Source organism: Salvelinus fontinalis, chromosome 5 (assembly GCF_029448725.1).
Source record: "Salvelinus fontinalis isolate EN_2023a chromosome 5, ASM2944872v1, whole genome shotgun sequence".
NCBI classification, from domain to species: Eukaryota; Metazoa; Chordata; class Actinopteri; order Salmoniformes; family Salmonidae; genus Salvelinus; species Salvelinus fontinalis.
Window position 1 is genome coordinate 64,424,102 of NC_074669.1, and position 138,376 is coordinate 64,562,477.

Genomic DNA, 138,376 nt, shown 5'->3' on the forward strand with positions numbered 1-138,376 from the left:
CTGTCCCCGACCAAGGAGGGTCTACAGCAGCACCTAGATCTGTCCCCAACCAAGGAGGGTCTACAGCAGCACCTAGATCTGTCCCCAACCAAGGAGGCCCTACAGCAGCACCTAGATCTGTCACCAACCAAGGAGGGTCTACATCAGCACCTAGATCTGTCCCCAACCAAGGAGGGTCTACAGCAGCACCTAGATCTGTCCCCAACCAAGGAGGGTCTACAGCAGCACCTAGATCTGTCCCCAACCAAGGAGGGCCTATAGCAGCACCTAGATCTGTCCCCAACCAAGGAGGCCCTACAGCAGCACCTAGATCTGTCACCAACCAAGGAGGGTCTACATCAGCACCTAGATCTGTCCCCAACCAAGGAGGGTCTACAGCAGCACCTAGATCTGTCACCAACCAAGGAAGGTCTACATCAGAACCTAGATCTGTCACCAACCAAGGAGGGCCTACAGCAGCACCTAGATCTGTCCCCAACCAAGGAGGGCCCACAGCAGCACATAGATCTGTCCCCAACCAAGGAGGGTCTACAGCAGCACCTAGATCTGTCCCCAACCAAGGAGGGCCAACAGCAGCACCTAGATCTGTCCCCAACCAAGGAGGGCCTACAGCAGCACCTAGATCTGTCCCCAACCAAGGAGGGTCTACAGCAGCACCTAGATCTGTCCCCAACCAAGGAGGGTCTACAGCAGCACCTAGATCTGTCCCCAACCAAGGAGGGCCTACAGCAGCACCTAGATCTGTCCCCAACCAAGGAGGGTCTACAGCAGCACCTAGATCTGTCCCCAACCAAGGAGGGCCTACAGCAGCACCTAGATCTGTCCCCAACCAAGGAGGGCCAACAGCAGCACCTAGATCTGTCCCCAACCAAGGAGGGCCTACAGCAGCACCTAGATCTGTCCCCAACCAAGGAGGGCCTAGAGCAGCACCTAGATCTGTCCCCAACCAAGGAGGGCCAACAGCAGCACCTAGATCTGTCCCCAACCAAGGAGGGCCAACAGCAGCACCTAGATCTGTCACCAACCAAGGAGGGTCTACAGCAGCACCTAGATCTGTCACCAACCAAGGAGGGTCTACAGCAGCACCTAGATCTGTCCCCAACCAAGGAGGGTCTACAGCAGCACCTAGATCTGTCCCCAACCAAGGAGGGTCTACAGCAGCACCTAGATCTGTCCCCAACCAAGGGGGGTCTACAGCAGCACCTAGATCTGTCACCAACCAAGGAGGGCCTACAGCAGCACCTAGATCTGTCACCAACCAAGGAGGGTCTACAGCAGCACCTAGATCTGTCCCCAACCAAGGAGGGTCTACAGCAGCACCTAGATCTGTCACCAACCAAGGAGGGCCTCCAGCAGCACCTAGATCTGTCACCAACCAAGGAGGGCCTACAGCAGCACCTAGATCTGTCCCCAACCAAGGAGGGTCTACATCAGCACCTAGATCTGTCCCCAACCAAGGAGGGCCTACAGCAGCACCTAGATCTGTCACCAAACAAGGAGGATCTACATCAGCACCTAGATCTTCTGCACAGATTCTGGGCCCTTACAGTACAGTACATATATAGATTTTTTTAATAAATGTATTTAACCAGGTAGCACGTCCGGTGAACAGGTCAGGGTTCCATAGCCGCAGGCAGAACAGTTGAAACTGGAGCAGCAGCACGTCCAGGTGGACTGGGGACCTCAAGGAGTCATCAGGCCAGGTAGTCCTGAGGCATGGTCCTAGGGCTCAGGTCAAAGAGAGAAAGAAAGAATTAGAGAGAGCATACTTAAATTCACAAAAGACACCGGATAAGACAGGAGAAATACTCCAGATATAACAGACTGACCCTAGCCTCCCGACACATAAACTACTGCAGCATAAATACTGGAGGCTGAGACAGGATGGGTCAGGAGACACTGTGGCCCCATCCGACGATACCCCCGGACAGGGCCAAACAGGAAGGATATAACCCCATCCACTTTGCCAAAACACAGCCCCCACACCACTAGAGGGATATCTTCAACCACCAACTTACCATCCTGAGACAAGGCCGAGTATAGCCCACAAAGATCTCCGCCAAGGCACAAACCAAGGGGGGGCTCCAACCCGGACAGGAAGACCACGTCAGCGACTCAACCCACTCAAGTGACGCACCCCTCCTAGGGACGGCATGAAAGAGCACCAGTAAGCCAGTGACTCAGCCCCTGTATTAGAGTTAGAGGCAGAGAATCCCAGTGGAGAGAGGGGAACCGGCCAGGCAGAGACAGCAAGGGCGGTTCCTTGCTAGAACCCATTGCCCTTTATGGTTGTGAGTCTGGGGTCTGGGGTCCACTCACCAACCAAGAATTCACAAAATAGGACAAACACCAAATTGAGACTGCATGCAGAATTCTGCAACAATATCCTCAGTGTACAACGTAAAACACCAAATAATGCATGCAGAGCCAATATCCGCTAATTATCAAAATCCAGAAAAGAGACGTTAAATTCTACAACCACCTAAAAGGAAGCGATTCCCAAACCTTCCATAACAAAGCCATCACCTACAGAGAGATGAACCTGGAGAAGAGTCCCCGAAGCAAGCTGGTCCTGGGGCTCTGTTCACAAACACAAACAGACCCCACAGAGCCCCAGGACAGCAACACAATTAGACCCAACCAAATCATGAGAAAACTAAAAGATAATTACTTGACACGTTGGAAAGAAATAACAAAAAAACAGAGCAAACTAGAATGTTATTTGGCCCTAAACAGAGAGTACACAGTGGCAGAATACCTGACAACTGTGACTGACCCAAACTTAATGAAAGCTTTGACTATGTACAGTCTCAGTGAGCATAGCCTTGCTATTGAGAAAGGCCGCAGTAGGCAGACCTGGCTCTCAAGAGAAGACAGGCTATGTGCAACACACTGCCCACAAAATGAGGTGGAAACTGAGCTGCACTTCCTAACCTCCTGCCAAATGTATGACCATATTAGAGACAGATATTTCCCTCAGATTACACAGATCCACAAAGAATTCGAAAACAAGCCCGGTTTTGATCAACTCTATTGGATGAAATATCACAGTGTTCCATCACAGCAGCAAGATGTGTGACCTGTTGCCACAAGAAAAGGTCAACCAGTGAAGAACAAACACCATTGTAAATAAAACCCATATTTATGCTTATTTATTTTCCCTTTTGTACTTTAACTATTTGCACATCATTACAACACTGTATATATACATAATATGACATTTGAAATGTCTTTATTATTTTGGAACTTCTGTGAGTGTAATGTTTACTGTTCATTTTTATTGTTTATTTCACCTTTGTATATTATCTACCTCACTTGCTTTGGCAATGTTAACATATGTTTCCCCTTGAATTGAATAGTGAGAGAGAGAGAGAGAGAGAGAGAGAGAGAGAGAGAGAGAGAGAGAGAGAGAGAGAGAGAGAGAGAGAGAGAGAGACAGAGAGACAGAGAGACAGAGAGTGAGAGAGACAGAGAGAGAGAAAGAGAGAGAGAGAGACAGAGAGAGTGAGAGAGAGAGAGACAGAGAGATAGAGAGTGAGAGAGAGAGAGAGAGTGATAGAGAGAGAGAGACACACACACAAATAGAGAGAGAGAGACACAGAGAGAGAGAGTGAGAGAGACAGAGAGAGTGATAGAGAGAGAGACACACACACACAAAGAGAGAGAGAGACACACACACACAAAGAGAGAGAGAGAGACACACAGAGAGACAGAGAGAGAGACAGAAAGCGAGAGAAAGGTCAGTCGGGATGAGCGGAGGTTGACTCCTGGTGACGTCACGCAGAGACGGAGAGAGCAGGGGGAAAGGAGGAGGCAGACAGAATGGCTGCCCAGTGCCGCAGCTCCAAATGCACCGTAGAAAGGAAAGGATTCAGGCGGGAACTCGATACCTGGCGGCACAAACTGATCAACTGCGTGGGTAAGAAGATCCTAGGCATATTTTTTAATGGCTTTTGACTTGGAAGCGATTACATCCCCAAAGTATAAAAGGGAAGATCCGCAACAAGAGTTAAACCCGGTTTAGCTGTAACGTTAGCCGCTAATGCTAGATACCTTTGCAATCTGCCTTAACTGCAGGTAACTAACGTTAGCATGTCCATGTCGGTTGGCTCCATTTTCTTTGTCCTGTCTTGGCTGTTTCAATGTATGTCCCGTAACCCCCCCGGCAGAAGTCGTATCCATGATTTTCTAGCAGCTAGCATGCTAACTAGTTGGATCAGGTTAGCTAGCTAACTTGTTTGTTATGGTTACCATTACTAGCTACCGTTCGAGTCAAGGGGCTTTATTGTCACGGAGGAAACATGTTTACATTGGCGAAACAAGTGAAATTAACAAACCCAAGTGAGAAAACACAACATTAACAAAAAAACATAGAAATGAACGGTAAACATTTCACTCAAACGGGTTTAAAAATAGATAGACATTTTCATACTAATTTGTATAGCTAACGTGTAGTTAGGATTGCGTTATATTGTCGATAAGTATCCCAGCTAACGTTTAGTTGTTAGTAAAACATGTTAGAATAACAGTTTCGTGCTATACAGTTGTTTTTATAGGTTATGTTAGCTAGCCAGCTGTTAAATATGTAGCTAGACATTGACAACCGTGATTTGTACCGGCTAATGTTTAGGTTATTTTGGGGAAGGGGGTTGTGAGTGTAACGTTAGCTAGCTAGCTAATGTTACCAATAGGGTTGCCAGGTCAAGTTCAAATATTTAGCCAAATGACCAGCTAAAAGGCCTGAACTAGCCCACCTCCTTTCTTTATGCAAGAGAGGAGTTGCCACATTTGTACAATAAACACTTTTTCCATAATGTTATAGCGCAAAATTAAGGAATATCGACGTAACTTGTAATGATGTTAGAAGCAAAATTCGTTTTTCATGAAAATAATTATTGCAAATTTAATAAACAAATGTTGACTATGTCGCAAGAGAAAATATAATTCACCCTTAATTTAAACTCACCAGATTTTTTAATCCATCCATGTATGTCGATTTAATTTGTTTGACTGCTTAATAAATAAGGCATGAGGGGGTATGGTATATGGCCAATATATCACGGTTAAGAGTTGTTCTTTAAACGCTCTGCATGGTCAAAGCAATGTCTGCAGTGGCCGAACAGCGTTTACTGTGATACGGCCTCAGCAGAAGTCAGGGGCATTCAGACTTCTTACGAGCAGAGCTGTTGTGAAGGAAGTGAGTTTGTGTTTATACAGGAACTCCCGCCCCCCACCTACCATCAACCTGTCATGTCAATGTGGAGCTATTACGAAGCCCTCCGCATTGTAACAACATTTGGGAGGGTTGTGGTATGGAACTCAATTTGGCCTCTCCGCAATTGCCTCACTCCCTCCGTATGGCGCCTCCGACCACATTTTCGAATCGAGAATAAATTGGCATTAAGCGTGATGCTTAAAGTCAAGTGCAGCTGGCCCAGAACAGAGAGGCACGTCTTGCTCTTTATTGTAATCACAGGGCTGATATTAATACTATGCGTGCCAGTCTCTCTTGGCTAAGAGTTCAGGAGAGACTGACTGCATCACTTTTTGTTTTTATAAGAAACAATGTGTTGAAAATCCAAAATTGTTTGCCTAGACAACATACACACAGCTCTGACACACACACACCCCTACCAGACATGCCACCAGGGGTCTCTTCATAGTCCCCAAATCACTCAGCTCTGACACACACACACTTACCCCACCAGACATGCCACCAGGGGTCTTTTCACAGTCCACAAATCCAGAACAAATTCAACAAAGCGTACAGTATTATATAGAGCCCTTATTGCATGGAACTTCCTTCCATCTCATATTTCTCAAATGAACAGCAAACCTGGTTTCAAAAAACAGATAAAGCAACACCTGGTGGCACAACGCCTCTCCCCTATTGGACCTGGATAGTTTGTGTGTATGCATTGATATGTAACGTGTGCCTTTATAAAAGTATGTAGTTCTGTCCTTGAGCTGTTCTTGTCTGTTTTGTGTTCTGTATTCTGTGTTCTGTATTCTGTGTTCTGTATTCTGTGTTCTGTATTTTGTTTCGTGTTCTGTGTGGAACCCCAGGAAGAGTAGCTGCTGCTTTTGCAACAGCTAATGGGGATCCTAATAAAATACCAAAATACCAAGTGTCTGGATACAGCCGTTAGCCGTGGTATATGGGGCCATCTACCACAAACCACCATGTTACGACTACAAACGGTTACAAATGGCCCATTTGCGAGTTCGACTTGTCATTTCAATAGGCATAGACAACACATGATACACACACACACACACACGCACACGCACACACACACACTCTTGTTTGAGATAGTCTACAGTAGTCAAGATGTAAACTGAATGATGTAGCAGCCTCCATAGTTCAAATAAACAAATGTATTAAACATGAATAGCGAGGCCATTATTATTATTGTTTTTTTTTGTTGAGATGCTTGTCCCCCCCCCCCCCCCCCCAGTAGTAGAATGCTGGAATAGACTATTGAGGATGAAGGTCATTTCAATCACTTCATTAAATAGGAAATAATATGCATATGAACTGAGGGTGCTTGTCAACAACAGCCAGTTTTTGACAAGGCTTTCGACTCTGTCAATCACCGTATTCTTATCGGCAGACTCGACAGCCTCGGTTTCTCTAATGACTGCCTCGCCTGGTTCACCAACTACTTCTCAGATAGAGTTCAGTGTGTCAAATCGGAGGGCCTGTTGTCCGGACCTCTGGCAGTCTCTATGGGGGTAACACAGGGTTCAATTCTCGGGCCGACTCTTTTCTCTGTATCTATCAATGATGTTGCTCTTGCTGCTGGTGATTCTCTGATCCACCTCTACGCAGACGACACCATTCTGTATACTTCTGGCCCTTCTTTAACAAACCTCCAAACGAGCTTCAACGCCATACAATACTCCTTCCGCGGCCTCCAACTGCTCTTAAATGCTAGTAAAACCAAATGCTCTTCAACCGATTGCTGCCTGCACGACTATTATTTAATTTAACCTTTTATTTAACGAGGCAAGTCAGTTAAGAACAAATTCTTATTTACAATGACGGCATACCGGGGAACAGTGGGTTAACTGCCTTGTTCGGGGGCGGAACGACAGATTTATACCCTGTCAGCTCGGGGGATTCGATCTAGCAACCTTTTGGTTACTAGTCCAACGCTCTAACCACTAGGCTTCCTGCCTCCTCTAACCACTAGGCTTCCTGCCTCCTCTAACCACTAGGCTACCTGCCTCCTCTAACCACTAGACCACCTGCCTCCTCTAACCACTAGGCTACCTGCCTCCTCTAACCACTAGACCACCTGCCTCCTCTAACCGCTAGGCTACCTGCCTCCTCTAACCGCTAGGCTACCTGCCTCCTCTAACCACTAGGCTACCTGCCTCCTCTAACCACTAGGCTACCTGCCTCCTCTAACCACTAGGCTACCTGCCTCCTCTAACCACTAGGCTACCTGCCTCCTCTAACCACTAGGCTACCTGCCTCCTCTAACCACTAGGCTACCTGCCTCCTCTAACCACTAGGCTACCTGCCTCCTCTAACCACTAGGCTACCTGCCTCCTCTAACCACTAGGCTACCTGTCTCCTCTAACCACCAGGCTACCCGCCTCCTCTAACCACTAGGCTACCCGCCTCCTCTAACCACCAGGCTACCCGCCTCCTCTAACCACCAGGCTACCCGCCTCCTCTAACCACTAGGCTACCCGCCTCCTCTAACCACTAGGCTACCCGCCTCCTCTAACCACTAGGCTACCCGCCTCCTCTAACCACTAGGCTACCCGCCTCCTCTAACCACGAGGCTACCTGCCTCCTGTAACCACAAGGGTACCTGCCTCTCCTCTAACCACGAGGCTACCTGCCTCCTCTAACCACGAGGCTACCTGCCTCTAACCACGAGGCTACCTGCCTCCTCTAACCACGAGGCTACCTGCCTCCTCTAACCACGAGGCTACCTGCCTCCTCTAACCACGAGGCTACCTGTCTCCTCTAACCACTAGGCTACCTGCCTCCTCTAACCACTAGGCTACCTGCCTCCTCTAACCACTAGGCTACCTGCCTCCTCTAACCACTAGGCTACCTGTCTCCTCTAACCACGAGGCTACCTGCCTCCTCTAACCACTAGGCTACCTGCCTCCTCTAACCACTAGGCTACCTGCCTCCTCTAACCACGAGGCTACCTGCCTCCTCTAACCACGAGGCTACCTGCCTCCTCTAACCACGAGGCTACCTGCCTCCTCTAACCACTAGGCTACCTGCCTCCTCTAACCACGAGGCTACCTGCCTCCTCTAACCACGAGGCTACCTGCCTCCTCTAACCACGAGGCTACCTGCCTCCTCTAACCACGAGGCTACCTGCCTCCTCAAACCACGAGGCTACCTGCCTCCTCTAACCACGAGGCTACCTGCCTCCTCTAACCACTAGGCTACCTGCCTCCTCTAACCACGAGGCTACCTGCCTCCTCTAACCACGAGGCTACCTGCCTCCTCTAACCACTAGGCTACCTGCCTCCTCTAACCACGAGGCTACCTGCCTCCTCTAACCACGAGGCTACCTGCCTCCTCTAACCACGAGGCTACCTGCCTCCTCTAACCACTAGGCTACCTGCCTCCTCTAACCACGAGGCTACCTGCCTCCTCTAACCACGAGGCTACCTGCCTCCTCTAACCACGAGGCTACCTGCCTCCTCTAACCACGAGGCTACCTGCCTCCTCTAACCACGAGGCTACCTGCCTCCTCTAACCACTATGCTACCTGTCTCCTCTAACCACGAGGCTACCTACCTGTCTCCTCTAACCGCTAGGCTACCTGCCTCCTCTAACCGCTAGGCTACCTGTCTCCTCTAACCGCTAGGCTACCTGCCTCCTCTAACCACTAGGCTACCTGCCTCCCTCCTCTAACCACTAGGCTACCTGCCTCCCTCCTCTAACCACTAGGCTACCTCCCTCCTCTAACCACTAGGCTACCTGCCTCCTCTAACCACTAGGCTACCTGCCTCCTCTAACCACCAGGCTACCTGCCTCCTCTAACCACTAGGCTACCTGCCTCCTCTAACCACTAGGCTACCTGCCTCCTCTAACCACTAGGCTACCTGCCTCCTCTAACCACTAGGCTACCTGCCTCCTCTAACCACTAGGCTACCTGCCTCCTCTAACCACTAGGCTACCTGCCTCCTCTAACCACTAGGCTACCTGCCTCCTCTAACCACTAGGCTACCTGCCTCCTCTAACCACTAGGCTACCTGCCTCCTCTAACCACTAGGCTACCTGCCTCCTCTAACCACTAGCCTACCTGCCTCCTCTAACCACTAGCCTACCTGCCTCCTCTAACCACGAGGCTACCTGCCTCCTCTAACCACGAGGCTACCTGCCTCCTCTAACCACGAGGCTACCTGCCTCCTCTAACCACGAGGCTACCTGCCTCCTCTAACCACGAGGCTACCTGCCTCCTCTAACCACGAGGCTACCTGCCTCCTCTAACCACTATGCTACCTGTCTCCTCTAACCACGAGGCTACCTACCTGTCTCCTCTAACCGCTAGGCTACCTGCCTCCTCTAACCGCTAGGCTACCTGTCTCCTCTAACCGCTAGGCTACCTGCCTCCTCTAACCACTAGGCTACCTGCCTCCCTCCTCTAACCACTAGGCTACCTGCCTCCCTCCTCTAACCACTAGGCTACCTCCCTCCTCTAACCACTAGGCTACCTGCCTCCTCTAACCACTAGGCTACCTGCCTCCTCTAACCACCAGGCTACCTGCCTCCTCTAACCACTAGGCTACCTGCCTCCTCTAACCACTAGGCTACCTGCCTCCTCTAACCACTAGGCTACCTGCCTCCTCTAACCACTAGGCTACCTGCCTCCTCTAACCACTAGGCTACCTGCCTCCTCTAACCACTAGGCTACCTGCCTCCTCTAACCACTAGGCTACCTGCCTCCTCTAACCACTAGGCTACCTGCCTCCTCTAACCACTAGGCTACCTGCCTCCTCTAACCACTAGCCTACCTGCCTCCTCTAACCACTAGCCTACCTGCCTCCTCTAACCACTAGGCTACCCGCCTCCTCTAACCACTAGGCTACCCGCCTCCTCTAACCACTAGGCTACCCGCCTCCTCTAACCACTAGGCTACCCGCCTCCTCTAACCACTAGGCTACCCGCCTCCTCTAACCACCAGGCTACCCGCCTCCTCTAACCACCAGGCTACCCGCCTCCTCTAACCACCAGGCTACCCGCCTCCTCTAACCACCAGGCTACCCGCCTACTCTAACCACCAGGCTACCCGCCTACTCTAACCACCAGGCTACCCGCCTCCTCTAACCACTAGGCTACCCGCCTCCTCTAACCACTAGGCTACCCGCCTCCTCTAACCACTAGGCTACCCGCCTCCTCTAACCACTAGGCTACCTGCCTCCCTCCTCTAACCACTAGGCTACCTGCCTCCCTCCTCTAACCACTAGGCTACCTGCCTCCTCTAACCACTAGGCTACCTGCCTCCTCTAACCACCAGGCTACCTGCCTCCTCTAACCACTAGGCTACCTGCCTCCTCTAACCACTAGGCTACCTGCCTCCTCTAACCACTAGGCTACCTGCCTCCTCTAACCACGAGGCTACCTGCCTCCTCTAACCACGAGGCTACCTGCCTCCTCTAACCACGAGGCTACCTGCCTCCTCTAACCACGAGGCTACCTGCCTCCTCTAACCACGAGGCTACCTGCCTCCTCTAACCACGAGGCTACCTGTCTCCTCTAACCACGAGGCTACCTGCCTCCTCTAACCACGAGGCTACCTGCCTCCTCTAACCACTAGGCTACCTGCCTCCTCTAACCACGAGGCTACCTGTTTCCTCTAACCACGAGGCTACCTGCCTCCTCTAACCACTAGGCTACCTGCCTCCTCTAACCACGAGGCTACCTGCCTCCTCTAACCACGAGGCTACCTGCCTCCTCTAACCACGAGGCTACCTGCCTCCTCTAACCACTAGGCTACCTGCCTCCTCTAACCACGAGGCTACCTGCCTCCTCTAACCACGAGGCTACCTGCCTCCTCTAACCACGAGGCTACCTGCCTCCTCTAACCACTAGGCTACCTGCCTCCTCTAACCACTAGGCTACCTGCCTCCTCTAACCACTAGGCTACCTGCCTCCTCTAACCACGAGGCTACCTGCCTCCTCTAACCACGAGGCTACCTGCCTCCTCTAACCACGAGGCTACCTGCCTCCTCTAACCACGAGGCTACCTGCCTCCTCTAACCACGAGGCTACCTGCCTCCTCTAACCACGAGGCTACCTGTCTCCTCTAACCACGAGGCTACCTGTCTCCTCTAACCACTAGGCTACCTGCCTCCTCTAACCACGAGGCTACCTGTCTCCTCTAACCACTAGGCTACCTGTCTCCTCTAACCACTAGGCTACCTGTCTCCTCTAACCACTAGGCTACCTGCCTCCTCTAACCACTAGGCTACCTGCCTCCTCTAACCATGAGGCTACCTGCCTCCTCTAACCACTAGGCTACCTGCCTCCTCTAACCACTAGGCTACCTGTCTCCTCTAACCACGAGGCTACCTACCTGTCTCCTCTAACCACTAGGCTACCTGTCTCCTCTAACCACTAGGCTACATGCCTCCTCTAACCACGAGGCTACCTGTCTCCTCTAACCACTAGACTACCTGCCTCCTCTAACCACTAGGCTACCTGCCTCCTCTAACCACTAGGCTACCTGCCTCCTCTAACCACTAGGCTACCTGCCTCCTCTAACCACTAGGCTACCTGCCTCCTCTAACCACTAGGCTACCTGCCTCCTCTAACCACTAGGCTACCTGTCTCCTCTAACCACTAGACTACCTGCCTCCTCTAACCACTAGGCTACCTGCCTCCTCTAACCACTAGGCTACCTGCCTCCTCTAACCACTAGGCTACCTGCCTCCTCTAACCACTAGGCTACCTGCCTCCTCTAACCACTAGGCTACCTGTCTCCTCTAACCACTAGGCTACCTGCCTCCTCTAACCACTAGGCTACCTGCCTCCTCTAACCACTAGGCTACCTGCCTCCTCTAACCACTAGTGTTGTCTACCTCTGCAGGTGTGTTACCTAACCACCAGTGTATTCCTCTACCTCTCAGGGTTCCTCTAACCACTAGGCTACCTGTCTCTTTGTGTTGTCTACCTCTCAGGGTTCCTCTAACCACTAGACTACCTGTCCCTTTGTGTTGTCTACCTCTCAGGGTTCGAGAGCATTCTGGAGGGAATCTATGGCCCGTTGCTGCTCAGAGACCTCAATATTTTTGATGGTGAGTGTCAGTGTGTGTGTGTGTGTGTGTGTGTGTGGGTGTGTGTGTGTGTGTGTGTGTGTGTGGGTGTATGAATTTGCGTACAAGTATTTTTGTGTTATACATGAGTCTTGTCTTTGACGTGATCGTGTGTGTGTTTGCCCCCAGTTGGTACGACTGAGACTTTATTGTGTGTGTGTGTGTGTGTGTGTGTGTGTGTGTGTGTGTGTGTGTGTGTGTGTGCGCGTGCGTGCGCGTGCGCGTGCGTGTGTGTGTGTGTGTTTCCCCAGACTGTGAACCAGAGGAGCTAGAGGACTGGGCAGTGAAGGCCAGTTGTTCCTTCTGCAGCCTGCTGATCAATGTAAGTTCAACTTCATGATACAAACGCACTGCTATTTTCTGTCTTGATTTACTTCCAGCTCTCACGGGAACACTTTCAGTTTAGTTCCAGCTCTCACGGAGACGCTTTCAGTTTAGTTCCAGCTCTCACGGGAACACTTTCAGTTTAGTTCCAGCTCTCACGGGAACACTTTCAGTTTAGTTCCAGCTCTCACGGGAACACTTTCAGTTTAGTTCCAGCTCTCGCGGAAACGCTTTCAGTTAGTTCCAGCTCTCACGGGAACACTTTCAGTTTAGTTCCAGCTCTCGCGGAAACGCTTTCAGTTAGTTCCAGCTCTCACGGGAACACTTTCAGTTTAGTTCCAGCTCTCGCGGAAACGCTTTCAGTTAGTTCCAGCTCTCACGGAAACGCTTTCAGTTTAGTTCCAGCTCTCACAGAAACGCTTTCAGTTTAGTTCCAGCTCTCACGGAAACGCTTTCAGTTTAGTTCCAGCTCTCACGGAAACGCTTTCAGTTTAGTTCCAGCTCTCACGGAAACGCTTTCAGTTTAGTTCCAGCTCTCACGGAAACGCTTTCAGTTTAGTTCCAGCTCTCACGGAAACCCTTCAGTTAGTTCCAGCTCTCACGGGAACGCTTTCAGTTAGTTCCAGCTCTCACGGAAACGCTTTCAGTTTAGTTCCAGCTCTCACGGAAACGCTTTCAGTTTAGTTCCAGCTCTCACGGGAACGCTTCAGTTAGTTCCAGCTCTCACGGAAACGCTTTCAGTTAGTTCCAGCTCTCACGGAAACGCTTTCAGTTTAGTTCCAGCTCTCACGGAAACCCTTCAGTTAGTTCCAGCTCTCACGGGAACGCTTTCAGTTAGTTCCAGCTCTCACGGAAACGCTTTCAGTTTAGTTCCAGCTCTCACGGAAATGCTTTCAGTTTAGTTCCAGCTCTCACGGAAACCCTTCAGTTAGTTCCAGCTCTCACGGGAACGCTTTCAGTTAGTTCCAGCTCTCACGGAAACGCTTTCAGTTTAGTTCCAGCTCTCACGGAAACGCTTTCAGTTTAGTTCCAGCTCTCACGGGAACGCTTCAGTTAGTTCCAGCTCTCACGGAAACGCTTTCAGTTAGTTCCAGCTCTCACGGAAACGCTTTCAGTTTAGTTCCAGCTCTCACGGAAACCCTTCAGTTAGTTCCAGCTCTCACGGGAACGCTTTCAGTTAGTTCCAGCTCTCACGGAAACGCTTTCAGTTTAGTTCCAGCTCTCACGGAAACGCTTTCAGTTTAGTTCCAGCTCTCACGGAAACGCTTTCAGTTTAGTTCCAGCTCTCACGGAAACGCTTTCAGTTTAGTTCCAGCTCTCACGGGAACGCTTTCAGTTAGTTCCAGCTCTCACGGAAACGCTTTCAGTTAGTTCCAGCTCTCACGGGAATGCTTCAGTTAGTTCCAGCTCTCACGGGAATGCTTCAGTTAGTTCCAGCTCTCACGGGATTGCTTCAGTTAGTTCCAGCTCTCACGGGAACGTTTTCAGTTTAGTTCATTTATATCCGCTTTACTGGGTTTCTCTGTCAGTCACTGAATGTTTGCAGCTGTCGTCGTCCAGGTGACTTTGGTTGTGGTCCGTTGCTCAGACGTTGCGTTATGATGTGGTTAGCTGATACATAAAATATGGATCCAGACGTTGTAAGATCTGGCAGGCGTCAGCGCCGTCTGGGCAGAGGAACGCGCCCTACGCCGCCTGGGTAGAGGAACGCGCCCTACGCCGTCTGGGTAGAGGAACGCGCCCTACGCCGTCTGGGTAGAGGAACGCGCCCTACGCCGTTTGGGCAGAGGAACGCGCCCTACGCCGTCTGGGTAGAGGAACGCGCCCTACGCCGCCTGGGCAGAGGAACGCGCCCTACGCCGTCTGGGCAGAGGAACGCGCCCTACGCCGCCTGGGTAGAGGAACGCGCCCTACGCCGCCTGGGTAGAGGAACGCGCCCTACGCCGTCTGGGTAGAGGAACGCGCCCTACGCCGCCTGGGTAGAGGAACGCGCCCTACGCCGCCTGGGTAGAGGAACGCGCCCTACGCCGTCTGGGTAGAGGAACGCGCCCTACGCCGCCTGGGTAGAGGAACGCGCCCTACGCCGCCTGGGTAGAGGAACGCGCCCTACGCCGCCTGGGTAGAGGAACGCGCCCTACGCCGCCTGGGTAGAGGAACGCGCCCTACGCCGCCTGGGTAGAGGAACGCGCCCTACGCCGCCTGGGTAGAGGAACGCGCCCTACGCCGCCTGGGTAGAGGAACGCGCCCTACGCCGCCTGGGTAGAGGAACGCGCCCTACGCCGCCTGGGTAGAGGAACGCGCCCTACGCCGCCTGGGTAGAGGAACGCGCCCTACGCCGCCTGGGTAGAGGAACGCGCCCTACGCCGTTTGGGCAGAGGAACGCGCCCTACGCCGTTTGGGCAGAGGAACGCGCCCTACGCCGTCTGGGCAGAGGAACGCGCCCTACGCCGCCTGGGCAGAGGAACGCGCCCTACGCCGTCTGGGCAGAGGAACGCGCCCTACGCCGCCTGGGTAGAGGAACGCGCCCTACGCCGCCTGGGCAGAGGAACGCGCCCTACGCCGCCTGGGCAGAGGAACGCGCCCTACGCCGCCTGGGTAGAGGAACGCGCCCTACGCCGCCTGGGTAGAGGCACGCCCTACGCCGCCTGGGTAGAGGAACGCGCCCTACGCCGCCTGGGTAGAGGAACGCGCCCTACGCCGCCTGGGTAGAGGAACGCGCCCTACGCCGTTTGGGTAGAGGAACGCGCCCTACGCCGTTTGGGCAGAGGAACGCGCCCTACGCCGTTTGGGCAGAGGAACGCGCCCTACGCCGTTTGGGCAGAGGAACGCGCCCTACGCCGCCTGGGTAGAGGAACGCGCCCTACGCCGCCTGGGTAGAGGAACGCGCCCTACGCCGCCTGGGTAGAGGAACGCGCCCTACGCCGCCTGGGTAGAGGAACGCGCCCTACGCCGCCTGGGTAGAGGAACGCGCCCTACGCCGCCTGGGTAGAGGAACGCGCCCTACGCCGCCTGGGTAGAGGAACGCGCCCTACGCCGCCTGGGTAGAGGAACGCGCCCTACGCCGTCTGGGTAGAGGAACGCGCCCTACGCCGCCTGGGTAGAGGAACGCGCCCTACGCCGCCTGGGTAGAGGAACGCGCCCTACGCCGCCTGGGTAGAGGAACGCGCCCTACGCCGTTTGGGCAGAGGAACGCGCCCTACGCCGCCTGGGCAGAGGAACGCGCCCTACGCCGCCTGGGCAGAGGAACGCGCCCTACGCCGCCTGGGCAGAGGAACGCGCCCTACGCCGCCTGGGTAGAGGAACGCGCCCTACGCCGCCTGGGTAGAGGAACGCGCCCTACGCCGCCTGGGCAGAGGAACGCGCCCTACGCCGTCTGGGCAGAGGAACGCGCCCTACGCCGTTTGGGCAGAGGAACGCGCCCTACGCCGTCTGGGCAGAGGAACGCGCCCTACGCCGTTTGGGCAGAGGAACGCGCCCTACGCCGCCTGGGCAGAGGAACGCGCCCTACGCCGCCTGGGCAGAGGAACGCGCCCTACGCCGCCTGGGTAGAGGAACGCGCCCTACGCCGCCTGGGCAGAGGAACGCGCCCTACGCCGTCTGGGCAGAGGAACGCGCCCTACGCCGTCTGGGCAGAGGAACGCGCCCTACGCCGTCTGGGCAGAGGAACGCGCCCTACGCCGTTTGGGTAGAGGAACGCGCCCTACGCCGCCTGGGTAGAGGAACGCGCCCTACGCCGTCTGGGCAGAGGAACGCGCCCTACGCCGTCTGGGCAGAGGAACGCGCCCTACGCCGTCTGGGCAGAGGAACGCGCCCTACGCCGCCTGGGCAGAGGAACGCGCCCTACGCCGCCTGGGCAGAGGAACGCGCCCTACGCCGCCTGGGCAGAGGAACGCGCCCTACGCCGCCTGGGCAGAGGAACGCGCCCTACGCCGCCTGGGTAGAGGAACGCGCCCTACGCCGCCTGGGCAGAGGAACGCGCCCTACGCCGTCTGGGCAGAGGAACGCGCCCTACGCCGCCTGGGTAGAGGAACGCGCCCTACGCCGTCTGGGCAGAGGAACGCGCCCTACGCCGTTTGGGCAGAGGAACGCGCCCTACGCCGTCTGGGCAGAGGAACGCGCCCTACGCCGTTTGGGCAGAGGAACGCGCCCTACGCCGCCTGGGTAGAGGAACGCGCCCTACGCCGTCTGGGTAGAGGAACGCGCCCTACGCCGTCTGGGTAGAGGAACGCGCCCTACGCCGCCTGGGTAGAGGAACGCGCCCTACGCCGCCTGGGTAGAGGAACGCGCCCTACGCCGCCTGGGTAGAGGAACGCGCCCTACGCCGCCTGGGTAGAGCAACGCGCCCTACGCCGCCTGGGTAGAGGAACGCGCCCTACGCCGTCTGGGTAGAGGAACGCGCCCTACGCCGCCTGGGTAGAGGAACGCGCCCTACGCCGCCTGGGTAGAGGAACGCGCCCTACGCCGCCTGGGTAGAGGCACGCCCTACGCCGCCTGGGTAGAGGAACGCGCCCTACGCCGCCTGGGTAGAGGAACGCGCCCTACGCCGCCTGGGTAGAGGAACGCGCCCTACGCCGTTTGGGTAGAGGAACGCGCCCTACGCCGTTTGGGCAGAGGAACGCGCCCTACGCCGTTTGGGCAGAGGAACGCGCCCTACGCCGTTTGGGCAGAGGAACGCGCCCTACGCCGCCTGGGTAGAGGAACGCGCCCTACGCCGCCTGGGTAGAGGAACGCGCCCTACGCCGCCTGGGTAGAGGAACGCGCCCTACGCCGCCTGGGTAGAGGAACGCGCCCTACGCCGCCTGGGTAGAGGAACGCGCCCTACGCCGCCTGGGTAGAGGAACGCGCCCTACGCCGCCTGGGTAGAGGAACGCGCCCTACGCCGCCTGGGTAGAGGAACGCGCCCTACGCCGTCTGGGTAGAGGAACGCGCCCTACGCCGCCTGGGTAGAGGAACGCGCCCTACGCCGCCTGGGTAGAGGAACGCGCCCTACGCCGTTTGGGCAGAGGAACGCGCCCTACGCCGCCTGGGCAGAGGAACGCGCCCTACGCCGCCTGGGCAGAGGAACGCGCCCTACGCCGCCTGGGCAGAGGAACGCGCCCTACGCCGCCTGGGTAGAGGAACGCGCCCTACGCCGCCTGGGTAGAGGAACGCGCCCTACGCCGCCTGGGTAGAGGAACGCGCCCTACGCCGTCTGGGCAGAGGAACGCGCCCTACGCCGTTTGGGCAGAGGAACGCGCCCTACGCCGTCTGGGCAGAGGAACGCGCCCTACGCCGTTTGGGCAGAGGAACGCGCCCTACGCCGCCTGGGCAGAGGAACGCGCCCTACGCCGCCTGGGCAGAGGAACGCGCCCTACGCCGCCTGGGTAGAGGAACGCGCCCTACGCCGCCTGGGCAGAGGAACGCGCCCTACGCCGTCTGGGCAGAGGAACGCGCCCTACGCCGTCTGGGCAGAGGAACGCGCCCTACGCCGTCTGGGCAGAGGAACGCGCCCTACGCCGTCTGGGTAGAGGAACGCGCCCTACGCCGCCTGGGTAGAGGAACGCGCCCTACGCCGTCTGGGCAGAGGAACGCGCCCTACGCCGTCTGGGCAGAGGAACGCGCCCTACGCCGTCTGGGCAGAGGAACGCGCCCTACGCCGCCTGGGCAGAGGAACGCGCCCTACGCCGCCTGGGCAGAGGAACGCGCCCTACGCCGCCTGGGCAGAGGAACGCGCCCTACGCCGCCTGGGCAGAGGAACGCGCCCTACGCCGCCTGGGTAGAGGAACGCGCCCTACGCCGCCTGGGCAGAGGAACGCGCCCTACGCCGTCTGGGCAGAGGAACGCGCCCTACGCCGCCTGGGTAGAGGAACGCGCCCTACGCCGTCTGGGCAGAGGAACGCGCCCTACGCCGTCTGGGCAGAGGAACGCGCCCTACGCCGTCTGGGCAGAGGAACGCGCCCTACGCCGTTTGGGCAGAGGAACGCGCCCTACGCCGCCTGGGTAGAGGAACGCGCCCTACGCCGTCTGGGTAGAGGAACGCGCCCTACGCCGTCTGGGTAGAGGAACGCGCCCTACGCCGCCTGGGTAGAGGAACGCGCCCTACGCCGCCTGGGTAGAGGAACGCGCCCTACGCCGCCTGGGTAGAGGAACGCGCCCTACGCCGCCTGGGTAGAGCAACGCGCCCTACGCCGCCTGGGTAGAGGAACGCGCCCTACGCCGTCTGGGTAGAGGAACGCGCCCTACGCCGCCTGGGTAGAGGAACGCGCCCTACGCCGTCTGGGCAGAGGAACGCGCCCTACGCCGCCTGGGTAGAGGAACGCGCCCTACGCCGTCTGGGTAGAGGAACGCGCCCTACGCCGCCTGGGTAGAGGAACGCGCCCTACGCCGTTTGGGCAGAGGAACGCGCCCTACGCCGTCTGGGCAGAGGAACGCGCCCTACGCCGTCTGGGTAGAGGAACGCGCCCTACGCCGTTTGGGCAGAGGAACGCGCCCTACGCCGTCTGGGTAGAGGAACGCGCCCTACGCCGTTTGGGCAGAGGAACGCGCCCTACGCCGTCTGGGTAGAGGAACGCGCCCTACGCCGTCTGGGCAGAGGAACGCGCCCTACGCCGCCTGGGTAGAGGAACGCGCCCTACGCCGTTTGGGCAGAGGAACGCGCCCTACGCCGCCTGGGTAGAGGAACGCGCCCTACGCCGTCTGGGCAGAGGAACGCGCCCTACGCCGTCTGGGTAGAGGAACGCGCCCTACGCCGTCTGGGCAGAGGAACGCGCCCTACGCCGTCTGGGTAGAGGAACGCGCCCTACGCCGTTTGGGTAGAGGGACGCGCCCTACGCCGCCTGGGCAGAGGGACGCGCCCTACGCCGCCTGGGCAGAGGAACGCGCCCTACGCCGCCTGGGTAGAGGAACGCGCCCTACGCCGCCTGGGTAGAGGAACGCGCCCTACGCCGCCTGGGTAGAGGAACGCGCCCTACGCCGTCTGGGTAGAGGAACGCGCCCTACGCCGCCTGGGCAGAGGAACGCGCCCTACGCCGCCTGGGTAGAGGAACGCGCCCTACGCCGTTTGGGCAGAGGAACGCGCCCTACGCCGTCTGGGTAGAGGAACGCGCCCTACGCCGTCTGGGTAGAGGAACGCGCCCTACGCCGTCTGGGCAGAGGAACGCGCCCTACGCCGCCTGGGTAGAGGAACGCGCCCTACGCCGTTTGGGCAGAGGAACGCGCCCTACGCCGTCTGGGTAGAGGAACGCGCCCTACGCCGTCTGGGTAGAGGAACGCGCCCTACGCCGTTTGGGCAGAGGAACGCGCCCTACGCCGCCTGGGCAGAGGAACGCGCCCTACGCCGCCTGGGCAGAGGAACGCGCCCTACGCCGCCTGGGCAGAGGAACGCGCCCTACGCCGCCTGGGCAGAGGAACGCGCCCTACGCCGCCTGGGTAGAGGAACGCGCCCTACGCCGCCTGGGTAGAGGAACGCGCCCTACGCCGCCTGGGTAGAGGAACGCGCCCTACGCCGCCTGGGTAGAGGAACGCGCCCTACGCCGCCTGGGTAGAGGAACGCGCCCTACGCCGCCTGGGTAGAGGAACGCGCCCTACGCCGCCTGGGTAGAGGAACGCGCCCTACGCCGCCTGGGTAGAGGAACGCGCCCTACGCCGCCTGGGTAGAGGAACGCGCCCTACGCCGCCTGGGTAGAGGAACGCGCCCTACGCCGTTTGGGCAGAGGAACGCGCCCTACGCCGTCTGGGCAGAGGAACGCGCCCTACGCCGCCTGGGCAGAGGAACGCGCCCTACGCCGTCTGGGCAGAGGAACGCGCCCTACGCCGCCTGGGTAGAGGAACGCGCCCTACGCCGCCTGGGCAGAGGAACGCGCCCTACGCCGTTTGGGCAGAGGAACGCGCCCTACGCCGTCTGGGCAGAGGAACGCGCCCTACGCCGCCTGGGCAGAGGAACGCGCCCTACGCCGTCTGGGCAGAGGAACGCGCCCTACGCCGCCTGGGTAGAGGAACGCGCCCTACGCCGCCTGGGCAGAGGAACGCGCCCTACGCCGCCTGGGCAGAGGAACGCGCCCTACGCCGCCTGGGTAGAGGAACGCGCCCTACGCCGCCTGGGTAGAGGAACGCGCCCTACGCCGCCTGGGTAGAGGAACGCGCCCTACGCCGCCTGGGTAGAGGAACGCGCCCTACGCCGCCTGGGTAGAGGAACGCGCCCTACGCCGTTTGGGTAGAGGAACGCGCCCTACGCCGTTTGGGCAGAGGAACGCGCCCTACGCCGTTTGGGCAGAGGAACGCGCCCTACGCCGTTTGGGCAGAGGAACGCGCCCTACGCCGCCTGGGTAGAGGAACGCGCCCTACGCCGCCTGGGTAGAGGAACGCGCCCTACGCCGCCTGGGTAGAGGAACGCGCCCTACGCCGCCTGGGTAGAGGAACGCGCCCTACGCCGCCTGGGTAGAGGAACGCGCCCTACGCCGCCTGGGTAGAGGAACGCGCCCTACGCCGCCTGGGTAGAGGAACGCGCCCTACGCCGCCTGGGTAGAGGAACGCGCCCTACGCCGCCTGGGTAGAGGAACGCGCCCTACGCCGCCTGGGTAGAGGAACGCGCCCTACGCCGTCTGGGTAGAGGAACGCGCCCTACGCCGCCTGGGTAGAGGAACGCGCCCTACGCCGCCTGGGTAGAGGAACGCGCCCTACGCCGCCTGGGTAGAGGAACGCGCCCTACGCCGTTTGGGCAGAGGAACGCGCCCTACGCCGCCTGGGCAGAGGAACGCGCCCTACGCCGCCTGGGCAGAGGAACGCGCCCTACGCCGCCTGGGCAGAGGAACGCGCCCTACGCCGCCTGGGTAGAGGAACGCGCCCTACGCCGCCTGGGTAGAGGAACGCGCCCTACGCCGCCTGGGTAGAGGAACGCGCCCTACGCCGTCTGGGCAGAGGAACGCGCCCTACGCCGTTTGGGCAGAGGAACGCGCCCTACGCCGTCTGGGCAGAGGAACGCGCCCTACGCCGTTTGGGCAGAGGAACGCGCCCTACGCCGCCTGGGCAGAGGAACGCGCCCTACGCCGCCTGGGCAGAGGAACGCGCCCTACGCCGCCTGGGTAGAGGAACGCGCCCTACGCCGCCTGGGTAGAGGAACGCGCCCTACGCCGTCTGGGCAGAGGAACGCGCCCTACGCCGCCTGGGCAGAGGAACGCGCCCTACGCCGTCTGGGCAGAGGAACGCGCCCTACGCCGTTTGGGTAGAGGAACGCGCCCTACGCCGCCTGGGTAGAGGAACGCGCCCTACGCCGCCTGGGTAGAGGAACGCGCCCTACGCCGCCTGGGTAGAGGAACGCGCCCTACGCCGCCTGGGTAGAGGAACGCGCCCTACGCCGCCTGGGTAGAGGAACGCGCCCTACGCCGTCTGGGTAGAGGAACGCGCCCTACGCCGCCTGGGCAGAGGAACGCGCCCTACGCCGTCTGGGCAGAGGAACGCGCCCTACGCCGTCTGGGCAGAGGAACGCGCCCTACGCCGCCTGGGTAGAGGAACGCGCCCTACGCCGTCTGGGCAGAGGAACGCGCCCTACGCCGTCTGGGCAGAGGAACGCGCCCTACGCCGTCTGGGCAGAGGAACGCGCCCTACGCCGCCTGGGCAGAGGAACGCGCCCTACGCCGTTTGGGCAGAGGAACGCGCCCTACGCCGCCTGGGCAGAGGAACGCGCCCTACGCCGCCTGGGTAGAGGAACGCGCCCTACGCCGCCTGGGCAGAGGAACGCGCCCTACGCCGTCTGGGCAGAGGAACGCGCCCTACGCCGTTTGGGCAGAGGAACGCGCCCTACGCCGTCTGGGCAGAGGAACGCGCCCTACGCCGTTTGGGCAGAGGAACGCGCCCTACGCCGCCTGGGTAGAGGAACGCGCCCTACGCCGTCTGGGTAGAGGAACGCGCCCTACGCCGTCTGGGTAGAGGAACGCGCCCTACGCCGCCTGGGTAGAGGAACGCGCCCTACGCCGCCTGGGTAGAGGAACGCGCCCTACGCCGCCTGGGTAGAGGTACGCGCCCTACGCCGCCTGGGTAGAGGAACGCGCCCTACGCCGCCTGGGTAGAGGAACGCGCCCTACGCCGTCTGGGTAGAGGAACGCGCCCTACGCCGCCTGGGTAGAGGAACGCGCCCTACGCCGCCTGGGCAGAGGAACGCGCCCTACGCCGCCTGGGTAGAGGAACGCGCCCTACGCCGTCTGGGTAGAGGAACGCGCCCTACGCCGCCTGGGTAGAGGAACGCGCCCTACGCCGTTTGGGCAGAGGAACGCGCCCTACGCCGTCTGGGCAGAGGAACGCGCCCTACGCCGTCTGGGTAGAGGAACGCGCCCTACGCCGTTTGGGCAGAGGAACGCGCCCTACGCCGTCTGGGTAGAGGAACGCGCCCTACGCCGCCTGGGTAGAGGAACGCGCCCTACGCCGCCTGGGTAGAGGAACGCGCCCTACGCCGCCTGGGTAGAGGAACGCGCCCTACGCCGCCTGGGTAGAGGAACGCGCCCTACGCCGCCTGGGTAGAGGAACGCGCCCTACGCCGCCTGGGTAGAGGAACGCGCCCTACGCCGCCTGGGTAGAGGAACGCGCCCTACGCCGTTTGGGCAGAGGAACGCGCCCTACGCCGTTTGGGCAGAGGAACGCGCCCTACGCCGTCTGGGCAGAGGAACGCGCCCTACGCCGCCTGGGCAGAGGAACGCGCCCTACGCCGTCTGGGCAGAGGAACGCGCCCTACGCCGCCTGGGTAGAGGAACGCGCCCTACGCCGCCTGGGCAGAGGAACGCGCCCTACGCCGCCTGGGCAGAGGAACGCGCCCTACGCCGCCTGGGTAGAGGAACGCGCCCTACGCCGCCTGGGTAGAGGCACGCCCTACGCCGCCTGGGTAGAGGAACGCGCCCTACGCCGCCTGGGTAGAGGAACGCGCCCTACGCCGCCTGGGTAGAGGAACGCGCCCTACGCCGTTTGGGTAGAGGAACGCGCCCTACGCCGTTTGGGCAGAGGAACGCGCCCTACGCCGTTTGGGCAGAGGAACGCGCCCTACGCCGTTTGGGCAGAGGAACGCGCCCTACGCCGCCTGGGTAGAGGAACGCGCCCTACGCCGCCTGGGTAGAGGAACGCGCCCTACGCCGCCTGGGTAGAGGAACGCGCCCTACGCCGCCTGGGTAGAGGAACGCGCCCTACGCCGCCTGGGTAGAGGAACGCGCCCTACGCCGCCTGGGTAGAGGAACGCGCCCTACGCCGCCTGGGTAGAGGAACGCGCCCTACGCCGTCTGGGTAGAGGAACGCGCCCTACGCCGCCTGGGTAGAGGAACGCGCCCTACGCCGCCTGGGTAGAGGAACGCGCCCTACGCCGCCTGGGTAGAGGAACGCGCCCTACGCCGTTTGGGCAGAGGAACGCGCCCTACGCCGCCTGGGCAGAGGAACGCGCCCTACGCCGCCTGGGCAGAGGAACGCGCCCTACGCCGCCTGGGCAGAGGAACGCGCCCTACGCCGCCTGGGTAGAGGAACGCGCCCTACGCCGCCTGGGTAGAGGAACGCGCCCTACGCCGCCTGGGTAGAGGAACGCGCCCTACGCCGTCTGGGCAGAGGAACGCGCCCTACGCCGTTTGGGCAGAGGAACGCGCCCTACGCCGTCTGGGCAGAGGAACGCGCCCTACGCCGTTTGGGCAGAGGAACGCGCCCTACGCCGCCTGGGCAGAGGAACGCGCCCTACGCCGCCTGGGCAGAGGAACGCGCCCTACGCCGCCTGGGTAGAGGAACGCGCCCTACGCCGCCTGGGCAGAGGAACGCGCCCTACGCCGTCTGGGCAGAGGAACGCGCCCTACGCCGTCTGGGCAGAGGAACGCGCCCTACGCCGTCTGGGCAGAGGAACGCGCCCTACGCCGTTTGGGTAGAGGAACGCGCCCTACGCCGCCTGGGTAGAGGAACGCGCCCTACGCCGTCTGGGCAGAGGAACGCGCCCTACGCCGTCTGGGCAGAGGAACGCGCCCTACGCCGCCTGGGCAGAGGAACGCGCCCTACGCCGTCTGGGCAGAGGAACGCGCCCTACGCCGTCTGGGCAGAGGAACGCGCCCTACGCCGCCTGGGCAGAGGAACGCGCCCTACGCCGCCTGGGCAGAGGAACGCGCCCTACGCCGCCTGGGCAGAGGAACGCGCCCTACGCCGCCTGGGTAGAGGAACGCGCCCTACGCCGCCTGGGCAGAGGAACGCGCCCTACGCCGTCTGGGCAGAGGAACGCGCCCTACGCCGCCTGGGTAGAGGAACGCGCCCTACGCCGTCTGGGCAGAGGAACGCGCCCTACGCCGTTTGGGCAGAGGAACGCGCCCTACGCCGTCTGGGCAGAGGAACGCGCCCTACGCCGTTTGGGCAGAGGAACGCGCCCTACGCCGCCTGGGTAGAGGAACGCGCCCTACGCCGTCTGGGTAGAGGAACGCGCCCTACGCCGTCTGGGTAGAGGAACGCGCCCTACGCCGCCTGGGTAGAGGAACGCGCCCTACGCCGCCTGGGTAGAGGAACGCGCCCTACGCCGTCTGGGTAGAGGAACGCGCCCTACGCCGCCTGGGTAGAGGAACGCGCCCTACGCCGCCTGGGTAGAGGAACGCGCCCTACGCCGCCTGGGTAGAGCAACGCGCCCTACGCCGCCTGGGTAGAGGAACGCGCCCTACGCCGTCTGGGTAGAGGAACGCGCCCTACGCCGCCTGGGTAGAGGAACGCGCCCTACGCCGTCTGGGCAGAGGAACGCGCCCTACGCCGCCTGGGTAGAGGAACGCGCCCTACGCCGTCTGGGTAGAGGAACGCGCCCTACGCCGCCTGGGTAGAGGAACGCGCCCTACGCCGTTTGGGCAGAGGAACGCGCCCTACGCCGTCTGGGCAGAGGAACGCGCCCTACGCCGTCTGGGTAGAGGAACGCGCCCTACGCCGTTTGGGCAGAGGAACGCGCCCTACGCCGTCTGGGTAGAGGAACGCGCCCTACGCCGTTTGGGCAGAGGAACGCGCCCTACGCCGTCTGGGTAGAGGAACGCGCCCTACGCCGTCTGGGCAGAGGAACGCGCCCTACGCCGCCTGGGTAGAGGAACGCGCCCTACGCCGTTTGGGCAGAGGAACGCGCCCTACGCCGCCTGGGTAGAGGAACGCGCCCTACGCCGTCTGGGCAGAGGAACGCGCCCTACGCCGTCTGGGTAGAGGAACGCGCCCTACGCCGTCTGGGCAGAGGAACGCGCCCTACGCCGTCTGGGTAGAGGAACGCGCCCTACGCCGTTTGGGTAGAGGGACGCGCCCTACGCCGCCTGGGCAGAGGGACGCGCCCTACGCCGTTTGGGCAGAGGAACGCGCCCTACGCCGCCTGGGTAGAGGAACGCGCCCTACGCCGCCTGGGTAGAGGAACGCGCCCTACGCCGCCTGGGTAGAGGAACGCGCCCTACGCCGCCTGGGCAGAGGAACGCGCCCTACGCCGCCTGGGTAGAGGAACGCGCCCTACGCCGTTTGGGCAGAGGAACGCGCCCTACGCCGTCTGGGTAGAGGAACGCGCCCTACGCCGTCTGGGTAGAGGAACGCGCCCTACGCCGTCTGGGCAGAGGAACGCGCCCTACGCCGCCTGGGTAGAGGAACGCGCCCTACGCCGTTTGGGCAGAGGAACGCGCCCTACGCCGTCTGGGTAGAGGAACGCGCCCTACGCCGTCTGGGTAGAGGAACGCGCCCTACGCCGTTTGGGCAGAGGAACGCGCCCTACGCCGCCTGGGCAGAGGAACGCGCCCTACGCCGCCTGGGCAGAGGAACGCGCCCTACGCCGCCTGGGCAGAGGAACGCGCCCTACGCCGCCTGGGTAGAGGAACGCGCCCTACGCCGCCTGGGTAGAGGAACGCGCCCTACGCCGCCTGGGTAGAGGAACGCGCCCTACGCCGCCTGGGTAGAGGAACGCGCCCTACGCCGCCTGGGTAGAGGAACGCGCCCTACGCCGCCTGGGTAGAGGAACGCGCCCTACGCCGCCTGGGTAGAGGAACGCGCCCTACGCCGCCTGGGTAGAGGAACGCGCCCTACGCCGCCTGGGTAGAGGAACGCGCCCTACGCCGCCTGGGTAGAGGAACGCGCCCTACGCCGCCTGGGTAGAGGAACGCGCCCTACGCCGTTTGGGCAGAGGAACGCGCCCTACGCCGTCTGGGCAGAGGAACGCGCCCTACGCCGCCTGGGCAGAGGAACGCGCCCTACGCCGTCTGGGCAGAGGAACGCGCCCTACGCCGCCTGGGTAGAGGAACGCGCCCTACGCCGCCTGGGCAGAGGAACGCGCCCTACGCCGTTTGGGCAGAGGAACGCGCCCTACGCCGTCTGGGCAGAGGAACGCGCCCTACGCCGCCTGGGCAGAGGAACGCGCCCTACGCCGTCTGGGCAGAGGAACGCGCCCTACGCCGCCTGGGTAGAGGAACGCGCCCTACGCCGCCTGGGCAGAGGAACGCGCCCTACGCCGCCTGGGCAGAGGAACGCGCCCTACGCCGCCTGGGTAGAGGAACGCGCCCTACGCCGCCTGGGTAGAGGAACGCGCCCTACGCCGCCTGGGTAGAGGAACGCGCCCTACGCCGCCTGGGTAGAGGAACGCGCCCTACGCCGCCTGGGTAGAGGAACGCGCCCTACGCCGTTTGGGTAGAGGAACGCGCCCTACGCCGTTTGGGCAGAGGAACGCGCCCTACGCCGTTTGGGCAGAGGAACGCGCCCTACGCCGTTTGGGCAGAGGAACGCGCCCTACGCCGCCTGGGTAGAGGAACGCGCCCTACGCCGCCTGGGTAGAGGAACGCGCCCTACGCCGCCTGGGTAGAGGAACGCGCCCTACGCCGCCTGGGTAGAGGAACGCGCCCTACGCCGCCTGGGTAGAGGAACGCGCCCTACGCCGCCTGGGTAGAGGAACGCGCCCTACGCCGCCTGGGTAGAGGAACGCGCCCTACGCCGCCTGGGTAGAGGAACGCGCCCTACGCCGTCTGGGTAGAGGAACGCGCCCTACGCCGCCTGGGTAGAGGAACGCGCCCTACGCCGCCTGGGTAGAGGAACGCGCCCTACGCCGCCTGGGTAGAGGAACGCGCCCTACGCCGTTTGGGCAGAGGAACGCGCCCTACGCCGCCTGGGCAGAGGAACGCGCCCTACGCCGCCTGGGCAGAGGAACGCGCCCTACGCCGCCTGGGCAGAGGAACGCGCCCTACGCCGCCTGGGTAGAGGAACGCGCCCTACGCCGCCTGGGTAGAGGAACGCGCCCTACGCCGCCTGGGTAGAGGAACGCGCCCTACGCCGTCTGGGCAGAGGAACGCGCCCTACGCCGTTTGGGCAGAGGAACGCGCCCTACGCCGTCTGGGCAGAGGAACGCGCCCTACGCCGTTTGGGCAGAGGAACGCGCCCTACGCCGCCTGGGCAGAGGAACGCGCCCTACGCCGCCTGGGCAGAGGAACGCGCCCTACGCCGCCTGGGCAGAGGAACGCGCCCTACGCCGCCTGGGTAGAGGAACGCGCCCTACGCCGTCTGGGCAGAGGAACGCGCCCTACGCCGTCTGGGCAGAGGAACGCGCCCTACGCCGTCTGGGCAGAGGAACGCGCCCTACGCCGTTTGGGTAGAGGAACGCGCCCTACGCCGCCTGGGTAGAGGAACGCGCCCTACGCCGCCTGGGTAGAGGAACGCGCCCTACGCCGCCTGGGTAGAGGAACGCGCCCTACGCCGCCTGGGTAGAGGAACGCGCCCTACGCCGCCTGGGTAGAGGAACGCGCCCTACGCCGCCTGGGTAGAGGAACGCGCCCTACGCCGCCTGGGTAGAGGAACGCGCCCTACGCCGTCTGGGTAGAGGAACGCGCCCTACGCCGTCTGGGCAGAGGAACGCGCCCTACGCCGTCTGGGCAGAGGAACGCGCCCTACGCCGTCTGGGCAGAGGAACGCGCCCTACGCCGCCTGGGTAGAGGAACGCGCCCTACGCCGTCTGGGCAGAGGAACGCGCCCTACGCCGTTTGGGCAGAGGAACGCGCCCTACGCCGTCTGGGCAGAGGAACGCGCCCTACGCCGTTTGGGCAGAGGAACGCGCCCTACGCCGCCTGGGTAGAGGAACGCGCCCTACGCCGTCTGGGTAGAGGAACGCGCCCTACGCCGTCTGGGTAGAGGAACGCGCCCTACGCCGCCTGGGTAGAGGAACGCGCCCTACGCCGCCTGGGTAGAGGAACGCGCCCTACGCCGCCTGGGTAGAGGAACGCGCCCTACGCCGCCTGGGTAGAGGAACGCGCCCTACGCCGCCTGGGTAGAGGAACGCGCCCTACGCCGTCTGGGTAGAGGAACGCGCCCTACGCCGCCTGGGTAGAGGAACGCGCCCTACGCCGTCTGGGCAGAGGAACGCGCCCTACGCCGCCTGGGTAGAGGAACGCGCCCTACGCCGTCTGGGTAGAGGAACGCGCCCTACGCCGCCTGGGTAGAGGAACGCGCCCTACGCCGTTTGGGCAGAGGAACGCGCCCTACGCCGTCTGGGCAGAGGAACGCGCCCTACGCCGTCTGGGTAGAGGAACGCTCCCTACGCCGTTTGGGCAGAGGAACGCGCCCTACGCCGTCTGGGTAGAGGAACGCGCCCTACGCCGTTTGGGCAGAGGAACGCGCCCTACGCCGTCTGGGTAGAGGAACGCGCCCTACGCCGTCTGGGCAGAGGAACGCGCCCTACGCCGCCTGGGTAGAGGAACGCGCCCTACGCCGTTTGGGCAGAGGAACGCGCCCTACGCCGCCTGGGTAGAGGAACGCGCCCTACGCCGTCTGGGCAGAGGAACGCGCCCTACGCCGTCTGGGTAGAGGAACGCGCCCTACGCCGTCTGGGCAGAGGAACGCGCCCTACGCCGTCTGGGTAGAGGAACGCGCCCTACGCCGTTTGGGTAGAGGAACGCGCCCTACGCCGCCTGGGCAGAGGAACGCGCCCTACGCCGCCTGGGCAGAGGAACGCGCCCTACGCCGCCTGGGTAGAGGAACGCGCCCTACGCCGCCTGGGTAGAGGAACGCGCCCTACGCCGCCTGGGTAGAGGAACGCGCCCTACGCCGTCTGGGTAGAGGAACGCGCCCTACGCCGCCTGGGCAGAGGAACGCGCCCTACGCCGCCTGGGTAGAGGAACGCGCCCTACGCCGTTTGGGCAGAGGAACGCGCCCTACGCCGTCTGGGTAGAGGAACGCGCCCTACGCCGTCTGGGTAGAGGAACGCGCCCTACGCCGTCTGGGCAGAGGAACGCGCCCTACGCCGCCTGGGTAGAGGAACGCGCCCTACGCCGTTTGGGCAGAGGAACGCGCCCTACGCCGTCTGGGTAGAGGAACGCGCCCTACGCCGTCTGGGTAGAGGAACGCGCCCTACGCCGCCTGGGCAGAGGAACGCGCCCTACGCCGCCTGGGCAGAGGAACGCGCCCTACGCCGCCTGGGCAGAGGAACGCGCCCTACGCCGCCTGGGTAGAGGAACGCGCCCTACGCCGCCTGGGTAGAGGAACGCGCCCTACGCCGCCTGGGTAGAGGAACGCGCCCTACGCCGCCTGGGTAGAGGAACGCGCCCTACGCCGCCTGGGTAGAGGAACGCGCCCTACGCCGCCTGGGTAGAGGAACGCGCCCTACGCCGCCTGGGTAGAGGAACGCGCCCTACGCCGCCTGGGTAGAGGAACGCGCCCTACGCCGCCTGGGTAGAGGAACGCGCCCTACGCCGCCTGGGTAGAGGAACGCGCCCTACGCCGCCTGGGTAGAGGAACGCGCCCTACGCCGTCTGGGCAGAGGAACGCGCCCTACGCCGCCTGGGCAGAGGAACGCGCCCTACGCCGTCTGGGCAGAGGAACGCGCCCTACGCCGCCTGGGTAGAGGAACGCGCCCTACGCCGCCTGGGCAGAGGAACGCGCCCTACGCCGCCTGGGCAGAGGAACGCGCCCTACGCCGCCTGGGTAGAGGAACGCGCCCTACGCCGCCTGGGTAGAGGAACGCGCCCTACGCCGCCTGGGTAGAGGAACGCGCCCTACGCCGCCTGGGTAGAGGAACGCGCCCTACGCCGTTTGGGTAGAGGAACGCGCCCTACGCCGTTTGGGCAGAGGAACGCGCCCTACGCCGTTTGGGCAGAGGAACGCGCCCTACGCCGTTTGGGCAGAGGAACGCGCCCTACGCCGCCTGGGTAGAGGAACGCGCCCTACGCCGCCTGGGTAGAGGAACGCGCCCTACGCCGCCTGGGTAGAGGAACGCGCCCTACGCCGCCTGGGTAGAGGAACGCGCCCTACGCCGCCTGGGTAGAGGAACGCGCCCTACGCCGCCTGGGTAGAGGAACGCGCCCTACGCCGCCTGGGTAGAGGAACGCGCCCTACGCCGCCTGGGTAGAGGAACGCGCCCTACGCCGTCTGGGTAGAGGAACGCGCCCTACGCCGCCTGGGTAGAGGAACGCGCCCTACGCCGTTTGGGTAGAGGAACGCGCCCTACGCCGCCTGGGTAGAGGAACGCGCCCTACGCCGCCTGGGTAGAGGAACGCGCCCTACGCCGTTTGGGCAGAGGAACGCGCCCTACGCCGCCTGGGCAGAGGAACGCGCCCTACGCCGCCTGGGCAGAGGAACGCGCCCTACGCCGCCTGGGCAGAGGAACGCGCCCTACGCCGCCTGGGTAGAGGAACGCGCCCTACGCCGCCTGGGTAGAGGAACGCGCCCTACGCCGCCTGGGTAGAGGAACGCGCCCTACGCCGTCTGGGCAGAGGAACGCGCCCTACGCCGTTTGGGCAGAGGAACGCGCCCTACGCCGTCTGGGCAGAGGAACGCGCCCTACGCCGTTTGGGCAGAGGAACGCGCCCTACGCCGCCTGGGCAGAGGAACGCGCCCTACGCCGCCTGGGCAGAGGAACGCGCCCTACGCCGCCTGGGTAGAGGAACGCGCCCTACGCCGCCTGGGTAGAGGAACGCGCCCTACGCCGTCTGGGCAGAGGAACGCGCCCTACGCCGTCTGGGCAGAGGAACGCGCCCTACGCCGCCTGGGTAGAGGAACGCGCCCTACGCCGCCTGGGTAGAGGAACGCGCCCTACGCCGTTTGGGCAGAGGAACGCGCCCTACGCCGCCTGGGCAGAGGAACGCGCCCTACGCCGCCTGGGTAGAGGAACGCGCCCTACGCCGCCTGGGTAGAGGAACGCGCCCTACGCCGCCTGGGCAGAGGAACGCGCCCTACGCCGCCTGGGCAGAGGAACGCGCCCTACGCCGTTTGGGCAGAGGAACGCGCCCTACGCCGCCTGGGTAGAGGAACGCGCCCTACGCCGTCTGGGTAGAGGAACGCGCCCTACGCCGTCTGGGTAGAGGAACGCGCCCTACGCCGCCTGGGTAGAGGAACGCGCCCTACGCCGCCTGGGTAGAGGAACGCGCCCTACGCCGCCTGGGTAGAGGAACGCGCCCTACGCCGCCTGGGTAGAGGAACGCGCCCTACGCCGCCTGGGTAGAGGAACGCGCCCTACGCCGTCTGGGTAGAGGAACGCGCCCTACGCCGCCTGGGCAGAGGAACGCGCCCTACGCCGTTTGGGCAGAGGAACGCGCCCTACGCCGCCTGGGTAGAGGAACGCGCCCTACGCCGTCTGGGTAGAGGAACGCGCCCTACGCCGTCTGGGTAGAGGAACGCGCCCTACGCCGTCTGGGTAGAGGAACGCGCCCTACGCCGTCTGGGTAGAGGAACGCGCCCTACGCCGCCTGGGTAGAGGAACGCGCCCTACGCCGCCTGGGTAGAGGAACGCGCCCTACGCCGCCTGGGTAGAGGAACGCGCCCTACGCCGCCTGGGTAGAGGAACGCGCCCTACGCCGCCTGGGTAGAGGAACGCGCCCTACGCCGTCTGGGTAGAGGAACGCGCCCTACGCCGTCTGGGTAGAGGAACGCGCCCTACGCCGCCTGGGTAGAGGAACGCGCCCTACGCCGTCTGGGCAGAGGAACGCGCCCTACGCCGCCTGGGTAGAGGAACGCGCCCTACGCCGTTTGGGTAGAGGAACGCGCCCTACGCCGCCTGGGTAGAGGAACGCGCCCTACGCCGTTTGGGCAGAGGAACGCGCCCTACGCCGTCTGGGCAGAGGAACGCGCCCTACGCCGTCTGGGTAGAGGAACGCGCCCTACGCCGTTTGGGCAGAGGAACGCGCCCTACGCCGCCTGGGTAGAGGAACGCGCCCTACGCCGTTTGGGCAGAGGAACGCGCCCTACGCCGTCTGGGCAGAGGAACGCGCCCTACGCCGTCTGGGCAGAGGAACGCGCCCTACGCCGTCTGGGCAGAGGAACGCGCCCTACGCCGTCTGGGCAGAGGAACGCGCCCTACGCCGCCTGGGCAGAGGAACGCGCCCTACGCCGCCTGGGTAGAGGAACGCGCCCTACGCCGCCTGGGTAGAGGAACGCGCCCTACGCCGCCTGGGTAGAGGAACGCGCCCTACGCCGCCTGGGTAGAGGAACGCGCCCTACGCCGCCTGGGCAGAGGAACGCGCCCTACGCCGCCTGGGCAGAGGAACGCGCCCTACGCCGCCTGGGCAGAGGAACGCGCCCTACGCCGCCTGGGTAGAGGAACGCGCCCTACGCCGTCTGGGTAGAGGAACGCGCCCTACGCCGTCTGGGTAGAGGAACGCGCCCTACGCCGTTTGGGTAGAGGAACGCGCCCTACGCCGCCTGGGCAGAGGAACGCGCCCTACGCCGCCTGGGCAGAGGAACGCGCCCTATGCCGTCTGGTGTGGCTTGTATGTGTTGTTATGACATTGTCTCTTCCTCTTCTAATAGGACCATGTCCCAGTGGCCGCCTCCCCCCTGCCCTCCCCCTCAGACGACACGCCCGTCCAAGCCCCTTCCCTCTCGGACAGCAGCCTATCAGCTCACAGGTTCCTCCACGCTGTGTTCCATAAGAAAGGTGAGTCCCCGTTCAATCAGAACAGAGACGACGGCTGGCATTTACACTCTAATGCTAACAACGCCACGTAGCATCGTTGGCTACCTGGTTCATACATGCTAGAGAAATGTACGTAGACAGTGTATATACCTGTGATTGATTGTCTGTCCATGCCAGAGCTGGCGTCCAGCGGAGACCCTAACGTTCCTCTGGTGGCCCAGGAACTGATGAGGAGGATGGTCAGGCAGTTCGCTATGGAGTACGCCTCCAAGACACGCCTTACCACCTCTACCATCACAGGCTCCCAGCGGTCTGACCTCGACACACCGCTAGACCTCACTGTGACACGGAACCAGGAGGAGGAACCCACAACAGGTAGAGAACCCGACAGGACTTAGAACCCACACCAGGTAGAGAACCAACACCAGGGAGAGAACCCAACAGAACCTAGAACCAATTCCAGGTAGGGAACCCAAAAGGACTTATAACCAATACCAGGTAGAGAACCCAACAGGACTTAGAACCAATACCAGGTAGGGAACCCAAAAGGACTTATAACCAATACCAGGTAGAGAACCCAACAGGACTTAGAACCCAATACCAGGTAGAGAACCCAACAGGACTTAGAATCCAATACCAGGTAGAGAACCCAACAGGACTTAGAACCCAACACCAGGTAGAGAACCCAACAGGACTTAGAACCAATACCAGGTAGAGAACCCAACAGGACTTAGAATCAAATACCAGGTAGAGAACCCAACAGGACTTAGAATCCAATACCAGGTAGAGAACCCAACAGGACTTAGAACCAATACCAGGTAGAGAACCCAACAGGACTTAGAACCAATACCAGGTAGGGAACCCAACAGGACTTAGAACCCAATACCAGGTAGAGAACCCAACAGGACTTAGAACCCAATACCAGGTAGGGAACCCAACAGGACTTAGAACCCAATACCAGGTAGAGAACCCAACAGGACCTAGAACCCAATACCAGGTAGAGAACCCAACAGGACTTAGAATCCAATACCAGGTAGAGAACCCAACAGGACTTAGAATCCAATACCAGGTAGAGAACCCAACAGGACTTAGAATCCAATACCAGGTAGAGAACCCAACAGGACCTAGAGCCACACATCTCTGACTAGTTGTCTGGCCTCTGACTAGTTGTCTGACAACTGACTAGTTGTGTGACCACTGACTAGTTGTCTGACCTCTAACTAGTTGTCTGACCACTGACTAGTTGTCTGGACTCTGACTAGTTTTCTGACCACTGACTAGTTGTGTGACCTCTGACTAGTTGTCTGAACTCTGACTAGTTGTCTGACCACTGACTAGTTGTCTGACCACTGACTAGTTGTCTGGACTCTGACTAGTTTTCTGACCACTGACTAGTTGTGTGACCTCTGACTAGTTGTCTGAACTCTGACTAGTTGTCTGACCACTGACTAGTTGTCTGACCACTGACTAGTTGTCTGACCACTGACTAGTTGTCTGACCACTGACTAGTTGTCTGACCACTGACTAGTTGTCTGACCACTGACTAGTTGTCTGACCACTGACTAGTTGTCTGACCTCTGACTAGTTGTCTGACCTCTAACTAGTTGCGTGACCTTTAACTAGTTGTCTGACCGCTGACTAGTTGTCTGACCTCTGACTAGTTGTCTGACCTCTGACTAGTTGTCTGACCTCTAACTAGTTGTCTGACCTCTGACTAGTTGCGTGACCTTTGACTAGTTGTCTGACCACTGACTAGTTGTCTGGTCTCTGACTGACTAGTTGTCTGACCACTGACTAGTTGTCTGGCCTCTGACTAGTTGTGTGAACTCTGACTAGTTGTCTGACCACTGACTAGTTGTGTGAACTCTGACTAGTTGTGTGAACTCTGACTAGTTGTCTGACCACTGACTAGTTGTCCGGCCTCTGACTAGTTGTCTGACCTCTAACTAGTTGTCTGATTCCTCCCGTAGCGGACAGTGTGCTCGACCTCTCCAAGCGGAACTCTGCCAGCTCCGCCTCCACGTCACCCACCATTCACAAAGCCTCAGGGTGAGTGTCTCTCCTCTCATTGGTCCATAATGTCCATACTAGCACGCTACTAAGTATGCATAGCCAATAGATGCCGTCGTTACTATTTACCATGCCTTGACAATACAATACTATCACTTTTAAGTACCATACTATTTAGCGTGTACGGCAAAAACACGACATAATTCAGAGTAGTGTGGTCTGTATCAGTAGACTGTCTAGTGGTGGATGTAGTGGGACAGTGTCAGGTGGTCTGTATCAGTAGACTGTCTAGTGGTGGATGTAGTGGGACAGTGTCAGGTGGTCTGTATCAGTAGACTGTCTAGAGGTGGATGTAGTGGGACAGTGTCAGGTGGTCTGTATCAGTAGACTGTCTAGTGGTGGATGTAGTGGGACAGTGTCAGGTGGTCTGTATCAGTAGACTGTCTAGAGGTGGATGTAGTGGGACAGTGTCAGGTGGTCTGTATCAGTAGACTGTCTAGTGGTGGATGTAGTGGGACAGTGTCAGGTGGTCTGTATCAGTAGACTGTCTAGAGGTGGATGTAGTGGGACAGTGTCAGGTGGTCTGTATCAGTAGACTGTCTAGAGGTGGATGTAGTGGGACAGTGTCAGGTGGTCTGTATCAGTAGACTGTCTAGTGGTGGATGTAGTGGGACAGTGTCAGGTGGTCTGTATCAGTAGACTGTCTAGTGGTGGATGTAGTGGGACAGTGTCAGGTGGTCTGTATCAGTAGACTGTCTAGAGGTGGATGTAGTGGGACAGTGTCAGGTGGTCTGTATCAGTAGACTGTCTAGTGGTGGATGTAGTGGGACAGTGTCAGGTTGTCTGTATCAGTAGACTGTCTAGTGGTGGATGTAGTGGGACAGTGTCAGGTGGTCTGTATCAGTAGACTGTCTAGTGGTGGATGTAGTGGGACAGTGTCAGGTGGTCTGTATCAGTAGACTGTCTAGAGGTGGATGTAGTGGGACAGTGTCAGGTGGTCTGTATCAGTAGACTGTCTAGAGGTGGATGTAGTGGGACAGTGTCAGGTGGTCTGTATCAGTAGACTGTCTAGTGGTGGATGTAGTGGGACAGTGTCAGGTGGTCTGTATCAGTAGACTGTCTAGAGGTGGATGTAGTGGGACAGTGTCAGGTGGTCTGTATCAGTAGACTGTCTAGAGGTGGATGTAGTGGGACAGTGTCAGGTGGTCTGTATCAGTAGACTGTCTAGAGGTGGATGTAGTGGGACAGTGTCAGGTGGTCTGTATCAGTAGACTGTCTAGTGGTGGATGTAGTGGGACAGTGTCAGGTGGTCTGTATCAGTAGACTGTCTAGTGGTGGATGTAGTGGGACAGTGTCAGGTGGTCTGTATCAGTAGACTGTCTAGAGGTGGATGTAGTGGGACAGTGTCAGGTGGTCTGTATCAGTAGACTGTCTAGTGGTGGATGTAGTGGGACAGTGTCAGGTGGTCTGTATCAGTAGACTGTCTAGTGGTGGATGTAGTGGGACAGTGTCAGGTGGTCTGTATCAGTAGACTGTCTAGAGGTGGATGTAGTGGGACAGTGTCAGGTGGTCTGTATCAGTAGACTGTCTAGTGGTGGATGTAGTGGGACAGTGTCAGGTGGTCTGTATCAGTAGACTGTCTAGTGGTGGATGTAGTGGGACAGTGTCAGGTGGTCTGTATCAGTAGACTGTCTAGTGGTGGATGTAGTGGGACAGTGTCAGGTGGTCTGTATCAGTAGACTGTCTAGTGGTGGATGTAGTGGGACAGTGTCAGGTGGTCTGTATCAGTAGACTGTCTAGTGGTGGATGTAGTGGGACAGTGTCAGGTGGTCTGTATCAGTAGACTGTCTAGTGGTGGATGTAGTGGGACAGTGTCAGGTGGTCTGTATCAGTAGACTGTCTAGTGGTGGATGTAGTGGGACAGTGTCAGGTGGTCTGTATCAGTAGACTGTCTAGTGGTGGATGTAGTGGGACAGTGTCAGGTGGTCTGTATCAGTAGACTGTCTAGAGGTGGATGTAGTGGGACAGTGTCAGGTGGTCTGTATCAGTAGACTGTCTAGTGGTGGATGTAGTGGGACAGTGTCAGGTGGTCTGTATCAGTAGACTGTCTAGTGGTGGATGTAGTGGGACAGTGTCAGGTGGTCTGTATCAGTAGACTGTCTAGTGGTGGATGTAGTGGGACAGTGTCAGGTGGTCTGTATCAGTAGACTGTCTAGTGGTGGATGTAGTGGGACAGTGTCAGGTGGTCTGTATCAGTAGACTGTCTAGTGGTGGATGTAGTGGGACAGTGTCAGGTGGTCTGTATCAGTAGACTGTCTAGTGGTGGATGTGGTGGGACAGTGTCAGGTGGTCTGTATCAGTAGACTGTCTAGTGGTGGATGTAGTGGGACAGTGTCAGGTGGTCTGTATCAGTAGACTGTCTAGTGGTGGATGTAGTGGGACAGTGTCAGGTGGTCTGTATCAGTAGACTGTCTAGTGGTGGATGTAGTGGGACAGTGTCAGGTGGTCTGTATCAGTAGACTGTCTAGAGGTGGATGTAGTGGGACAGTGTCAGGTGGTCTGTATCAGTAGACTGTCTAGTGGTGGATGTAGTGGGACAGTGTCAGGTGGTCTGTATCAGTAGACTGTCTAGAGGTGGATGTAGTGGGACAGTGTCAGGTGGTCTGTATCAGTAGACTGTCTAGAGGTGGATGTAGTGGGACAGTGTCAGGTGGTCTGTATCAGTAGACTGTCTAGTGGTGGATGTAGTGGGACAGTGTCAGGTGGTCTGTATCAGTAGACTGTCTAGTGGTGGATGTAGTGGGACAGTGTCAGGTGGTCTGTATCAGTAGACTGTCTAGTGGTGGATGTAGTGGGACAGTGTCAGGTGGTCTGTATCAGTAGACTGTCTAGTGGTGGATGTAGTGGGACAGTGTCAGGTGGTCTGTATCAGTAGACTGTCTAGTGGTGGATGTAGTGGGACAGTGTCAGGTGGTCTGTATCAGTAGACTGTCTAGTGGTGGATGTAGTGGGACAGTGTCAGGTGGTCTGTATCAGTAGACTGTCTAGTGGTGGATGTAGTGGGACAGTGTCAGGTGGTCTGTATCAGTAGACTGTCTAGTGGTGGATGTAGTGGGACAGTGTCAGGTGGTCTGTATCAGTAGACTGTCTAGAGGTGGATGTAGTGGGACAGTGTCAGGTGGTCTGTATCAGTAGACTGTCTAGAGGTGGATGTAGTGGGACAGTGTCAGGTGGTCTGTATCAGTAGACTGTCTAGTGGTGGATGTAGTGGGACAGTGTCAGGTGGTCTGTATCAGTAGACTGTCTAGTGGTGGATGTAGTGGGACAGTGTCAGGTGGTCTGTATCAGTAGACTGTCTAGTGGTGGATGTAGTGGGACAGTGTCAGGTGGTCTGTATCAGTAGACTGTCTAGTGGTGGATGTAGTGGGACAGTGTCAGGTGGTCTGTATCAGTAGACTGTCTAGAGGTGGATGTAGTGGGACAGTGTCAGGTGGTCTGTATCAGTAGACTGTCTAGTGGTGGATGTAGTGGGACAGTGTCAGGTGGTCTGTATCAGTAGACTGTCTAGAGGTGGATGTAGTGGGACAGTGTCAGGTGGTCTGTATCAGTAGACTGTCTAGTGGTGGATGTAGTGGGACAGTGTCAGGTGGTCTGTATCAGTAGACTGTCTAGAGGTGGATGTAGTGGGACAGTGTCAGGTGGTCTGTATCAGTAGACTGTCTAGAGGTGGATGTAGTGGGACAGTGTCAGGTGGTCTGTATCAGTAGACTGTCTAGAGGTGGATGTAGTGGGACAGTGTCAGGTGGTCTGTATCAGTAGACTGTCTAGTGGTGGATGTAGTGGGACAGTGTCAGGTGGTCTGTATCAGTAGACTGTCTAGAGGTGGATGTAGTGGGACAGTGTCAGGTGGTCTGTATCAGTAGACTGTCTAGTGGTGGATGTAGTGGGACAGTGTCAGGTGGTCTGTATCAGTAGACTGTCTAGTGGTGGATGTAGTGGGACAGTGTCAGGTGGTCTGTATCAGTAGACTGTCTAGTGGTGGATGTAGTGGGACAGTGTCAGGTGGTCTGTATCAGTAGACTGTCTAGTGGTGGATGTAGTGGGACAGTGTCAGGTGGTCTGTATCAGTAGACTGTCTAGAGGTGGATGTAGTGGGACAGTGTCAGGTGGTCTGTATCAGTAGACTGTCTAGTGGTGGATGTAGTGGGACAGTGTCAGGTGGTCTGTATCAGTAGACTGTCTAGAGGTGGATGTAGTGGGACAGTGTCAGGTGGTCTGTATCAGTAGACTGTCTAGTGGTGGATGTAGTGGGACAGTGTCAGGTGGTCTGTATCAGTAGACTGTCTAGTGGTGGATGTAGTGGGACAGTGTCAGGTGGTCTGTATCAGTAGACTGTCTAGTGGTGGATGTAGTGGGACAGTGTCAGGTGGTCTGTATCAGTAGACTGTCTAGAGGTGGATGTGGTGGGATGGGGGGGTCTGTAACCTCAGCTATTCAGACTGACACACAGAAACAAGTGGAACTAGTTACTCGGGGGGGGGGGGGGGGGGGGGGTGTGAGACAGCATAACGTCACAGACTGGAGTGGATTAAACTACACTGCAAACCTCTCTTCATGTGACAGACGCACAGAGATGATGTCACGCCCTTTCTTCATGTGACAGACGCACAGAGATGATGTCACTCCCTTTCTACATGTGACATATGACAGGCAGAGATGATGTCACTCACAGCCGACGAAGTCACAGATCACAACAGGACCGTTGGAAGTTATGTCACCAACACAACAAAAAGGAATCGCCCCCCCCCATCCCCTTGCCTCCCTCACCCCCCCTCCCTGATGCTGACGCTGTTTGGTCCTCCGTCCCACTAGGAGGCAGCAGCAGCGTTGGGGAGCAGCCGGGGCGTACCAGAGCGAGGGACACCATGCCCAGAGGTCCAGCGAGCTGTCCGAGGGGCTGCTGTCCAAGGCTCTGAGAGACGTGAGGTCTGGTTATCTCCAGGAGAACAGAGCTGTCCTTCTCTACGGAATCCCCCCTGGAATCCTGCGCTCACAGCTGGAGGGGGAGGATGTGACCTCGCAGGACGCGATGTCGTCGGCGCACGGCGAGGAGGCGCGGCTGGTGTTGCAGAGGGTGGCGGTCTGGGCGGAGCTGGGAGCGAGGGAGGAGAACGGAGAGACGCTCTTCCTCCCGTCCTCTTCGTCCTGTCTGAGCCAGCGTGGCCTGCGGAGGGCTTTGTCCCGGTCTCTACCCCCCCAGCTCAGAGAGGAGCCCCCCCTCCGTATCCCCCAGGTCATATCGCGCTCCAGACCAGCTCTCCCTGAGCCTTACAGCCTGGCTGAGGCCCTGCACTACCACCCCACACCACACCATGGCACCACCTCCACTAATATTGCTGCTACCTCTTCCTCTCTGCTGAGACTCCACCGCGCTCTCCTGCCCTCCCTCGACCTGCCTGACCTCTCACCCCGCTGCCCCGCCCACCGCCGCTGCTCCTCATTGGACGATCCTGAGGAAGGGGCGGAGCGTAGCGGGGATAACAAGCAGTCCAGGAAGAAGCGCGGGCGCTACCGGCAGTACGACCACGACCTGCTGGAGGAGGCTATCGTCATGGTGATGGGGGGCAGGATGAGCGTTTCTAAGGCCCAGGTGGTTTATGGGATACCTCACAGCACGCTGGAGTACAAGGTCAAAGAGCGCAACGGAACCCTCAAGGTACCGCCCAAGAGGAGGCCCGTCATCGTCACGACTACGACCACATGGCAACCGCTGGACTCTGCCGGTTTTACCGACTCAGGGACTAACGGCGCCACAAACAGGTTCTAGACTACAGAACATTAGAGTCTAGAACCGACAAGACTTGAACTCCACTCGACCTCGACCTCCTAAAGAACAGGAGACTGTTTTGTAGATCAGGGTCCAATAACAGCTTTCATTAAATACTCGGTGCGCTTGGTTTTGTTTTCGCTCGACATGCAGACTTTGTAGATTTCTGGACTTCTGGTCCCATTTGTTGCCTAATCAAGGTAAATCAAGCACACCTCCGGGTATTTGACCTCTGTGTCATATTGACCCCCAGGTCTGATGTTAATCACAAGCCAGGCCTTTTTAAAAAACCAGACATTCAGCTGCTTCACTGTGTGTCCATGCAGACCAGGTTATATTACCCAGAAATAGTGTGAACTATAAAACAAGAATGGCATTCTTCACTACACGTCAGGTGTATTTTTGTAGAATATTTTTTTTTTTTTGCCCTTATTTTTCTCCCCAATTTTGTGGGATCCAATTGTTAGTAGTTACAGTCTTGTCTCATCGCTGCAACTCCCGTACGGACTCGGGAGAGGCGAAGGTCGAGAGCCGTGCGTCCTCCGAAACACGACCCAACAAAGAAATGGTTGCTTCTTGACACAATGCCCATCCAACCCGGAAGCCAGCCGCACCAACGTGTCGGAGGAAACACCGTGCACCTGGCGCACCTGGTCAGCGTGCACTGAGCACAGGCCCGCCACAGGAGTCGCTACTGAGCGATGAGACAAGGATATATCCCTGCCGGCCAAACCCTCCCTAACCCGCACGACGCTGGGCCAATTGTGCGCCGCCCCAGGGGTCTCCCGGTCGCGGCCCGGCTGCGACAGAGCCTGGGCTCGAACCCAGAACCTCTGGTGGCCTTAGACCACTGCACCGCCCCAGGGGCCTCCCGGTCGCGGCCCGGCTGCGACAGAGCCTGGGCTCGAACCCAGAACCTCTGGTGGACCACTGCGCCATCCGAGAGGCCCCTAAGTCAGGTGTATTTTAAATCCAATCTTCAGGTCAGCTGGTTGTCATGTCTACCCGGTAGTTCATTTGTCACTGATTTGGCCAGAGAGTCCACTGGACTGGACCTAGTTAAAGATTCACATTGTATATGGATATTATATACAGTGTTGTTTCTCTCTGTTTTCTAAATGTTTCTCATGTAACTGCTGCTTTAAATTCCCATCTCTCTCTCTGTTTTCTAAATGTTCCTCATGTAAACTCCCATCTCTCTCTCTGTTTTCTAAATGTTCCTCATGTAAACTCCCATCTCTCTCTCTGTTTTCTAAATGTTCCTCATGTAAACTCCCATCTCTCTCTCTGTTTTCTAAATGTTCCTCACGTAAACTCCCATGTTTCTCTCTGTTTTCTAAATGTTCCTCATGTAACTGCTGCTTTAAACTCCCATGTTTCTCTCTGTTTTCTAAATGTTCCCCACGTAAACTCCCATCTCTCTCTCTGTTTTCTAAATGTTCCTCATGTAAACTCCCATCTCTCTCTCTGTTTTCTAAATGTTCCTCACGTAAACTCCCATCTCTCTCTTTGTTTTCTAAATGTTCCTCATGTAAACTCCCATCTCTCTCTCTGTGTTTTCTTTCTTCTCTGGTATTGGGCATCTCAGAAGGAGCCGTTGTATTATAGCTATTGGACCAAAACACAATTTTCAGGGTGTCGGGGGTCTCTGTAGTTCCTCCCACTTTATAAGCTGCTCTTTCACTTAACCTCTCAGCATGTCTATCTCTGGTCTCACAACGTCTCTGATCTGAACATGGACAGATTCCTGTATGAACCTCTACTTCTCAACCACCACCCTGTGAAGGATAACATTGTTGTTGAAACTTGAAACAAGCCATTTTACTGCTGTTTAGAACAAAAGGATTTAAAAAAAAACTGGACCTAAGAGATCTTTGTGTTGTTGTCACCCTCGCTGAATCCTCTTCTCTTAAACCTACAGAGTTTAAGAGACACTATGAAGCCTATAAGGGGAATTTTTAAAGGGATATTATCTATTTTCCGCAGAGTCAGATGAACTCATGGATACCATTTTTCTATGTCTATGTGTGCAGTTTGAAGGAAATTGCTAACTAGCGTTAGCGCAATGACTGGAATTCTATGGGAACAGCTAGCATTCTAGTAGGCGTAATGACTGGAAGTCTATGGGAACAGCTAGCATTCTAGTAGACGTAATGACTGGAAGTCTATGGGAACAGCTAGCATTCTAGTAGGCGTAATGACTGGAAGTCTATGGGAACAGCTAGCATTCTAGTAGGTGTAATGACTGGAAGTCTATGGGAACAGCTAGCATTCTAGTAGGTGTAATGACTGGAAGTCTATGGGGATCTGATCACATTCTAGGAGGTGTAATGACTGGAAGTCTATGGGGATCTGATCACATTCTAGTAGACGTAATGACTGGAAGTCTATGGGAACAGCTAGCATTCTAGTAGGTGTAATGACTGGAAGTCTATGGGGATCTGATCACATTCTAGGAGGCGTAATGACTGGAGGTCTATGGGGATCTGATCGCATTCTAGCAGATACCCATAGACTTCCAGTCATTACACCTACTAGAATGCTAGCTGTTCCCATAGACTTCTAGTCATTGCGCTAACGCTAGTTAGCATTGGCTCACAACACTACCTCTAACTTCCTTCATATTGGACTCAGGGACATAAAAATGGTATCCACACGTTCATCTGACTCTGGGGAAGTAGATAACTAATGCCGACATCCCGAAGTATCCCTTGAAATACCGTCTAGCCTAGGACTGGGCGGGTATACCGTATTTTACTATATAGCGGTATTGATGTTTGAGTTTTCACCTTTACCTTCTGTAACGTTATTTCAGTGTTTGGTTTGTTAAATGTAATACGCAACTCTGACGCGAATAATGTCCGTTTTTATAGTTAACTCGTTTTGCTTCTTGAGTCATCGTTCTCCCTCTCCTGCATGCCACCAACCACACCAAGCCCTGCCCTGTTACTCAAGTGTTACTCAAGGAGAGAGCAGTTGCTCACTATTCGTTTGTATAGCTTATTGTCTGCAAACTACTGTTTGCTAGTTTGTCTTTTCTTAGCAAGGTGTTGCTGAAAAATAATTATTGTTAATCGCTAGTTGGCTAGCTTGCTAAATGTACTCGGGAGTCGGGAGCAACCGTAGCTAGTTAGCTAATACTGCCTGGTACCAGTGCTGCTGTATGGCTAGATGAGCGGCTAATCGCTAGTTGGCTAGGCAAACGTAGCTAGTTACCTAATACTGCCTGGTACCAGTGCTACTGTATGGCTAGATGAGCGGCTAATCGCTAGTTGGCTAGGCAAACGTAGCTAGTTAGCTAATACTGCCTGGTACCAGTGCTACTGTATGGCTAGATGAGCGGCTAATCGCTAGTTGGCTAGCTTGCTAAATGTACTCGGGAGTCGGAGCAAACGTAGCTAGTTAGCTAATACTGCCTGGTACCAGTGTTGCTGTATGGCTAGATGAGCATGTTAGTGCAACGGTATCTTATCAGAGAGGAATAGACGAAGTATGAATATGTTGCCTATCTACATGAAGCATGAATACGTTGCCTAGCTACATGAAGCGTGAATACGTTGCCTAGCTACATGAAGCGTGAATACGTTGCCTAGCTACATGAAGCGTGAATATGTTGCCGAGCTACATGAAGCATGAAAACGACATGTAATGTAACATCTGTAATTAGGGTCGCCTGGAAAACACTGACAAACACTTTGGTTCCTTCCCTTGTCAATACTTGCTCTCACTGGCTTATTCATTTGTTGCCATGTAAATGTTTTCAAGGTGCCTACCCCACTATATTCCGGAATAATCATATTTCAATGATTCCAACCGTTTCCGTTAACCAGGCCTGGATTTGCTAATACTGCCTGGTACCAGTGCTGCTGTATGGCTAGATGAGCGGCTAATCGCTAGTTGTCATGATAACACAAGTGCAGGAAATGGATGAAAAGGCAGATTGTTGTTTGGAGTTTGATGAAACAGTATAAATGGAGAAAGCCCTGTTGTGGTGCCACCGTAGGGGTCTATAGTAGTGCACTATAATAGGGAATAGGGCTCTGGTCTAAAGTAGTGTACTATATAGGGAATAGGGCTCTGGTCTAAAGTAGTTCACTATATAGGGAATAGGGCTCTGGTCTATAGTAGTGTACTATATAGGGAATAGGGCTCTGGTCTAAAGTAGTGTACTATATAGGGAATAGGGCTCTGGTCTAGCCTCTCTGGGGACACTCCCCTCCTGATGACTGACAGTCGAAGTGCAATTCAAATCCAGTCTGTTACATTTGGTATTTCTTTACTAACTCAGGATGCTCTGTTTCTACCCGGCCTTCAGGTCAGTCTCACATAGCTGCATTTATCAGGAGCAGACTGGAGTTATATCTTTAAGAGCTTTTTTGGGGAAGCTAGTATTAGGTTGAGGTATTAGGTTGAGGCATTAGGTTGAGGCATTAGGTTGAGGCATTAGGTTGAGGCATTAGGTTGAGGCAATAGGTTGGGGTATTAGGTTGGGGTATTAGGTTGAGGCATTAGGTTGAGGCATTAGGTTGAGGTATTAGGTTGAGGTATTAGGTTGAGGTATTAGGTTGAGGCATTAGGTTGAGGCATTAGGTTGAGGCATTAGGTATTAGGTTGGGGTATTAGGTTGAGGCATTAGGTTGGGGTATTGGGTTGAGGCATTAGGTTGAGGCATTAGGTTGAGGCATTAGGTTGAGGCATTAGGTTGAGGCATTAGGTTGAGGTATTAGGTTGAGGCATTAGGTTGGGGCATTAGGTTGAGGTATTAGGTTGAGGCATTAGGTTGGGGCATTAGGTTGAGGCATTAGGTTGAGGCAATAGGTTGAGGTATTAGGTTGAGGCATTAGGTTGAGGCATTAGGTTGAGGCATTAGGTTGAGGCATTAGGTTGGGGTATTAGGGTGAGGTATTAGGTTGAGGTATTAGGTTGGGGCATTAGGTTGAGGCATTAGGTTGAGGCATTAGGTTGAGGCATTAGGTTGAGGTATTAGGTTGAGGCATTAGGTTGAGGTATTAGGTTGAGGCATTAGGTTGAGGTATTAGGTTGAGGCATTAGGTTGAGGTATTAGGTTTAGGCATTAGGTTGAGGTATTAGGTTGAGGTATTAGGTTGAGGTATTAGGTTGAGGCATTAGGTTGAGGCATTAGGTTGAGGCATTAGGTTGAGGCAATAGGTTGGGGTATTAGGTTGGGGTATTAGGTTGAGGCATTAGGTTGAGGCATTAGGTTGAGGTATTAGGTTGAGGTATTAGGTTGAGGTATTAGGTTGAGGCATTAGGTTGAGGCATTAGGTTGAGGCATTAGGTATTAGGTTGGGGCATTAGGTTGAGGCATTAGGTTGGGGTATTAGGTTGAGGCAATAGGTTGAGGCATTAGGTTGAGGCATTAGGTTGAGGCATTAGGTTGAGGCATTAGGTTGAGGCATTAGGTTGAGGTATTAGGTTGAGGCATTAGGTTGGGGCATTAGGTTGAGGTATTAGGTTGAGGCATTAGGTTGAGGCATTAGGTATTAGGTTGGGGCATTAGGTTGATGCATTAGGTTGAGGCAATAGGTTGAGGCAATAGGTTGAGGTATTAGGTTGAGGCATTAGGTTGAGGCATTAGGTTGAGGCATTAGGTTGAGGCATTAGGTTGAGGCATTAGGTTGGGGTATTAGGGTGAGGCATTAGGTTGAGGCATTAGGTTGAGGCATTAGGTTGAGGCATTAGGTTGAGGTATTAGGTTGAGGCATTAGGTTGAGGCATTAGGTTGAGGTATTAGGTTTAGGCATTAGGTTGAGGTATTAGGTTGAGGTATTAGGTTGAGGTATTAGGTTGAGGCATTAGGTTGAGGCATTAGGTTGAGGCATTAGGTTGAGGCATTAGGTTGAGGCATTAGGTTGAGGCATTAGGTTGAGGCATTAGGTTGAGGCATTAGGTTGAGGCATTAGGTTGGGGCATTAGGTTGGGGCATTAGGTTGAGGCATTAGGTTGGGGTATTAGGGTGAGGTATTAGGTTGAGGCATTGGGTTGAGGCATTGGGGTGAGGCATTGGGGTGAGGCATTAGGTTGAGGCATTAGGTTGAGGCATTAGGTTGAGGCATTAGGTTGAGGCATTAGGTTGAGGCATTAGGTTGAGGCATTAGGTTGAGGCATTAGGTTGAGGCATTAGGTTGAGGCATTAGGTTGGGGCATTAGGTTGAGGCATTAGGTTGAGGCATTAGGTTGAGGCATTAGGTTGAGGCATTGGGTTGAGGCATTGGGGTGAGGCATTGGGGTGAGGCATTGGGGTGAGGTATTAGGTTGAGGTATTAGGTTGAGGTATTAGGGTGTGGTATTAGGTTGAGGCATTAGGTTGAGGCATTAGGTTGAGGCATTAGGTTGGGGTATTAGGGTGAGGTATTAGGTTGAGGCATTAGGTTGAGGCATTAGGTTGAGGCATTAGGTTGAGGCATTAGGTTGAGGTATTAGGTTGAGGCATTAGGTTGGGGCATTAGGTTGAGGCATTAGGTTGAGGCATTAGGTTGAGGCATTAGGTTGAGGCATTAGGTTGAGGTATTAGGTTGAGGCATTAGGTTGAGGTATTAGGTTGAGGCATTAGGTTGGGGCATTAGGTTGAGGCATTAGGTATTAGGTTGGGGCATTAGGTTGAGGCATTAGGTTGAGGCATTAGGTTGAGGCATTAGGTATTAGGTTGGGGCATTAGGTTGAGGCATTAGGTTGAGGCATTAGGTATTAGGTTGGGGCATTAGGTTGGGGTATTAGGTTGAGGCATTAGGGTGAGGTATTAGGTTGGGGTATTAGGTTGAGGCATTAGGTTGAGGCATTAGGTTGAGGTATTAGGTTGAGGCATTAGGTTGAGGCATTAGGTTGAGGCATTAGGTTGGGGCATTAGGTTGAGGTATTAGGTTGAGGCATTAGGTTGAGGCATTAGGTTGAGGCATTAGGTTGAGGCATTAGGTTGAGGCATTAGGTTGAGGTATTAGGGTGAGGTATTAGGTTGAGGCATTAGGTTGAGGCATTAGGTTGAGGTATTAGGGTGAGGTATTAGGTTGAGGTATTAGGGTGTGGTATTAGGTTGAGGCATTAGGTTGAGCAAAAAGCTGTTTAATTTCTATAACGGAGAACGTTCTGTTGTAGTTGACCGACCCAAACAGTATTACCATGGTTACACTGACCGACCCAAACTCAGACTAGGTTCTACTGCAGTATTACCATGGTTACACTCCTCAATACCGGTAACAGCCTTGCTTGTATACATCTTCAGGTGATTTTTTTGTTTTTGTTTTCAACTGTCTACATATCTTTAAAAAAAATACTTGAACAGAAATCAGTCGGTTGTTTTATGCATACGTGGATTTGGACGATAAATTATAAATGTTTAATTATTGTAGTGAAGCGTTTGGTGTTGCTGCTTGGGAATCCTTTTAATTTCTACATTTTGCTTCAGGTCTGTGATTTTTTTTTTAAAGTATTTTTTTGATTGATTGTGTTTAAAAATATAAAATAAAATCTGTAAAGAGGAACTTTGATGTGAAACGTGTCCTTCTGTTCCAAATGCATGAGTTGGTGATTTTAAATGTTATAGTAATATATATTAATTATTGTATTTATTGTCTCCAGTACTTGCCCTATTTAGACCACTAGGAGGTGATGTTGACTGTATCGGGGAAGAAGCTGGTACTCTAGCAGTACTTGAGTAGTATTTTATTATTTTTATCTGGAGGACTTACTAAACAGAGAACATCCCTGGTCATCCCTACTGCCTCTGATCTGGAGGACTCACTAAACAGAGAACATCCCTGGTTATCCCTACTGCCTCTGATCTGGAGGACTCACTAAACAGAGAACATCCCTGGTCATCCCTACTGCCTCTGATCTGGAGGACTCACTAAACAGAGAACATCCCTGGTCATCCCTACTGCCTCTGATCTGGAGGACTCACTAAACAGAGAACATCCCTGGTTATCCCTACTGCCTCTGATCTGGAGGACTCACTAAACAGAGAACATCCCTGGTCATCCCTACTGCCTCTGATCTGGAGGACTCACTAAACAGAGAACATCCCTGGTCATCCCTACTGCCTCTGATCTGGAGGACTCACTAAACAGAGAACATCCCTGGTCATCCCTACTGCCTCTGATCTGGAGGACTCACTAAACAGAGAACATCTCTGGTCATCCCTACTGCCTCTGATCTGGAGGACTCATTAAACAGAGAACATCCCTGGTCATCCCTACTGCCTCTGATCTGGAGGACTCACTAAACAGAGAACATCCCTGGTCATCCCTACTGCCTCTGATCTGGAGGACTCACTAAACAGAGAACATCCCTGGTCATCCCTACTGCCTCTGATCTGGAGGACTCACTAAACAGAGAACATCCCTGGTCATCCCTACTGCCTCTGATCTGGAGGACTCACTAAACAGAGAACATCCCTGGTCATCCCTACTGCCTCTGATCTGGAGGACTCACTAAACAGAGAACATCCCTGGTCATCCCTACCGCCTCTGATCTGGAGGACTTACTAAACAGAGAACTTCCCTGGTCATCCCTACTGCCTCTGATCTGGAGGACTCACTAAACAGAGAACATCCCTGGTCATCCCTACTGCCTCTGATCTGGTGGACTCACTAAACAGAGAACATCCCTGGTCATCCCTACTGTCTCTGATCTGGAGGCCTCACTAAACAGAGAACATCCCTACTGCCTCTGATCTGGTGGACTCACTAAACAGAGAACATCCCTGGTCATCCCTACTGCCTCTGATCTGGAGGACTCACTAAACAGAGAACATCCCTGGTCATCCCTACTGCCTCTGATCTGGAGGACTCACTAAACAGAGAACATCCCTGGTCATCCCTACTGCCTCTGATCTGGAGGACTCACTAAACAGAGAACATCCCTGGTCATCTCTACTGCCTCTGATCTGGAGGACTCACTAAACAGAGAACATCCCTGGTCATCCCTACTGCCTCTGATCTGGAGGACTCACTAAACAGAGAACATCCCTGGTCATCCCTACTGCCTCTGATCTGGAGGACTCACTAAACAGAGAACATCCCTGGTCATCCCTACTGCCTCTGATCTGGAGGACTCACTAAACAGAGAACATCCCTGGTCATCCCTACTGCCTCTGATCTGGAGGACTCACTAAACAGAGAACATCCCTGGTCATCCCTACTGCCTCTGATCTGGTGGACTCACTAAACAGAGAACATCCCTGGTCATCCCTACTGCCTCTGATCTGGAGGACTCACTAAACAGAGAACATCCCTGGTCATCCCTACTGCCTCTGATCTGGAGGACTCACTAAACAGAGAACATCCCTGGTCATCCCTACTGCCTCTGATCTGGAGGACTCACTAAACAGAGAACATCCCTGGTCGTCCCTACTGCCTCTGATCTGGAGGACTCACTAAACAGAGAACATCCCTGGTCATCCCTACTGCCTCTGATCTGGAGGACTCACTAAACAGAGAACATCCCTGGTCATCCCTACTGCCTCTGATCTGGAGGACTCACTAAACAGAGAACATCCCTGGTCATCCCTACTGCCTCTGATCTGGAGGACTCACTAAACAGAGAACATCCCTGGTCATCCCTACTGCCTCTGATCTGGAGGACTCACTAAACAGAGAACATCCCTGGTCATCCCTACTGCCTCTGATCTGGAGGACTCACTAAACAGAGAACATCCCTGGTCGTCCCTACTGCCTCTGATCTGGTGGACTCACTAAACAGAGAACATCCCTGGTCATCCCTACTGCCTCTGATCTGGAGGACTCACTAAACAGAGAACATCCCTGGTCATCCCTACTGCCTCTGATCTGGAGGACTCACTAAACAGAGAACATCCCTGGTCATCCCTACTGCCTCTGATTTGGAGGACTCACTAAACAGAGAACATCCCTGGTCATCACTACTGTCTCTGATCTGGAGGACTCACTAAACAGAGAACATCCCTGGTCATCCCTACTGTCTCTGATCTGGAGGACTCACTAAACAGAGAACATCCCTGGTCATCCCTACTGCCTCTGATCTGGAGGACTCACTAAACAGAGAACATCCCTGGTCATCCCTACTGTCTCTGATCTGGCGACTCACTAAACAGAGAACATCCCTGGTCATCCCTACTGCCTCTGATCTGGAGGACTCACTAAACAGAGAACATCCCTGGTCATCCCTACTGCCTCTGATCTGGAGGACTCACTAAACAGAGAACATCCCTGGTCATCCCTACTGCCTCTGATCTGGAGGACTCATTAAACAGAGAGCATCCCTGGTCATCCATACGGCCTCTGATCTGGAGGACTCACTAAACAGAGAACATCCCTGGTCATACCTACTGCCTCTGATCTGGAGGACTCACTAAACAGAGAACATCCCTGGTCACCCCTACTGTCTCTGATCTGGAGGACTCACTAAACAGAGAACATCCCTGGTCTGTTTGTAAATTATGTCAGTGTTGGGGTGTGCCCGTGGCCATCTGTAAATAAAAGAAAAAATTGAAAAGTGTGACGTCTGCTTTGCTTAATATAAGGAATTTGAAATTATTTATATTTTTAAAAGGACATTGACTTTTTTTTATTTTAACCTTTATTTAACTAGACAAGTCAGTTAAGAACAAATTCTTATTTACAATGACGTCCTACCGGGGAACAGTGGGTTAACTGCCTTGTTCAGGGGCAGAATGACAGATTTTATTCCCTTGTAAGCTCGGGGATTCAATCTAGCAACCTTTCGGTTACTGGCCCAACGCTAATGATGTAATGATGGACTAATCGTTTATCTTTGCTTGTTTGACCTGTTCTTGCCATAATATGGACTTGGTCTTTTACTAAATAGGGCTATCTTCTGTATACCACCCCTACCTTGTCACAACACAACTGATTGGCTCAAACGCATTAAGGAAATACATTCCACAAATTAACTTAAGGCACACCTGTTAATTGAAATGCATTCCAGGTGACTACCTCATGAAGCTGGTTGAGAGAATGCCATGAGTGTGCAAAGCTGTCATCAAGGCAAAGGGTAGCTACTTTGAAGAATCTCAAATATTAAGTTGATTTGCCCGTATGAGACACCAGTGCTTTGTGTCGTTGACCGGTGGGTTAGTGTCGTTGACCCGGTGGTGGGTTAGTGTCGTTGACCCGGTGGTGGGTTAGTGTCGTTGACCCGGTGGTGGGTTAGTGTCGTTGACCCGGTGGTGGGTTAGTGTCGTTGACCCGGTGGTGGGTTAGTGTCGTTGACCCGGTGGTGGGTTAGTGTCGTTGACCCGGTGGTGGGTTAGTGTCGTTGACCCGGTGGTGGGTTAGTGTCGTTGACCCGGTGGTGGGTTAGTGTCGTTGACCCGGTGGTGGGTTAGTGTCGTTGACCCGGTGGTGGGTTAGTGTCGTTGACCCGGTGGTGGGTTAGTGTCGTTGACCCGGTGGTGGGTTAGTGTCGTTGACCCGGTGGTGGGTTAGTGTCGTTGACCCGGTGGTGGGTTAGTGTCGTTGACCCGGTGGTGGGTTAGTGTCGTTGACCCGGTGGTGGGTTAGTGTCGTTGACCCGGTGGTGGGTTAGTGTCGTTGACCCGGTGGTGGGTTAGTGTCGTTGACCCGGTGGTGGGTTAGTGTCGTTGACCCGGTGGTGGGTTAGTGTCGTTGACCCGGTGGTGGGTTAGTGTCGTTGACCCGGTGGTGGGTTAGTGTCGTTGACCCGGTGGTGGGTTAGTGTCGTTGACCCGGTGGTGGGTTAGTGTCGTTGACCCGGTGGTGGGTTAGTGTCGTTGACCCGGTGGTGGGTTAGTGTCGTTGACCCGGTGGTGGGTTAGTGTCGTTGACCCGGTGGTGGGTTAGTGTCGTTGACCCGGTGGTGGGTTAGTGTCGTTGACCCGGTGGTGGGTTAGTGTCGTTGACCCGGTGGTGGGTTAGTGTCGTTGACCCGGTGGTGGGTTAGTGTCGTTGACCCGGTGGTGGGTTAGTGTCGTTGACCCGGTGGTGGGTTAGTGTCGTTGACCCGGTGGTGGGTTAGTGTCGTTGACCCGGTGGTGGGTTAGTGTCGTTGACCCGGTGGTGGGTTAGTGTCGTTGACCCGGTGGTGGGTTAGTGTCGTTGACCCGGTGGTGGGTTAGTGTCGTTGACCCGGTGGTGGGTTAGTGTCGTTGACCCGGTGGTGGGTTAGTGTCGTTGACCCGGTGGTGGGTTAGTGTCGTTGACCCGGTGGTGGGTTAGTGTCGTTGACCCGGTGGTGGGTTAGTGTCGTTGACCCGGTGGTGGGTTAGTGTCGTTGACCCGGTGGTGGGTTAGTGTCGTTGACCCGGTGGTGGGTTAGTGTCGTTGACCCGGTGGTGGGTTAGTGTCGTTGACCCGGTGGTGGGTTAGTGTCGTTGACCCGGTGGTGGGTTAGTGTCGTTGACCCGGTGGTGGGTTAGTGTCGTTGACCCGGTGGTGGGTTAGTGTCGTTGACCCGGTGGTGGGTTAGTGTCGTTGACCCGGTGGTGGGTTAGTGTCGTTGACCCGGTGGTGGGTTAGTGTCGTTGACCCGGTGGTGGGTTAGTGTCGTTGACCCGGTGGTGGGTTAGTGTCGTTGACCCGGTGGTGGGTTAGTGTCGTTGACCCGGTGGTGGGTTAGTGTCGTTGACCCGGTGGTGGGTTAGTGTCGTTGACCCGGTGGTGGGTTAGTGTCGTTGACCCGGTGGTGGGTTAGTGTCGTTGACCCGGTGGTGGGTTAGTGTCGTTGACCCGGTGGTGGGTTAGTGTCGTTGACCCGGTGGTGGGTTAGTGTCGTTGACCGGTGGTGGGTTAGTGTCGTTGACCCGGTGGTGGGTTAGTGTCGTTGACCCGGTGGTGGGTTAGTGTCGTTGACCGGTGGTGGGTTAGTGTCGTTGACCGGTGGTGGGTTAGTGTCGTTGACCCGGTGGTGGGTTAGTGTCGTTGACCCGGTGGTGGGTTAGTGTCGTTGACCCGGTGGTGGGTTAGTGTCGTTGACCCGGTGGTGGGTTAGTGTCGTTGACCCGGTGGTGGGTTAGTGTCGTTGACCCGGTGGTGGGTTAGTGTCGTTGACCCGGTGGTGGGTTAGTGTCGTTGACCCGGTGGTGGGTTAGTGTCGTTGACCCGGTGGTGGGTTAGTGTCGTTGACCCGGTGGTGGGTTAGTGTCGTTGACCCGGTGGTGGGTTAGTGTCGTTGACCCGGTGGTGGGTTAGTGTCGTTGACCCGGTGGTGGGTTAGTGTCGTTGACCCGGTGGTGGGTTAGTGTCGTTGACCCGGTGGTGGGTTAGTGTCGTTGACCCGGTGGTGGGTTAGTGTCGTTGACCCGGTGGTGGGTTAGTGTCGTTGACCCGGTGGTGGGTTAGTGTCGTTGACCCGGTGGTGGGTTAGTGTCGTTGACCCGGTGGTGGGTTAGTGCCGTTGACCCGGTGGTGGGTTAGTGCCGTTGACCGTCTGTTCTGCGCTGGTATCAGCCTTCTCAGCCTTCATGAATAAACCGGTTCTGTTGAACAGACAGACTTCTGTTGTGTGGTCATTGTTTCTGTGGTGGTAATGAATCTTCATATGAATGAGTCCTACGGTTTAGTTTGTGAATTTAATGAAGTTGGTTCCTTTTTAATTAAATAAATATGCTTCCTGTTTCCTGTCCCCTGTCTATCTCTAGCTCCCTGTTGCCCACGGTTACGGATGAGCCCCAGAGGGAAGCAGAGGATGCCGGGATGCCCGATGCCCCAAGTGGGAGGAGCTCTGCTCTGGAGGCGGTCCGCTCCTCTTTATGCCCCGCCCATCGCTCTCTGCTCCAGCGAATCCTGAGGCTCGCCCACCAGCAGCACCGTCTATCATTGGCCTACAGGGACGCCCATCGCCGCCTAGCCCAGCCCACAGACCCTCTCTGCTGCCACCTGGTGGCCAAACAACAGGACGACACTTCCTCGCCTCCTCCCTTTACTGAGTGTTGGAGCCGTAGTGGAGCCTCGCGTCAGACTGACTGGAGGACACCAGGTGGTCCAGGCTGTTGCTGTGTGCAGCGCTGCAGGCTGCCTCCTGTCTGTTTCTGCCTCCAGAGACTCCACTGCCTGTCCTGCCAGAGCCTGTCCCTGGGACACATGACCACTGGGGTTCGCTCCTCCTCTTCTCTCTGCACTTTCACCTCCTCCGCCTCTCTTTCATCCTCCGCTCTGTGCACTAACCCCTCAGTCTGTCCCGTGGCCTCTGTCTGTTGCTCCAACCCCCAGCCCTGCGCCTCCTGCTGCTCAGAACACACCTACCTGGCCCCGGTCAGACACACAGCCCCGGGAGGAGGAAGCGAGTGCCCTGTCCTCAAGAGAGAGAGATCCCGCACCCCCTCTCCTCCCCCTCTCTCCCCCATCCCCTCAGACATGGACGGAAAGGAGGAAGACAAGCCTCCCTCTCTTCTGCAGCAGGAGGGGGAGAAAGAGGAGGAGGCCGGGTGTGGTGGGGAGGTGGGTGAGGACAGGGAGCAGCAGGACCTGGTGGAGCGATTCAGTGACAAACTAAAGACAATCAGACCCCAGGAGAAGGATCTCCCCCTCAGCTCTGCCTCAGCCAATCACAACCTAGAGAAGGATCCCCACCTGACGACCTCGGCCAATCAGCACATAGCAGAGTCCCAGGCCGACGCCCACCTGAGTGAGATCATCACCACCGTTCTGAACACGGGTGGCGACAGCGACTACAGCCTAAACGACATGTTGCATCACCATGACAACAACGAGAGCCAGCCACCTCGGACGCGTTCCCGGCGGCGACAGGAGGCCATGACGACTCTGCCCGACCAGTCGTCCACCCGGCGCCAGACCGTGCTAATCAAACGGGAGCTGGCCAGGCTGAACCAATCGCTGGGCAGGAGGCTGTCGCTTGGGAAGAACAAGAGCCGCAGTACCAAGCCCTTTTCTACCTGCTCCTCACCTGAACCAACCCCTGTTACAGCAGAGATGGACAGAATCACAGAGGAGGAGGGAGAGACCGAGAGGGTGAAGGAGGGAGAGACCGAGAGGGTGAAGGAGGGAGAGACCGGTAGAGTGAAGGAGAGAGAGACCGAGAGGGTGAAGGAGGGAGAGACCGGTAGAGTGAAGGAGAGAGAGACCGAGAGGGTGAAGGAGGGAGAGACCGGTAGAGTGAAGGAGAGAGAGACCGGTAGAGTGAAGGAGGGAGAGACGGAGAGGGGGAAGGAGGGAGAGACCGGTAGAGTGAACGAGGGAGAGACCGGTAGAGTGAAGGAGGGAGAGACCGGTAGAGTGAAGGAGGGAGAGACGGAGAGGGGGAAGGAGGGAGAGACCGGTAGAGTGAACGAGGGAGAGACCGGTAGAGTGAAGGAGAGAGAGACCGGTAGAGTGAAGGAGGGAGAGACGGAGAGGGGGAAGGAGGGAGAGACCGGTAGAGTGAACGAGGGAGAGACCGGTAGAGTGAAGGAGGGAGAGACCGAGAGGGTGAAGGAGGGAGAGACCGGTAGAGTGAAGGAGGGAGAGACCGGTAGAGTGAAGGAGGGAGAGAGGGTGAAGGAGGGAGAGACGGAGAGGGGGAAGGAGGGAGAGACCGGTAGAGTGAAGGAGGGAGAGACCGGTAGAGTGAAGGAGGGAGAGAGGGTGAAGGAGGGAGAGAGGGTGAAGGAGGGAGAGAGGGTGAAGGAGGGAGAGAGGGTGAAGGAGGGAGAGACGGAGAGGGTGAAGGAGGGAGAGACCGGTAGAGTGAAGGAGGTAGAGACCGGTAGAGTGAAGGAGGGAGAGACCGGTAGAGTGAAGGAGGGAGAGACCGAGAGGGTGAAGGAGGGAGAGACCGGTAGAGTGAAGGAGGGAGAGACCGGTAGAGTGAAGGAGGGAGAGACGGAGAGGGTAAAGGAGGGAGAAAGGGTGAAGGAGGGAGAGACCGGTAGAGTGAAGGAGGGAGAGACGGAGAGGGTAAAGGAGGGAGAGACGGAGAGGGTGAAGGAGGGAACGACGGAGAAGGTGACAGCAGAGGAGGCAGATCCAGTGAGAGTTACGAAGGATAGAGTCGGCGTGAAGGAGGAGATGGAGAAACCCCCAGTTCTCTCCTCTACACAACAGAGTCACCCGCAGGAGGACCAACACAAACCAGAGAGCTGGAACATCACCTGTCAGGACAGCAGTAGGAGTGACCTCCCTGAGAAGAGGAGGAGAGAGGAGGAGTCACCAGGTAGTACCAGCAGCACCTGTGACCATGACCTCCCTGAGAAGAGGAGGAGAGAGGAAGAAGAGGAGTCAGTAGGCTGCAGCAAGGACAGTAGCAGAGTGTCAGCCAGGATTAGCCCGTCCCACCCCTGCAGAACCAGGAGAGGCAGGAAGTCCCAGCCAGGCAGCAGCAGCAAGGTGGTGGTGGGGAGGAGCAGCGAGGCTGGGAGGTCCAGGAGGAACATCGTCCCTCCCCAGCGGTTCTCCTCCTACGTCACAGAGCCCAGGATGATGTATTCTGTTGCCTGTTTCTCAGAGAGAATCTTCTCCGCCCAGAGGACGCCAAAGGATCGGCCGCCACTAAATGGCCCCAACACCAATCACACAGACTCCCCATCCTCGGCCACAGACACGGCTGAGGTGTTGTGCGAAGCAAGAGAAAAGGAATTACCGCTGGCATCCAGTCCTGAGGTTGTCAGTCAGGAGAGAAGGGGAGGCAGAGGCTGTAGATCAACAGCAACGGGTCAGAGTTCAGACCGTGAGTCACAGAGACGAGGTCAGGTGATTCCTGTCACTGCAGCTTCCTCTGAGCAGCAGAGTCCCCCTAAACACCGCTCCCAGAACACGGCAGACGTTAGGCTCAGAGCAGCCAAACCTTTTGGGCGCTTACGCTCCTCCCAACAGTCCCAACCAGCGAGCCCTCGCACAGCCTCCAGGCCAGAGGGTGAGGTCCCCACAGAGCAGCCTCAGTACACCAGCCCCATCAAGCTGATGTTTGTGTCTGCAGTAGTGGGTGAGGAGGGGGTGAGGTACACCCTGAAGGCGGCTGCACCAGGATCCAGCTGGCATGGACAGGAGACATTTGACCCCTGTGAGGAGTCATCGTGGACAGGAAGTCCAGAGAAGACCCCAGAGAAGACTCACAATCCACCTAAGACCAGGAGTCCCCTCCAGACCAGGAGTCCCCTCCAGACCAGGAGTCCCCTCCAGACCAGGAGTCCCCTTAAAACTAGGAGTCCCCTCCAGACCAGAAGTCCCCTTAAAACAAGGAGTCCACCCAAGAACACTGTATCGTCATCACCAAAGCTGTGTGGAACGATGAGAGGAGGAGAGGGAGGTAGCCCACCAAAACGCTCCCCCGGGTCCCAGAACGGAGAGGGCCCGCCTCCTTTTCGTGAAACCACCCCCACGAAGAGACGTCCGGGACGTCCCAAGAAGCTAGGTCCCCAGCTGGAGAAGAGGGCCAAGAGGCCGATCGGCCGCCCGCCCAAGCAAAAGGGTGTAGAGCCGAGCTGTGGCTCCAGGCAGGGTGGTCAGGACCGATCCGGTGGAGATCCCTTAGGCTGCAGCACCGGGGAGGAGGGCAACGAGCAGAGAGACCCAGCCAACAGGAACCTAAAGATCACCGTGGTGTACGGACGCTCCCACAGGACCAAGAGGACAGTGTCGGAGGAGGCTGCTTGTCTCCAGGCTACAGAGCAGCTGATGGATCTGAACTTCGTCAGACCGGTGAAGGAGAAGAGGTTCGCTCCCCACGCCAGCAACAGCAGCAACATTATCAAGTGCCAGAAGCTGCAGTGTACCGCGGCCATGCGTCGTCCAGGGAGACCCGCCAAGGTCAAGATCTCCGGAATCTCCGTTACCGTCACCACCACGTCGCCGGGGAAACGCAAGATCCACATGAACCGGGACGCAGCCAGGAAATCTCCGGAAAAGCTCTGTCGGCGGAAAGCCCTCCTTCCTGAACCCCAGCCTTCCAAAGAGCCAATCAGCAGCACGCCGACTAGCGAGGACGCCACTCGGATGCAGATAGAGAGAACGACAGAGTCCAAGGATGGAGAGAGGGAGCGACAGACCCAGACTCCTCCTCTGTTGGCGGTGCGTCACTCCGTGAGGGTGAGGAAGCCTTCAGTGTACCTACTTCACTCTGTAGCCACCTCCACCTCTAGGTCCCTGAGCCACAGTACCGCCCTGCTGCGCCGATCCAGACAGCTACTGATCAACAGGGCCAGCAGCCAAGGCAGCCATCGCAGGAGGAGGGAGGAGGGAGGAGAGGACACCCCAAGGCAGGAGGAGCTGCTGTCTGGGAGGGAGGAGAGGAGCGAGGGAAGAGGAAGGGTGTTGTGTGAGGACCTGAGCCAGGTGGCGGGGGTTTCGGTAGACTCCATTTTCCCGGCCAGTTCCAGCGAGGCGTTGAGGTGGTGGCCCGTTTCCTCCGACCAGGACAGCCTGAACCAAGAGCTGGCTCGCAGGATCCGCCTCATATCCCACAGCTGGGTCACTTCCGCTGCCGCTACCACCCACACCACCAGGACGGGGACGATCACGTACGCCAAGCAGACACTTGACGACAACTCTTTGTCCTCCTGGAAGCCAGAGGTTGGGTCGGCAGTGCGGCTGCTGTTTGACCAGCGCTGCAGCGTGGAGAGGCTGGCCTCCTGGTTCATGCAGACCACTGAGACTCAGTCTCTGGGCATTGTGAAGAAGACCAGCTCTCGAAACCCCTACGAGCTCCTGCACTACCCCCGGACCGCCAGCAGGGGGAGTGTCTTTCCCAGCCCGCAGACCATGCGACTACGCAAACACATCAAGAAGTTTGCCAAAGCTGTGCCGAAGAGCCCCGCCCAGCTCCGTCTGGCCCAGGAACGGCTCCGACGTGGAAAAGAGCTGAATGCCAGGCGGTGTCTGTTCACTGCGAGGCCGGCGTCAGGCGGGCTGCGTCTCAGAGCTCCTTGGAGGAAGGTCAGGGCCCTCGGGACGTACAGAACCACTCTGCTCAGAGTCAGAGAAAAGTTTCTCACCTGGACCCTCAGAGTCAAGCGGCCCAACAGGCTGAGGTACAACCAGGCGATCTGGAGGAGAAGCCCGGTGGAGGTAGGCAAATCACCTCACCAGGTCTGGCCTTCTGCTCGGCCCAGGGAGGAGCTCACCTGTTCTCCACATCACCACTGTCTACCTGCCGCCTCAGAGACCAGTCAGCCCTGCGGCCCCGAGCAGCCGACAGGCCTCACCAAACAGCAGCGTCTCAGCTCTAAAGCCTGGAGTCCGGAGAGACTGAAGGAGTGTTGCGTGTTCCTCAAGAAGATCAACTCCCCCGACACAGAGTCCACCGTGGAGAAGGAGTGGGACGTCTGCACCGTCAATCTAGACGACACGTACTGCCCCGACGAGACCCGACAGGAGGAGAGGAGGGAAGAGTACGACAAAGCTGTGAAAACTGAGAGAAGGAAGAGTAGAGTTCCCTGGAAGGAGTCTAGCGGCTCGCCGCAGGAGGTGATGGTTCAGGAGCACAACCGGGTCCGAGCCGGGAACAGGAGAGGCAAACAGAAAAATTCAGGGAAAGCCACGAGCCAATCACCGACCCCGCCGCCAACGAAAGCCACGAGCCAATCACCGACCCCGCCACCAACGAAAGTCACGAGCCAATCCCCGACCCCGCCGCCAACGAAAGCCACGAGCCAATCGCCGACCCCGCCGCCAACGAAAGCCACGAGCCAATCGCCGACCCCGCCGCCAACGAAAGTCACGAGCCAATCCCCGACCCCGCCGCCAGCGAAAGCCACGAGCCAATCCCCGACCCCACCGCCAACAAAAGCCACGAGCCAATCACCGACCCCGCCGCCAGCGAAAGTCATGAGAAAATCGCGTGGGAGGGGCCTGACCGGGCCGCGGTGGCGTGACTTTATACTGGGTAACGACTTCCTGTTGTTTCGTAAACATTCTGACAGTCAAGTAGCCGATTAGTATAGAAGTTAATCCTTCATCCGTCTCCATTATGTTGTACAGTTATAGATCATACGTTCTACTCTCCCTTCATCTCTGCAGGAACCTGACTGTCCTCCGTCCCGTCTCCACGGCGACTGCGTCGTATAACTGTATCGGGGACGCTCCTCCCTCCGTCTCCACGGCGACTGCGTGGAAACGACTCGGTGCCTTCAGACTGTCCCTCGGGCATTATGTAGCAGAAGGAAAAGTTTAACCGGAAGAAGCTTGACATTGCACTATTTTTTCAACTGTTCAGTTCCCCCCCCCACTGCTTTAAAAAACCAAACTATGTATATGTTTGTACAGAATGTTTTAACCTTTGACCTTTCTTCTGTCTTGTCTGATACAACTACCAACCCCCCGTCAAGTTCTGTTGTAATGAGCCTGGAGGCCCGTTGGCAGAGGACACATTCAGACTCAACTCTGAGGCTCACAATGGCACCCTATTCCCCTATATATAGGGCACTATTTTAGACCAGGGCCATATAAATGTTCAGGTCAAAAGTAGTGCACTATATAGGGAATAGGGTGCCATAGGGCTCTGGTCTAAAGTAGTGCACTATATAGGGAATAGGGTGCCATAGGGCTCTGGTCTAAAGTAGTGCACTATATAGGGAATAGGTTTCCATTTGGGTCTGATTCTGTCCATGATGTGTGCACTTCACTTTATAAACGTTAAAGGTTTAACTATCAGCTTGGAAGGGAGTTTCCACCATCTTACTAACACTAGTCCAGATCCACGAGGGACACGTCAGTGTGGTCGGTGGCAGAATTAGGTTTTTAGTAATGCTCTGCCACGGCAGCCATTTTGTATGAAGGTTAATGTGTGTCTGCTGCATTATAGAAGCAGCACCATGAGCCGCCTTGGTCTAAAGTAGTGCCCTACCAGAGCCGCCTTGGTCTAAAGTAGTGCCCTACCAGAGCCGCCTTGGTCTAAAGTAGTGCCCTATATAGAGAACAAGGTGCTATTTGTGACTTAAACCCTACTACTTCACATCGACTCTGTCCAGAAGCTACGGGCTCATCTCTAAGGACACCGTATCCTCGACGAAGTACACTACTTTGGACCGTGGGGTGAAGAAGACGAGGACGCCGAGGAGAATGTGACCCGGGATTCCTCCGGGAACCACCTTCTAGTGTGCTTGACATTTTTTTTAAAGCTAAATGTTGATCTCTGCTAACGGGGCGACGTGGACTTTAATCCTGGACTTTTGTCTTTTTAAACGATGTTGTTGTCGGGTTCTTTGGGCTTTTCTGTCTGTTTTTTGGTTTTTCACGCAGAGCATTAATGAATTAAACGTGAAGGAGATTAGACCTGCCTGGTGTCTGTGTGAACATCAGATCAGACCTGGTGCACTATGGACCCCCCCCCCAGAGGTTATTAACCCTGTACACCCCACTACCCTCCAACCATAGTCCCTCTATCACCCCCCCCCCAGAGGTTATTAACCCTGTACACCCCACTACCCTCCAACCATAGTCCCTCTATCACCCCCCCCCCCAGAGGTTATTAACCCTGTACACCCCACTACCCTCCAACCATAGTCCCTCTATCACCCCCCCCCCCCCAGAGGTTATTAACCCTGTACACCCCACTACCCTCCAACCATAGTCCCTCTATCACCCCCCCCCCCCCCCCAGAGGTTATTAACCCTGTACACCCCACTACCCTCCAACCATAGTCCCTCTATCACCCCCCCCCCCCCCCAGAGGTTATTAACCCTGTACACCCCACTACCCTCCAGCCATAGTCCCTCTATCACCCCCCCCCCAGAGGATATTAACCCTGTACACCCCACTACCCTCCAACCATAGTCCCTCTATCACCCCCCCCCCCCCCCCCAGAGGTTATTAACCCTGTACACCCCACTACCCTCCAACCATAGTCCCTCTATCACCCCCCCCCCCCAGAGGATATTAACCCTGTACACCCCACTACCCTCCAACCATAGTCCCTCTATCACCCCCCCCCCCCCCCAGAGGTTATTAACCCTGAACACCCCACTACCCTCCAACCATAGTCCCTCTATCACCCCCCCCCCCCAGAGGATATTAACCCTGTACACCCCACTACCCTCCAACCATAGTCCCTCTGTCACCCCCCCCCCCCCCCCCAGAGGTTATTAACCCTGTACACCCCACTACCCTCCAACCATAGTCCCTCTATCACCCCCCCCCCCCCCCAGAGGTTATTAACCCTGTACACCCCACTACCCTCCAACCATAGTCCCTCTATCACCCCCCCCCCCCAGAGGATATTAACCCTGTACACCCCACTACCCTCCAACCATAGTCCCTCTATCACCCCCCCCCCCCCCAGAGGATATTAACCCTGTACACCCCACTGCCCTCCAACCATAGTCCCTCTATCACCCCCCCCCCCCCAGAGGATATTAACCCTGTACACCCCACTACCCTCCAACCATAGTCCCTCTATCACCCCCCCCCCCCAGAGGATATTAACCCTGTACACCCCACTACCCTCCAACCATAGTCCCTCTATCACCCCCCCCCCCCAGAGGTTATTAACCCTGTACACCCCACTACCCTCCAACCATAGTCCCTCTATCACCCCCCCCCCCCCAGAGGATATTAACCCTGTACACCCCACTACCCTCCAACCATAGTCCCTCTATCACCCCCCCCCCCCCAGAGGTTATTAACCCTGTACACCCCACTACCCTCCAACCATAGTCCCTCTATCACCCCCCCCCCCCAGAGGATATTAACCCTGTACACCCCACTACCCTCCAACCATAGTCCCTCTATCACCCACCCCCCCCCCAGAGGTTATTAACCCTGTACACCCCACTACCCTCCAACCATAGTCCCTCTATCACCCCCCCCCCCCCCAGAGGATATTAACCCTGTACACCCCACTACCCTCCAACCATAGTCCCTCTATCACCCCCCCCCCCCCCAGAGGATATTAACCCTGTACACCCCACTGCCCTCCAACCATAGTCCCTCTATCACCCCCCCCCCCCCAGAGGATATTAACCCTGTACACCCCACTACCCTCCAACCATAGTCCCTCTATCACCCCCCCCCCCCCAGAGGATATTAACCCTGTACACCCCACTACCCTCCAACCATAGTCCCTCTATCACCCCCCCCCCCCCCCAGAGGTTATTAACCCTGTACACCCCACTACCCTCCAGCCATAGTCCCTCTATCACCCCCCCCCCCAGAGGATATTAACCCTGTACACCCCACTACCCTCCAACCATAGTCCCTCTATCACCCCCCCCCCCCCCCCCAGAGGTTATTAACCCTGTACACCCCACTACCCTCCAACCATAGTCCCTCTATCACCCCCCCCCCCCCAGAGGATATTAACCCTGTACACCCCACTACCCTCCAACCATAGTCCCTCTGTCACCCCCCCCCCCCCCCCAGAGGTTATTAACCCTGTACACCCCACTACCCTCCAACCATAGTCCCTCTATCACCCCCCCCCCCCCCCAGAGGTTATTAACCCTGTACACCCCACTACCCTCCAACCATAGTCCCTCTATCACCCCCCCCCCCCAGAGGATATTAACCCTGTACACCCCACTACCCTCCAACCATAGTCCCTCTATCACCCCCCCCCCCCCCAGAGGATATTAACCCTGTACACCCCACTGCCCTCCAACCATAGTCCCTCTATCACCCCCCCCCCCCCCAGAGGATATTAACCCTGTACACCCCACTACCCTCCAACCATAGTCCCTCTATCACCCCCCCCCCCCAGAGGATATTAACCCTGTACACCCCACTACCCTCCAACCATAGTCCCTCTATCACCCCCCCCCCCCCAGAGGTTATTAACCCTGTACACCCCACTACCCTCCAACCATAGTCCCTCTATCACCCCCCCCCCCCAGAGGATATTAACCCTGTACACCCCACTACCCTCCAACCATAGTCCCTCTATCACCCCCCCCCCCCCCAGAGGTTATTAACCCTGTACACCCCACTACCCTCCAACCATAGTCCCTCTATCACCCCCCCCCCCCCAGAGGATATTAACCCTGTACACCCCACTACCCTCCAACCATAGTCCCTCTATCACCCCCCCCCCCCCCCAGAGGTTATTAACCCTGTACACCCCACTACCCTCCAACCATAGTCCCTCTATCACCCCCCCCCCCCCAGAGGATATTAACCCTGTACACCCCACTACCCTCCAACCATAGTCCCTCTATCACCCCCCCCCCCCCAGAGGATATTAACCCTGTACACCCCACTGCCCTCCAACCATAGTCCCTCTATCACCCCCCCCCCCCCAGAGGATATTAACCCTGTACACCCCACTACCCTCCAACCATAGTCCCTCTATCACCCCCCCCCCCAGAGGATATTAACCCTGTACACCCCACTACCCTCCAACCATAGTCCCTCTATCACCCCCCCCCCCCCCAGAGGATATTAACCCTGTACACCCCACTACCCTCCAACCATAGTCCCTCTATCACCCCCCCCCCCAGAGGTTATTAACCCTGTACACCCCACTACCCTCCAACCATAGTCCCTCTATCACCCCCCCCCCCCAGAGGATATTAACCCTGTACACCCCCCCCCCCAGAGGTTATTAACCCTGTACACCCCACTACCCTCCAACCATAGTCCCTCTATCACCCCCCCCCCCCAGAGGATATTAACCCTGTACACCCCACTACCCTCCAACCATAGTCCCTCTGTCACCCCCCCCCCCCCCAGAGGTTATTAACCCTGTACACCCCACTACCCTCCAACCATAGTCCCTCTATCACCCCCCCCCCCAGAGGTTATTAACCCTGTACACCCCACTACCCTCCAACCATAGTCCCTCTATCACCCCCCCCCCCAGAGGTTATTAACCCTGTACACCCCACTACCCTCCAACCATAGTCCCTCTATCACCCCCCCCCCCCCAGAGGATATTAACCCTGTACACCCCACTACCCTCCAACCATAGTCCCTCTATCAACCCCCCCCCCCCCAGAGGTTATTAACCCTGTACACCCCACTACCCTCCAACCATAGTCCCTCTATCACCCCCCCCCCCCCCAGAGGTTATTAACCCTGTACACCCCACTACCCTCCAACCATAGTCCCTCTATCACCCCCCCCCCCCCCCCCAGAGGTTATTAACCCTGTACACCCCACTACCCTCCAGCCATAGTCCCTCTATCACCCCCCCCCCCAGAGGATATTAACCCTGTACACCCCACTACCCTCCAACCATAGTCCCTCTATCACCCCCCCCCCCCCCAGAGGTTATTAACCCTGTACACCCCACTACCCTCCAACCATAGTCCCTCTATCACCCCCCCCCCCAGAGGATATTAACCCTGTACACCCCACTACCCTCCAACCATAGTCCCTCTATCACCCCCCCCCCCCCCCCAGAGGTTATTAACCCTGTACACCCCACTACCCTCCAACCATAGTCCCTCTATCACCACCCCCCCCCCCAGAGGTTATTAACCCTGTACACCCCACTACCCTCCAACCATAGTCCCTCTATCACCCCCCCCCCCCCAGAGGATATTAACCCTGTACACCCCCCCCCCCAGAGGTTATTAACCCTGTACACCCCACTACCCTCCAACCATAGTCCCTCTATCACCCCCCCCCCCCAGAGGATATTAACCCTGTACACCCCACTACCCTCCAACCATAGTCCCTCTGTCACCCCCCCCCCCCCCCAGAGGTTATTAACCCTGTACACCCCACTACCCTCCAACCATAGTCCCTCTATCACCCCCCCCCCCAGAGGTTATTAACCCTGTACACCCCACTACCCTCCAACCATAGTCCCTCTATCACCCCCCCCCCCAGAGGTTATTAACCCTGTACACCCCACTACCCTCCAACCATAGTCCCTCTATCACCCCCCCCCCCCCAGAGGATATTAACCCTGTACACCCCACTACCCTCCAACCATAGTCCCTCTATCACCCCCCCCCCCCCCAGAGGTTATTAACCCTGTACACCCCACTACCCTCCAACCATAGTCCCTCTATCACCCCCCCCCCCCCAGAGGTTATTAACCCTGTACACCCCACTACCCTCCAACCATAGTCCCTCTATCACCCCCCCCCCCCCCCCCAGAGGTTATTAACCCTGTACACCCCACTACCCTCCAGCCATAGTCCCTCTATCACCCCCCCCCCCAGAGGATATTAACCCTGTACACCCCACTACCCTCCAACCATAGTCCCTCTATCACCCCCCCCCCCCCCAGAGGTTATTAACCCTGTACACCCCACTACCCTCCAACCATAGTCCCTCTATCACCCCCCCCCCCAGAGGATATTAACCCTGTACACCCCACTACCCTCCAACCATAGTCCCTCTATCACCCCCCCCCCCCCCCCAGAGGTTATTAACCCTGTACACCCCACTACCCTCCAACCATAGTCCCTCTATCACCCCCCCCCCCCAGAGGATATTAACCCTGTACACCCCACTACCCTCCAACCATAGTCCCTCTATCACCCCCCCCCCCCCCCCAGAGGTTATTAACCCTGTACACCCCACTACCCTCCAACCATAGTCCCTCTATCACCCCCCCCCCCCAGAGGATATTAACCCTGTACACCCCACTACCCTCCAACCATAGTCCCTCTATCACCCCCCCCCCCCCCCAGAGGATATTAACCCTGTACACCCCACTACCCTCCAACCATAGTCCCTCTGTCACCCCCCCCCCCCCCCCAGAGGTTATTAACCCTGTACACCCCACTACCCTCCAACCATAGTCCCTCTATCACCCCCCCCCCCCCCCCAGAGGTTATTAACCCTGTACACCCCACTACCCTCCAACCATAGTCCCTCTATCACCCCCCCCCCCAGAGGATATTAACCCTGTACACCCCACTACCCTCCAACCATAGTCCCTCTATCACCCCCCCCCCCCAGAGGTTATTAACCCTGTACACCCCACTACCCTCCAACCATAGTCCCTCTATCACCCCCCCCCCCAGAGGTTATTAACCCTGTACACCCCACTACCCTCCAACCATAGTCCCTCTATCACCCCCCCCCCCCAGAGGTTATTAACCCTGTACACCCCACTACCCTCCAACCATAGTCCCTCTATCACCCCCCCCCCCCAGAGGATATTAACCCTGTACACCCCACTACCCTCCAACCATAGTCCCTCTATCACCCCCCCCCCCCCCAGAGGTTATTAACCCTGTACACCCCACTACCCTCCAACCATAGTCCCTCTATCACCCCCCCCCCCAGAGGTTATTAACCCTGTACACCCCACTACCCTCCAACCATAGTCCCTCTATCACCCCCCCCCCCTTGTTCATGGTGCTATAAACAGCGGTTTGAGTTTGGCTGTACATTCTGTTTTATACTGGTGGAACGTGAGTCTGTCGCTAGAACATTAAACATTATGAAATAAGAAGCGTCCTTGCCCTGCTGTTTGGGATTTTCTACAGGAGGAGAAGTACAAAAAAAAACGAAATACTGCAGAGCTGCCCATTGTCTGTCAGCGCCATCTTGCCATAATTCTACTAGTTTCGTAGTAGTTCGCTTTATCATCCCTCAATGGAAAGTTTGTTGATTTCTGCCTCATCAATCTACACACAATACCCCATAATGACATCACAATACCCCATAATGACATCACAATACCCCATGACATCACAATACCCCATAATGACAAAGCCGAAAACAGATGTTTTCAAATTGTATATAAAAACTCAAACAGATCCCTTATTTACATACATTTTCTGTACGCAGATAAAACTTATTTCCCTCAAATTTTGTGCAAAAATGTGTTTACATCCCTGTTAGTGAGCATTTCTCCTTTGATCATCCTGACAGGTGTGGCATATCAAGAAGCTGATTAAACAGCATGATCCTTACACAGGTGCACCTTGTGCTGGGGGACAATAAACGGCCACTTTAAAATGTAGTTTTGTCTCACAGCACAATGCCACAGATATCTCAAGTTTTGAGGGAGAAATTGGCATGCTGACCGCAGGAATGTTCACCAGAACTGTTGCCCGATAATTTCATGTTAATTGCTCTACCATCTAGTTGCCTCCGTCGTTTTAGAGAAATCGGCCTCACAACTGCAGACCACGTGTAACCACGCCAGCCCAGGACCGCCAATCATCTTGAGACCAGCCACCCAGACAGCTGATGAAACTGAGTTTGCACAACCAAAGAATTTCTGCACAAACTGTCAGAAACCTTCTCAGGGAAGCTCATCTGCGTGCTCGTCGTCCTCACCAGGGTCTTGACCTGACTGCAGTTCGGCGTCGTAACCGACTTCAGTGGGTAAATGTTCACCTTCCATGGCCACTGGCACCCTGGAGAAGTTTGCTCTTCACGGATGAATCCCGGTTTCAACTGTACCGGGCAGATGGCCGACAGCTTGTATGGCGGCGTGTGGGTGAGCGGTTTGCTGATGTCAATGTTGTGAACAGAGTGGCCCATGGTGGAGGTGGGGTTATGGTATGGACAGGCATAAGCTACCGACAACAAACACAATTGTATTTTATTTATGTAGCCTTTATTTAACTAGGCAAGTCCGATGAATGCACAGTGTCATGACGTGGCCCTCTTTGGGTATAGCGAGCACCATCCCCCCCTCTCTCTCACCACCTCTCTCTTCCCCCTACACCCAGGCTCTGTTATCGCAGGTCGTAAATTCCTAGAGGAGTCTCTCTCCTCATGGCCAGGCAGTATAGAGAGAAGGTTTCACAGTAGAACTTCGTATACATCACAGAACTTGAGAACTGGAGAATGTGTAAACGGTCGATAGAGAATCCAGCTACGACCCGGTCCGTTTTGTTTCATGTTTGTGAAACTCATGAGAGACAATACAGCCACATTACCATAACTCTGTTTATACAAGAGTCTCAGTTATGAGGCTTGCATCTAATTGTTGTATAAAATGAATGAGTAAAGACGAAACTATTTGTGAAATGATGTAATGTGATTTTAAACCGTTTAATGAAGGAGAGTCCAATTCCCTTTGGAGTTTAACTAAGTCGTAGGCCCGCCCCATGAGCACAGACATTGATCTGGCGTCAGCCCTTTCCTACTGTTCTGGATATAACCCCCACCTGGGGAATTTCCCGGCAGACCACGCATACCTCGAGCGAGCGAAGGTTTGAGTAGAGACCATGAAACCTGACTATAAGGTTATAATGGTTGTTGTGAGTCAGAGACTATCGATACCGACAGAATAAGAGCAACTCTTCAATACTAATTACTAGCTAGAAATTCTGTACCATTGGATGCGAAGACCGCCGAAACATCTATTCTATAAGAACATTTCTGAATGGGACTCTGAAGTATCCATTCTAACCACGAAAGACGGGCGGATGAATTTCCAACAGAAAGAAGGACGATTCCAACAGACTGAGCGTAAATATATATATTGATTGCAATTATTCCCGAATGAGTGAGTGTTCATGTGCAAAGGATTAGCATTTCAATGGTTATAATTACCAACTGTGTATTGTCTTTTGTGCCCTTCAGTCCCTTTGTCCACCAAGCCGCAATACCGGTTTAGCCCACTAGGGCACATCCCCTATCATTTCCTTGTAACCAGATCTACTTTGTTTGTTTATTACATTTCTGTGATTATTTAGTTAGTAAATAAATGATTTAAGACAATTGATGTATGGATGGTTCATAGTGAAGACTGGGTTCGTGCAGATAACCAACAATTTACGACGTTTGGAATGAGACTAACGTGAGGTAAAGAATAATTCATTAATTAGAAGACTAATTGATCAGATATTAAAATATCTAAAAGTTATATTAGGAAAATTATAACTTTGTAATCTGAAGATTTTCCTTGGTGCCCCTGACTTCCTAGTTCCTAGTTAATCCCGTAATAATGATTACAGAGAATTGATTTGATAAAATAACAGTCTTCACTTTAATGATGCCAGAGATACCGTGACGAGATCCTGAGGTCCATTGTGGTGCCATTCATCCTCTGCCATCACCTCATGTTTCAGCATGATAATACACGGACCCGTGTCGCAAGGATCTGTACACAATTCCTGGAAGCTGAAAATGTCCCAGTTCTTCCATGGCCTGCGTACTCACCAGACATGTCACCCACTGAGCATGTTTGGGATGCTCTGGATCGACGTGTACGACAGCGCGGTTCCAGTTCCCGCCAATATCATGCAACTTCCCACAGCCTAGGAAGAGGAGTGGGACAACATTCCCACAGGCCACAATCAACAGCCTGATCAACTCTAGGAGAAGGAGATGTGTCGCGCTGCGTTAGGCATGTGGTCGTCACACCAGATACTGACTGGTTTTCTGATCCACAACCCCTACTTTGTTTTTTAAAGGTATCTGTGACCAACAGAGGGATATCTGTAATCCCAGTCATGTGAAATCCATAGATCAGGACCTCATTCATTTGACCGATTTCCTTCTATGAACTGTAACTCTGTGAACATCTTTCATGTTGCGTTTATTTTTGTTCAGTGTAGATCATCAGATAAGTTATTTCATACGATGTGATTGGCTGATACGTAAGATCTGGCATGCGTCTGCAATGTAGTTCGGCAGGAACTGGACCAATGTGTTGCGGTCAGTGATAATGACCATCTCAGTACTGTACCACACACCGTCCAGTCATCTCCCCACACAGACACCTGGCCTCAATGGGACTTCCTGGAGGAATACAGAGTTCTCCTGACCTCAATGGGACTTTCTGGAGGAATACAGAGTTCTCCTGACCTCAATGGGACTTCCTGGAGGAATACAGAGTTCTCCTGACCTCAATGGGACTTCCTGGAGGAATACAGAGTTCTCCTGACCTCAATGGGACTTCCTGGAGGAATACAGAACTCTCCTGGCCTCAATGGGACTTCCTGGAGGAATACAGAACTCTCCTGACCTCAATGGGACTTCCTGGAGGAATACAGAGTTCTCCTGACCTCAATGGGACTTCCTGGAGGAATACAGAGTTCTCCTGACCTCAATGGGACTTCCTGGAGGAATACAGAACTCTCCTGGCCTCAATGGGACTTCCTGGAGGAATACAGAACTCTCCTGACCTCAATGGGACTTCCTGGAGGAATACAGAGTTCTCCTGACCTCAATGGGACTTCCTGGAGGAATACAGAGTTCTCCTGACCTCAATGGGACTTCCTGGAGGAATACAGAGTTCTCCTGACCTCAATGAGGAATACAGGTGCAATAACTAAGGGTGAATTACAGCAGAGAGACACCACAGGCAGGAGGAAGGTTAATAGTTTTATTTAATCCAATTAAAATACATTTTTAATTCAGGTTGATCATAGACATTCCTTTGTAGATCAACAGGGTTAGAGACATGTCCTCTACTCTGATACGTTAGTGATTCCACTAGGCAGCCACACACATCCTGACCTCTGACCTCTCTACCCTATCCGACCTGGGACTCTACGAGGTGTTAGCCTCCTGGTTGATGAGGGCACTGAGGTCCAGTCTGGTTTTGTCCAAAGCTGCCGTCTTGGCCCGGCGGGATGAACGGGTTACCGGTACCGAGTCTGGAACATTCTCCCCATCACTATAGAGGAGGAGGGAGACAGAAAGGAGGAGGAGGGAGACGGAGAGGAGGAGGGAGACGGAGAGGAGGAGGAGGGAGACGGAGAGGAGGAGGAGGGAGACGGAGAGGAGGAGGAGGGAGACGGAGAGGAGGAGGAGGGAGACGGAGAGGAGGAGGAGAGGAGGAGGAGGGAGACGGAGAGGAGGGAGACGGAGAGGAGGGAGACGGAAAGGAGGAGGGAGAGGAGGGAGACGGAAAGGAGGAGGAGGAGGGAGAGGGAAAGGAGGAGGAGGAGGAGGGAGAGGAGGAGGAGGGAGAGGGAAAGGAGGGAGACGGAAAGGAGGAGGAGGAGGGAGACGGAGAGAGAGTAGAAGAAGTTAAAGGTGATGTACAGAACGGATCCATTTTCAACATTCAGGGACGATTAAGATACTAATACAATACTACAGTGTTCACACACCCCTCTCCTCTCCCCTCCTCAACACACACACACACCCTCAACACACACACCCCATCCCCTCCCCTCAACACACCCCTCTCCTCCTCTCACCTTTCCTCGGAGGACTCTGCCGATCTGCTGGACTTCTTGGCTCCTTTGGCTGTGGAGGGTTTCCTCTGACCTACACACACACACACACACACACACACACACACACACACACACACACACACACACACACACACACAAACACGCACAGGATCAACTGTTTGTGGTGCTCAACCCTGTCAGAGATTAGCAGGAGGTGTGTAACATGGGGTAATACCTCTCTTGGGCCTCTTGGCAGACTGGTCCAGGTCCTGGTTGGCAGCTTCTGTAGAGATGAAGACATTAGGAGTTACATCTCTCTACCCTCAGTAGTAGTCTCCTCTCTCTCTCTCTCTACCCTCAGTAGTAGTCTCCTCTCTCTCTCTCTCTACCCTCAGTAGTAGTCTCCTCTCTCTCTCTCTCTACCCTCAGTAGTAGTCTCCTCTCTCTCTCTCTCTACCCTCAGTAGTAGTCTCCTCTCTCTCTCTACCCTCAGTAGTAGTCTCCTCTCTCTCTCTACCCTCAGTAGTAGTCTCCTCTCTCTCTCTACCCTCAGTAGTAGTCTCCTCTCTCTCTCTCTCTACCCTCAGTAGTAGTCTCCTCTCTCTCTCTCTCTACCCTCAGTAGTAGTCTCCTCTCTCTCTCTCTCTACCCTCAGTAGTAGTCTCCTCTCTCTCTCTCTACCCTCAGTAGTAGTCTCCTCTCTCTCTCTACCCTCAGTAGTAGTCTCCTCTCTCTCTCTACCCTCAGTAGTAGTCTCCTCTCTCTCTCTCTCTACCCTCAGTAGTAGTCTCCTCTCTCTCTCTACCCTCAGTAGTAGTCTCCTCTCTCTCTCTACCCTCAGTAGTAGTCTCCTCTCTCTCTCTCTTTACCCTCAGTAGTAGTCTCCTCTCTCTCTACCCTCAGTAGTAGTCTCCTCTCTCTCTCTCTCTCTCTCTCTCTACCCTCAGTAGTAGTCTCCTCTCTCTCTCTCTCTACCCTCAGTAGTAGTCTCCTCTCTCTCTCTCTCTCTACCCTCAGTAGTAGTCTCCTCTCTCTCTCTCTCTCTACCCTCAGTAGTAGTCTCCTCTCTCTCTCTCTCTTTACCCTCAGTAGTAGTCTCCTCTCTCTCTCTACCCTCAGTAGTAGTCTCCTCTCTCTCTCTCTTTACCCTCAGTAGTAGTCTCCTCTCTCTCTCTCTACCCTCAGTAGTAGTCTCCTCTCTCTCTCTCTCTCTACCCTCAGTAGTAGTCTCCTCTCTCTCTCTCTCTCTACCCTCAGTAGTAGTCTCCTCTCTCTCTCTCTCTCTACCCTCAGTAGTAGTCTCCTCTCTCTCTCTACCCTCAGTAGTAGTCTCCTCTCTCTCTCTCTCTACCCTCAGTAGTAGTCTCCTCTCTCTCTCTCTACCCTCAGTAGTAGTCTCCTCTCTCTCTCTCTTTACCCTCAGTAGTAGTCTCCTCTCTCTCTCTCTTTACCCTCAGTAGTAGTCTCCTCTCTCTCTCTCTTTACCCTCAGTAGTAGTCTCCTCTCTCTCTCTCTCTACCCTCAGTAGTAGTCTCCTCTCTCTCTCTCTTTACCCTCAGTAGTAGTCTCCTCTCTCTCTCTCTTTACCCTCAGTAGTAGTCTCCTCTCTCTCTCTCTCTACCCTCAGTAGTAGTCTCCTCTCTCTCTCTCTCTACCCTCAGTAGTAGTCTCCTCTCTCTCTCTCTTTACCCTCAGTAGTAGTCTCCTCTCTCTCTCTCTCTACCCTCAGTAGTAGTCTCCTCTCTCTCTCTCTCTACCCTCAGTAGTAGTCTCCTCTCTCTCTACCCTCAGTAGTAGTCTCCTCTCTCTCTCTCTCTCTCTCTCTACCCTCAGTAGTAGTCTCCTCTCTCTCTCTCTTTACCCTCAGTAGTAGTCTCCTCTCTCCCGTTACCCTCAGCGTTGACATCTACAGGCTGTAGTCTCGTAGCGCTGAGATCTGGTTGGTTGTTGGAGTCCTGCAGCTGTCCAATCAGCTTCTCCACAGCACGCAAAGCGATGCGATCCTTCACCTCCTACACAGACATGGGTTAGTTTGGTGTCATCAGGAAATGTACCTGTTGTAACAGGGTCACCAGGTCTCTTGTCGTCAGTACTGTACCTGTTGTAACAGGGTCACCAGGTCTCTTGATGTCAGTACTGTACCTGTTGTAACAGGGTCACCAGGTCTCTTGTCAGTACTGTACCTGTTGTAACAGGGTCACCAGGTCTCTTGTTGTCAGTACTGTACCTGTTGTAACAGGGTCACCAGGTCTCTTGTTGTCAGTACTGTACCTGTTGTAACAGGGTCACCAGGTCTCTTGATGTCAGTACTGTACCTGTTGTAACAGGGTCACCAGGTCTCTTGTTGTCAGTACTGTACCTGTTGTAACAGGGTCACCAGGTCTCTTGTCAGTACTGTACCTGTTGTAACAGGGTCACCAGGTCTCTTGTCAGTACTGTACCTGTTGTAACAGGGTCACCAGGTCTCTTGTTGTCAGTACTGTACCTGTTGTAACAGGGTCACCAGGTCTCTTGTTGTCAGTACTGTACCTGTTGTAACAGGGTCACCAGGTCTCTTGTTGTCAGTACTGTACCTGTTGTAACAGGGTCACCAGGTCTCTTGTTGTCAGTACTGTACCTGTTGTAACAGGGTCACCAGGTCTCTTGTCGTCAGTACTGTACCTGTTGTAACAGGGTCACCAGGTCTCTTGTTGTCAGTACTGTACCTGTTGTAACAGGGTCACCAGGTCTCTTGTTGTCAGTACTGTACCTGTTGTAACAGGGTCACCAGGTCTCTTGTTGTCAGTACTGTACCTGTTGTAACAGGGTCACCAGGTCTCTTGTTGTCAGTACTGTACCTGTTGTAACAGGGTCACCAGGTCTCTTGTTGTCAGTACTGTACCTGTTGTAACAGGGTCACCAGGTCCTCTTGTCGTCAGTACTGTACCTGTTGTAACAGGGTCACCAGGTCCTCTTGTTGTCAGTACTGTACCTGTTGTAACAGGGTCACCAGGTCCTCTTGTTGTCAGTACTGTACCTGTTGTAACAGGGTCACCAGGTCTCTTGTTGTCAGTACTGTACCTGTTGTAACAGGGTCACCAGGTCTCTTGTCGTCAGTACTGTACCTGTTGTAACAGGGTCACCAGGTCTCTTGTCGTCAGTACTGTACCTGTTGTAACAGGGTCACCAGGTCTCTTGTTGTCAGTACTGTACCTGTTGTAACAGGGTCACCAGGTCTCTTGTCGTCAGTACTGTACCTGTTGTAACAGGGTCACCAGGTCTCTTGTTGTCAGTACTGTACCTGTTGTAACAGGGTCACCAGGTCTCTTGTCGTCAGTACTGTACCTGTTGTAACAGGGTCACCAGGTCTCTTGTTGTCAGTACTGTACCTGTTGTAACAGGGTCACCAGGTCTCTTGTTGTCAGTACTGTACCTGTTGTAACAGGGTCACCAGGTCTCTTGTTGTCAGTACTGTACCTGTTGTAACAGGGTACCTGGTCTCTTGTTGTCAGTACTGTACCTGTTGTAACAGGGTACCTGTTGTAACAGGGTCACCAGGTCTCTTGTTGTCAGTACTGTACCTGTTGTAACAGGGTCACCAGGTCTCTTGTTGTCAGTACTGTACCTGTTGTAACAGGGTCACCAGGTCTCTTGTTGTCAGTACTGTACCTGTTGTAACAGGGTCACCAGGTCTCTTGTTGTCAGTACTGTACCTGTTGTAACAGGGTCACCAGGTCTCTTGTTGTCAGTACTGTACCTGTTGTAACAGGGTCACCAGGTCTCTTGTTGTCAGTACTGTACCTGTTGTAACAGGGTCACCAGGTCTCTTGTTGTCAGTACTGTACCTGTTGTAACAGGGTCACCAGGTCTCTTGTTGTCAGTACTGTACCTGTTGTAACAGGGTCACCAGGTCTCTTGTTGTCAGTATTGTACCTGTTGTAACAGGGTCACCAGGTCTCTTGTTGTCAGTACTGTACCTGTTGTAACAGGGTCACCAGGTCTCTTGTTGTCAGTACTGTACCTGTTGTAACAGGGTCACCAGGTCTCTTGTTGTCAGTACTGTACCTGTTGTAACAGGGTCACCAGGTCTCTTGTCAGTACTGTACCTGTTGTACTCACCAGGTCTCTTGTTGTCAGTACTGTACCTGTTGTAACAGGGTCACCAGGTCTCTTGTTGTCAGTACTGTACCTGTTGTAACAGGGTCACCAGGTCTCTTGTTGTCAGTACTGTACCTGTTGTAACAGGGTCACCAGGTCTCTTGTTGTCAGTACTGTACCTGTTGTAACAGGGTCACCAGGTCTCTTGTTGTCAGTACTGTACCTGTTGTAACAGGGTCACCAGGTCTCTTGTTGTCAGTATTGTACCTGTGTAACTTGTTGTAACAGGGTCACCAGGTCTCTTGTCGTCAGTATTGTACCTGTGTAACCTGTTGTAACAGGGTCACCAGGTCTCTTGTCGTCAGTATTGTACCTGTGTAACCTGTTGTAACAGGGTCACCAGGTCTCTTGTCGTCAGTATTGTACCTGTGTAACCTGTTGTAACAGGGTCACCAGGTCTCTTGTCGTCAGTATTGTACCTGTGTAACCTGTTGTAACAGGGTCACCAGGTCTCTTGTCGTCAGTATTGTACCTGTGTAACCTGTTGTAACAGGGTCACCAGGTCTCTTGTCGTCAGTATTGTACCTGTGTAACCTGTTGTAACAGGGTCACCAGGTCTCTTGTTGTCAGTACTGTACCTGTGTAACTTGTTGTAACAGGGTCACCAGGTCTCTTGTCGTCAGTATTGTACCTGTGTAACCTGTTGTAACAGGGTCACCAGGTCTCTTGTTGTCAGTACTGTACCTGTTGTAACAGGGTCACCAGGTCTCTTGTTGTCAGTACTGTACCTGTTGTAACAGGGTCACCAGGTCTCTTGTTGTCAGTACTGTACCTGTTGTAACAGGGTCACCAGGTCTCTTGTTGTCAGTACTGTACCTGTTGTAACAGGGTCACCAGGTCTCTTGTTGTCAGTACTGTACCTGTTGTAACAGGGTCACCAGGTCTCTTGTTGTCAGTACTGTACCTGTTGTAACAGGGTCACCAGGTCTCTTGTTGTCAGTACTGTACCTGTTGTAACAGGGTCACCAGGTCTCTTGTTGTCAGTACTGTACCTGTGTAACTTGTTGTAACAGGGTCACCAGGTCTCTTGTTGTCAGTACTGTACCTGTGTAACTTGTTGTAACAGGGTCACCAGGTCTCTTGTCGTCAGTATTGTACCTGTGTAACCTGTTGTAACAGGGTCACCAGGTCTCTTGTTGTCAGTACTGTACCTGTGTAACTTGTTGTAACAGGGTCACCAGGTCTCTTGTCGTCAGTATTGTACCTGTGTAACCTGTTGTAACAGGGTCACCAGGTCTCTTGTTGTCAGTACTGTACCTGTTGTAACAGGGTCACCAGGTCTCTTGTTGTCAGTACTGTACCTGTTGTAACAGGGTCACCAGGTCTCTTGTTGTCAGTACTGTACCTGTTGTAACAGGGTCACCAGGTCTCTTGTTGTCAGTACTGTACCTGTTGTAACAGGGTCACCAGGTCTCTTGTTGTCAGTACTGTACCTGTTGTAACAGGGTCACCAGGTCTCTTGTTGTCAGTACTGTACCTGTGTAACTTGTTGTAACAGGGTCACCAGGTCTCTTGTTGTCAGTACTGTACCTGTGTAACTTGTTGTAACAGGGTCACCAGGTCTCTTGTGGTGTTTATGTCAGTACTGAGCTCCAGACTGCTCAGTACTTTGGAGTAGAGACGGACTTCTGGAGCTGACGGGTCCTTCAGCATCTCACCACACACACGCACTGCCAGGTAGTCGTGGACACACACCTCCTACACACACACACACACACACACACACACACACACACACACACACACACACACACACACACACACACACACACACACACACGTTTAGCCTCCAGAGGGATGAGGCCAGTAATGCTGGCAGCAGAGTTGATATTACGGTTGGATTATATTGAAGTGGCCTGATAGTCATCTTGGTGATGTTTAGGTTATAATGGTTAGGTTATAATGGTTAGGTTATAATGGTCAGGTTATAATGGTTAGGTTATAATGGTTATAATGGTTAGGTTATAATGGTTAGGTTATGATGGTTAGGTTATAATGGTTAGGTTATAATGGTTAGGTTATGATGGTTAGGTTATAATGGTCAGGTTATAATGGTTAGGTTATAATGGTTAGGTTATAATGGTTATAATGGTTAGGTTATAATGGTTAGGTTATGATGGTTAGGTTATGATGGTTAGGTTATAATGGTTAGGTTATGATGGTTAGGTTATAATGGTCAGGTTATAATGGTTAGGTTATAATGGTCAGGTTATAATGGTTAGGTTATAATGGTTAGGTTATAATGGTTAGGTTATAATGGTTAGGTTATAATGGTTATAATGGTTAGGTTATAATGGTTAGGTTATAATGGTTATAATGGTCAGGTTATAATGGTCAGGTTATAATGGTTAGGTTATAATGGTCAGGTTATAATGGTCAGGTTATAATGGCTAGGTTATAATGGTTAGGTTATAATGGTTATAATGGTTAGGTTATGATGGTTAGGTTATGATGGTTATAATGGTTAGGTTATGATGGTTATAATGGTTAGGTTATAATGGTTAGGTTATAATGGTTATAATGGTTAGGTTATAATGGTTAGGTTATAATGGTTATAATGGTTAGGTTATAATGGTTAGGTTATGATGGTTATAATGGTTAGGTTATAATGGTCAGGTTATAATGGTTAGGTTATAATGGTTATAATGGTTAGGTTATAATGGTTAGGTTATGATGGTTAGGTTATAATGGTTAGGTTATAATGGTTAGGTTATGATGGTTAGGTTATAATGGTTAGGTTATAATGGTTAGGTTATGATGGTTAGGTTATAATGGTCAGGTTATAATGGTTAGGTTATAATGGTCAGGTTATAATGGTTAGGTTATAATGGTTAGGTTATAATGGTTATAATGGTTAGGTTATAATGGTTAGGTTATGATGGTTAGGTTATAATGGTTAGGTTATAATGGTTAGGTTATAATGGTTAGGTTATAATGGTCAGGTTATAATGGTTAGGTTATAATGGTTAGGTTATAATGGTTAGGTTATAATGGTTAGGTTATAATGGTTATAATGGTTAGGTTATAATGGTTAGGTTATAATGGTTATAATGGTTAGGTTATAATGGTCAGGTTACAATGGTTAGGTTATAATGGTCAGGTTATAATGGTTAGGTTATAATGGTCAGGTTATAATGGCTAGGTTATAATGGTTAGGTTATAATGGTTATAATGGTTAGGTTATGATGGTTAGGTTATGATGGTTATAATGGTTAGGTTATGATGGTTATAATGGTTAGGTTATAATGGTTAGGTTATAATGGTTAGGTTATAATGGTTATAATGGTTAGGTTATAATGGTTAGGTTATAATGGTTAGGTTATAATGGTTAGGTTATAATGGTTATAATGGTTATAATGGTTAGGTTATAATGGTTATAATGGTTAGGTTATAATGGTTATAATGGTTAGGTTATAATGGTTAGGTTATGATGGTTATAATGGTTAGGTTATAATGGTTATAATGGTTAGGTTATAATGGTTATAATGGTTAGGTTATAATGGTTATAATGGTTAGGTTATAATGGTTAGGTTATAATGGTTATAATGGTTAGGTTATAATGGTTATAATGGTTAGGTTATAATGGTTATAATGGTTAGGTTATAATGGTTATAATGGTTATAATGGTTAGGTTATAATGGTTAGGTTATAATGGTTATAATGGTTAGGTTATAATGGTTATAATGGTTAGGTTATAATGGTTATAATGGTTAGGTTATAATGGTTAGGTTATAATGGTTAGGTTATAATGGTTAGGTTATAATGGTTAGGTTATAATGGTTAGGTTATAATGGTTAGGTTATAATGGTTAGGTTATAATGGTTAGGTTATAATGGTTAGGTTATAATGGTTAGGTTATAATGGTTAGGTTATGATGGTTAGGTTATGATGGTTAGGTTATAATGGTTAGGTTATAATGGTTAGGTTATAATGGTTAGGTTATAATGGTTAGGTTATAATGGTTAGGTTATAATGGTTAGGTTATAATGGTTAGGTTATAATGGTTAGGTTATGATGGTTAGGTTATAATGGTTATGATGGTTAGGTTATAATGGTTATGTTATAATGGTTATAATGGTTAGGTTATAATGGTTAGGTTATGATGGTTAGGTTATGATGGTTATAATGGTTAGGTTATGATGGTTATAATGGTTTGGTTATAATGGTTAGGTTATAATGGTTAGGTTATAATGGTTAGGTTATAATGGTTAGGTTATAATGGTTAGGTTATAATGGTTATAATGGTTATAATGGTTAGGTTATAATGGTTAGGTTATGATGGTTAGGTTATGATGGTTAGGTTATAATGGTTAGGTTATAATGGTTAGGTTATAATGGTTAGGTTATAATGGTTAGGTTATAATGGTTAGGTTATAATGGTTAGGTTATAATGGTTAGGTTATAATGGTTAGGTTATGATGGTTAGGTTATAATGGTTATGATGGTTAGGTTATAATGGTTATGTTATAATGGTTATAATGGTTAGGTTATGATGGTTAGGTTATGATGGTTAGGTTATAATGGTTAGGTTATAATGGTTATAATGGTTAGGTTATAATGGTTATAATGGTTAGGTTATAATGGTTAGGTTATAATGGTTAGGTTATAATGGTTAGGTTATAATGGTTAGGTTATGATGGTTAGGTTATGATGGTTAGGTTATAATGGTTAGGTTATGATGGTTAGGTTATGATGGTTAGGTTATGATGGTTAGGTTATAATGGTTAGGTTATGATGGTTAGGTTATGATGGTTATAATGGTTAGGTTATAATGGTTAGGTTATAATGGTTATAATGGTTAGGTTATAATGGTTAGGTTATAATGGTTAGGTTATAATGGTTAGGTTATAATGGCTGGGCCCCATCACTACTGTATAGATGTTATAATGAGGTGATACTAAACCTGTGGGTCTCCAGGCTTTATGAGAGAGCTGGGCCCCATCACTACTGTATAGATGTTATAATGAGGTTATACTAAACCTGTGGGTCTCCAGGCTTTATGAGAGAGCTGGGCCCCATCACTACTGTATAGATGTTATAGTGAGGTTATACTAAACCTGTGGGTCTCCAGGCTTTATGAGAGAGCTGGGCCCCATCACTACTGTATAGATGTTATAATGAGGTTATACTAAACCTGTGGGTCTCCAGGCTTTATGAGAGAGCTGGGCCCCATCACTACTGTATAGATGTTATAGTGAGGTTATACTAAACCTGTGGGTCTCCAGGCTTTATGAGAGAGCTGGGCCCCATCACTACTGTATAGATGTTATAGTGAGGTGATACTAAACCTGTGGGTCTCCAGGCTTTATGAGAGAGCTGGGCCCCATCACTACTGTATAGATGTTATAGTGAGGTTATACTAAACCTGTGGGTCTCCAGGCTTTATGAGAGAGCTGGGCCCCATCACTACTGTATAGATGTTATAGTGAGGTGATACTAAACCTGTGGGTCTCCAGGCTTTATGAGAGAGCTGGGCCCCATCACTACTGTATAGATGTTATAATGAGGTGATACTAAACCTGTGGGTCTCCAGGCTTTATGAGAGAGCTGGGCCCCATCACTACTGTATAGATGTTATAATGAGGTTATACTAAACCTGTGGGTCTCCAGGCTTTATGAGAGAGCTGGGCCCCATCACTACTGTATAGATGTTATAGTGAGGTTATACTAAACCTGTGTGTCTCCAGGCTTTATGAGAGAGCTGGGCCCCATCACTACTGTATAGATGTTATAGTGAGGTTATACTAAACCTGTGGGTCTCCAGGCTTTATGAGAGAGCTGGGCCCCATCACTACTGTATAGATGTTATAATGAGGTTATACTAAACCTGTGGGTCTCCAGGCTTTATGAGAGAGCTGGGCCCCATCACTACTGTATAGATGTTATAGTGAGGTTATACTAAACCTGTGGGTCTCCAGGCTTTATGAGAGAGCTGGGCCCCATCACTACTGTATAGATGTTATAGTGAGGTTATACTAAACCTGTGGGTCTCCAGGCTTTATGAGAGAGCTGGGCCCCATCACTACTGTATAGATGTTATAATGAGGTTATACTAAACCTGTGGGTCTCCAGGCTTTATGAGAGAGCTGGGCCCCATCACTACTGTATAGATGTTATAGTGAGGTTATACTAAACCTGTGGGTCTCCAGGCTTTATGAGAGAGCTGGGCCCCATCACTACTGTATAGATGTTATAGTGAGGTGATACTAAACCTGTGGGTCTCCAGGCTTTATGAGAGAGCTGGGCCCCATCACTACTGTATAGATGTTATAGTGAGGTTATACTAAACCTGTGGGTCTCCAGGCTTTATGAGAGAGCTGGGCCCCATCACTACTGTATAGATGTTATAGTGAGGTGATACTAAACCTGTGTGTCTCCAGGCTTTATGAGAGAGCTGGGCCCCATCACTACTGTATAGATGTTATAGTGAGGTGATACTAAACCTGTGTGTCTCCAGGCTTTATGAGAGAGCTGGGCCCCATCACTACTGTATAGATGTTATAATGAGGTGATACTAAACCTGTGGGTCTCCAGGCTTTATGAGAGAGCTGGGCCCCATCACTACTGTATAGATGTTATAGTGAGGTGATACTAAACCTGTGTGTCTCCAGGCTTTATGAGAGAGCTGGGCCCCATCACTACTGTATAGATGTTATAGTGAGGTGATACTAAACCTGTGTGTCTCCAGGCTTTATGAGAGAGCTGGGCCCCATCACTACTGTATAGATGTTATAGTGAGGTGATACTAAACCTGTGTGTCTCCAGGCTTTATGAGAGAGCTGGGCCCCATCACTACTGTATAGATGTTATAATGAGGTGATACTAAACCTGTGGGTCTCCAGGCTTTATGAGAGAGCTGGGCCCCATCACTACTGTATAGATGTTATAGTGAGGTGATACTAAACCTGTGTGTCTCCAGGCTTTATGAGAGAGCTGGGCCGGGTCAGCTCGACGAGCAGTTCTGCTACGTTAGTGACGTCCACCTCGGCCAGCGGAGACGTAGCCGGAGCATTCAGCAGGGTCTGGAGGGTGGGCAGGAAACACTCCTCCACACACTCCTGGTGGGCCCTGAACACACACACACACACAGTCAGTAAACACACTCCTGGTGGGCCCTGAACACACACACAGTCAGTAAACACACTCCTGGTGGGCCCTGAACACACACACAGTCAGTAAACACACTCCTGGTGGGCCCTGAACACACACACACACACACAGTAAACACTCCTGGTGGGCCCTGAACACACACACAGTCAGTAAACACACTCCTGGTGGGCCCTGAACACACACAGTCAGTAAACACACTCCTGGTGGGCCCTGAACACACACACACACACACACACACAGTCAGTAAACACACTCCTGGTGGGCCCTGAACACACACACACACACACACACACACACACCAGTCAGTCAGTATACACACTCCTGGTGGACCCTGAACACAAACAGTCAGTAAACACACTCCTGGTGGGCCGTAAACACACTCCTGGTGGGCCCTGAACACACACACAGTCAGTATACACACTCCTGGTGGGCCCTGAACACACACACAGTCAGTAAACACAGTCCTGGTGGACCGTAAACACACTCCTGGTGGGCCCTGAACACACACACAGTCAGTAAACACACTCCTGGTGGACCGTAAACACAAACAGTCAGTAAACACACTCCTGGTGGGCCCTGAACACAAACAGTCAGTATACACACTCCTGGTGGGCCCTGAACACACACACAGTCAGTAAACACACTCCTGGTGGGCCCTGAACACACACACAGTCAGTAAACACACTCCCGGTGGGCCCTGAACACACACACACAGTCAGTATACACACTCCTGGTGGGCCCTGAACACACACACAGTCAGTAAACACACTCCTGGTGGGCCCTGAACACAAACAGTCAGTATACACACTCCTGGTGGACCCTGAACACACACACAGTCAGTAAACACACTCCTGGTGGACCCTGAACACACACACAGTCAGTAAACACACTGCTGGTGGACCCTGAACACACAGTCAGTATACACACTCCTGGTGGGCCCTGAACACACACACACACAGTCAGTAAACACACTCCTGGTGGGCCCTGAACACACACACAGTCAGTAAACACACTCCTGGTGGGCCCTGAACACAAACAGTCAGCAAACACACTCCTGGTGGGCCCTGAACACACACACAGTCAGTAAACACACTCCTGGTGGGCCCTGAACACACACACAGTCAGTATACACACTCCTGGTGGGCCCTGAACACAAACAGTCAGTAAACACACTCCTGGTGGGCCCTGAACACACACACAGTCAGTAAACACACTCCTGGTGGGCCCTGAACACACAGTCAGTATACACACTCCTGGTGGGCCCTGAACACAGTCAGTAAACAAGTAAATATGGATTCATATAGTAACCAAAACAGTGTTAACCAAATCAAAATATATTTTATATTTGAGATTCTTTAAAGTAGCCACTCTTTGCCTTGATGACATCTTTGCACATTCTTGGCATTCTCTCAACCAGCTTCATGAGGTAGTCACCTGGAATGCATTTCAATTAACAGGCGTGCCTTGTTAAAAAGTTAATTTGTGGAATTTCTTTCCTTCTTAATGCATTTGAGCCAATCAGTTGTGTTGTGACAAAGTAGGGTGGTATACAGAAGATGGCCCTATTTGGTAAAATACCAATATTATGGCAAGAACAGCTCAAATAAGCAGAGAGAAACGACAGTCCATCATTACTTTAACACATGAAGGTCAGTCAATCCGGAAAATGTCAAGAACTTTTAAAGTTTCTTCAAGTGCAGTCGCAAAAACCATCAAGCACTATGATGAAACTGGTTCTCATGAGGACTGCCTCAGGAATGGAAGACCCAGAGTTACCTCTGCTGCAGAGGATGAGTCCATTAGAGTTACCAGCCTCAGATTGCAGCCCAAATAAATGCTTCACAGAGTTCAAGTAACAGACACATCTCAACATCAACATCAGCTGTTCAGAGGAGACTGCGTGAATCAGGCCTTTATGGTTGAATTGCTGCAAACAAACCACTACTAAAGGACACCAATAAGAAGAAGAGACTTGATTGGGCCAAGAAACACGAGCAATGGACATTAGACCGGTGGAAATGAGTCCAAATCTGAGATCTTTGTGAGAGGCAGAGTAAGTGAACAGATGATCTCTGCATGTGTGGTTCCCACCGCGAAGCATGGAGGAGGTGGTGCGATGATGTGGGTGGTGCTTTGCTTGTGACACTGTCAATGGTATATTTAGAAGTCAAGGCAGACTTCTGGTTTGCGCTTAATGTGACTATCCTTTGTTTTTCAACAGGGCAATAACCCAACACACCTCCAGGCTGTCTAAGGGTTATTTGACCAAGAAGGAGAGTGATGGACTGCTGCATCAGATGACCTGGCCTCCACAATCACCCGACCTCAACCCAATTGAGATGGTGTGGGATGAGTCGGAAAGCAGAGTGAAGGAAAAACAGCCAACAAGTGCTCAGCATATGTGGGAACTCCTTCAAGACTGTTGGAAAAGCATTCCAGGTGAACCTGGTTGAGAGAATGTCAAGCGTGGCTACTTTGAAGAATCTAAAATATATTTGGATTTGTTTATCACTTTTTGGTTGCTACATGATTCCTTGTGTTATTTCATTGTTCTGATGTCTTAAATATGAAAATATTTAAAATAAAGAAAAACCGTTGAATGAGTAGGTGTGTCCAAACTTTTGACTGGCACTGTACATGTAGTTTATCTAGGGGTCAGAGTATATCCACAGTGTATCTAGGAGTCAGAGTATATCCACAGTGTATCTAGGGGTCAGAGTATATCCACAGTGTATCTAGGGGTCAGAGTATATCCACAGTGTATCTAGGGGTCAGAGTACATCTAGGGGTCAGAGTACATCTAGGGGTCAGAGTATATCCACAGTGTATCTAGGGGTCAGAGTATTTCCACAGTGTATCTAGGGGTCAGAGTATATCCACAGTGTATCTAGTGGTCAGAGTATATCCACAGTGTATCTAGGGGTCAGAGTACATCTAGGGGTCAGAGTATATCCACAGTGTATCTAGGGGTCAGAGTATATCCACAGTGTATGTAGGGGTCAGAGTATATCCACAGTGTATCTAGGGGTCAGAGTATATCCACAGTGTATCTAGGGGTCAGAGTACATCTAGGGGTCAGAGTGTATCTAGGGGTCAGAGTATATCCACAGTGTATCTAGGGGTCAGAGTATTTCCACAGTGTATCTAGGGGTCAGAGTGTATCTAGGGGTCAGAGTATATCCACAGTGTATCTAGGGGTCAGAGTATATCCACAGTGTATCTAGGGGTCAGAGTATATCCACAGTGTATCTAGGGGTCAGAGTGTATCTAGGGGTCAGAGTATATCCACAGTGTATGTAGGGGTCAGAGTATATCCACAGTGTATGTAGGGGTCAGAGTACATCTAGGGGTCAGAGTACATCTAGGGGTCAGAGTATATCCACAGTGTATCTAGGGGTCAGAGTATATCTAGGGGTCAGAGTGTATCCACAGTGTATCTAGTGGTCAGAGTATATCCACAGTGTATCTAGGGGTCAGAGTATATCCACAGTGTATCTAGGGGTCAGAGTATATCCACAGTGTATCTAGGGGTCAGAGTATATCCACAGTGTATCTAGGGGTCAGAGTGTATCTAGGGGTCAGAGTATATCCACAGTGTATGTAGGGGTCAGAGTATATCCACAGTGTATGTAGGGGTCAGAGTACATCTAGGGGTCAGAGTACATCTAGGGGTCAGAGTATATCCACAGTGTATCTAGGGGTCAGAGTATATCCACAGTGTATCTAGGGGTCAGAGTGTATCTAGGGGTCAGAGTATATCCACAGTGTATCTAGGGGTCAGAGTATTTCCACAGTGTATGTAGGGGTCAGAGTATATCCACAGTGTATCTAGGGGTCAGAGTGTATCTAGGGGTCAGAGTATATCCACAGTGTATCTAGGGGTCAGAGTGTATCTAGGGGTCAGAGTATATCCACAGTGTATCTAGGGGTCAGAGTATATCCACAGTGTATCTAGGGGTCAGAGTGTATCTAGGGGTCAGAGTATATCCACAGTGTATCTAGGGGTCAGAGTATTTCCACAGTGTATGTAGGGGTCAGAGTATATCCACAGTGTATCTAGGGGTCAGAGTATATCCACAGTGTATCTAGGGGTCAGAGTATATCCACAGTGTATCTAGGGGTCAGAGTATATCTAGGGGTCAGAGTATATCCACAGTGTATCTAGGGGTCAGAGTATATCCACAGTGTATCTAGGGGTCAGAGTATATCCACAGTGTATCTAGGGGTCAGAGTATATCCACAGTGTATCTAGGGGTCAGAGTATATCCACAGTGTATCTAGGGGTCAGAGTATTTCCACAGTGTATCTAGGGGTGTGTCGTACCTGCTCTCCCGGGCGTACAGCTGGAAGAACACGCCAAGGCAGTGGCGTAGTCTGGTGTCGTCCTCGGTGACGGGGTTGTACCATAGCAACACCAATCGGGAGAGGAGCTTGGCGCTGGAGATCCGCCCGGAATACATCAGCTTGGCCAGACCCTCCGCTGTCTCGGTACGCAGCTCAGACACCTGCACACACACACACACACACACACACCGAATCATAAATACACACACACCGAATCATAAACACACACACACCGAATCATAAACACACACACACCGAATCATAAACACACACACACACAGAATCATAAACACACACACACACACAGAATCATAAACACACACACACACACAGAATCATAAACACACACACACACACAGAATCATAAACACACACACACACACAGAATCATAAACACACACACACCGAATCATAAACACACACACACCGAATCATAAACACACACACACCGAATCATAAACACACACACACCGAATCATAAACACACACACACCGAATCATAAACACACACACACACACACACCGAATCATAAACACACACACACACCGAATCATAAACACACACACACACACACACACCGAATCATAAACACACACACACAGAGAATCATAAACACACACACACACCGAATCATAAACACACACACACCGAATCATAAACACACACACACCGAATCATAAACACACACACACCGAATCATAAACACACACACACACACACCGAATCATAAACACACACACACAGAGAATCATAAACACACACACACAGAGAATCATAAACACACACACAGAGAATCATAAACACACACACAGAGAATCATAAACACACACACACACACACACAGAGAATCATAAACACACACACACACACACACAGAGAATCATAAACACACACACACACACACACACACAGAGAATCATAAACACACACACACACCGAATCATAAACACACACACTTTCTAAAACGCACACTTTCTAACACGCACATTTTCTAACACGCACATTTTCTAACACGCACATTTTCTAACACGCACATTTTCTAACACGCACACTTTCTAACACGCACACTTTCTAACACACACACTTTCTAACACACACACTTTCTAACACACACACACACACTTTCTAACACACACACACACACACACACACTTTCTAACACACACACTTTCTAACACACACACTTTCTAACACACACACTTTCTAACACACACACTTTCTAACACACACACACACACACACACACACACACACACACACACACACTTTCTAACACACACACTTTCTAACACACACACTTTCTAACACACACACTTTCTAACACACACACTTTCTAACACACACACTTTCTAACACACACACACACACACACACACACACACACAAACACACAAACACACACCTCGCTGTCCAGGAAGTCGGACAGCATCATCAGGATGGACTGAGCGGTGCTGCTCCCCTCCTCCGGCTCCTCCCCCTTCTCCTGGTCTTCCTGGTTGGCTGGCGAATGGGAGGGCTGTGCTGTCGCGGGGGCGGGGCGTTCAGCCAGCATTGCGAAGCCGTAGAGCAGCAGCAGGTCGATGACTGACCTCAGAGCACTGATACGGATCTTAACATCATCTAGCTGGGCGATCTACAGAGAGACAGAGACAGAGGGTCTATACCTCATCTAGCTGGGCTATCTACAGAGACACAGAGGGTCTATACCTCATCTAGCTGGGCTATCTACAGAGAGACACAGAGGGTCTATACCTCATCTAGCTGGGATATCTACAGAGACACAGAGGGTCTATACCTCATCTAGCTGGGCTATCTACAGAGAGACACAGAGGGTCTATACCTCATCTAGCTGGGATATCTACAGAGAGACACAGAGGGTCTATACCTCATCTAGCTGGGCTATCTACAGAGACACAGAGGGTCTATACCTCATCTAGCTGGGCTATCTACAGAGACACAGAGGGTCTATACCTCATCTAGCTGGGCTATCTACAGAGAGACAGAGGGTCTATACCTCATCTAGCTGGGCTATCTACAGAGAGACACAGAGGGTCTATACCTCATCTAGCTGGGCTATCTACAGAGAGACACAGAGGGTCTATACCTCATCTAGCTGGGCTATCTACAGAGAGACAGAGGGTCTATACCTCATCTAGCTGGGCTATCTACAGAGACACAGAGACAGAGGGTCTATACCTCATCTAGCTGGGCTATCTACAGAGACACAGAGGGTCTATACCTCATCTAGCTGGGCTATCTACAGAGAGACACAGAGGGTCTATACCTCATCTAGCTGGGCTATCTACAGAGAGACAGAGACAGAGGGTCTATACCTCATCTAGCTGGGCTATCTACAGAGACACAGAGGGTCTATACCTCATCTAGCTGGGCTATCTACAGAGAGACAGAGACAGAGGGTCTATACCTCATCTAGCTGGGCTATCTACAGAGACACAGAGGGTCTATACCTCATCTAGCTGGGCTATCTACAGAGACACAGAGGGTCTATACCTCATCTAGCTGGGCTATCTACAGAGAGACAGAGACAGAGGGTCTATACCTCATCTAGCTGGGCTATCTACAGAGACACAGAGGGTCTATACCTCATCTAGCTGGGCGATCTACAGAGAGACAGAGACAGAGGGTCTATACCTCATCTAGCTGGGCTATCTACAGAGACACAGAGGGTCTATACCTCATCTAGCTGGGCTATCTACAGAGACACAGAGGGTCTATACCTCATCTAGCTGGGCTATCTACAGAGACACAGAGGGTCTATACCTCATCTAGCTGGGCTATCTACAGAGACACAGAGGGTCTATACCTCATCTAGCTGGGCTATCTACAGAGAGACAGAGGATCTATACCTCATCTAGCTGGGCTATCTACAGAGACACACAGAGGGTCTATACCTCATCTAGCTGGGCTATCTACAGAGAGACACAGAGGGTCTATACCTCATCTAGCTGGGCTATCTACAGAGAGACACAGAGGGTCTATACCTCATCTAGCTGGGCTATCTACAGAGACACACAGAGGGTCTATACCTCATCTAGCTGGGCTATCTACAGAGAGACACAGAGGGTCTATACCTCATCTAGCTGGGCTATCTACAGAGAGACACAGAGGGTCTATACCTCATCTAGCTGGGCTATCTACAGAGACACAGAGGGTCTATACCTCATCTAGCTGGGCTATCTACAGAGACACAGAGGGTCTATACCTCATCTAGCTGGGCTATCTACAGAGACACAGAGGGTCTATACCTCATCTAGCTGGGCTATCTACAGAGAGACAGAGAGGGTCTATACCTCATCTAGCTGGGCGATCTACAGAGAGACACAGAGGGTCTATACCTCATCTAGCTGGGCTATCTACAGAGAGACACAGAGGGTCTATACCTCATCTAGCTGGGCTATCTACAGAGACACAGAGGGTCTATACCTCATCTAGCTGGGCTATCTACAGAGACACAGAGGGTCTATACCTCATCTAGCTGGGCTATCTACAGAGAGACAGAGGGTCTATACCTCATCTAGCTGGGCTATCTACAGAGACACAGAGGGTCTATACCTCATCTAGCTGGGCTATCTACAGAGACACAGAGAGGGTCTATACCTCATCTAGCTGGGCTATCTACAGAGAGACAGAGGGTCTATACCTCATCTAGCTGGGCTATCTACAGAGAGGGTCTATACCTTATCTAGCTGGGCTATCTACAGAGAGACAGAGAGGGTCTATACCTCATCTAGCTGGGCTATCTACAGAGACACAGAGGGTCTATACCTCATCTAGCTGGGCTATCTACAGAGACACAGAGGGTCTATACCTCATCTAGCTGGGCTATCTACAGAGAGACACAGAGGGTCTATACCTCATCTAGCTGGGCTATCTACAGAGACCGAGGGTCTATACCTCATCTAGCTGGGCTATCTACAGAGAGACACAGAGAGGGTCTATACCTCATCTAGCTGGGCTATCTACAGAGACACAGAGGGTCTATACCTCATCTAGCTGGGCTATCTACAGAGAGACAGAGGGTCTATACCTCATCTAGCTGGGCTATCTACAGAGACACAGAGGGTCTATACCTCATCTAGCTGGGCTATCTACAGAGAGGGTCTATACCTCATCTAGCTGGGCTATCTACAGAGACAGAGTGTCTATACCTCATCTAGCTGGGCTATCTACAGAGACACAGAGGGTCTATACCTCATCTAGCTGGGCTATCTACAGAGACACAGAGAGGGTCTATACCTCATCTATCTGGGCTATCTACAGAGACACAGAGGGTCTATACCTCATCTAGCTGGGCTATCTACAGAGACACAGAGAGGGTCTATACCTCATCTAGCTGGGCTATCTACAGAGACACAGAGGGTCTATACCTCATCTAGCTGGGCTATCTACAGAGAGACAGAGGGTCTATACCTCATCTAGCTGGGCTATCTACAGAGAGACAGAGACACAGAGGATCTATACCTCATCTAGCTGGGCTATCTACAGAGAGACAGAGACAGAGGGTCTATACCTCATCTAGCTGGGCTATCTACAGAGAGACAGAGACACAGAGGATCTATACCTCATCTAGCTGGGCTATCTACAGAGAGACAGAGACAGAGGGTCTATACCTCATCTAGCTGGGCTATCTACAGAGACACAGAGGGTCTATACCTCATCTAGCTGGGCTATCTACAGAGACAGAGAGGATCTATACCTCATCTAGCTGGGCTATCTACAGAGACACAGAGGGTCTATACCTCATCTAGCTGGGCTATCTACAGAGAGACACAGAGGGTCTATACCTCATCTAGCTGGGCTATCTACAGAGAGGGTCTATACCTCATCTAGCTGGGCTATCTACAGAGAGGGTCTATACCTCATCTAGCTGGGCTATCTACAGAGAGACACAGAGGGTCTATACCTCATCTAGCTGGGCTATCTACAGAGACACAGAGGGTCTATACCTCATCTAGCTGGGCTATCTACAGAGACACAGAGGGTCTATACCTCATCTAGCTGGGCTATCTACAGAGAGACAGAGAGGGTCTATACCTCATCTAGCTGGGCTATCTACAGAGAGAGAGAGGGTCTATACCTCATCTAGCTGGGCTATCTACAGAGACACAGAGGGTCTATACCTCATCTAGCTGGGCTATCTACAGAGACACAGAGGGTCTATACCTCATCTAGCTGGGCGATCTACAGAGACACAGAGGGTCTATACCTCATCTAGCTGGGCTATCTACAGAGAGACACAGAGGGTCTATACCTCATCTAGCTGGGCTATCTACAGAGACACAGAGGGTGTATACCTCATCTAGCTGGGCTATCTACAGAGACACAGAGAGGGTCTATACCTCATCTAGCTGGGCTATCTACAGAGAGACAGAGGGTCTATACCTCATCTAGCTGGGCTATCTACAGAGAGGGTCTATACCTCATCTAGCTGGGCTATCTACAGAGAGACAGAGAGGGTCTATACCTCATCTAGCTGGGCTATCTACAGAGACACAGAGGGTCTATACCTCATCTAGCTGGGCTATCTACAGAGACACAGAGGGTCTATACCTCATCTAGCTGGGCTATCTACAGAGAGACACAGAGGGTCTATACCTCATCTAGCTGGGCTATCTACAGAGACCGAGGGTCTATACCTCATCTAGCTGGGCTATCTACAGAGAGACACAGAGAGGGTCTATACCTCATCTAGCTGGGCTATCTACAGAGAGACAGAGACAGAGGGTCTATACCTCATCTAGCTGGGCTATCTACAGAGACACAGAGGGTCTATACCTCATCTAGCTGGGCTATCTACAGAGACACAGAGGGTCTATACCTCATCTAGCTGGGCTATCTACAGAGACAGAGGGTCTATACCTCATCTAGCTGGGCTATCTACAGAGACAGAGAGGGTCTATACCTCATCTAGCTGGGCTATCTACAGAGACAGAGGGTCTATACCTCATCTAGCTGGGCTATCTACAGAGACAGAGAGGGTCTATACCTCATCTAGCTGGGCTATCTACAGAGACACAGAGGGTCTATACCTCATCTAGCTGGGCTATCTACAGAGACACAGAGAGGGTCTATACCTCATCTAGCTGGGCTATCTACAGAGAGACACAGAGGGTCTATACCTCATCTAGCTGGGCTATCTACAGAGACACAGAGGGTCTATACCTCATCTAGCTGGGATATCTACAGAGAGACACAGAGGGTCTATACCTCATCTAGCTGGGCTATCTACAGAGACACAGAGGATCTATACCTCATCTAGCTGGGCTATCTACAGAGACACAGAGGATCTATACCTCATCTAGCTGGGCTATCTACAGAGACACAGAGGGTCTATACCTCATCTAGCTGGGCTATCTACAGAGACAGAGAGGGTCTATACCTCATCTAGCTGGGCTATCTACAGAGACACAGAGGGTCTATACCTCATCTAGCTGGGCTATCTACAGAGAGACAGAGGGTCTATACCTCATCTAGCTGGGCTATCTACAGAGAGGGTCTATACCTCATCTAGCTGGGCTATCTACAGAGAGACAGAGACACAGAGAGGGTCTATACCTCATCTAGCTGGGCTATCTACAGAGAGACAGAGACACAGAGGGTCTATACCTCATCTAGCTGGGCTATCTACAGAGAGGGTCTATACCTCATCTAGCTGGGCTATCTACAGAGACACAGAGGGTCTATACCTCATCTAGCTGGGCTATCTACAGAGACACAGAGGGTCTATACCTCATCTAGCTGGGCTATCTACAGAGACACAGAGGGTCTATACCTCATCTAGCTGGGCTATCTACAGAGAGGGTCTATACCTCATCTAGCTGGGCTATCTACAGAGAGGGTCTATACCTCATCTAGCTGGGCTATCTACAGAGAGGGTCTATACCTCATCTAGCTGGGCTATCTACAGAGGCCGAGGGTTCTTATTGTAGGTACCTGCAGCAGCAGCACCAGATGTGTGTTGACCAGGTCTTTGCTGTGCAGAGCACAGGTCCCCAAACACACCACTGCCATGTTCCTCACCGCTGGCTGGGCGTTGGATATACTGGGCAGGATCTGACAGGAGGGAGGGAGGACGGGAGGGAGGAGAGGGGGAGGGAGGGAAGAGAGGGAGGGAGGAAGGAGAGGGAGGGAGGAAGGAGAGGGAGGGAGGGAGGAAGGGAGGGAGGGAGGAAGGAGAGGGAGGGAGGGGAGGGAGGGAGGGAGGGAGGAAGGAGAGGGAGGGAGGGAGGGAGGGAGGGAGGAGAGGGAGGGAGGGGGAGAGGGGGAGGGAGGGAGGGAGGAGAGGGGAGGGAGGGGGAGAGGGTGGGAGGGAAGGGGAGAGGAAGGGAGGAAGGAGAGGGAGGGAGGGAAGAGAGGGAGGAAGGAGAGGGAGGGAGGAGAGGGAGGGAGGAGAGGGAGGGAGGAGAGGGAGGGAGGGAGGGAGGGAGGGAGGAGAGGGAGGGAAGAGAGGGGGAGAGGGGGAGGGAGGGAGGGAGGAGAGGGGGAGGGAGGAGAGGGGGAGGGAGGAGAGGGGGAGGGAGGAGAGGAGAGGGAGGGAGGGAGGAGAGGGGGAGGGAGGGAGGGAGGGAAGAGAGGGAGGAGGGAGGAGGGAGGGAGGGAGGGAGGGAAGAGAGGGAGGAGGGAGGAGGGAGGGAGGAGGGAGGGAGGGAGGGAGGAGAGGGGGAGGGAGGGAGGGAGGGGAGGGAGGGAGGAGAGGGAGGGAGGAGAGGGAGGGATGAGGGAGGGATGGAGGGAGGGAGGAGAGGGAGGGAGGAGAGGGGGAGGGAGGGAGGAGAGGGGGAGGGAGGGAGGGAGGAGAGGGGGAGGGAGGGAGGGAGGAGAGGGGGAGGGAGGAGAGGGGGAGGGAGGGAGGGAGGGAAGAGAGGGGGAGGGAGGAGAGGGAAGAGAGGGAGGGAGGAGAGGGGGAGGGAGGGAGGAGAGGGAAGAGAGGGAGGGAGGAGAGGGGGAGGGAGGAGAGGGAAGAGAGGGAGGGAGGAGAGGGGGAGGGAGGAGAGGGAAGAGAGGGAGGGAGGAGAGGGGGAGGGAGGAGAGGGAAGAGAGGGAGGGAGGAGAGGGGGAGGGAGGAGAGGGAAGAGAGGGAGGGAGGAGAGGGGGAGGGAGGGAGGAGAGGGGGAGGGAGGGAGGGAGGAGAGGGGGAGGGAGGGAGGGAAGAGAGGGAGGAGGGAGGAGAGGGGGAGGGAGGGAGGGAGGAGAGGGGGAGGGAGGGAGGAGAGGGGGAGGGAGGGAGGAGAGGGGGAGGGAGGGAGGGAGGGAGGGAGGAGAGGGGGAGGGAGGGAGGGAAGAGAGGGAGGAGGGAGGAGAGGGGGAGGGAGGGAGGGATGGAGGAGAGGGGGAGGGAGGGAGGGAGGGAGGGAGGAGAGGGGCAGGGAGGGAGGGAAGGAGGAGAGGGGGAGGGAGGGAGGGAGGAGAGGGGGAGGGAGGGAGGGAGGGAGGAGAGGGGGGAGGGAGGGAGGGAGGGAGGGAGGAGAGGGGGAGGGAGGGAGGGAGGGAGGAGAGGGGGAGGGAGGGAGGAGAGGGGCAGGGAGGGAACAGAGGGAGGAGAGGGGGAGGGAGGGAGGGAGGAGAGGGGGAGGGAGGGAGGGAGGAGAGGGGCAGGGAGGGAAGAGAGGGAAGAGAGGGAGGAGGGAGGAGAGGGGGAGGGAGGGAGGAGAGGGGGAGGGAGGGAGGGAGGAGAGGGGGAGGGAGGGAGGGAGGAGAGGGGGAGGGAGGGAGGGAGGAGAGGGGGAGGGAGGGAGGGAGGAGAGGGGGAGGGAGGGAGGAGAGGGGGAGGGAGGGAGGAGAGGGGGAGGGAGGGAGGGAGGAGAGGGAGGGAGGTGAGGGGGAGGGAGGGAGGGAGGGAGGAGAGGGGGAGGGAGGGAGGGAGGAGGGAGGAGAGGGGGAGGGAGGGAGAAGAGGGAGGAGAAGAGGGAGGAGAAGAGGGAGGAGAAGAGGGAGGAGAAGAGGGAGATCTGTTAACTTATTTGGGCTTTTACAGGAATTTGTCTGGCATTTAACAAATAACAATAAACCATCAACATGAAAATGGTACCAGTTAGACGTTAGATTAGACAGTATAGTACCAGAGAGGAGAGGATAGCTGACATGGTGGGTCCTATACGTTAGATTAGACAGTATAGTACCAGAGAGGAGAGGAGAGCTGACATGGTGGGTCCTATACGTTAGATTAGACAGTATAGTACCAGAGAGGATAGCTGACATGGTGGGTCCTATACGTTAGATTAGACAGTATAGTACCAGAGAGGAGAGGATAGCTGACATGGTGGGTCCTATACGTTAGATTAGACAGTATAGTACCAGAGAGGAGAGGATAGCTGACATGGTGGGTCCTATACGTTAGATTAGACAGTATAGTACCAGAGAGGAGAGGATAGCTGACATGGTGGGTCCTATACGTTAGATTAGACAGTATAGTACCAGAGAGGAGAGGAGAGCTGACATGGTGGGTCCTATACGTTAGATTAGACAGTATAGTACCAGAGAGGATAGCTGACATGGTGGGTCCTATACGTTAGATTAGACAGTATAGTACCAGAGAGGAGAGGATAGCTGACATGGTGGGTCCTATACGTTAGATTAGACAGTATAGTACCAGAGAGGAGAGGATAGCTGACATGGTGGGTCCTATACGTTAGATTAGACAGTATAGTACCAGAGAGGAGAGGATAGCTGACATGGTGGGTCCTATACGTTAGATTAGACAGTATAGTACCAGAGAGGAGAGCTGACATGGTGGGTCCTATACGTTAGATTAGACAGTATAGTACCAGAGAGGAGAGGATAGCTGACATGGTGGGTCCTATACGTTAGATTAGACAGTATAGTACCAGAGAGGATAGCTGACATGGTGGGTCCTATACGTTAGATTAGACAGTATAGTACCAGAGAGGATAGCTGACATGGTGGGTCCTATACGTTAGATTAGACAGTATAGTACCAGAGAGGAGAGGATAGCTGACATGGTGGGTCCTATACGTTAGATTAGACAGTATAGTACCAGAGAGGATAGCTGACATGGTGGGTCCTATACGTTAGATTAGACAGTATAGTACCAGAGAGGAGAGGATAGCTGACATGGTGGGTCCTATACGTTAGATTAGACAGTATAGTACCAGAGAGGATAGCTGACATGGTGGGTCCTATACGTTAGATTAGACAGTATAGTACCAGAGAGGAGAGGATAGCTGACATGGTGGGTCCTATACGTTAGATTAGACAGTATAGTACCAGAGAGGATAGCTGACATGGTGGGTCCTATACGTTAGATTAGACAGTATAGTACCAGAGAGGAGAGGATAGCTGACATGGTGGGTCCTATACGTTAGATTAGACAGTATAGTACCAGAGAGGATAGCTGACATGGTGGGTCCTATACGTTAGATTAGACAGTATAGTACCAGAGAGGAGAGGATAGCTGACATGGTGGGTCCTATACGTTAGATTAGACAGTATAGTACCAGAGAGGAGAGCTGACATGGTGGGTCCTATACGTTAGATTAGACAGTATAGTACCAGAGAGGAGAGGATAGCTGACATGGTGGGTCCTATACGTTAGATTAGACAGTATAGTACCAGAGAGGATAGCTGACATGGTGGGTCCTATACGTTAGATTAGACAGTATAGTACCAGAGAGGATAGCTGACATGGTGGGTCCTATACGTTAGATTAGACAGTATAGTACCAGAGAGGAGAGCTGACATGGTGGGTCCTATACGTTAGATTAGACAGTATAGTACCAGAGAGGAGAGGATAGCTGACATGGTGGGTCCTATACGTTAGATTAGACAGTATAGTACCAGAGAGGAGAGGATAGCTGACATGGTGGGTCCTATACGTTAGATTAGACAGTATAGTACCAGAGAGGATAGCTGACATGGTGGGTCCTATACGTTAGATTAGACAGTATAGTACCAGAGAGGATAGCTGACATGGTGGGTCCTATACGTTAGATTAGACAGTATAGTACCAGAGAGGAGTAGCTGACATGGTGGGTCCTATACGTTAGATTAGACAGTATAGTACCAGAGAGGATAGCTGACATGGTGGGTCCTATACGTTAGATTAGACAGTATAGTACCAGAGAGGAGAGGATAGCTGACATGGTGGGTCCTATACGTTAGATTAGACAGTATAGTACCAGAGAGGAGAGGATAGCTGACATGGTGGGTCCTATACGTTAGATTAGACAGTATAGTACCAGAGAGGAGAGGATAGCTGACATGGTGGGTCCTATACGTTAGATTAGACAGTATAGTACCAGAGAGGAGAGGATAGCTGACATGGTGGGTCCTATACGTTAGATTAGACAGTATAGTACCAGAGAGGAGAGGATAGCTGACATGGTGGGTCCTATACGTTAGATTAGACAGTATAGTACCAGAGAGGAGAGGATAGCTGACATGGTGGGTCCTATACGTTAGATTAGACAGTATAGTACCAGAGAGGAGTAGCTGACATGGTGGGTCCTATACGTTAGATTAGACAGTATAGTACCAGAGAGGATAGCTGACATGGTGGGTCCTATACGTTAGATTAGACAGTATAGTACCAGAGAGGAGAGGATAGCTGACATGGTGGGTCCTATACGTTAGATTAGACAGTATAGTACCAGAGAGGAGAGGATAGCTGACATGGTGGGTCCTATACGTTAGATTAGACAGTATAGTACCAGAGAGGAGAGGATAGCTGACATGGTGGGTCCTATACGTTAGATTAGACAGTATAGTACCAGAGAGGAGAGGATAGCTGACATGGTGGGTCCTATACGTTAGATTAGACAGTATAGTACCAGAGAGGATAGCTGACATGGTGGGTCCTATACGTTAGATTAGACAGTATAGTACCAGAGAGGAGAGGATAGCTGACATGGTGGGTCCTATACGTTAGATTAGACAGTATAGTACCAGAGAGGATAGCTGACATGGTGGGTCCTATACGTTAGATTAGACAGTATAGTACCAGAGAGGAGAGGATAGCTGACATGGTGGGTCCTATACGTTAGATTAGACAGTATAGTACCAGAGAGGATAGCTGACATGGTGGGTCCTATACGTTAGATTAGACAGTATAGTACCAGAGAGGATAGCTGACATGGTGGGTCCTATACGTTAGATTAGACAGTATAGTACCAGAGAGGAGAGGATAGCTGACATGGTGGGTCCTATACGTTAGATTAGACAGTATAGTACCAGAGAGGAGAGGATAGCTGACATGGTGGGTCCTATACGTTAGATTAGACAGTATAGTACCAGAGAGGATAGCTGACATGGTGGGTCCTATACGTTAGATTAGACAGTATAGTACCAGAGAGGAGGATAGCTGACATGGTGGGTCCTATACGTTAGATTAGACAGTATAGTACCAGAGAGGAGAGGATAGCTGACATGGTGGGTCCTATACGTTAGATTAGACAGTATAGTACCAGAGAGGAGTAGCTGACATGGTGGGTCCTATACGTTAGATTAGACAGTATAGTACCAGAGAGGAGAGGATAGCTGACATGGTGGGTCCTATACGTTAGATTAGACAGTATAGTACCGAGAGGAGGATAGCTGACATGGTGGGTCCTATACGTTAGATTAGACAGTATAGTACCAGAGAGGAGGTAGCTGACATGGTGGGTCCTATACGTTAGATTAGACAGTATAGTACCAGAGAGGAGAGGATAGCTGACATGGTGGGTCCTATACGTTAGATTAGACAGTATAGTACCAGAGAGGATAGCTGACATGGTGGGTCCTATACGTTAGATTAGACAGTATAGTACCAGAGAGGAGAGGATAGCTGACATGGTGGGTCCTATACGTTAGATTAGACAGTATAGTACCAGAGAGGATAGCTGACATGGTGGGTCCTATACGTTAGATTAGACAGTATAGTACCAGAGAGGAGAGGATAGCTGACATGGTGGGTCCTATACGTTAGATTAGACAGTATAGTACCAGAGAGGAGAGGATAGCTGACATGGTGGGTCCTATACGTTAGATTAGACAGTATAGTACCAGAGAGGAGTAGCTGACATGGTGGGTCCTATACGTTAGATTAGACAGTATAGTACCAGAGAGGAGAGGATAGCTGACATGGTGGGTCCTATACGTTAGATTAGACAGTATAGTACCAGAGAGGATAGCTGACATGGTGGGTCCTATACGTTAGATTAGACAGTATAGTACCAGAGAGGATAGCTGACATGGTGGGTCCTATACGTTAGATTAGACAGTATAGTACCAGAGAGGAGAGGATAGCTGACATGGTGGGTCCTATACGTTAGATTAGACAGTATAGTACCAGAGAGGATAGCTGACATGGTGGGTCCTATACGTTAGATTAGACAGTATAGTACCAGAGAGGAGGATAGCTGACATGGTGGGTCCTATACGTTAGATTAGACAGTATAGTACCAGAGAGGATAGCTGACATGGTGGGTCCTATACGTTAGATTAGACAGTATAGTACCAGAGAGGAGAGGATAGCTGACATGGTGGGTCCTATACGTTAGATTAGACAGTATAGTACCAGAGAGGGAGGATAGCTGACATGGTGGGTCCTATACGTTAGATTAGACAGTATAGTACCAGAGAGGAGAGGATAGCTGACATGGTGGGTCCTATACGTTAGATTAGACAGTATAGTACCAGAGAGGAGTAGCTGACATGGTGGGTCCTATACGTTAGATTAGACAGTATAGTACCAGAGAGGAGAGGATAGCTGACATGGTGGGTCCTATACGTTAGATTAGACAGTATAGTACCAGAGAGGATAGCTGACATGGTGGGTCCTATACGTTAGATTAGACAGTATAGTACCAGAGAGGATAGCTGACATGGTGGGTCCTATACGTTAGATTAGACAGTATAGTACCAGAGAGGAGAGGATAGCTGACATGGTGGGTCCTATACGTTAGATTAGACAGTATAGTACCAGAGAGGAGAGGATAGCTGACATGGTGGGTCCTATACGTTAGATTAGACAGTATAGTACCAGAGAGGAGTAGCTGACATGGTGGGTCCTATACGTTAGATTAGACAGTATAGTACCAGAGAGGATAGCTGACATGGTGGGTCCTATACGTTAGATTAGACAGTATAGTACCAGAGAGGATAGCTGACATGGTGGGTCCTATACGTTAGATTAGACAGTATAGTACCAGAGAGGATAGCTGACATGGTGGGTCCTATACGTTAGATTAGACAGTATAGTACCAGAGAGGAGAGGATAGCTGACATGGTGGGTCCTATACGTTAGATTAGACAGTATAGTACCAGAGAGGAGAGGATAGCTGACATGGTGGGTCCTATACGTTAGATTAGACAGTATAGTACCAGAGAGAGAGTAGCTGACATGGTGGGTCCTATACGTTAGATTAGACAGTATAGTACCAGAGAGGATAGCTGACATGGTGGGTCCTATACGTTAGATTAGACAGTATAGTACCAGAGAGGATAGCTGACATGGTGGGTCCTATACGTTAGATTAGACAGTATAGTACCAGAGAGGATAGCTGACATGGTGGGTCCTATACGTTAGATTAGACAGTATAGTACCAGAGGAGGATAGCTGACATGGTGGGTCCTATACGTTAGATTAGACAGTATAGTACCAGAGAGGAGAGGATAGCTGACATGGTGGGTCCTATACGTTAGATTAGACAGTATAGTACCAGAGAGGATAGCTGACATGGTGGGTCCTATACGTTAGATTAGACAGTATAGTACCAGAGAGGAGTAGCTGACATGGTGGGTCCTATACGTTAGATTAGACAGTATAGTACCAGAGAGGATAGCTGACATGGTGGGTCCTATACGTTAGATTAGACAGTATAGTACCAGAGAGGATAGCTGACATGGTGGGTCCTATACGTTAGATTAGACAGTATAGTACCAGAGAGGAGAGGATAGCTGACATGGTGGGTCCTATACGTTAGATTAGACAGTATAGTACCAGAGAGGAGAGGATAGCTGACATGGTGGGTCCTATACGTTAGATTAGACAGTATAGTACCAGAGAGGAGAGGATAGCTGACATGGTGGGTCCTATACGTTAGATTAGACAGTATAGTACCAGAGAGGAGAGGATAGCTGACATGGTGGGTCCTATACGTTAGATTAGACAGTATAGTACCAGAGAGGAGAGGATAGCTGACATGGTGGGTCCTATACGTTAGATTAGACAGTATAGTACCAGAGAGGAGAGGATAGCTGACATGGTGGGTCCTATACGTTAGATTAGACAGTATAGTACCAGAGAGGATAGCTGACATGGTGGGTCCTATACGTTAGATTAGACAGTATAGTACCAGAGAGGATAGCTGACATGGTGGGTCCTATACGTTAGATTAGACAGTATAGTACCAGAGAGGAGAGGATAGCTGACATGGTGGGTCCTATACGTTAGATTAGACAGTATAGTACCAGAGAGGAGAGGATAGCTGACATGGTGGGTCCTATACGTTAGATTAGACAGTATAGTACCAGAGAGGAGAGGATAGCTGACATGGTGGGTCCTATACGTTAGATTAGACAGTATAGTACCAGAGAGGAGAGGATAGCTGACATGGTGGGTCCTATACGTTAGATTAGACAGTATAGTACCAGAGAGGATAGCTGACATGGTGGGTCCTATACGTTAGATTAGACAGTATAGTACCAGAGAGGAGAGGATAGCTGACATGGTGGGTCCTATACGTTAGATTAGACAGTATAGTACCAGAGAGGATAGCTGACATGGTGGGTCCTATACGTTAGATTAGACAGTATAGTACCAGAGAGGAGAGGATAGCTGACATGGTGGGTCCTATACGTTAGATTAGACAGTATAGTACCGAGAGAGGATAGCTGACATGGTGGGTCCTATACGTTAGATTAGACAGTATAGTACCAGAGAGGAGAGGATAGCTGACATGGTGGGTCCTATACGTTAGATTAGACAGTATAGTACCAGAGAGGAGAGGATAGCTGACATGGTGGGTCCTATACGTTAGATTAGACAGTATAGTACCAGAGAGGATAGCTGACATGGTGGGTCCTATACGTTAGATTAGACAGTATAGTACCAGAGAGGAGTAGCTGACATGGTGGGTCCTATACGTTAGATTAGACAGTATAGTACCAGAGAGGAGAGGATAGCTGACATGGTGGGTCCTATACGTTAGATTAGACAGTATAGTACCAGAGAGGAGTAGCTGACATGGTGGGTCCTATACGTTAGATTAGACAGTATAGTACCAGAGAGGAGAGGATAGCTGACATGGTGGGTCCTATACGTTAGATTAGACAGTATAGTACCAGAGAGGATAGCTGACATGGTGGGTCCTATACGTTAGATTAGACAGTATAGTACCAGAGAGGAGTAGCTGACATGGTGGGTCCTATACGTTAGATTAGACAGTATAGTACCAGAGAGGAGAGGATAGCTGACATGGTGGGTCCTATACGTTAGATTAGACAGTATAGTACCAGGAGAGGATAGCTGACATGGTGGGTCCTATACGTTAGATTAGACAGTATAGTACCAGAGAGGAGGATAGCTGACATGGTGGGTCCTATACGTTAGATTAGACAGTATAGTACCAGAGAGGAGAGGATAGCTGACATGGTGGGTCCTATACGTTAGATTAGACAGTATAGTACCAGAGAGGATAGCTGACATGGTGGGTCCTATACGTTAGATTAGACAGTATAGTACCAGAGAGGAGAGGATAGCTGACATGGTGGGTCCTATACGTTAGATTAGACAGTATAGTACCAGGAGAGGATAGCTGACATGGTGGGTCCTATACGTTAGATTAGACAGTATAGTACCAGAGAGGAGAGGATAGCTGACATGGTGGGTCCTATACGTTAGATTAGACAGTATAGTACCAGAGAGGAGAGGATAGCTGACATGGTGGGTCCTATACGTTAGATTAGACAGTATAGTACCAGAGAGGAGAGGATAGCTGACATGGTGGGTCCTATACGTTAGATTAGACAGTATAGTACCAGAGAGGAGTAGCTGACATGGTGGGTCCTATACGTTAGATTAGACAGTATAGTACCAGAGAGGAGAGGATAGCTGACATGGTGGGTCCTATACGTTAGATTAGACAGTATAGTACCAGAGAGGATAGCTGACATGGTGGGTCCTATACGTTAGATTAGACAGTATAGTACCAGAGAGGAGAGGATAGCTGACATGGTGGGTCCTATACGTTAGATTAGACAGTATAGTACCAGAGAGGAGAGGATAGCTGACATGGTGGGTCCTATACGTTAGATTAGACAGTATAGTACCAGAGAGGAGAGGATAGCTGACATGGTGGGTCCTATACGTTAGATTAGACAGTATAGTACCAGAGAGGATAGCTGACATGGTGGGTCCTATACGTTAGATTAGACAGTATAGTACCGGAGGAGAGGATAGCTGACATGGTGGGTCCTATACGTTAGATTAGACAGTATAGTACCAGAGAGGAGAGGATAGCTGACATGGTGGGTCCTATACGTTAGATTAGACAGTATAGTACCAGAGAGAGGATAGCTGACATGGTGGGTCCTATACGTTAGATTAGACAGTATAGTACCAGAGAGGAGAGGATAGCTGACATGGTGGGTCCTATACGTTAGATTAGACAGTATAGTACCAGAGAGGAGAGGATAGCTGACATGGTGGGTCCTATACGTTAGATTAGACAGTATAGTACCAGAGAGGATAGCTGACATGGTGGGTCCTATACGTTAGATTAGACAGTATAGTACCAGAGAGGAGAGGATAGCTGACATGGTGGGTCCTATACGTTAGATTAGACAGTATAGTACCAGAGAGGATAGCTGACATGGTGGGTCCTATACGTTAGATTAGACAGTATAGTACCAGAGAGGATAGCTGACATGGTGGGTCCTATACGTTAGATTAGACAGTATAGTACCAGAGAGGAGAGGATAGCTGACATGGTGGGTCCTATACGTTAGATTAGACAGTATAGTACCAGAGAGGAGAGGATAGCTGACATGGTGGGTCCTATACGTTAGATTAGACAGTATAGTACCAGAGAGGATAGCTGACATGGTGGGTCCTATACGTTAGATTAGACAGTATAGTACCAGAGAGGAGGTAGCTGACATGGTGGGTCCTATACGTTAGATTAGACAGTATAGTACCAGAGAGGAGAGGATAGCTGACATGGTGGGTCCTATACGTTAGATTAGACAGTATAGTACCAGAGGAGGATAGCTGACATGGTGGGTCCTATACGTTAGATTAGACAGTATAGTACCAGAGAGGATAGCTGACATGGTGGGTCCTATACGTTAGATTAGACAGTATAGTACCAGAGAGGAGGATAGCTGACATGGTGGGTCCTATACGTTAGATTAGACAGTATAGTACCAGAGAGGAGAGGATAGCTGACATGGTGGGTCCTATACGTTAGATTAGACAGTATAGTACCGGAGGAGAGGATAGCTGACATGGTGGGTCCTATACGTTAGATTAGACAGTATAGTACCAGAGAGGAGAGGATAGCTGACATGGTGGGTCCTATACGTTAGATTAGACAGTATAGTACCAGAGAGGATAGCTGACATGGTGGGTCCTATACGTTAGATTAGACAGTATAGTACCAGAGAGGATAGCTGACATGGTGGGTCCTATACGTTAGATTAGACAGTATAGTACCAGAGAGGATAGCTGACATGGTGGGTCCTATACGTTAGATTAGACAGTATAGTACCAGAGAGGAGAGGATAGCTGACATGGTGGGTCCTATACGTTAGATTAGACAGTATAGTACCAGAGAGGAGAGGATAGCTGACATGGTGGGTCCTATACGTTAGATTAGACAGTATAGTACCAGAGAGGAGAGGATAGCTGACATGGTGGGTCCTATACGTTAGATTAGACAGTATAGTACCGAGAGAGGATAGCTGACATGGTGGGTCCTATACGTTAGATTAGACAGTATAGTACCAGAGAGGAGAGGATAGCTGACATGGTGGGTCCTATACGTTAGATTAGACAGTATAGTACCAGAGAGGGAGGATAGCTGACATGGTGGGTCCTATACGTTAGATTAGACAGTATAGTACCAGAGAGGAGAGGATAGCTGACATGGTGGGTCCTATACGTTAGATTAGACAGTATAGTACCAGAGAGGAGAGGATAGCTGACATGGTGGGTCCTATACGTTAGATTAGACAGTATAGTACCAGAGAGGAGAGGATAGCTGACATGGTGGGTCCTATACGTTAGATTAGACAGTATAGTACCAGAGAGGAGAGGATAGCTGACATGGTGGGTCCTATACGTTAGATTAGACAGTATAGTACCAGAGAGAGGATAGCTGACATGGTGGGTCCTATACGTTAGATTAGACAGTATAGTACCAGAGAGGATAGCTGACATGGTGGGTCCTATACGTTAGATTAGACAGTATAGTACCAGAGAGGAGAGGATAGCTGACATGGTGGGTCCTATACGTTAGATTAGACAGTATAGTACCAGAGAGGAGAGGATAGCTGACATGGTGGGTCCTATACGTTAGATTAGACAGTATAGTACCAGAGAGGAGAGGATAGCTGACATGGTGGGTCCTATACGTTAGATTAGACAGTATAGTACCAGAGAGGATAGCTGACATGGTGGGTCCTATACGTTAGATTAGACAGTATAGTACCAGAGAGAGAGGATAGCTGACATGGTGGGTCCTATACGTTAGATTAGACAGTATAGTACCAGAGAGGAGAGGATAGCTGACATGGTGGGTCCTATACGTTAGATTAGACAGTATAGTACCAGAGAGGAGAGGATAGCTGACATGGTGGGTCCTATACGTTAGATTAGACAGTATAGTACCAGAGAGGATAGCTGACATGGTGGGTCCTATACGTTAGATTAGACAGTATAGTACCAGAGAGGAGAGGATAGCTGACATGGTGGGTCCTATACGTTAGATTAGACAGTATAGTACCAGAGAGGATAGCTGACATGGTGGGTCCTATACGTTAGATTAGACAGTATAGTACCGAGAGAGGATAGCTGACATGGTGGGTCCTATACGTTAGATTAGACAGTATAGTACCAGAGAGGAGAGGATAGCTGACATGGTGGGTCCTATACGTTAGATTAGACAGTATAGTACCAGAGAGGAGTAGCTGACATGGTGGGTCCTATACGTTAGATTAGACAGTATAGTACCAGAGAGGAGAGGATAGCTGACATGGTGGGTCCTATACGTTAGATTAGACAGTATAGTACCAGAGAGGAGAGGATAGCTGACATGGTGGGTCCTATACGTTAGATTAGACAGTATAGTACCAGAGAGAGGATAGCTGACATGGTGGGTCCTATACGTTAGATTAGACAGTATAGTACCAGAGAGGATAGCTGACATGGTGGGTCCTATACGTTAGATTAGACAGTATAGTACCAGAGAGGAGAGGATAGCTGACATGGTGGGTCCTATACGTTAGATTAGACAGTATAGTACCAGAGAGGAGAGGATAGCTGACATGGTGGGTCCTATACGTTAGATTAGACAGTATAGTACCAGAGAGGAGAGGATAGCTGACATGGTGGGTCCTATACGTTAGATTAGACAGTATAGTACCAGAGAGGAGAGGATAGCTGACATGGTGGGTCCTATACGTTAGATTAGACAGTATAGTACCAGAGAGGATAGCTGACATGGTGGGTCCTATACGTTAGATTAGACAGTATAGTACCAGAGAGGAGAGGATAGCTGACATGGTGGGTCCTATACGTTAGATTAGACAGTATAGTACCAGAGAGGAGAGGATAGCTGACATGGTGGGTCCTATACGTTAGATTAGACAGTATAGTACCAGAGAGGAGAGGATAGCTGACATGGTGGGTCCTATACGTTAGATTAGACAGTATAGTACCAGAGAGGAGAGGATAGCTGACATGGTGGGTCCTATACGTTAGATTAGACAGTATAGTACCAGAGAGGAGAGGATAGCTGACATGGTGGGTCCTATACGTTAGATTAGACAGTATAGTACCAGAGAGGAGAGGATAGCTGACATGGTGGGTCCTATACGTTAGATTAGACAGTATAGTACCAGAGAGGAGGTAGCTGACATGGTGGGTCCTATACGTTAGATTAGACAGTATAGTACCAGAGAGGAGGTAGCTGACATGGTGGGTCCTATACGTTAGATTAGACAGTATAGTACCAGAGAGGAGAGGATAGCTGACATGGTGGGTCCTATACGTTAGATTAGACAGTATAGTACCAGAGAGGAGAGGATAGCTGACATGGTGGGTCCTATACGTTAGATTAGACAGTATAGTACCAGAGAGGATAGCTGACATGGTGGGTCCTATACGTTAGATTAGACAGTATAGTACCAGAGAGGAGAGGATAGCTGACATGGTGGGTCCTATACGTTAGATTAGACAGTATAGTACCAGAGAGGAGAGGATAGCTGACATGGTGGGTCCTATACGTTAGATTAGACAGTATAGTACCAGAGAGGAGAGGATAGCTGACATGGTGGGTCCTATACGTTAGATTAGACAGTATAGTACCAGAGAGGAGAGGATAGCTGACATGGTGGGTCCTATACGTTAGATTAGACAGTATAGTACCAGAGAGGAGAGGATAGCTGACATGGTGGGTCCTATACGTTAGATTAGACAGTATAGTACCAGAGAGGATAGCTGACATGGTGGGTCCTATACGTTAGATTAGACAGTATAGTACCAGAGAGGAGAGGATAGCTGACATGGTGGGTCCTATACGTTAGATTAGACAGTATAGTACCAGAGAGGAGAGGATAGCTGACATGGTGGGTCCTATACGTTAGATTAGACAGTATAGTACCAGAGAGGAGAGGATAGCTGACATGGTGGGTCCTATACGTTAGATTAGACAGTATAGTACCAGAGAGGAGAGGATAGCTGACATGGTGGGTCCTATACGTTAGATTAGACAGTATAGTACCAGAGAGGATAGCTGACATGGTGGGTCCTATACGTTAGATTAGACAGTATAGTACCAGAGAGGATAGCTGACATGGTGGGTCCTATACGTTAGATTAGACAGTATAGTACCAGAGAGGATAGCTGACATGGTGGGTCCTATACGTTAGATTAGACAGTATAGTACCAGAGAGGAGAGGATAGCTGACATGGTGGGTCCTATACGTTAGATTAGACAGTATAGTACCAGAGAGGAGAGGATAGCTGACATGGTGGGTCCTATACGTTAGATTAGACAGTATAGTACCAGAGAGGAGAGGATAGCTGACATGGTGGGTCCTATACGTTAGATTAGACAGTATAGTACCAGAGAGGGAGGATAGCTGACATGGTGGGTCCTATACGTTAGATTAGACAGTATAGTACCAGAGAGGAGAGGATAGCTGACATGGTGGGTCCTATACGTTAGATTAGACAGTATAGTACCAGAGAGGAGTAGCTGACATGGTGGGTCCTATACGTTAGATTAGACAGTATAGTACCAGAGAGGAGAGGATAGCTGACATGGTGGGTCCTATACGTTAGATTAGACAGTATAGTACCAGAGAGGAGAGGATAGCTGACATGGTGGGTCCTATACGTTAGATTAGACAGTATAGTACCAGAGAGGAGAGGATAGCTGACATGGTGGGTCCTATACGTTAGATTAGACAGTATAGTACCGAGAGGAGGATAGCTGACATGGTGGGTCCTATACGTTAGATTAGACAGTATAGTACCAGAGAGGAGAGGATAGCTGACATGGTGGGTCCTATACGTTAGATTAGACAGTATAGTACCAGAGAGGATAGCTGACATGGTGGGTCCTATACGTTAGATTAGACAGTATAGTACCAGAGAGGAGAGGATAGCTGACATGGTGGGTCCTATACGTTAGATTAGACAGTATAGTACCAGAGGGAGGATAGCTGACATGGTGGGTCCTATACGTTAGATTAGACAGTATAGTACCAGAGAGGAGAGGATAGCTGACATGGTGGGTCCTATACGTTAGATTAGACAGTATAGTACCAGAGAGGATAGCTGACATGGTGGGTCCTATACGTTAGATTAGACAGTATAGTACCAGAGAGGAGAGGATAGCTGACATGGTGGGTCCTATACGTTAGATTAGACAGTATAGTACCAGAGAGGATAGCTGACATGGTGGGTCCTATACGTTAGATTAGACAGTATAGTACCAGAGAGGAGAGGATAGCTGACATGGTGGGTCCTATACGTTAGATTAGACAGTATAGTACCAGAGAGGAGAGGATAGCTGACATGGTGGGTCCTATACGTTAGATTAGACAGTATAGTACCAGAGAGGAGAGGATAGCTGACATGGTGGGTCCTATACGTTAGATTAGACAGTATAGTACCAGAGAGGAGAGGATAGCTGACATGGTGGGTCCTATACGTTAGATTAGACAGTATAGTACCAGAGAGGATAGCTGACATGGTGGGTCCTATACGTTAGATTAGACAGTATAGTACCAGAGAGGATAGCTGACATGGTGGGTCCTATACGTTAGATTAGACAGTATAGTACCAGAGAGGAGAGGATAGCTGACATGGTGGGTCCTATACGTTAGATTAGACAGTATAGTACCAGAGAGGAGAGGATAGCTGACATGGTGGGTCCTATACGTTAGATTAGACAGTATAGTACCAGAGAGGAGAGGATAGCTGACATGGTGGGTCCTATACGTTAGATTAGACAGTATAGTACCAGAGAGAGGATAGCTGACATGGTGGGTCCTATACGTTAGATTAGACAGTATAGTACCAGAGAGGATAGCTGACATGGTGGGTCCTATACGTTAGATTAGACAGTATAGTACCAGAGAGGAGAGGATAGCTGACATGGTGGGTCCTATACGTTAGATTAGACAGTATAGTACCAGAGAGGAGAGGATAGCTGACATGGTGGGTCCTATACGTTAGATTAGACAGTATAGTACCAGAGAGGAGAGGATAGCTGACATGGTGGGTCCTATACGTTAGATTAGACAGTATAGTACCAGAGAGGAGAGGATAGCTGACATGGTGGGTCCTATACGTTAGATTAGACAGTATAGTACCGAGAGAGGATAGCTGACATGGTGGGTCCTATACGTTAGATTAGACAGTATAGTACCAGAGAGGAGAGGATAGCTGACATGGTGGGTCCTATACGTTAGATTAGACAGTATAGTACCAGAGAGGAGAGGATAGCTGACATGGTGGGTCCTATACGTTAGATTAGACAGTATAGTACCAGAGAGGAGAGGATAGCTGACATGGTGGGTCCTATACGTTAGATTAGACAGTATAGTACCAGAGAGGAGAGGATAGCTGACATGGTGGGTCCTATACGTTAGATTAGACAGTATAGTACCAGAGAGGAGAGGATAGCTGACATGGTGGGTCCTATACGTTAGATTAGACAGTATAGTACCAGAGAGGAGAGGATAGCTGACATGGTGGGTCCTATACGTTAGATTAGACAGTATAGTACCAGAGAGGAGGATAGCTGACATGGTGGGTCCTATACGTTAGATTAGACAGTATAGTACCAGAGAGGAGTAGCTGACATGGTGGGTCCTATACGTTAGATTAGACAGTATAGTACCAGAGAGGAGAGGATAGCTGACATGGTGGGTCCTATACGTTAGATTAGACAGTATAGTACCAGAGAGGAGAGGATAGCTGACATGGTGGGTCCTATACGTTAGATTAGACAGTATAGTACCAGAGAGAGGATAGCTGACATGGTGGGTCCTATACGTTAGATTAGACAGTATAGTACCAGAGAGGAGAGGATAGCTGACATGGTGGGTCCTATACGTTAGATTAGACAGTATAGTACCAGAGAGGAGAGGATAGCTGACATGGTGGGTCCTATACGTTAGATTAGACAGTATAGTACCAGAGAGGAGAGGATAGCTGACATGGTGGGTCCTATACGTTAGATTAGACAGTATAGTACCAGAGAGGAGAGGATAGCTGACATGGTGGGTCCTATACGTTAGATTAGACAGTATAGTACCAGAGAGGAGTAGCTGACATGGTGGGTCCTATACGTTAGATTAGACAGTATAGTACCAGAGAGGATAGCTGACATGGTGGGTCCTATACGTTAGATTAGACAGTATAGTACCAGAGAGGAGAGGATAGCTGACATGGTGGGTCCTATACGTTAGATTAGACAGTATAGTACCAGAGAGGAGAGGATAGCTGACATGGTGGGTCCTATACGTTAGATTAGACAGTATAGTACCAGAGAGGAGAGGATAGCTGACATGGTGGGTCCTATACGTTAGATTAGACAGTATAGTACCAGAGAGGAGAGGATAGCTGACATGGTGGGTCCTATACGTTAGATTAGACAGTATAGTACCAGAGAGAGGATAGCTGACATGGTGGGTCCTATACGTTAGATTAGACAGTATAGTACCAGAGAGGATAGCTGACATGGTGGGTCCTATACGTTAGATTAGACAGTATAGTACCAGAGAGGATAGCTGACATGGTGGGTCCTATACGTTAGATTAGACAGTATAGTACCAGAGAGGAGAGGATAGCTGACATGGTGGGTCCTATACGTTAGATTAGACAGTATAGTACCAGAGAGGAGAGGATAGCTGACATGGTGGGTCCTATACGTTAGATTAGACAGTATAGTACCAGAGAGGAGAGGATAGCTGACATGGTGGGTCCTATACGTTAGATTAGACAGTATAGTACCAGAGAGGAGAGGATAGCTGACATGGTGGGTCCTATACGTTAGATTAGACAGTATAGTACCAGAGAGGATAGCTGACATGGTGGGTCCTATACGTTAGATTAGACAGTATAGTACCAGAGAGGATAGCTGACATGGTGGGTCCTATACGTTAGATTAGACAGTATAGTACCAGAGAGGAGAGGATAGCTGACATGGTGGGTCCTATACGTTAGATTAGACAGTATAGTACCAGAGAGAGGATAGCTGACATGGTGGGTCCTATACGTTAGATTAGACAGTATAGTACCAGAGAGGAGAGGATAGCTGACATGGTGGGTCCTATACGTTAGATTAGACAGTATAGTACCAGAGAGGATAGCTGACATGGTGGGTCCTATACGTTAGATTAGACAGTATAGTACCAGAGAGGAGAGGATAGCTGACATGGTGGGTCCTATACGTTAGATTAGACAGTATAGTACCAGAGAGGATAGCTGACATGGTGGGTCCTATACGTTAGATTAGACAGTATAGTACCAGAGAGGAGAGGATAGCTGACATGGTGGGTCCTATACGTTAGATTAGACAGTATAGTACCAGAGGAGAGGATAGCTGACATGGTGGGTCCTATACGTTAGATTAGACAGTATAGTACCAGAGAGGAGAGGATAGCTGACATGGTGGGTCCTATACGTTAGATTAGACAGTATAGTACCAGAGAGGAGTAGCTGACATGGTGGGTCCTATACGTTAGATTAGACAGTATAGTACCAGAGAGGAGAGGATAGCTGACATGGTGGGTCCTATACGTTAGATTAGACAGTATAGTACCGAGAGAGGATAGCTGACATGGTGGGTCCTATACGTTAGATTAGACAGTATAGTACCAGAGAGGATAGCTGACATGGTGGGTCCTATACGTTAGATTAGACAGTATAGTACCAGAGAGGAGAGGATAGCTGACATGGTGGGTCCTATACGTTAGATTAGACAGTATAGTACCAGAGAGGAGAGGATAGCTGACATGGTGGGTCCTATACGTTAGATTAGACAGTATAGTACCAGAGAGGAGAGGATAGCTGACATGGTGGGTCCTATACGTTAGATTAGACAGTATAGTACCAGAGAGGATAGCTGACATGGTGGGTCCTATACGTTAGATTAGACAGTATAGTACCAGAGAGGATAGCTGACATGGTGGGTCCTATACGTTAGATTAGACAGTATAGTACCAGAGAGGAGAGGATAGCTGACATGGTGGGTCCTATACGTTAGATTAGACAGTATAGTACCAGAGAGGAGAGGATAGCTGACATGGTGGGTCCTATACGTTAGATTAGACAGTATAGTACCAGAGAGGAGAGGATAGCTGACATGGTGGGTCCTATACGTTAGATTAGACAGTATAGTACCAGAGAGAGGATAGCTGACATGGTGGGTCCTATACGTTAGATTAGACAGTATAGTACCAGAGAGGATAGCTGACATGGTGGGTCCTATACGTTAGATTAGACAGTATAGTACCAGAGAGGAGAGGATAGCTGACATGGTGGGTCCTATACGTTAGATTAGACAGTATAGTACCGAGAGAGGATAGCTGACATGGTGGGTCCTATACGTTAGATTAGACAGTATAGTACCAGAGAGGAGAGGATAGCTGACATGGTGGGTCCTATACGTTAGATTAGACAGTATAGTACCAGAGAGGAGAGGATAGCTGACATGGTGGGTCCTATACGTTAGATTAGACAGTATAGTACCAGAGAGAGGATAGCTGACATGGTGGGTCCTATACGTTAGATTAGACAGTATAGTACCAGAGAGGATAGCTGACATGGTGGGTCCTATACGTTAGATTAGACAGTATAGTACCAGAGAGGATAGCTGACATGGTGGGTCCTATACGTTAGATTAGACAGTATAGTACCAGAGAGGAGAGGATAGCTGACATGGTGGGTCCTATACGTTAGATTAGACAGTATAGTACCAGAGAGGAGAGGATAGCTGACATGGTGGGTCCTATACGTTAGATTAGACAGTATAGTACCAGAGAGGAGAGGATAGCTGACATGGTGGGTCCTATACGTTAGATTAGACAGTATAGTACCAGAGAGGAGAGGATAGCTGACATGGTGGGTCCTATACGTTAGATTAGACAGTATAGTACCAGAGAGGAGTAGCTGACATGGTGGGTCCTATACGTTAGATTAGACAGTATAGTACCAGAGAGGAGAGGATAGCTGACATGGTGGGTCCTATACGTTAGATTAGACAGTATAGTACCAGAGAGGAGAGGATAGCTGACATGGTGGGTCCTATACGTTAGATTAGACAGTATAGTACCAGAGAGGAGAGGATAGCTGACATGGTGGGTCCTATACGTTAGATTAGACAGTATAGTACCAGAGAGGGATAGCTGACATGGTGGGTCCTATACGTTAGATTAGACAGTATAGTACCAGAGAGGAGAGGATAGCTGACATGGTGGGTCCTATACGTTAGATTAGACAGTATAGTACCAGAGAGGAGAGGATAGCTGACATGGTGGGTCCTATACGTTAGATTAGACAGTATAGTACCAGAGAGGAGAGGATAGCTGACATGGTGGGTCCTATACGTTAGATTAGACAGTATAGTACCAGAGAGGAGAGGATAGCTGACATGGTGGGTCCTATACGTTAGATTAGACAGTATAGTACCAGAGAGGATAGCTGACATGGTGGGTCCTATACGTTAGATTAGACAGTATAGTACCAGAGAGGAGAGGATAGCTGACATGGTGGGTCCTATACGTTAGATTAGACAGTATAGTACCAGAGAGGAGAGGATAGCTGACATGGTGGGTCCTATACGTTAGATTAGACAGTATAGTACCAGAGAGGAGAGGATAGCTGACATGGTGGGTCCTATACGTTAGATTAGACAGTATAGTACCAGAGGAGAGGATAGCTGACATGGTGGGTCCTATACGTTAGATTAGACAGTATAGTACCAGAGAGGAGAGGATAGCTGACATGGTGGGTCCTATACGTTAGATTAGACAGTATAGTACCAGAGAGGAGAGGATAGCTGACATGGTGGGTCCTATACGTTAGATTAGACAGTATAGTACCAGAGAGGGATAGCTGACATGGTGGGTCCTATACGTTAGATTAGACAGTATAGTACCAGAGAGGATAGCTGACATGGTGGGTCCTATACGTTAGATTAGACAGTATAGTACCAGAGAGGAGAGGATAGCTGACATGGTGGGTCCTATACGTTAGATTAGACAGTATAGTACCAGAGAGGAGGATAGCTGACATGGTGGGTCCTATACGTTAGATTAGACAGTATAGTACCAGAGAGGAGAGGATAGCTGACATGGTGGGTCCTATACGTTAGATTAGACAGTATAGTACCAGAGAGGAGGATAGCTGACATGGTGGGTCCTATACGTTAGATTAGACAGTATAGTACCAGAGAGGATAGCTGACATGGTGGGTCCTATACGTTAGATTAGACAGTATAGTACCAGAGAGGATAGCTGACATGGTGGGTCCTATACGTTAGATTAGACAGTATAGTACCAGAGAGGAGAGGATAGCTGACATGGTGGGTCCTATACGTTAGATTAGACAGTATAGTACCAGAGAGGAGAGGATAGCTGACATGGTGGGTCCTATACGTTAGATTAGACAGTATAGTACCAGAGAGGAGAGGATAGCTGACATGGTGGGTCCTATACGTTAGATTAGACAGTATAGTACCAGAGAGGAGGTAGCTGACATGGTGGGTCCTATACGTTAGATTAGACAGTATAGTACCAGAGAGGAGAGGATAGCTGACATGGTGGGTCCTATACGTTAGATTAGACAGTATAGTACCAGAGAGGATAGCTGACATGGTGGGTCCTATACGTTAGATTAGACAGTATAGTACCAGAGAGGAGGATAGCTGACATGGTGGGTCCTATACGTTAGATTAGACAGTATAGTACCAGAGAGGAGAGGATAGCTGACATGGTGGGTCCTATACGTTAGATTAGACAGTATAGTACCAGAGAGGAGAGGATAGCTGACATGGTGGGTCCTATACGTTAGATTAGACAGTATAGTACCAGAGAGGAGTAGCTGACATGGTGGGTCCTATACGTTAGATTAGACAGTATAGTACCAGAGAGGATAGCTGACATGGTGGGTCCTATACGTTAGATTAGACAGTATAGTACCAGAGAGGAGAGGATAGCTGACATGGTGGGTCCTATACGTTAGATTAGACAGTATAGTACCAGAGAGGATAGCTGACATGGTGGGTCCTATACGTTAGATTAGACAGTATAGTACCAGAGAGGAGAGGATAGCTGACATGGTGGGTCCTATACGTTAGATTAGACAGTATAGTACCAGAGAGGAGAGGATAGCTGACATGGTGGGTCCTATACGTTAGATTAGACAGTATAGTACCGAGAGAGGATAGCTGACATGGTGGGTCCTATACGTTAGATTAGACAGTATAGTACCAGAGAGGATAGCTGACATGGTGGGTCCTATACGTTAGATTAGACAGTATAGTACCAGAGAGGAGAGGATAGCTGACATGGTGGGTCCTATACGTTAGATTAGACAGTATAGTACCAGAGAGGAGAGGATAGCTGACATGGTGGGTCCTATACGTTAGATTAGACAGTATAGTACCAGAGAGGAGAGGATAGCTGACATGGTGGGTCCTATACGTTAGATTAGACAGTATAGTACCAGAGAGGAGAGGATAGCTGACATGGTGGGTCCTATACGTTAGATTAGACAGTATAGTACCAGAGAGGAGAGGATAGCTGACATGGTGGGTCCTATACGTTAGATTAGACAGTATAGTACCAGAGAGGATAGCTGACATGGTGGGTCCTATACGTTAGATTAGACAGTATAGTACCAGAGAGGGATAGCTGACATGGTGGGTCCTATACGTTAGATTAGACAGTATAGTACCAGAGAGGATAGCTGACATGGTGGGTCCTATACGTTAGATTAGACAGTATAGTACCAGAGAGGAGAGGATAGCTGACATGGTGGGTCCTATACGTTAGATTAGACAGTATAGTACCAGAGAGGAGAGGATAGCTGACATGGTGGGTCCTATACGTTAGATTAGACAGTATAGTACCAGAGAGGAGAGGATAGCTGACATGGTGGGTCCTATACGTTAGATTAGACAGTATAGTACCAGAGAGGATAGCTGACATGGTGGGTCCTATACGTTAGATTAGACAGTATAGTACCAGAGAGGATAGCTGACATGGTGGGTCCTATACGTTAGATTAGACAGTATAGTACCAGAGAGGATAGCTGACATGGTGGGTCCTATACGTTAGATTAGACAGTATAGTACCAGAGAGGAGAGGATAGCTGACATGGTGGGTCCTATACGTTAGATTAGACAGTATAGTACCAGAGAGGGATAGCTGACATGGTGGGTCCTATACGTTAGATTAGACAGTATAGTACCAGAGAGGAGAGGATAGCTGACATGGTGGGTCCTATACGTTAGATTAGACAGTATAGTACCAGAGAGGATAGCTGACATGGTGGGTCCTATACGTTAGATTAGACAGTATAGTACCAGAGAGGAGAGGATAGCTGACATGGTGGGTCCTATACGTTAGATTAGACAGTATAGTACCAGAGAGGAGGATAGCTGACATGGTGGGTCCTATACGTTAGATTAGACAGTATAGTACCAGAGAGGAGGATAGCTGACATGGTGGGTCCTATACGTTAGATTAGACAGTATAGTACCAGAGAGGAGAGGATAGCTGACATGGTGGGTCCTATACGTTAGATTAGACAGTATAGTACCAGAGAGGAGAGGATAGCTGACATGGTGGGTCCTATACGTTAGATTAGACAGTATAGTACCGAGAGAGGATAGCTGACATGGTGGGTCCTATACGTTAGATTAGACAGTATAGTACCAGAGAGGAGTAGCTGACATGGTGGGTCCTATACGTTAGATTAGACAGTATAGTACCAGAGAGGAGAGGATAGCTGACATGGTGGGTCCTATACGTTAGATTAGACAGTATAGTACCAGAGAGGAGTAGCTGACATGGTGGGTCCTATACGTTAGATTAGACAGTATAGTACCAGAGAGGAGAGGATAGCTGACATGGTGGGTCCTATACGTTAGATTAGACAGTATAGTACCAGAGAGGAGAGGATAGCTGACATGGTGGGTCCTATACGTTAGATTAGACAGTATAGTACCAGAGAGGGAGGATAGCTGACATGGTGGGTCCTATACGTTAGATTAGACAGTATAGTACCAGAGAGGAGAGGATAGCTGACATGGTGGGTCCTATACGTTAGATTAGACAGTATAGTACCAGAGAGGAGAGGATAGCTGACATGGTGGGTCCTATACGTTAGATTAGACAGTATAGTACCAGAGAGGAGAGGATAGCTGACATGGTGGGTCCTATACGTTAGATTAGACAGTATAGTACCAGAGAGGATAGCTGACATGGTGGGTCCTATACGTTAGATTAGACAGTATAGTACCAGAGAGGAGAGGATAGCTGACATGGTGGGTCCTATACGTTAGATTAGACAGTATAGTACCAGAGAGGAGAGGATAGCTGACATGGTGGGTCCTATACGTTAGATTAGACAGTATAGTACCAGAGAGGAGAGGATAGCTGACATGGTGGGTCCTATACGTTAGATTAGACAGTATAGTACCAGAGAGGAGAGGATAGCTGACATGGTGGGTCCTATACGTTAGATTAGACAGTATAGTACCAGAGAGGAGAGGATAGCTGACATGGTGGGTCCTATACGTTAGATTAGACAGTATAGTACCAGAGAGGAGGATAGCTGACATGGTGGGTCCTATACGTTAGATTAGACAGTATAGTACCAGAGAGGGATAGCTGACATGGTGGGTCCTATACGTTAGATTAGACAGTATAGTACCAGAGAGGAGAGGATAGCTGACATGGTGGGTCCTATACGTTAGATTAGACAGTATAGTACCAGAGAGGAGAGGATAGCTGACATGGTGGGTCCTATACGTTAGATTAGACAGTATAGTACCAGAGAGGATAGCTGACATGGTGGGTCCTATACGTTAGATTAGACAGTATAGTACCAGAGAGGAGAGGATAGCTGACATGGTGGGTCCTATACGTTAGATTAGACAGTATAGTACCAGAGAGGAGAGGATAGCTGACATGGTGGGTCCTATACGTTAGATTAGACAGTATAGTACCAGAGAGGATAGCTGACATGGTGGGTCCTATACGTTAGATTAGACAGTATAGTACCAGAGAGGAGTAGCTGACATGGTGGGTCCTATACGTTAGATTAGACAGTATAGTACCAGAGAGGAGAGGATAGCTGACATGGTGGGTCCTATACGTTAGATTAGACAGTATAGTACCAGAGAGGAGTAGCTGACATGGTGGGTCCTATACGTTAGATTAGACAGTATAGTACCAGAGAGGAGAGGATAGCTGACATGGTGGGTCCTATACGTTAGATTAGACAGTATAGTACCAGAGAGGATAGCTGACATGGTGGGTCCTATACGTTAGATTAGACAGTATAGTACCAGAGAGGATAGCTGACATGGTGGGTCCTATACGTTAGATTAGACAGTATAGTACCAGAGAGGATAGCTGACATGGTGGGTCCTATACGTTAGATTAGACAGTATAGTACCAGAGAGGAGAGGATAGCTGACATGGTGGGTCCTATACGTTAGATTAGACAGTATAGTACCAGAGAGGAGAGGATAGCTGACATGGTGGGTCCTATACGTTAGATTAGACAGTATAGTACCAGAGAGGAGAGGATAGCTGACATGGTGGGTCCTATACGTTAGATTAGACAGTATAGTACCAGAGAGGAGTAGCTGACATGGTGGGTCCTATACGTTAGATTAGACAGTATAGTACCAGAGAGGAGAGGATAGCTGACATGGTGGGTCCTATACGTTAGATTAGACAGTATAGTACCAGAGAGGATAGCTGACATGGTGGGTCCTATACGTTAGATTAGACAGTATAGTACCAGAGAGGATAGCTGACATGGTGGGTCCTATACGTTAGATTAGACAGTATAGTACCAGAGAGGAGAGGATAGCTGACATGGTGGGTCCTATACGTTAGATTAGACAGTATAGTACCAGAGAGGAGAGGATAGCTGACATGGTGGGTCCTATACGTTAGATTAGACAGTATAGTACCAGAGAGGATAGCTGACATGGTGGGTCCTATACGTTAGATTAGACAGTATAGTACCAGAGAGGATAGCTGACATGGTGGGTCCTATACGTTAGATTAGACAGTATAGTACCAGAGAGGAGAGGATAGCTGACATGGTGGGTCCTATACGTTAGATTAGACAGTATAGTACCAGAGAGGATAGCTGACATGGTGGGTCCTATACGTTAGATTAGACAGTATAGTACCAGAGAGGAGAGGATAGCTGACATGGTGGGTCCTATACGTTAGATTAGACAGTATAGTACCAGAGAGGAGAGGATAGCTGACATGGTGGGTCCTATACGTTAGATTAGACAGTATAGTACCAGAGAGGATAGCTGACATGGTGGGTCCTATACGTTAGATTAGACAGTATAGTACCAGAGAGGATAGCTGACATGGTGGGTCCTATACGTTAGATTAGACAGTATAGTACCAGAGAGGAGAGGATAGCTGACATGGTGGGTCCTATACGTTAGATTAGACAGTATAGTACCAGAGAGGAGAGGATAGCTGACATGGTGGGTCCTATACGTTAGATTAGACAGTATAGTACCAGAGAGGATAGCTGACATGGTGGGTCCTATACGTTAGATTAGACAGTATAGTACCAGAGAGGAGTAGCTGACATGGTGGGTCCTATACGTTAGATTAGACAGTATAGTACCAGAGAGGAGAGGATAGCTGACATGGTGGGTCCTATACGTTAGATTAGACAGTATAGTACCGAGAGAGGATAGCTGACATGGTGGGTCCTATACGTTAGATTAGACAGTATAGTACCAGAGAGGATAGCTGACATGGTGGGTCCTATACGTTAGATTAGACAGTATAGTACCAGAGAGGATAGCTGACATGGTGGGTCCTATACGTTAGATTAGACAGTATAGTACCAGAGAGGAGAGGATAGCTGACATGGTGGGTCCTATACGTTAGATTAGACAGTATAGTACCAGAGAGGATAGCTGACATGGTGGGTCCTATACGTTAGATTAGACAGTATAGTACCAGAGAGGAGAGGATAGCTGACATGGTGGGTCCTATACGTTAGATTAGACAGTATAGTACCAGAGAGGATAGCTGACATGGTGGGTCCTATACGTTAGATTAGACAGTATAGTACCAGAGAGGATAGCTGACATGGTGGGTCCTATACGTTAGATTAGACAGTATAGTACCAGAGAGGATAGCTGACATGGTGGGTCCTATACGTTAGATTAGACAGTATAGTACCAGAGAGGAGAGGATAGCTGACATGGTGGGTCCTATACGTTAGATTAGACAGTATAGTACCAGAGAGGATAGCTGACATGGTGGGTCCTATACGTTAGATTAGACAGTATAGTACCAGAGAGGATAGCTGACATGGTGGGTCCTATACGTTAGATTAGACAGTATAGTACCAGAGAGGATAGCTGACATGGTGGGTCCTATACGTTAGATTAGACAGTATAGTACCAGAGAGGAGAGGATAGCTGACATGGTGGGTCCTATACGTTAGATTAGACAGTATAGTACCAGAGAGGAGAGGATAGCTGACATGGTGGGTCCTATACGTTAGATTAGACAGTATAGTACCAGAGAGGAGAGGATAGCTGACATGGTGGGTCCTATACGTTAGATTAGACAGTATAGTACCAGAGAGGAGAGGATAGCTGACATGGTGGGTCCTATACGTTAGATTAGACAGTATAGTACCAGAGAGGAGAGGATAGCTGACATGGTGGGTCCTATACGTTAGATTAGACAGTATAGTACCAGAGAGGATAGCTGACATGGTGGGTCCTATACGTTAGATTAGACAGTATAGTACCAGAGAGGAGTAGCTGACATGGTGGGTCCTATACGTTAGATTAGACAGTATAGTACCAGAGAGGAGAGGATAGCTGACATGGTGGGTCCTATACGTTAGATTAGACAGTATAGTACCAGAGAGGAGGATAGCTGACATGGTGGGTCCTATACGTTAGATTAGACAGTATAGTACCAGAGAGGAGAGGATAGCTGACATGGTGGGTCCTATACGTTAGATTAGACAGTATAGTACCAGAGAGGAGAGGATAGCTGACATGGTGGGTCCTATACGTTAGATTAGACAGTATAGTACCAGAGAGGAGTAGCTGACATGGTGGGTCCTATACGTTAGATTAGACAGTATAGTACCAGAGAGGAGAGGATAGCTGACATGGTGGGTCCTATACGTTAGATTAGACAGTATAGTACCAGAGAGGAGAGGATAGCTGACATGGTGGGTCCTATACGTTAGATTAGACAGTATAGTACCAGAGAGGAGAGGATAGCTGACATGGTGGGTCCTATACGTTAGATTAGACAGTATAGTACCAGAGAGGATAGCTGACATGGTGGGTCCTATACGTTAGATTAGACAGTATAGTACCAGAGAGGAGAGGATAGCTGACATGGTGGGTCCTATACGTTAGATTAGACAGTATAGTACCAGAGAGGAGAGGATAGCTGACATGGTGGGTCCTATACGTTAGATTAGACAGTATAGTACCAGAGAGGAGGATAGCTGACATGGTGGGTCCTATACGTTAGATTAGACAGTATAGTACCAGAGAGGGATAGCTGACATGGTGGGTCCTATACGTTAGATTAGACAGTATAGTACCAGAGAGGATAGCTGACATGGTGGGTCCTATACGTTAGATTAGACAGTATAGTACCAGAGAGGATAGCTGACATGGTGGGTCCTATACGTTAGATTAGACAGTATAGTACCAGAGAGGATAGCTGACATGGTGGGTCCTATACGTTAGATTAGACAGTATAGTACCAGAGAGGAGAGGATAGCTGACATGGTGGGTCCTATACGTTAGATTAGACAGTATAGTACCAGAGAGGAGAGGATAGCTGACATGGTGGGTCCTATACGTTAGATTAGACAGTATAGTACCAGAGAGGAGAGGATAGCTGACATGGTGGGTCCTATACGTTAGATTAGACAGTATAGTACCAGAGAGGAGAGGATAGCTGACATGGTGGGTCCTATACGTTAGATTAGACAGTATAGTACCAGAGAGGATAGCTGACATGGTGGGTCCTATACGTTAGATTAGACAGTATAGTACCAGAGAGGATAGCTGACATGGTGGGTCCTATACGTTAGATTAGACAGTATAGTACCAGAGAGGAGAGGATAGCTGACATGGTGGGTCCTATACGTTAGATTAGACAGTATAGTACCAGAGAGGAGAGGATAGCTGACATGGTGGGTCCTATACGTTAGATTAGACAGTATAGTACCAGAGAGGAGAGGATAGCTGACATGGTGGGTCCTATACGTTAGATTAGACAGTATAGTACCAGAGAGGAGAGGATAGCTGACATGGTGGGTCCTATACGTTAGATTAGACAGTATAGTACCAGAGAGGATAGCTGACATGGTGGGTCCTATACGTTAGATTAGACAGTATAGTACCAGAGAGGAGGATAGCTGACATGGTGGGTCCTATACGTTAGATTAGACAGTATAGTACCAGAGAGGAGAGGATAGCTGACATGGTGGGTCCTATACGTTAGATTAGACAGTATAGTACCAGAGAGGAGAGGATAGCTGACATGGTGGGTCCTATACGTTAGATTAGACAGTATAGTACCAGAGAGGAGAGGATAGCTGACATGGTGGGTCCTATACGTTAGATTAGACAGTATAGTACCAGAGAGGAGAGGATAGCTGACATGGTGGGTCCTATACGTTAGATTAGACAGTATAGTACCAGAGAGGAGAGGATAGCTGACATGGTGGGTCCTATACGTTAGATTAGACAGTATAGTACCAGAGAGGAGTAGCTGACATGGTGGGTCCTATACGTTAGATTAGACAGTATAGTACCAGAGAGGAGTAGCTGACATGGTGGGTCCTATACGTTAGATTAGACAGTATAGTACCAGAGAGGAGAGGATAGCTGACATGGTGGGTCCTATACGTTAGATTAGACAGTATAGTACCAGAGAGGAGAGGATAGCTGACATGGTGGGTCCTATACGTTAGATTAGACAGTATAGTACCAGAGAGGAGAGGATAGCTGACATGGTGGGTCCTATACGTTAGATTAGACAGTATAGTACCAGAGAGGATAGCTGACATGGTGGGTCCTATACGTTAGATTAGACAGTATAGTACCAGAGAGGAGAGGATAGCTGACATGGTGGGTCCTATACGTTAGATTAGACAGTATAGTACCAGAGAGGAGAGGATAGCTGACATGGTGGGTCCTATACGTTAGATTAGACAGTATAGTACCAGAGAGGAGAGGATAGCTGACATGGTGGGTCCTATACGTTAGATTAGACAGTATAGTACCAGAGAGGAGAGGATAGCTGACATGGTGGGTCCTATACGTTAGATTAGACAGTATAGTACCAGAGAGGAGAGGATAGCTGACATGGTGGGTCCTATACGTTAGATTAGACAGTATAGTACCAGAGAGGATAGCTGACATGGTGGGTCCTATACGTTAGATTAGACAGTATAGTACCAGAGAGGAGAGGATAGCTGACATGGTGGGTCCTATACGTTAGATTAGACAGTATAGTACCAGAGAGGAGGATAGCTGACATGGTGGGTCCTATACGTTAGATTAGACAGTATAGTACCAGAGAGGAGAGGATAGCTGACATGGTGGGTCCTATACGTTAGATTAGACAGTATAGTACCAGAGAGGATAGCTGACATGGTGGGTCCTATACGTTAGATTAGACAGTATAGTACCAGAGAGGATAGCTGACATGGTGGGTCCTATACGTTAGATTAGACAGTATAGTACCAGAGAGGATAGCTGACATGGTGGGTCCTATACGTTAGATTAGACAGTATAGTACCAGAGAGGAGAGGATAGCTGACATGGTGGGTCCTATACGTTAGATTAGACAGTATAGTACCAGAGAGGATAGCTGACATGGTGGGTCCTATACGTTAGATTAGACAGTATAGTACCAGAGAGGATAGCTGACATGGTGGGTCCTATACGTTAGATTAGACAGTATAGTACCAGAGAGGAGAGGATAGCTGACATGGTGGGTCCTATACGTTAGATTAGACAGTATAGTACCAGAGAGGATAGCTGACATGGTGGGTCCTATACGTTAGATTAGACAGTATAGTACCAGAGAGGAGGTAGCTGACATGGTGGGTCCTATACGTTAGATTAGACAGTATAGTACCAGAGAGGAGAGGATAGCTGACATGGTGGGTCCTATACGTTAGATTAGACAGTATAGTACCAGAGAGGATAGCTGACATGGTGGGTCCTATACGTTAGATTAGACAGTATAGTACCAGAGAGGAGTAGCTGACATGGTGGGTCCTATACGTTAGATTAGACAGTATAGTACCAGAGAGGATAGCTGACATGGTGGGTCCTATACGTTAGATTAGACAGTATAGTACCAGAGAGGATAGCTGACATGGTGGGTCCTATACGTTAGATTAGACAGTATAGTACCAGAGAGGAGAGGATAGCTGACATGGTGGGTCCTATACGTTAGATTAGACAGTATAGTACCAGAGAGGAGAGGATAGCTGACATGGTGGGTCCTATACGTTAGATTAGACAGTATAGTACCAGAGAGGAGAGGATAGCTGACATGGTGGGTCCTATACGTTAGATTAGACAGTATAGTACCAGAGAGGATAGCTGACATGGTGGGTCCTATACGTTAGATTAGACAGTATAGTACCAGAGAGGAGTAGCTGACATGGTGGGTCCTATACGTTAGATTAGACAGTATAGTACCAGAGAGGAGTAGCTGACATGGTGGGTCCTATACGTTAGATTAGACAGTATAGTACCAGAGAGGAGAGGATAGCTGACATGGTGGGTCCTATACGTTAGATTAGACAGTATAGTACCAGAGAGAGAGGATAGCTGACATGGTGGGTCCTATACGTTAGATTAGACAGTATAGTACCAGAGAGGATAGCTGACATGGTGGGTCCTATACGTTAGATTAGACAGTATAGTACCAGAGAGGATAGCTGACATGGTGGGTCCTATACGTTAGATTAGACAGTATAGTACCAGAGAGGATAGCTGACATGGTGGGTCCTATACGTTAGATTAGACAGTATAGTACCAGAGAGGAGAGGATAGCTGACATGGTGGGTCCTATACGTTAGATTAGACAGTATAGTACCAGAGAGGAGAGGATAGCTGACATGGTGGGTCCTATACGTTAGATTAGACAGTATAGTACCAGAGAGGAGAGGATAGCTGACATGGTGGGTCCTATACGTTAGATTAGACAGTATAGTACCAGAGAGGAGTAGCTGACATGGTGGGTCCTATACGTTAGATTAGACAGTATAGTACCAGAGAGGAGTAGCTGACATGGTGGGTCCTATACGTTAGATTAGACAGTATAGTACCAGAGAGGATAGCTGACATGGTGGGTCCTATACGTTAGATTAGACAGTATAGTACCAGAGAGGATAGCTGACATGGTGGGTCCTATACGTTAGATTAGACAGTATAGTACCAGAGAGGAGAGGATAGCTGACATGGTGGGTCCTATACGTTAGATTAGACAGTATAGTACCAGAGAGGATAGCTGACATGGTGGGTCCTATACGTTAGATTAGACAGTATAGTACCAGAGAGGATAGCTGACATGGTGGGTCCTATACGTTAGATTAGACAGTATAGTACCAGAGAGGATAGCTGACATGGTGGGTCCTATACGTTAGATTAGACAGTATAGTACCAGAGAGGAGAGGATAGCTGACATGGTGGGTCCTATACGTTAGATTAGACAGTATAGTACCAGAGAGGAGAGGATAGCTGACATGGTGGGTCCTATACGTTAGATTAGACAGTATAGTACCAGAGAGGAGAGGATAGCTGACATGGTGGGTCCTATACGTTAGATTAGACAGTATAGTACCAGAGAGGAGAGGATAGCTGACATGGTGGGTCCTATACGTTAGATTAGACAGTATAGTACCAGAGAGGATAGCTGACATGGTGGGTCCTATACGTTAGATTAGACAGTATAGTACCAGAGAGGATAGCTGACATGGTGGGTCCTATACGTTAGATTAGACAGTATAGTACCAGAGAGGATAGCTGACATGGTGGGTCCTATACGTTAGATTAGACAGTATAGTACCAGAGAGGAGAGGATAGCTGACATGGTGGGTCCTATACGTTAGATTAGACAGTATAGTACCAGAGAGGAGAGGATAGCTGACATGGTGGGTCCTATACGTTAGATTAGACAGTATAGTACCAGAGAGGAGAGGATAGCTGACATGGTGGGTCCTATACGTTAGATTAGACAGTATAGTACCAGAGAGGATAGCTGACATGGTGGGTCCTATACGTTAGATTAGACAGTATAGTACCAGAGAGGATAGCTGACATGGTGGGTCCTATACGTTAGATTAGACAGTATAGTACCAGAGAGGAGAGGATAGCTGACATGGTGGGTCCTATACGTTAGATTAGACAGTATAGTACCAGAGAGGATAGCTGACATGGTGGGTCCTATACGTTAGATTAGACAGTATAGTACCAGAGAGGAGAGGATAGCTGACATGGTGGGTCCTATACGTTAGATTAGACAGTATAGTACCAGAGAGGATAGCTGACATGGTGGGTCCTATACGTTAGATTAGACAGTATAGTACCAGAGAGGATAGCTGACATGGTGGGTCCTATACGTTAGATTAGACAGTATAGTACCAGAGAGGAGAGGATAGCTGACATGGTGGGTCCTATACGTTAGATTAGACAGTATAGTACCAGAGAGGAGAGGATAGCTGACATGGTGGGTCCTATACGTTAGATTAGACAGTATAGTACCAGAGAGGATAGCTGACATGGTGGGTCCTATACGTTAGATTAGACAGTATAGTACCAGAGAGGAGAGGATAGCTGACATGGTGGGTCCTATACGTTAGATTAGACAGTATAGTACCAGAGAGGAGGTAGCTGACATGGTGGGTCCTATACGTTAGATTAGACAGTATAGTACCAGAGAGGAGAGGATAGCTGACATGGTGGGTCCTATACGTTAGATTAGACAGTATAGTACCAGAGAGGATAGCTGACATGGTGGGTCCTATACGTTAGATTAGACAGTATAGTACCAGAGAGGAGAGGATAGCTGACATGGTGGGTCCTATACGTTAGATTAGACAGTATAGTACCAGAGAGGATAGCTGACATGGTGGGTCCTATACGTTAGATTAGACAGTATAGTACCAGAGAGGAGAGGATAGCTGACATGGTGGGTCCTATACGTTAGATTAGACAGTATAGTACCAGAGAGGAGAGGATAGCTGACATGGTGGGTCCTATACGTTAGATTAGACAGTATAGTACCAGAGAGGGATAGCTGACATGGTGGGTCCTATACGTTAGATTAGACAGTATAGTACCAGAGAGGATAGCTGACATGGTGGGTCCTATACGTTAGATTAGACAGTATAGTACCAGAGAGGAGAGGATAGCTGACATGGTGGGTCCTATACGTTAGATTAGACAGTATAGTACCAGAGAGGATAGCTGACATGGTGGGTCCTATACGTTAGATTAGACAGTATAGTACCAGAGAGGATAGCTGACATGGTGGGTCCTATACGTTAGATTAGACAGTATAGTACCAGAGAGGGATAGCTGACATGGTGGGTCCTATACGTTAGATTAGACAGTATAGTACCAGAGAGGAGAGGATAGCTGACATGGTGGGTCCTATACGTTAGATTAGACAGTATAGTACCAGAGAGGAGAGGATAGCTGACATGGTGGGTCCTATACGTTAGATTAGACAGTATAGTACCAGAGAGGAGAGGATAGCTGACATGGTGGGTCCTATACGTTAGATTAGACAGTATAGTACCAGAGAGGATAGCTGACATGGTGGGTCCTATACGTTAGATTAGACAGTATAGTACCAGAGAGGAGAGGATAGCTGACATGGTGGGTCCTATACGTTAGATTAGACAGTATAGTACCAGAGAGGAGAGGATAGCTGACATGGTGGGTCCTATACGTTAGATTAGACAGTATAGTACCAGAGAGGAGAGGATAGCTGACATGGTGGGTCCTATACGTTAGATTAGACAGTATAGTACCAGAGAGGAGTAGCTGACATGGTGGGTCCTATACGTTAGATTAGACAGTATAGTACCAGAGAGGATAGCTGACATGGTGGGTCCTATACGTTAGATTAGACAGTATAGTACCAGAGAGGAGAGGATAGCTGACATGGTGGGTCCTATACGTTAGATTAGACAGTATAGTACCAGAGAGGAGAGGATAGCTGACATGGTGGGTCCTATACGTTAGATTAGACAGTATAGTACCAGAGAGGATAGCTGACATGGTGGGTCCTATACGTTAGATTAGACAGTATAGTACCAGAGAGGAGAGGATAGCTGACATGGTGGGTCCTATACGTTAGATTAGACAGTATAGTACCAGAGAGGAGAGGATAGCTGACATGGTGGGTCCTATACGTTAGATTAGACAGTATAGTACCAGAGAGGAGAGGATAGCTGACATGGTGGGTCCTATACGTTAGATTAGACAGTATAGTACCAGAGAGGAGAGGATAGCTGACATGGTGGGTCCTATACGTTAGATTAGACAGTATAGTACCAGAGAGGAGGATAGCTGACATGGTGGGTCCTATACGTTAGATTAGACAGTATAGTACCAGAGAGGAGTAGCTGACATGGTGGGTCCTATACGTTAGATTAGACAGTATAGTACCAGAGAGGAGTAGCTGACATGGTGGGTCCTATACGTTAGATTAGACAGTATAGTACCAGAGAGGAGAGGATAGCTGACATGGTGGGTCCTATACGTTAGATTAGACAGTATAGTACCAGAGAGGAGAGGATAGCTGACATGGTGGGTCCTATACGTTAGATTAGACAGTATAGTACCAGAGAGGATAGCTGACATGGTGGGTCCTATACGTTAGATTAGACAGTATAGTACCAGAGAGGATAGCTGACATGGTGGGTCCTATACGTTAGATTAGACAGTATAGTACCAGAGAGGAGAGGATAGCTGACATGGTGGGTCCTATACGTTAGATTAGACAGTATAGTACCAGAGAGGAGAGGATAGCTGACATGGTGGGTCCTATACGTTAGATTAGACAGTATAGTACCAGAGAGGATAGCTGACATGGTGGGTCCTATACGTTAGATTAGACAGTATAGTACCAGAGAGGAGAGGATAGCTGACATGGTGGGTCCTATACGTTAGATTAGACAGTATAGTACCGAGATGAGAGGATAGCTGACATGGTGGGTCCTATACGTTAGATTAGACAGTATAGTACCAGAGAGGATAGCTGACATGGTGGGTCCTATACGTTAGATTAGACAGTATAGTACCAGAGAGGAGGATAGCTGACATGGTGGGTCCTATACGTTAGATTAGACAGTATAGTACCAGAGAGGATAGCTGACATGGTGGGTCCTATACGTTAGATTAGACAGTATAGTACCAGAGAGGATAGCTGACATGGTGGGTCCTATACGTTAGATTAGACAGTATAGTACCAGAGAGGATAGCTGACATGGTGGGTCCTATACGTTAGATTAGACAGTATAGTACCAGAGAGGATAGCTGACATGGTGGGTCCTATACGTTAGATTAGACAGTATAGTACCAGAGAGGATAGCTGACATGGTGGGTCCTATACGTTAGATTAGACAGTATAGTACCAGAGAGGAGAGGATAGCTGACATGGTGGGTCCTATACGTTAGATTAGACAGTATAGTACCAGAGAGGAGAGGATAGCTGACATGGTGGGTCCTATACGTTAGATTAGACAGTATAGTACCAGAGAGGAGAGGATAGCTGACATGGTGGGTCCTATACGTTAGATTAGACAGTATAGTACCAGAGAGGAGAGGATAGCTGACATGGTGGGTCCTATACGTTAGATTAGACAGTATAGTACCAGAGAGGAGAGGATAGCTGACATGGTGGGTCCTATACGTTAGATTAGACAGTATAGTACCAGAGAGGATAGCTGACATGGTGGGTCCTATACGTTAGATTAGACAGTATAGTACCAGAGAGGAGAGGATAGCTGACATGGTGGGTCCTATACGTTAGATTAGACAGTATAGTACCAGAGAGGAGAGCTGACATGGTGGGTCCTATACGTTAGATTAGACAGTATAGTACCAGAGAGGAGAGGATAGCTGACATGGTGGGTCCTATACGTTAGATTAGACAGTATAGTACCAGAGAGGATAGCTGACATGGTGGGTCCTATACGTTAGATTAGACAGTATAGTACCAGAGAGGATAGCTGACATGGTGGGTCCTATACGTTAGATTAGACAGTATAGTACCAGAGAGGATAGCTGACATGGTGGGTCCTATACGTTAGATTAGACAGTATAGTACCAGAGAGGAGAGGATAGCTGACATGGTGGGTCCTATACGTTAGATTAGACAGTATAGTACCAGAGAGGATAGCTGACATGGTGGGTCCTATACGTTAGATTAGACAGTATAGTACCAGAGAGGATAGCTGACATGGTGGGTCCTATACGTTAGATTAGACAGTATAGTACCAGAGAGGAGAGGATAGCTGACATGGTGGGTCCTATACGTTAGATTAGACAGTATAGTACCAGAGAGGATAGCTGACATGGTGGGTCCTATACGTTAGATTAGACAGTATAGTACCAGAGAGGAGAGCTGACATGGTGGGTCCTATACGTTAGATTAGACAGTATAGTACCAGAGAGGAGAGGATAGCTGACATGGTGGGTCCTATACGTTAGATTAGACAGTATAGTACCAGAGAGGATAGCTGACATGGTGGGTCCTATACGTTAGATTAGACAGTATAGTACCAGAGAGGAGAGGATAGCTGACATGGTGGGTCCTATACGTTAGATTAGACAGTATAGTACCAGAGAGGATAGCTGACATGGTGGGTCCTATACGTTAGATTAGACAGTATAGTACCAGAGAGGATAGCTGACATGGTGGGTCCTATACGTTAGATTAGACAGTATAGTACCAGAGAGGAGAGGATAGCTGACATGGTGGGTCCTATACGTTAGATTAGACAGTATAGTACCAGAGAGGAGAGGATAGCTGACATGGTGGGTCCTATACGTTAGATTAGACAGTATAGTACCAGAGAGGAGAGGATAGCTGACATGGTGGGTCCTATACGTTAGATTAGACAGTATAGTACCAGAGAGGATAGCTGACATGGTGGGTCCTATACGTTAGATTAGACAGTATAGTACCAGAGAGGAGTAGCTGACATGGTGGGTCCTATACGTTAGATTAGACAGTATAGTACCAGAGAGGAGAGCTGACATGGTGGGTCCTATACGTTAGATTAGACAGTATAGTACCAGAGAGGAGAGGATAGCTGACATGGTGGGTCCTATACGTTAGATTAGACAGTATAGTACCAGAGAGGATAGCTGACATGGTGGGTCCTATACGTTAGATTAGACAGTATAGTACCAGAGAGGATAGCTGACATGGTGGGTCCTATACGTTAGATTAGACAGTATAGTACCAGAGAGGATAGCTGACATGGTGGGTCCTATACGTTAGATTAGACAGTATAGTACCAGAGAGGATAGCTGACATGGTGGGTCCTATACGTTAGATTAGACAGTATAGTACCAGAGAGGAGAGGATAGCTGACATGGTGGGTCCTATACGTTAGATTAGACAGTATAGTACCAGAGAGGAGAGGATAGCTGACATGGTGGGTCCTATACGTTAGATTAGACAGTATAGTACCAGAGAGGAGAGGATAGCTGACATGGTGGGTCCTATACGTTAGATTAGACAGTATAGTACCAGAGAGGATAGGATAGCTGACATGGTGGGTCCTATACGTTAGATTAGACAGTATAGTACCAGAGAGGAGAGCTGACATGGTGGGTCCTATACGTTAGATTAGACAGTATAGTACCAGAGAGGAGAGCTGACATGGTGGGTCCTATACGTTAGATTAGACAGTATAGTACCAGAGAGGATAGCTGACATGGTGGGTCCTATACGTTAGATTAGACAGTATAGTACCAGAGAGGATAGCTGACATGGTGGGTCCTATACGTTAGATTAGACAGTATAGTACCAGAGAGGAGAGGATAGCTGACATGGTGGGTCCTATACGTTAGATTAGACAGTATAGTACCAGAGAGGATAGCTGACATGGTGGGTCCTATACGTTAGATTAGACAGTATAGTACCAGAGAGGATAGCTGACATGGTGGGTCCTATACGTTAGATTAGACAGTATAGTACCAGAGAGGATAGCTGACATGGTGGGTCCTATACGTTAGATTAGACAGTATAGTACCAGAGAGGAGAGGATAGCTGACATGGTGGGTCCTATACGTTAGATTAGACAGTATAGTACCAGAGAGGATAGCTGACATGGTGGGTCCTATACGTTAGATTAGACAGTATAGTACCAGAGAGGATAGCTGACATGGTGGGTCCTATACGTTAGATTAGACAGTATAGTACCAGAGAGGAGAGGATAGCTGACATGGTGGGTCCTATACGTTAGATTAGACAGTATAGTACCAGAGAGGAGAGGATAGCTGACATGGTGGGTCCTATACGTTAGATTAGACAGTATAGTACCAGAGAGGATAGCTGACATGGTGGGTCCTATACGTTAGATTAGACAGTATAGTACCAGAGAGGATAGCTGACATGGTGGGTCCTATACGTTAGATTAGACAGTATAGTACCAGAGAGGAGAGGATAGCTGACATGGTGGGTCCTATACGTTAGATTAGACAGTATAGTACCAGAGAGGATATCTGACATGGTGGGTCCTATACGTTAGATTAGACAGTATAGTACCAGAGAGGAGAGGATAGCTGACATGGTGGGTCCTATACGTTAGATTAGACAGTATAGTACCAGAGAGGATAGCTGACATGGTGGGTCCTATACGTTAGATTAGACAGTATAGTACCAGAGAGGAGAGGATAGCTGACATGGTGGGTCCTATACGTTAGATTAGACAGTATAGTACCAGAGAGGAGAGGATAGCTGACATGGTGGGTCCTATACGTTAGATTAGACAGTATAGTACCAGAGAGGATAGCTGACATGGTGGGTCCTATACGTTAGATTAGACAGTATAGTACCAGAGAGGATAGCTGACATGGTGGGTCCTATACGTTAGATTAGACAGTATAGTACCAGAGAGGAGAGGATAGCTGACATGGTGGGTCCTATACGTTAGATTAGACAGTATAGTACCAGAGAGGATAGCTGACATGGTGGGTCCTATACGTTAGATTAGACAGTATAGTACCAGAGAGGATAGCTGACATGGTGGGTCCTATACGTTAGATTAGACAGTATAGTACCAGAGAGGAGAGGATAGCTGACATGGTGGGTCCTATACGTTAGATTAGACAGTATAGTACCAGAGAGGAGAGGATAGCTGACATGGTGGGTCCTATACGTTAGATTAGACAGTATAGTACCAGAGAGGAGAGGATAGCTGACATGGTGGGTCCTATACGTTAGATTAGACAGTATAGTACCAGAGAGGAGAGGATAGCTGACATGGTGGGTCCTATACGTTAGATTAGACAGTATAGTACCAGAGAGGAGAGGATAGCTGACATGGTGGGTCCTATACGTTAGATTAGACAGTATAGTACCAGAGAGGATAGCTGACATGGTGGGTCCTATACGTTAGATTAGACAGTATAGTACCAGAGAGGAGAGCTGACATGGTGGGTCCTATACGTTAGATTAGACAGTATAGTACCAGAGAGGAGAGCTGACATGGTGGATCCTATACGTTAGATTAGACAGTATAGTACCAGAGAGGATAGCTGACATGGTGGGTCCTATACGTTAGATTAGACAGTATAGTACCAGAGAGGAGAGGATAGCTGACATGGTGGGTCCTATACGTTAGATTAGACAGTATAGTACCAGAGAGGAGAGGATAGCTGACATGGTGGGTCCTATACGTTAGATTAGACAGTATAGTACCAGAGAGGAGAGGATAGCTGACATGGTGGGTCCTATACGTTAGATTAGACAGTATAGTACCAGAGAGGAGAGGATAGCTGACATGGTGGGTCCTATACGTTAGATTAGACAGTATAGTACCAGAGAGGATAGCTGACATGGTGGGTCCTATACGTTAGATTAGACAGTATAGTACCAGAGAGGAGAGGATAGCTGACATGGTGGGTCCTATACGTTAGATTAGACAGTATAGTACCAGAGAGGAGAGGATAGCTGACATGGTGGGTCCTATACGTTAGATTAGACAGTATAGTACCAGAGAGGATAGCTGACATGGTGGGTCCTATACGTTAGATTAGACAGTATAGTACCAGAGAGGAGAGGATAGCTGACATGGTGGGTCCTATACGTTAGATTAGACAGTATAGTACCAGAGAGGAGAGGATAGCTGACATGGTGGGTCCTATACGTTAGATTAGACAGTATAGTACCAGAGAGGAGAGGATAGCTGACATGGTGGGTCCTATACGTTAGATTAGACAGTATAGTACCAGAGAGGAGAGGATAGCTGACATGGTGGGTCCTATACGTTAGATTAGACAGTATAGTACCAGAGAGGAGAGGATAGCTGACATGGTGGGTCCTATACGTTAGATTAGACAGTATAGTACCAGAGAGGATAGCTGACATGGTGGGTCCTATACGTTAGAT

The 138,376-nt window shown here is 51.4% G+C and overlaps 2 protein-coding genes across 2 annotated transcripts; one reads left to right on the forward strand and one right to left on the reverse strand.

Annotated features, from left to right (window-relative positions):
* The first annotated feature begins 3,721 nt into the window (after positions 1-3,721).
* LOC129856016 (serine/arginine repetitive matrix protein 2-like) lies at positions 3,722-62,438 on the forward strand. The gene is made up of 8 exons (XM_055924144.1): positions 3,722-3,919; positions 12,217-12,282; positions 12,552-12,622; positions 33,322-33,448; positions 33,605-33,802; positions 35,398-35,476; positions 54,877-61,052; positions 61,187-62,438. Exons 1-8 carry the CDS (start codon positions 3,823-3,825, stop codon positions 61,192-61,194), a joined length of 6,822 nt encoding a protein of 2,273 aa, XP_055780119.1. The 5' UTR covers positions 3,722-3,822; the 3' UTR covers positions 61,195-62,438.
* Positions 62,439-72,339: 9,901 nt separating this feature from the next.
* Positions 72,340-95,825, reverse strand: LOC129856017 (condensin complex subunit 3-like). The gene is made up of 9 exons (XM_055924145.1): positions 95,702-95,825; positions 90,150-90,380; positions 88,726-88,907; positions 84,198-84,360; positions 78,823-78,990; positions 75,047-75,167; positions 73,391-73,438; positions 73,177-73,246; positions 72,340-72,647 (listed from the first exon to the last, which is right to left on the reverse strand). Exons 1-9 carry the CDS (start codon positions 95,777-95,779, stop codon positions 72,521-72,523), a joined length of 1,188 nt encoding a protein of 395 aa, XP_055780120.1. The 5' UTR covers positions 95,780-95,825; the 3' UTR covers positions 72,340-72,520.
* Positions 95,826-138,376: the final 42,551 nt, after the last annotated feature.

What these genes read in the sequence shown, in the direction of transcription:
- LOC129856017 (XM_055924145.1), bottom strand. Translation starts at nt 95,779, where the DNA reads ATGGCAGTGGTGTGTTTGGGGACCTGTGCTCTGCACAGCAAAGACCTG. An exon ending in TGTTACAACAAGTTACACAG is followed by an intron (nt 75,168 to 78,822) that starts GTACAGTACTGA and finishes ATGTCTGTGTAG; the next exon opens with GAGGTGAAGGATCGCATCGC. An exon ending in TGTAGATGTCAACGCTGAGG is followed by an intron (nt 73,439 to 75,046) that starts GTAACGGGAGAG and finishes TCATCTCTACAG; the next exon opens with AAGCTGCCAACCAGGACCTG.
- LOC129856016 (XM_055924144.1), top strand. Translation starts at nt 3,823, where the DNA reads ATGGCTGCCCAGTGCCGCAGCTCCAAATGCACCGTAGAAAGGAAAGGA. An exon ending in TCTGCAGCCTGCTGATCAAT is followed by an intron (nt 12,623 to 33,321) that starts GTAAGTTCAACT and finishes CTCTTCTAATAG; the next exon opens with GACCATGTCCCAGTGGCCGC. An exon ending in CGCTGTGTTCCATAAGAAAG is followed by an intron (nt 33,449 to 33,604) that starts GTGAGTCCCCGT and finishes TGTCCATGCCAG; the next exon opens with AGCTGGCGTCCAGCGGAGAC.